Below are 144,179 nucleotides of genomic sequence, written 5' to 3' on the forward strand. Positions count from 1 at the left end.
TTCTTTAACGATACAATTAACACCACCAGACTTCAAACACAATCAATAAGCCGCAAAAAGGTCTGGTAGATAAACAATAAGAGCACCTCTTTAATGTTTTTCAATTAATTAATAAACAAGAACTCAAGAAATTAATTATTAAGACAAAGTCAACCACCTGTCCGCTAGATCCAATCCCCACTCTAGTCCCATCCCCAGCTAGTCAAAGATTCCCCCGAAGTACTGGCAGGACCTATAATTGGTATGATGAACACGTCCCTTGCATCAGGCATTGTACCTGATCAACGGTTGTTAGACCGCTCCTTAAGAAGCCAAATTCAGATAAACAAGTTCTTAACAACTACATGCCTGCCTCAAATGTCCTATTTATATCTAAAATTCTTGAGAGAATAGTTGTGGCCCAACTTCAATTGTATCTGGACTCAAATAAAATACTGGAGAAATTTCAGTCTGGTTTCCGCCCAGGCCACAGCACTTAAACTGCATTAACAAGAGTCGTTAATGATATTCTGTTAGCTACTGACGTGAGGAATGCAACAGTGCTTCTAGATCTTAGTGCTGCCTTTGACACGGTTGACCACTCTGTTTTGTTACACAGGCTTGAGTTTGAGGTTGGCTTATCTGGAAGCGCCTTTAAGTGGTTTACTTCATATTTAACTAATCGTTTTTATTATGTTCAAATATCTAATAATTGTACTGCTTCGTCAATGTCACCAGTTCAATTTGGGGTACCACAGGGATCAGTGCTGAGACCAATATTGTTCTCTCTCTACATTCGGCTGCTAGGTAGGATAATACAAAAACATATTATTAACTTTCATTCATATACTGATGACACACAAATACATTTCGTTAACACCAAATGACAACTCTGCTATTATCACTTTAGTTAATTGCAGTAATGAAATGAAATTTGTCTCAAAGACTTAGCATGTAACCTAGGCATCATATTAGACACAAGGCTCTCATTTAACTCTCATGTTAAAACAGTATTTAAAACATGCTTCCTACAGATAAGAAATATTGCAAAAATAAGACAGTTTCTCTCCACTCAAGACACAGAGAAATTAATACATGCTCTTGTATACAGCAGGTTAGACTACTGCAATGCCCTATTATCAGGGAGCACCCAACACTCTTTCAACACCTTACAGCAAATTCAGAATGCAGCAGCTAGATTTGTTACTAGGAGCAGAAAGTACGACCATATAACCCCCATACTTAGCTCTCTTCATTGGCTTCCTGTCAGGTAAAGGGCAGACTTCAAAATCGTTCTACTTACAAGGCTCTCAGAGGTCAGGCACCTGTCTATCTAATGGAACTTATTAATGTTTACCATTCAAGTCACCTGCTTAGATCACAGAATGCAGGTCTTCTTCATATTCCATGCATTAAAAAAATAACTGTTGGTGGTTAAGCCTTTAGTTACAGGGCCCCTAGCTTATGGAACAGTCTCCTACCCCATATTTGTGATGCCAAGTCGATCTCAGTATTCAAATCCAGACTGAAGACCTATTACTTCAGCCTAGCCTACTCACACCTTACATTATGGCCTGCTGCAACCATGGCTGCTGGTGCTGCTGTACATGCCATTGTGTGTCTCTATGTTGGCCCACCAGGTAGATACATCTGTTCTGACCAAACTATCTTATTCTCCTCCCCACATGTCCGGATGGCACCATCTGAGTTGGATGCTCCATCACTACCATGGATCCAAGAGGGACATCGTGGATATAGCTAAAGTTTAGGAGGAATTTACTGGTCTACAGAGATCTGCATGGAGTAATAACACACAGAAGACATGATAAATGGATGGATGGATGGATTAATACCCACACTCATTTATTTCCTTTTTTTAAAATTATACAGACAGTCTCTCCACTTTAAAAGAACAGGGTCTTGTTATTATCAAGCTCTGTAGGAGCTGCTGTTGCTCCTCCCTGTCCTGACTCTTCTCTGTGTTCTGTAACTCGGTACTGATCTCATCAACAGGTACATCAGTCTGCTGTTCTGCAGGGTCAATCAACTGGGGCTTCATGTCCTGCTCTGTAAGATTAAACTGTGCTCTTGTACAGAGACACAGCCCAGTTCACTACAACCTTCTGTAACATTGTTAGTGTCCAAATTACATCTCTGTAAAATCATCAGATACTAAGAGTCCAGGTGACTCACTCTCAGGCTCTGTCTTCATCATGGGCACAGAGTCCAGATCCTCGACATACTGTCTGTTCTCTGTGTGCTGCTCCCTGAGTGTCTCTTTCCCTTCTGCACTAGTGAGCTCTGTCTCCTGCATCAGACGAAAGCCCCACTCCTCCTCACTGTGCTGCTGTTCAAGAGGAGCCCTTTCCCTAGCATCAGGGAGAGCACTGGCCTCTGAGCCTGAAAACACAGGACAAGAGAGTCCTTTAACATGAGCTTAGAATAGTGTTCAAACGTAAATAATATGCACACAGAAACAAGCTAAAAATGTTTAATTTGAGATAACAAACCAATATTATCTAACAACTGTGTTTAAATGAACTTGTCGAAGCTCATTTAAAAAATAGATGCACACCAAAAATCCAAAGAGATATACAACAGATATATAAAAAAGATACAGACACTCTGGACACTACAGTACATTAATACTGTACTGAGAGAGATGAGGCTGAAGTTGGCTTCTTATTCACGTTTTTTTTCCACCTTAAATGCTGCTGCTGTGATGTTATGTCGCTTTTCACCTATAGATAGTTCTCTACAGTCTTTTTTAAATCTACTAATCCGGATGGATTACTGCACATATCCTCAGTAAAAGGGGAATACGTAAGTACATAGTGACTGTCCAAATTGCATTTTTGTATGAAACATTTCATACCAATTTTCAAAACTCACATAACAAAAACTGGCATGTTAGACAATGAGTAAATAAAGACAAAGGCAAATCATGAATTCACTGGCATTTTCTGCATATTTACCATGACCTTGCCTTCTGATCATTAAAAGTCTTGAATTCTTGCATTTTACAAGACATTTTAAAATAGTCATATTAAATGGGACATTTAGAACATGGGATATGAGAATATGTGAGAGATTTTCCATGAATTTTCAAGGCGATGGTTTTCTAGGGTAGGTCACCAGGTCTTTCCCCAACCCTCCCCATTTGTCCGGGCTTGGGACCGGCATACATATATCAATGTATGGGTGTGAAAGCTGGACCCTGAAAAAAGCTGACCGAAAGAGGATGGATGCTTTCGAGCTATGGTGCAGGAGAAGACTGTTACGGATACCATGGACAGCAAGGGTCACCAATAAAGAGGTTCTGGAGCACATCAAGCCAGAAATTTTGCTTGAGGGAAAGGTCACCAGATTCCAGCTCACTTCTTTTTGGCCGCCATCTTGCTAAGGTCCATCTCTAGTATTTTCAGTGTTTCGTTCTGGAAATACCTGTTAGAGATGACCCTTCCCCGGGTCCTCTTACACCATTTACAGAAAAGGTCAGAGCAGACTTGACTTTTTGAGGAGGCTCAGGTCCTTCAGTGTGTGTAGTGAGATGCTTCTGATGTTCTACCAGTCTGTCATAGCGAGTGACAGTGGTAAGCTGGGGCTCTAGGATTAGAGTGGGGGACGCTAATCGGCTGAACAAGCTCATCAAGAAGATGAGGAGAGGAGAATGGTGTCCAAATTAATATACATCATGGACAATGTCCCCCACCCCCTCTTTGACATGCTTGTCAGAATGAAGAGTAAATTCAGCAACAGGCTGATCCTGCCACGTTGGGACGGGGAGAGTTACAGAAGATCATTCGTGCCTACTGCCATAAGACTTTACAACCCAACCACAGTATGTCTGGGCAGGGGCAACACTGACCTGTTGTGACACCATACTTGTACACCTGAAACCTGATTCTTCTGTAACAACTGCTGATCTGTTTTACTGGTGTTCTGTCTACATCTGGTTTATAAAAGTGCAATTCATGGAAGTGGAATAGGCAATTTATTTATTATTCACAATTTGTGCAACAGTTACCTACTCTGTACAATGTGCTTGGGAGTGTGTAATATCTATACTGTCTATTACATCTTCCTTGTGTTTGGTATATTCATACTTTTTTGTATGTGTGCCTTTTCTGTTTTGTTTGTAATTCTTTATTCCTTTTTTGAAATGTATTTACTATATTATACTACTACATTTGTACTGTACTGTGTTGATTGTGCCTGGCTGCTGTAGCACTTGAATTTCCCACATGGGATTGATAAAGTACCTACCTACAGGAATGTTATATATATCAGGTGGGTAGCTGCGTCAGCATGCGAAGGCTGCAAAGGAACAAGTAAAGGTTTATTCCATGCTGAAAAGAGAAGAAAGGATATCTTATATATCTTTCTTACACCCGAAGAAGGTTTCACAGCTGAAACTTTGTTTCTTTTCTTCTCTTTTCAGCATGGAATAAACCTTTACGTGTCGCAATTACCTACCTGATATATAACATTCCTATAATCAAAACTATGAATGTCCACTGTGGGCATTTTTGCATGATTATTTATTCTGGAATTGAAGCATATTTTATGTCATACTGAAGTGTCATAATCACTTAAAAAATATATTTTTCATTCAGAAAGTAAGACAATGATAAATCACTATGAATTGCAGTTAGCCTGTTCTGATCTAGGTTTCCTATATACTTTAACATGCCATGTTCAGAATGTCACAATACAGAAATGCAACAGTGAAGTGTCGTAATTACAAATGTACACAATGAGTGATTTTGTCTCTCCTACTTTAGTGTTGGAATATGAAGATGTTTTGGTAATGAGGAAGGAGGGACAAAGCAAATCAGCAGAAGGTGCATTATTTTGTTGACTATAAATCCTCAAATGCCATGTTCAGAGGGTCATATTTAAAAAATGGTACAGTAAAATGTATTGTACTTCAGGATTTTGACAGTCTGTCACATTGTCTCTCACACCTTGGTGTCAGAATTGTGATAGAATTTTATAATCAGGGGGGAGAGCTAAAGTAATAAGCAGAAAGTGCAATCACCTTTTCCCAGTATAACTTCGTGTTATTGTGAGTTTTTAAAATTGCTTTGCGATTTTCTGAAATATATATATATTTCATACAAAAATACAACTAGGACAGTCGCTATTTATTTGGATATTCCCTCGCACCAAGGATGTCTACAGTATTCCATCCGGATTAGTACTGACTGAAGAGTGTCTATTACAGGCGAAAGTCGATACTGCAGCAGCATTTAAGATGGAAAGAAAAACGCGAATAAGAAGCCAACTTCAGCGTCGTCTGAGAGTGAGAGAGAGGTTAATACAGACACACTGACGTTTAAAATAGTAATCTTTTGGGAGTTATTTTTCAACGAACAGAAATATACATACTGTATCTTGTATTATTTATATAATTTCAGTATATTCTTCAAATACAGCACAATAATTTTGGTAATGACGCTAAATTATAGAGATTGATTCGGTTATAAAATTGTCTTTAACAACATTTACCTTCAGATTAATTACATACCAAAGACCTAAAAGTAAAATGTGAAACTTTATTCTGGAACACTATGTTGGCAAACTGAATTTACAAATGCAAATAAAATAATTAAATGATTTTTTTATTAATGGTAGTGATCCAATGATGAGATTATTGAGTCTAAACGTGCTGTTTTTAGCCCTGTTTCTGTATTACAGATGTTTTCAGCACCATAACCGGACAACAGTTCAGTTCCCAGTAAAGAATCCCGCTGCTACATCACACAAGTCTTTCCCACTTCACTCTGCATCTCTCCACTATATTATTACCACTGAGGAAGTTAAAGGCATTGTTTTTAAACGCAAAGATATTGACTTCATACAAGTCACTACACTGACCTGACAGCTATTTCTTCTTTTATTTCTCCAGTGACTTCACATGGAAGCATGTGTCCAAAATGATCAGTCTGTCCCTGAACTCCTCCTCCTCCAGACTCCTCCCACAGCTGCAATCTCCACTTCAGGCTCTCGTTTTCTTTCTTCAGCTGCGCCATTTCACTCCCGAAACTCTCTTCCACAAACTGTTTGATTTTAACCATTCTGTTTCGGAAAACTTAAGCAAAACCTCCATGAAATAGTAAAGCTCAGTCTCCAGTGTGAATAATAAATTAGCCATCTTTCTAAAGAGTTGATCCGAAACAGAGTTCATATGGTCAGGGTCTGCACAAATCTACAGCTTAACAGGGTCATACCTACAGGAGTTGAAAAGTTATTTTTAAACAAAATAAGTGTCTTTTGTATTCATCCAAACCAACCGATTCAATCACTACCATGTGAGTGAAATGTGTGAACAGTTCAGGTGGGTAGCTGCGTCAGCATGCGTAGGCTGCAAAGGATTGCAACAACCCTGCATCGAATCTGGCTCACAGCAGCACAAGATTAGAGAGTCCCCATTTGCTATTTGATTGAATGAAGGGGGGAAAAAGCTAAGCGTGTATCATCGAATTGGTGTTACATGAGCAATACGAATGTAGCGGCGAGGCTTAATAATAAGGCAGAATTAAGTGTTTCTGAGCCTTCCCAAATGAGGCCCCATTTCTCTGTTCATCTCTGTGGTGCAGCCGCAGAGAAACCATTCATGCAAGATGTTTTCTTTTGATAAGGACAGCTCCCAAAGGGGGATGCACTTAGCTAAGCCTGGCTATCATGATCAATGGTCATCCATTGCTGCCTATCTATCTAGGGAGTGCCAGATGGACATCTGGACTGCATTCCTAAGTGTCAGGAGTAAGTGACTCATATCTCACCTTGATCAACCAATCAGGGACTGGTAGGGCCGAGTAACCCACATGGGACTCTGATGCCCATGGAACTTTCAGCCAATCAACGAGCTGAAGTTCCTCCAGGTAAAAACAGGCAACACAGAGATTCAGATTCAACAAGATTCAGTAAGATTCTGGAGAGGATTCTGTGGACTGTTCTAAAGGGAATTCAAAGGAGAATTCCAGGGCAGGACGGCCCAGGAGCAGAGGGCTCCCAAGGGCAGGACATTCTTGCAGCACACCTCCTGACCATCCTGAGACTCAGCCCGGACAACCACGGAACGGCCAGTGTGTCCGAGTGCCTGAACTTTCCTTTGTTCTAAGAGTCTAGAGTGGAGGTTGCCAGAGAGTAACCAGCAGCAGGCCTCGTGAACAGGTCGGAACTGTGGACAGCTGAATCACTATTACTAGCTCTTCATCAGGAGCGAATCGGTCCTCTTCCTGACTTGCTGGGACCCACAGTCATCTTTTCTCCTGTGCACAAACTTTGCTAGTTAAAGCCAACAGTGAGTAACAGCAGCGCACCGTCGCAAGCCGCACAGCACAGCCTGGCACCGAGCCAGAGAGCGCGGATTGGACAGCAACAAGCCTGCAACTGTTTCTTTGTGCCCGCAGGAGATCTGAATCCCAAAAGATTGGATGAGTATTCAACTTCAATGCATTACAGCTCGAGAATTCAACTGTTATCCCAACTAGTTGATATCAATTTAATTCCTAAGAGTTATGTACTTGTTTTGAGTATCTGATGTAGAAGTTATAACCAAGTGCATTTACGAAACGGTCTTAATGAATGATATACTGAACGTATGTCCTCTTGATATATGTAACTCTTTGTAACTGACCGAATATACCTTTTGTATTCTGATAACCCTCTTGATAAGATCTGTTAGGTTTACATGCATATTCTATGTATTAATAAATGTATCCTCGTGTATTAGTACCTGTGTGTGCGCGTAGTTTGAGTTATGTTGCATGGTTGGATTCTAAAGCCATCAAAAGAATCAACTTTGTGATTTACTGCTACAATTAATAATTGTTTCAGTAAATGCCCAAACCCTACAGAACTGGTGCCTTCAGAGAGCCACTATGATTACATATTTGGCGTCCCTGAGCGGTTTTCCCTACATTATTTTGCGTCCCTGGGTGGGCGTGGCAAGACTGAAATGAGTCAACCAAGCGGAATAATTCAATATAAAACGCCGCGGGTTTCATACACGACAATACAGTGTGCTGAAAGCCGAAAGGAAAAAAGTTCCCCTTTGCTCTTTAAGCAGTGCTTGATTGTTTTGTGATCTTTTGCAATCTACCAGGTTGATTGCATACTTGATCTTGTGGTTTTCTGTGGTAAAACTGTGATTTCGTACTTAAAAGTAATACTCTTTAAGTTTAACGATGGTTGCTAAAAGGTCTGAATTTGAGTCGCTATTAAGCACTCTCTCTAGCAGCGACAGGTCTGACCATGATCTCTTCCATATCTCCGTCAGCGGAGAAGCTAGGAGAATAAATCTCCATTCTCTGAGAGAGCTAGCGAAGGACATAGAGAGATTTGACCCCGCAGTGTCAGAGAATAATATCGAGAGTTATATTCAAGACCTCAGGTATAACCTGCAGTACCTGCCAAACGCCACAGAACAGGAGAAAGTGTTTCTGGTCAGGAAAACTACCAGCAGAGCTGTACATGAGTGGATGGCTAGGCAGATGAAATAAGTCTGTAATGACTTTGAGCAGCTATGTCAAGCACTTATCGAAGAATACAGTGCGTTTATTGACCCGACTGCCGCGATAGCCACCGCACTTAACATTAAGCACGAGAGAGCAGAGTCCCCTCGCGAATATTACGAGAGATTTAGACGAACTTATTTTGCAGGGCGAAATGATGAGTGTTGCGAAGAGAACACACATTTCAAGGGTTTATTCATTGCGAATCTCCACCCGTCAGTCAGAAAGATGATCTTAATGCATACAGATGCACAGACCATGAAAATGACTGATATTAAGAGATTCGTGCAGAAAGCCTGGGAGTATGATGTCCAAAGTTGCTCTGAGCAAAAAGCTGTTAAAGCGACTGTGTTCGCCGTCAGAGCCAGCAGGGCTAATTCCCTCCTGCTCGAAGGAGCACAGGCTCCTGAGCTGGCTAAGCCCCGTTCCAAAGCACTCACACAGGACCGCTCCCAGCGTCCTAAGTGCCATGAGAACACCGGAGGAGGGAAAGGGCTAGAAAAGGCTGAACAAAAGGATTCAGTAGCCGCCCGCCTGGCCAGCCTTGAACAAGCTTTATTAGGACAGGGACAACCGTTCCCCAAGGCTGCCGGAAGCGTGAATGAGCTGATACTCTCCACTGGAGGAGGCGGAGACCCGCCCCCTCTCCCTCCCTCAGTCTATCTGATTGAGCGGAAGGGTTCCTGCCTGGATGAGGTCAGCCACTCCCAAGTGAGTGCTGACTCCAACCCTGAAGTCACAGAGCAGGCAGTAAAACACAGAGGAAAAGCAGGAAGCTTTTACCTCAAGGCTGCCATGGGAGATGTCTTACACAGTGGGACACTGATTGACACTGAGGTTGAACGGTGTTTGATGTCACACGGCAAGCTCAAACGGGTAGAAAAAGAAAAGGGCATGCGACTCAGAGAGGAACCTTTGGTGGATCACCAGAAAGGAAAAGTGTGGAAACAGGTCAAGGCTCCTAAGCCTTCTGTACAGAAGGAAAGGGGGGCCAAGAGGCAGACTGTGCTCACACAGTGCCCACCGAACACAGAAGCCTATGTGGAGATTCCTTCTGTTCCCTCTGGACAAGAAATAAGAATATTTTCTTGTTCCCCAGATATACAGGGAAGTCGTGTCCCGGCCAAGGTCCCAACAGCCTCCCTGCCACAGGAGCGGTCGTAGTTTGAGTTATGTCGCATGGTTGGATTCTAAAGCCATCAAAAGAATCAACTTTGTGATTTACTGCTACAATTAATAATTGTTTCAGTAAATGCCCAAACCCTACAGAACTGGTGCATTCAGAGAGCCACTATGATTACATATTTGGCGTCCCTGAGCCGGTTTTCCCTACACGAACAAACACTGCTTTACAGAGGAGCACTGCCTGAGCTTGCCGTTGGTAAAGTGGAGACCAGGCTAATATTTGTGTGCATCAGCAGTGAAACTGCATGTTGTTTGGTGGAGGGCTGAGTGGGAATAACGGTTGCTCAGGGTAACAGGCTATGGTGAATGTAGGAGTTAACGGGTTTGGAGTTACGAGTTAAAATAAAGAGTTTGTTCAAGGGGCACATCATCGTCCTGGGTTGTTAAATTCTACTCTATATGTGTACAATAAACAAAACAAGGACTGATCTCTTCAGTGGAGAAAAGTGAAGGATAGTATTAAAAAGTTATTTATTTAATCTTGTTATTTAATATACAGAGACGAATGAAGGGTACACAGATATGGTTGTTATTTCATTTTCTATCATTTATTTTCACACCATCCATGAACAGATTGACTGTAAAATCAGGAAGGTCAGTACTGTACAGTACTGAAATGAGAAACAATGGGCTTGGAGAGATCTTTAATCTTCACAGTCCTGACGTGTTCTCTGAAGCAGTCTCCAAGTCTCCTTCAGAGATGGAATAAACCTATTACTTGTTCCAAAATGTGTGAACAGCCGCGCAGCATGATGACCTTTTGTCCATTTATGTTCTTATATATAGTTTTGGTCTTTTCACGAAGGGGTGAACTCTAGGTGTGTCCAAATTAAACATCTTGCACAAACGTTCTTTTTTAACTTTTTGGAGAAGGAGAAACCAAAGGACTCACATAGGAAACCGGCTACGTTACCTCACAGTTGATATAACAGATGTGGGCATTAATGTGTGTATTTCAGGCAAATGGATGCAGACTGGAGAGCATCTGTTCTCCTGATGAAAGAAAATATCTTGTCTATTTTCCGGACAGAATTTTAATTAAGATGTGGTGGGAGCTGATGAAAAAATGCTAAATTAAGCCAAGCAAGACTCCAGAGACATTTTTGTTCTCTACTCACAAAGGCTAGAAATGTTTCCCTTCCCATGAGTTTGATCACCGCAAACTCGCGTGAAGAGAATGAACAGTCCCGCCATCCCCAGAGTGTCCCATATTTTCACCAAATTGGAAACGCGTGCTTGTTTTGTTATAGTCTGAGATGATGCCCACCTCTTGAGCTCTGAGGAGGAGTCCATGTCTCTGCCAGGATCTCCAGAGAGGCGCAGAAGTCTAAGTTAACTCTGACCAGCAGATCTCTCAATAATGAACAGCAGACAAAGCAGGAGACACACACACAAAGCAGAAAGAGAGTACATACCCACACAGCAGAAAGACAGGAGAAACACACACAGCAGACAGAGCGGGAAACACACACGCACAGAAGAGAGAGCATGAGACACAAACAGAGCAGGTGACACACACAGAAGCTCAAATTGTAGTTAGGATGTCCAAGACTTTCCTAAGGTATAGAAAGTAAGGTTTCAAAATCTTATTCTTCATGGTACTATACACAAAGTTTCATATTAGGGGTTGTTCATATACAATGCATTGACCAAGAGCTCTGTAGAGGATGGGAATTACATTGACTGGCTACGGTCTAACAGAAACTATTAATTGTGATTGAATTATGAACTTAAATGTTATAACTGAGATGAGCCTTTCGACCTGTCTGGCCGATTGGGTAGTTAGAAGAAGTAATCAGAATTTCGTTGTTAATAGTAACACAGGGCTAATAGAGATTAGAAGGTCATTAATAATAAAACTGTTAATATTAAACTTTCACCAGGACAGTTTCAGTCCTATGGGCAGGCCTGAAACCAGATTTGAAAGGTTGCAAACAAGAAATTATTAAAAAGAACACCAGCCTTCAATTGCCTTCCAAATAGCCCCGCTAAAAATGGTAGCACTGAAATTGGTCGAAAACGTGCGCAAACTCTGAAATCATCGCATATGAAGAGAAGGACCTTTTCAGCCAATTTTCAGCTGGGGTGGAATCCGTGAAGCAGACAGGGGTATTTTTATACAGGTTTGTCCAATGAAATTTGTACAAGTTTAGTATTGTACAACTGATAGGATACAGTGCTGAGAAACAATGTTTCTGAAAGAATTACATTGAGAGAACCTGTGGACTTCACTTTTTTAGTGAGTGCTTAACAAAAAACTCTCTAGAGACTTCCACCCCTCCAATTTCTAACAGTTTTATCGAGTACAGGGTTGCAGTGGAGTCTATCCCAGTACGCAACAGGCGCAAGGCAGGGTACACCCTGGACAAGACACCAGTCCATCACAGGACAACCACAGACCCTTTACAAGTGTAGAGTAATAATCCACTGGAGTCCCTTTTGTTAAGCAGAAGAGGAATTTATTGTACATTCGGTTGAAGAGAAGCACCCACCTTGCATTTAGGAAGATGTTTCCCACAAGAGAAGTTACAGCTGACCTTTTATACACTTACTTGAATACAAAGGAATACAAAGAGCTTAAGTCTCAAAAAGAAAAATAAATCAATCTTCATTAATTTCTATTGGTCAGGCAATCTTCTACCTCAATCCGAAGATGTCTACGTAATTGAGCTGGTGTATATCAGTGCTTTCTCAAAGCAGGTAGCTGCAATTGGCCTTCAACACAAAAATAATTCTTTGGGATCCTTAAAACAAGCCTTCTTTGTGTCTGCAGGCTCCTGGTCTTGTCTGCAGCAGATACTGTAATGCTACAGCTGGAGTTTTGAACATGCTGCACAGAGAATGAATTGTGAACCCCTCACTTCCACGTCCTCTCGTGTATTTTTTCAGGGATTCCTCTCGCTGGTGCCTTCTTATAAGGCTTATCTAACACTCTTCTCATGCTGGCTGTGGTTGAATCACTTTTCTCCCACATGGATGCCTTCATATTATTTTAAGAAACCTGACTGATTAAAACTCTTCCGACAACATGTCTAGCTGTTCAATTTCTGGCCAGCATGGATGTACTCATGTTTCTTTAAGGTACTGGACTGGTTAAAACTTTTCCCACACTGCCTGCAGCAGAACGGTCTCTCTCCCGTATGTAAGAGCTCATGTATCTTTAAGTTGCTCAAATGACTACAACACTTCCCGCACCAACTGCAGCAGAACAGTTTCTCTCCCGTATGGAAGAGCTTGTGTCTCTTTAAGGTGCCTGACTGACTAAAACTCTTCCCGCACTGACTGCAGCTGAATGGCTTCTCTCCCGTGTGAACGCGCTGGTGTGCTTTCAAATAGCTGGACTGACTAAAACTCTTCCCGCAAAGGCTGCAGAATGGTCTCTCCCCTGTGTGCGTGCGCTGGTGTATCTTTAAGGCACTCGGGTGATTAAAACTCTTCCCACATTGATCGCAGGAGAACGGTCTCTCTCCCGTATGGAGGAGCTCGTGTCTCTTTAAGTTGTTCGACCGACTAAAACTCTTCCCACACTGACTACAGGTGAATGGCTTCTCTCCTGTGTGAATGCGCAGGTGTACTTCCAAATCTCTTGACTGACTAAAATTCTTCCCGCACTGACTGCAGCAGAATAGCCCCTCTTCCATGTGAATGCGCTGGTGTGCTTTCAAATGGCTCAATGTTATATAACTCTTCTCACACTGACTGCAACTGAACGGTCTTTCCCCTGTGTGCGTGTGCTGGTGTCTCCTTAAGGTGCCCGTGTGACTAAAACTCTTCCCACACTGACTGCAGCTGAATGGCTTCTCTCCTGTGTGTGTGCGCTGGTGTGCTTTCAATTGGCTCAACATCATAAAACTCTTCCCACACTGACTGCAGCAGAACGGTTTCTCCCCTGTGTGCGTGTGTTGGTGTCTCCTTAAGATGCCCGAGCGACTAAAACTCTTCCCACACTGACTGCAGCTGAATGGCTTCTCTCCTGTGTGAATGAGCTGGTGTCTCCTGAAGGAGCCCGAGTGACTAAAACTCTTCCCACACTGACTGCAGCTGAATGGCTTCTCTCCCTTATGGAGGAGCTTGTGTGTCTTTAAGTTGCCCGACTGAGTAAAAGTCTTACCACACAGACTGCAGCAGAATGGCCTCTCTCCTGTATGCAAGAGTTCATGTCTCTTTAAAGCACTCGAATGACTAAAACTCTTTCCGCACTGAATGCAGCCGAACGGTCTCTCCCCTGTGTGTGTACGTTGGTGTGTCTTTAAGGCACCTGGGTAACTAAAACTCTTCCCACATTGCCTGCAGCTGAACACTTTCTCTGTTGCAGGGATGGGTTTGTGTCTTTTTAATGTGTCTGACTCATTAAACATCTCCCCATCCTCACCTCCGCCGAACGGTCTCTCCCCTCCGTGAGCGAGCTGGTGGGTTTTTAAGCTGCCTAACTGACTAAAACTCTTCCCACACTCCCTGCAGTTGAACAGCCTCTCACGTGCGTGGATGTGCTTGTGCGTTTTCAAGGTGCCCAGCTGGCTGAATGATCTCTCTCCCGTGTGAATGCACTGGTGTCTATTGAGGTCACATGACTGACTAAAGCTCTTCCTGCACCGATTGCAGGTGAATCGTTTCTTTCCCGTGCGAATGTGCTGGTGTGTTTTTAAGGGGCTTAAGAGAGGAAACTGCTGTTGCTGTTTGTGCTCCAGTGACAATTCCTGTACGTTGTCGGGTCTTGGCTGAATCTCCTTGATCATCTGGTCTTGCTGTTGTTTCTCCCTGCATTGACTCTCCTCTGTGTGCTCACAGCACTCAGCACTGTCCTCTTCACCAGGTACATCAGTCTGCTGCTCTTCAGGGTCAATCAACTGGAACCCGATTTCCTGCTCCCTTAGATTGCAGACATTAAATTCATGTTCCTCTTCCTTGCAACCTTGTGAAGAGACCGAGTCCAGTTGATTGAAATGCTTTGCAATATTCTTAGTGTTTAAATTATTACACTTTTCTGTAATGTCCTTAGATATTAAAGGAATATCCATTTGTTTAAACCACTTCTGCAATGACAGTCTCTCCAGTTTAACAGAACAAGGCCTTGCTATTACCAAGCCCTGTAGGAGCTGCTGTTGTTCCTTCCTGAAGTGACCCTCCTCTGTGTGCTGTATCACAGCACTGTTCTCTTCACCAGGTACATCAGTTTGCTGCTCTGCAGGCTTAATCAACTGGGGCTCCATGTTCTGCTCTGTAAGATTAAACTCACCCAGTTCTTCTTTGTGTTCCTGTACAGAGACAAAGCCCAGTTCATTACAACCTTGTGTAATATTGTTCGAGTCCAGATTATTAATCTTCTCGGTAAAATCATCACACACTAAGAGCCCAGGTATCAGACTGTCAGGCTCTGTCTTCATCATGGGCACAGAGTCCAGATCCTCGACACTCTGTCTGCTCTCTGTGTGCTGCTCACTGAGTGTCTCATTCCCTTCTGCATCAGTGAGCTCTGTCTCCTGCATCAGATTGGAGCCCCACTCCTCCTCACTGTGCTGCTGTTCAAGAGGAGCCCTTTTCCCAGCATCAGGGAGAGCACTAGCTTCTGAGCCTGAAAACACAGGAGAAGAGAACAAGACTGTTAACATGGGCTGAGGGTAGAGGTCAAAACCTTCTCAGATTTTTTTTAAGTAGCAATAACTGAATAATCATCAACAATGAAGATCAAAGTAGAATTGTGATGACACTAATAATAGAGATGAATAAAACATCTACCAAATAACAAGCCATGCCAAGGCACAAGCAAAATACTATACATGCAATACACACAAAAGCAGAAAGCTAAAATATGTCTGGATTATTTTATCTGCAGGGTTAATCAACTGGAGTTCCATGTCCTGATCTGTAAGATTAAACTCACCCAGGTCTTCTTTGAGCTCTTGTACAGAGACACAACCCAGTTAATTACAGCTTTTTATCATATTGTCAGTGTCCAGTTTATTAATGTTTTATATAAATATAAAGAAACCAGGTGTCTTACTCTCAGGCTCTGTCTTCATCCTATGCACAGAGTCCAGATCCTCAACACTCTGTCTGCTCTTTGTGTGCTGCTCACTGAATTTCTCTTTCCCTTCTGCAGCAGTGAGCTCTGTCTCCTTGATCAGTCTGGAGCCCCACTTCTTCTCACTGTGATGCTGTTCAAGAGGAGCCTTTTCCCCAGCATCAGGGAGAGCACTGGCCCTTGAGCCTGAAAACACAGGACAAGAGAACAAGGCCTTTAACATGGGCTGAGAGTAGAGATTTGAAGGCAAAAAAAACCACAGAGAAAGAATAAAAACTTTAAGATATGGAGATGTTACAGCATCAAGACAGACCAGTACAGAGAACTAAAAACTTGATGATATTCACTTTTATAGCACATAGACGAACAAGTACACAGAAAAATAACACTTTTAGGATTAACCATTTTTCTTCATACAGATTAAGCTCTGTGTTGGAATTGTATAGCTCTATTAACATTAACAATGTCCAGAAAAGTGTTGTAATAACTAAGTCCAAGTTCAAATGTAAGCACAGGACAAGAGGACTAGACGTTTCAGACTCAACAGCAAATAAAAATCAAAGTAAATAAAATGTGAATGAGCATCACATAAAAAAGGTAATTTTCAGAAAGTAACATTGCTGAGCCTCAAATATTTTAAATAATGTTGACATCACACATCAAGATTGGGGTTAAAATGATAGGGAACATAAAATGTTTCAAATGTTGAGTAAATGAAAAAAATTGTTCCAAGTACACAAGTCCCCACAAAAAAGTAAAAAAACAAACAAACAATACTATATCCAGTACACAATACATTGTGCGGGAAATCTGCAATTGCATCGTAATGCATGAAATAAAACAGTTTTACACATTAGTGAAGCCAATTTATTCTAAGATCACATTGAACTGCTTTAATTTCAACTAAGTTTACATGTCCACAAGGCCACTGTATTTTAGAACGATGCCTGTGAGATATTTAAAACACCTACTAACGTCTCCTAAAACAAAACACTCAGAAACTTAACTTCCAGAAAGGCACAAGTATAACAGCCTCCTCTCTCGTCAATGAAGGAATGGAAATCTTTTGGCTACAGTAGTTCAAGTAGGGAGCTGCGTCAGCATGTGTAGGCTGCAAAGTAACAAGTAAAAGGTTTATTCCATGCTGAAAAGAAACATTTTGGTTGTGGAGCCTTCTTCGGGTGTGAGGGGAGAACTTGCTGCATCACCTGCAAATACATATTTAACACCACGCTCATGCAAAGCCCCACTTGACAAATCCAAATCACTCAGACGACAGCTTGTACTTCCAGCAACCTTATTTACTCCATCTCTTGCAGAAAATACCCAGCTATCTACATTGGTGAAACTGGAAAGGAGACTCGGAGACCGCTTCAGTAAACACATCGGGAGATCAGAGATCTCTCCAAGCCTGTAGTTTCTCATTTCACCTCTAACTGCCGTGATCACACTAATCTCTCCGTCTGCGTCTTCAAAGAAGGGTTTCACAACTCCTATTGCAGAAAGAACTCTGAAATCAAGATTATCCTGAAACTTGGTTCACACCTTCCCTTCTCTCTCAACGACAGACTCATTTCCTTCTAAGCTTCTCTATTCATGTGCAGGTTTCGACCCCACACCACTCTCGACTTCGTACCACCTAAGTGCCCACTCTGCCTTCCCCTGCTCTCGCCTCCTCTACGCTCCCAGCTCTTGTTCTCCTGTGATAAATCAGCTGCTGACTTCCCTGTCTTTATCACACCCAAAGAAGGCTCCAGAGACGAAACGTTGTGTTTCCTTTCTTCAATTTAAAGCCTGGAATAAACCTTTACTTGTTCTTTTTAATACTGCATATGATATAGGCTCCCCATAAGCATCAGCTTCATTTTCATATATATAAATACAGAAGCTGAACTGAAGTGTATGTGTGAGACTTGTGTACTTGTGTTTAGCCACAGGAGAAATGACCTCAAGGTTGGCATCGAGGCTCGTTGTGTAGCTCACTGGTCTGTGGTCAGTGAGGGTCCAGGTTCCACAGACTAGTCCGCAGTCTGCGAGGGTCTGGGTTCAAATCTCTGCGCTACAGAGCATTTTATATAATTCTGGTCTCCTGTCTGACACCCCAAGCCCGTCTACATTCTAGGAGTGACAGAACCTTCTCCTGTTATGCCCCAAAGCTCTGGAACTCCATCTACAACGATATCAGAGTCACCATGCCTTAACTCCTTCAAAACCAGACTCAAAACCTTCTTTAGAAGAGCCTTTACTTAATTGGTTGGGTTCTTGACTCCTCTGCTCCTACTGTATTCAGTACCCCATCTATTGTCTCTTCTTACTATGTACTCTCATTACGCATATCTTATTTTTTGGCATTCTGTAAAGTGCTTTGAGAATTCACCTTTAAAGGTGCTAAATAAATAAATTTAATTATCTTTGTTGCTCTTTCACTTGTAAAGCCCAGAGGGATCAATGCAATATATTGTGTTTTTAACCTGATCTCAGTGGGCTTTGTTGCACTGTTCTGAGTTTTTAACCTGATCTCATTGGCTTTACTGCACTATACTGTGTTTATATCCTGATCTCAGTGGGCGTTGCTGAACTGCACTGTGGTTTTATCCTGATCCCACTGGGCCTTACTGTGCTGGACTGTGTTTTAACTCTGATCACACAGGGCTTTAATTAACTGTACTATGCTTTTACCTGATCTCAGTGGGGTTTAATGCACTGTAAAGTGTTTTTACCCCAACCTTACTTAGCACCATACTGTGCATTTACCCTAATCTCACTGGGCTGTGATGTACGGAACTGTGTTTTTACCCTGATCTCACTGGGATGTACTGCACTGTACAGTATTTTTACAGTAAAACACATCAGGGCTTTACTGCACTGTACTGTGTTTTAACCCTGATCTCACTGGGCTTTATTGAACTGTACAATGTTTTTACCTTGATCTCATTGGGTTTTTCTGCACTGTACTGTATTTTTACCTTGATTTCACTGTGGCTCTACTGCGCTGTAATGCGTTTTTACCCCAACCTCACCGGGGTTTACTGTACTGTGCTTTTACAGTGATCTCACTGGGCTATGCTGTGCTGAACTGTATTTTTACCCTGATCTCACTGGGCTGTACTGCACTGTACTTTCTTTTTACCCTGATCTCACTGGGCTTTATTGAACTGTACTGTGTTTTTACTCTGCTTCCACAGGGCAATACTGCTCTGTACTGTGGTTTCGTCCTGATCTCACTGGGCCTTACTGTGTTGGACTGTGTTTTTACTCTTATCTCAAAGGGCTTTAATGAACTGTACTATGCTTCTACCCTGATCTCAGTGGGGTTTACTGCACTGTACAGTGTTTTTACCTCGATCTCATTGGGTTTTTCTGCACTGTACTGTATTTTTACCTTGATTTCACTGTGGCTCTACTGGATTGTAATGTGTTTTTACCCCAACCTCACTGGGCTTTACTGTACTGTGTTTTTACCCGGATCTCACTGGGCTTTGCTGAACTGTACTGTGCTTTTACCCTGATCTCACTCGACTTTAGTGAGCTGTACTGTGCTTTTACCCTGATCTCACTGGGCTTTACTGTGCTGGTCTGTGTTTCTACTCTGATCTCACAGGGCTTTAATGAACTGTGCTATGCTTTTACCCTGATCTCAGTGGGCGTTACTGCACTGTACAGTGTTTTAATCCTTATGTAAATGGGCTTTACTGTGCTATACTATTTACCCTGATCACAGTGGGCGTTACAGCACTGTACAGTGTTTTTACCTTGATCTCATTGGGCTTTACTGTACTGGACTGTGTTTTTACCCTGATTTCACAAGCTTTAATGCACTGTATACCCGGATCTAAAAGGGCTTAACTGTGCTATACTGTGTTTTTATCTTGATCTCACTGGCTTTACTGCACAGTTTTGTGTTTTTACCCTGATCTCACTGGGCTATACTGCACTATACAGTTTTTAAACTGATCACATTGGCTATACTGTGCTGGACTGTGTTCTTAGTCTGATCTCATAGAGCTTTATTGAACTGGACTGTGATTTTACCCTGATCACACTGGGCTGTACTGCACTATACAGTTTTTAAACTGATCACACTGGCTTCATTGTGCTGGACTGTGTTTTTACCTTGATCTCACAGGGCTTTACTGAACTGGACTGTGATTTGACCCTGATCTCACTGGGCTTTACTGCTCTCTACTGTGGATGCTGCACATTGGTGTTGGTGGAGGGGAGTCCCCATTACCTGTAAAGTGCTTTGAGAGCACTGTCCAGAAAAGCGCTATGTAAGTGTAAGTAATTATTATTAATATTGTGCTTTTCCCCTGATGTCGCTAGGCTAAACTGTGCTGTATTGTGCTTTTACCCAGTTCTCACTGGGCTTTCCTGCACTGTACTATGTATTTACCCTGATCACAATGGGCTGTACTGCACTATACTGTGCTTTTACTCCGATCTCATTGGGCTTTACTGTGCTGGACTGTTTTTTTCCTGATCTCAATGGCTTTACTACACTGTACTGTGTTTTTGCCCTGATCTCACTGTGCTTTACTGCAGTGCACTGTGTTTTAACCCTGATCTCAATAGGCTTTACTGTACTCTACTGTGTTTTTACTCTGATCTCACTGGGCTTTACTGCACTATATTGTGTTTATACGCTGATCTCACTGGGCTTTACTGCACTGTACTGTGTTTTTACACTGATCTCACTGGACTTTACTGCACTATACTATGTTTATATCCTGATCTCACTGGGCTTTACTGCACTGTACTGAGTTTTAACCCTGATCTCACTGGGCTTTACTGCACTGTACTTTCATTTTACCCTGATCTCACTGGGTTTTATTGAACTGTACTGTGCTTTTACCCTGATCTCACTGGGCTTTACTGTGCTGGACTGTGCTTTTACTCTGCTTTCACGGGGCTATAGTGCTCTGTACTGTGGTTTTATGCTGATTCCACTGGGAGTTACTGTGCTCCCTGCTCTCACTGGGCTTTACTACACTGTACTGTGCTTTAACTCTGATCTCACCGGGCTTTACTGCTCTTTACTGTATTTCTCCACTGATCTCACTGGGCTTTTCAGCAGTGTACACTGTTTTTACCCTGATCTCACTGGGCTTTACCGCACCGTACTGTTTTTACTCTGATCTCTCAGGGCTTTACTGCACTGTACTGTGTTTTTACTTTTTTACTCTGATCTCACCGGGCTTTACTGCACTATACTGTGTTTTTAACCTGATCTCACTGGCTTTACCGCACTCTACTGTGTTTTTACTCTGATCTCACTGGGCTTTACTGCACTGTACTGAGTTTTAACCCAGATCTCACTGGGCTTTACTGAACTGTACTGTGGTTTTACCCTGTTATCACTGGGCTTTACTGTGCTGGCATGTGTTTATACACTGATCTCACTGGGCTTTACTGCACTGTACTGTGCTTTAATTTTGATCTCACTGGGCTTTACTGCTCTGTACTGTATTTTTCCACTGATCTTACTGGGGTTTTCAGCAGTGAACACTGCTTTTACCCTGATCTCACTGGGCTTTGCAAAACTGTACTGTGATTTTACCCCGTTCTTACTGGGCTTTGCTGAACTGTACTGTGGTTTTACCCTGATCTTACTGGGCTTTATACTAAACTATACTGTGCTTTTACCCTGATCTCACTGTCTTTACTGCACTGTACTATGTTTTTAACATGATCTTACTGGGCTTTACCGCACTGTACTGCTTTTATCCTGATCTCAATGGCTTTACTACACTGTATACTCTTATCTAAAAGAGCTTACCTGTACTCTACTGTGTTTTTACCCTGATCTCACTGGGCTTGACTGCAATGTACTGTGTTTTTACTCTGCTCTCACTGGGCTTTACTGCACTAAACTTTGTTTATACCCTGATCTCACTGGCCTTTACTGCACTGTACTGTGTTTTTACTCTGATCTCACTGGGCTTTTCTGCACTATACTGAGTTTAAATCCTGATCTCACTGGGCTTTACTGCACTGTGATTTCATTTTACCCTGATCTCACTGGGCTTTATTGAACTGTACTATGTTTTACCCTAATCTCACTGGGTTTTACTGTGCTGGACTGTGTTTTTACTCTGCTTTCTCAGGGCTATACTGTTCTGTACTGTGGTTTTATCCTGATCCCACTGGGCTTAAATGAACTGTACTATACTTTTACCCTGATCTCAGTGGGGTTTAATGCACTGTACAGTGTTTTTATCTTGATCTCATTGGGTTTTTCTGCATTGTACTGTATTTTTACCTTGATTCACTGTGGCTCTACTGCACTGTAATGTGTTTTTATCCCCAACCTCACCAGGCTTTACTGTACTGTGCTTTCACCCTGATCTCACTGGGCTATACTGCACTGTACTTTCTTTTTACCCCGATCTCACTGTACTGTGCTAAACTGTACTGTGGTTTTACCCTGATTTCACTCCACTTTAGTGAGCTGTACTGTGCTTTTACCCTGATCTCACTGGGCTTTACTGTGCTGGACTATGTTTAAATTCTGATCTCACAGGGTTTTAATGAACTGTACTGTGCGTTTACCCTGATCTCATTGTCTTTACTGCGCTGTACTGTGATTTAACCGTAAACTCACTGGGATTTACCGCACTGTACTGTTTCTACTCTGATCTCACAGGGCTTTATTTAACTCTACTGTGCTTTTACAATGATCTTACTGGGCTTTACTGCTCTGTACTGTGCTTTAACCAAGATCTCACTATGTTTTGCTGCATTGTACTGTGCTTTTACGCTGGTCTCACTGGGCTTTACTGCTCTGTACTGTATTTGTCCACTGATCTCACTGGGCTTTTCAGCAGTGTACACTGTTTTTACCCTGATCTCACTGGGCTATGCTGCGCTGAACTGTGTTTTTACCCTGATCTCTCTGGGCTGTACTGCACTGTACTTTCTTTTTACCCCGATCTCAGTGGGCTTTGCTGAACTGTACTGTGGTTTAACCCTTATCTCATTCGACTTTAGGGAGCTGTACTGTGCTTTTACCCTGATCTCACTGGGCTTTACTGTGCTGGTCTGTGCATTTACCCTGATCTCAGTGTCTTTATTGCGTTGTATTGTGTTTTTACCATGATCTCACTGGACTTTACTGCACCGTATTGTTTTTACCCAGATCTCACTGGCTTTACTACACTGTACTGTGTTTGTACCCTGATCTCACTGGGCCTTACTGCAATGTACTGTGTTTTTACTCTGATCTCACTGGGCTTTACTGCACTATACTGTGTTTATACGCTGATCTCACTGGGCTTTACTGCACTATACTGTGTTTATACGCTGATCTCACTGGGCTTTACTGCACTGTACTGTGTTTTTACACTGATCTCACTGGGCTTTACTGCACTATACTGTGTTTATATCCTGATCTCACTGGGCTTTACTGCAATGTACTTTCATTTTACCCTGATCTCACTGGCCTTTGTTGAACTGTACTGTGGTTTTATCCTGATCCCACTGGGACTTACTGTGCTGGACTGTGTTTATACCCTGATCTCACTTGGCTTTACTGCACTGTACTTTTGTTTTACCCTGATTTCACTGGGCTTTATTGAACTATACCGTGCTTTTCCCCTGATCTCACTGGGCTTTACTGCTCTGTACTGTACTTTTCCCCTGATGTCACTTGGCTGTACTGCATTGTACTGTGATTTTACCCCGACCTCACTGGGTTTTGCTTAACTGTACTGTGATTTTACCCTGATTTCACTGGAGTTTACTGAGCTGTACTGTGCTTTTACTCTGCTTTCACTGGGCTTTACTACACTGTACTGTGCTTTAACTCTGATCTCATTGGGATTTACTGCTCTTTACTGTATTTTTCCACTGATCTCACTGTGCTTTTCAGCAGTGTACACTGCTTTTAACCTGATCTCACTGGCTTTACCGCACTCTACTGTGTTTTAACTCTGATCTCACTGGGCTTCACTGCACTGTACTGTGTTTTTACACTGATCTCACTGGACTTTACTGCACTATACTGTGTTTATATCCTGATCTCACTGGGCTATACTGCTCTGTACTGTGGATGCTGCAAATTGGTGGTGGTGGAGGGGAGTTCCCATTACCTGTAAAGTGCTTTGAGTAGAGTGTACAGAAAAGCGCTATGTAAGTGTAAGCAATTATTATTCTTACTGTGCTTCTACCCTGATCTCACTGGGCCTTACTGTGCTGAACTGTGATTTTACTCTGATCTCACAGGGCTTAAATGAACTGAACTATGCTTTTACCCTGATCACAGTGGGGTTTACTGCACTGTACAGTGTTTTTACCTCGATCTCATTGGGTTCTTCTGCACTGTACTGTATTTCTACCATGATTTCACTGTGGCTCTACTGCACTGTAATGTGTTTTTACCCCAAGCTCACCGGGCTTTACTGTACTGTGGTTTTACCCTGATCTCAGTGGGCTGTGCTGCGCTGAACTGCGTTTTTACCGTGATCTCACTGTGCTGTACTGCACTATAGTATAGTATACTGCACAGCATAATGCACTGTTTTTATACCCTGATCTCACTGGGCTTTATTAAACTGTACTATGCTTTTACCCTGTTCTCAATGGGCCTTACTGTGCTGGACTGTGATTTTATCCTGATCTCCCTGGGTTTTACTGTGCTGGACTGTGTTTTTACTCTGCTTTCACGGGGTTTTAATGAATTGTACTATGCTTTTACTCTGATCTCAGTGGGGTTTACTGCACTGTACAGTGTTTTACCTTGATCTCATTGGGTTCTTCTGCACTGTACTGTATTTTTACCTTGATTTCACTGTGGCTCTAATGTGCTGTAATGTGTTTTTACCCAAACCTCTCCGGGCTTTACTGTACTGTGCTTTTACCCTGATCTCACTGGGCTGTGCTACGCTGAACTACGTTTTTACCATGATCTCACTGTGCTGTACTGCACTATATTACTGTATACTGCACAGTATATTGCACTGTGCTTTTACCTTGATGTTACTGGGCTATACTGCACTATACTTTTATTTACCCCAAAGACACTGGGGTTTGCTGAACTGTACTGTGTTTTTACCCTGATCTCACTGTTCTGTAAGGCACTACAGTATAGTATACTGCACAGTATACTGCACTTTGCTTTTACCCTGATGTTACTGGGCTATACTGCACTGTACTTTCATTTTGCTCCAAAAACACTGGGCTTTATTGAACTGTACTGTGCTCTTACCCTGATCTCACTGGGCTTTATACTAAACTATACTGTGCTTTTACCCTAATCTCACTGTCTTTACTGCACTGTACTGTTTTTACTCTGATCTCAGGTGGCTTTATTGAACTGTACTGTGCTTTTACACTGATCTTACTGAGCTTTACTGCTCTGTACTGTGCTTTAACCAAGATCTCACTAGGCTTTGCTGCATTGTACTGTGCTTTTCCGCTGGTCTCACTGGCTTTACTGCACTGTTCTGTGTTTTTACCCTGATCTCACTGGTTTTACTGCACTATACCACGTTTATATCCTGATCCCACTGGGCTTTACTGCACTGTACTGAGTTTTAACCCTGATCTCACTGGGCTTTACTGCAATGTACTTTCCTTTTACCCTGATCTCACTGGGCTTTATTGAACTGTACTGTGTTTTAACCCTGATCTTACTGGGCTTTACTGCACTATACTTTATTCTTACCCTGATCTCACTGGGTTTGGCTGTGCTGGACTGTGTTTTTACTCTGCTTTCACAGGGCTTTAATGAATTGTACTATGCTTTTACCCAGATCTCAGTGGGGTTTACTGCACTGTACTGTGTTTTTACCTTGATTTCACTGTTGCTCTAATGCGCTGTAATGTGTTTTTACCCAAACTTCACTGGGCTTTACTATACTGTGCTTTTACCATGATCTCACTGTGCTGTACTGCACTATTGCATAGTATACTGCACAGTATACTGCACTGTGTTTTTACCCTGATCTCACTATTCTGTACTGCACTATAGTATAGTATGCTGCACAGTATACTGCACTTTGCTTTTACCCTGATGTTACTGGGCTATACTGCACTGTACTTTCATATTACTCCAAAAACACTGGGCTTTGCTGAACTGTACTGTGGTTTTACCCTGATCTTACTAGGCTTTATACTAAACTATACTGTGCTTTTACCCTAATCTCACTGTCTTTACTGCACTGTACTGTGTTTCTACCATGATCTTACAGGGCTTTACCACACTGTACTGTTTTTATCCTGATCTCAATGGCTTTACTGCACTGTACTGTGTTTTTTACCCTGATCTCACTGGGCTTTACTGAACTATACTGTGTTTTTACCCTGATCTCACTAGGATTTACCACACTGTACTGTGTATTTATCCTGATCTCACTGTCTTTACCGCGCTCTACTGTGTTTTTTCTCTGATCTCACTGGGCTTTATTGAACTGTACTGTGTTTTAACCCTGATCTCACTGGGCTTTACTGCACTATACTTTATTCTTACCCTGATCTCACTGGGTTTGGCTGTGCTGGACTGTGTTTTTACTCTGCTTTCACAGGGCTTTAATGAATTGTACTATGCTTTTACACAGATCTCAGTGGGGTTTACTGCACTGTACTGTGTTTTTACCTTGATTTCACTGTGGCTCTAATGCGCTGTAATGTGTTTTTACCCAAACTTCACTGGGCTTTACTATACTGTGCTTTTACCATGATCTCACTGTGCTGTACTGCACTATTGCATAGTATACTGTACTGTGCTTTTACCCTGATCTCACTGGGCTGTGCTGCGCTGAACTGCGTTTTTACCATGATCTCACTGTGCTGTACTGCACTATAATATAGTATACTGCACAGTATACTGCACTGTTTTTACCCTGATCTCACTGATCTGTACTGCACTATAGTATAGTATGCTGCACAGTATACTGCACTTTGCTTTTACCCTGATGTTACTGGGCTATACTGCACTGTACTTTCATATTACTCCAAAAACACTGGGCTTTGCTGAACTATACTGTGGTTTTACCCTAATCTCACTGTCTTTACTGCACTGTACTATGTTTCTACCATGATCTTAGAGGGCTTTACCGCACTGTACTGTTTTTATCCTGATCTCAATTGCTTTACTGCACTCTACTGTGTTTTTTTACCCTGATCTCACTGGGCTTTATCACACTGTACTGTGTTTTTATCCTGATCTCACTGGGCTTTACTGCAATGTACTGTGTTTTTACTCTGATCTCACTGGGCTTTACTGCACTGTAGTGAGTCTTAACCCTGATCTCACTGGGCTTTACTGCACTGTACTTTCATTTTACCCTGATCTCACTGGGCTTCAATGAACTGTACTGTGCTTTTACCCTGATCTCACTGGGCTTTACTGTGTTGGACTGTGATTATACCCTCATCTCACTGGGCTTTAGTGCACTGTACTAAGTTGTAACACTGATCTCACTGGGCTTTACTGCACTATACTGTGCTTTTACCCTGATCTCACTGGGCTTTATTGAACTATACCGTGCTTTTCCCCTGATCTCACTGAGCTTTACTGCTCTGTACTGTACTTTTCCCCTTATGTCACTTGGCTGTACTGCGTTGTACTGTGTTTTTACCCTGATCTCACTGTGGCTCTACTGCACTGTAATGTGTTTTTACTCTGATCTCACTGGGATTTACTGCAAGCTACTGTGTTTAAATCCTGATCTCACTGGTTTTACTACACTGTACTGTGTTTTTACCCTGATCTCACTAGGATTTACCACACTGTACTGTGTTTTTTCTCTGATCTCACTTGGCTTTACTGCTCTATACTGAGTTTAAACCATGATCACACTGGGCTTTTCTACACTGTACTGTGTTTTTACTCTGATCTCACTGGGCTTTGCTGCACTGTACTGTGTTTTTACTCTGATCTCACTGGGCTTTACTGCAGTGTACTGTGTGTAACCCTGATCTCCCTGGGTTTTACTGTGCTGGACTGTGTTTTTACTCTGCTTTCACAGGGCTTTAATGAATTGTACTATGCTTTTACTCTGATCTCAGTGGGGTTTACTGCACTGTACAGTGTTTTTACCTTGATCTCATTGGGTTCTTCTGCACTGTACTGTATTTTTACCTTGATTTCACTGTGGCTCTAATGTGCTGTAATGTGTTTTTACCCAAACCTCTCCGGGCTTTACTGTACTGTGCTTTTACCCTGATCTCACTGTGCTGTACTGCACTATTGCATAGTATACTATACTGTGTTTTTACCCTGATCTCACTGAGCTTTACTGCTCTGTACTGTACTTTTCCCCTTATGTCACTTGGCTGTACTGCGTTGTACTGTGTTTTTACCCTGATCTCACTGTGGCTCTACTGCACTGTAATGTGTTTTTACTCTGATCTCACTGGGATTTACTGCAAGCTACTGTGTTTAAATCCTGATCTCACTGGTTTTACTACACTGTACTGTGTTTTTACCCTGATCTCACTAGGATTTACCACACTGTACTGTGTTTTTTCTCTGATCTCACTTGGCTTTACTGCTCTATACTGAGTTTAAACCATGATCACACTGGGCTTTTCTACACTGTACTGTGTTTTTACTCTGATCTCACTGGGCTTTGCTGCACTGTACTGTGTTTTTACTCTGATCTCACTGGGCTTTACTGCAGTGTACTGTGTGTAACCCTGATCTCCCTGGGTTTTACTGTGCTGGACTGTGTTTTTACTCTGCTTTCACAGGGCTTTAATGAATTGTACTATGCTTTTACTCTGATCTCAGTGGGGTTTACTGCACTGTACAGTGTTTTTACCTTGATCTCATTGGGTTCTTCTGCACTGTACTGTATTTTTACCTTGATTTCACTGTGGGTCTAATGTGCTGTAATGTGTTTTTACCCAAACCTCTCCGGGCTTTACTGTACTGTGCTTTTACCCTGATCTCACTGGGCTGTGCTACACTGAACTACGTTTTTACCATGATCTCACTGTGCTGTACTGCACTATATTACTGTATACTGCACAGTATATTGCACTGTGCTTTTACCTTGATGTTACTGGGCTATACTACACTATACTTTTATTTACCCCAAAGACACTGGGGTTTGCTGAACTGTACTGTGGTTTTACCCTGATCTCACTGGGCTTTTTACTGAACTAGACTGTGCTTTTACCCTAATCTCACTGTCATTACTGCACTGTACTGTGTTTTTACCATGATCTTACTGGGCTTTACCGCATTGCACTGTTTTAATCCTGCTCTCAGTGGCTTTACTGCACTGTGATCTAAAAGGGCTTACCTGTGCTCTACTGTGTTTTAACCCAAATCTCACTGGGATTTACCGCACTGTACAGTTTTTACTCTGATCTCACAGGGCTGTATGAACTGTACTGTGCTTTAACACTGATCTTACTGAGCTTTACTGCTCTGTACTGTGCTTGAACCCTGATTTCACTGGTTTTACTACACTGTACGGTGTTTTTACCCTAATCTCACTAGGATTTACCACACTGTACTGTGTTTTTATCCTGATCTCACTGCCTTTACCGCACTCTACTGTGTTTTTCCCCTGATCTCACTGGGCTTTACTGCACTATCCTGTGTTTATAACATGATCTTACTGGGTTTTCCTACACTGTACTGTGTTTTTACTCTGATCTCACTGGGTTTTACTGCACTGTACTGTGTTTAAAACCGGACCACTGCTCTCAGTGGCTTTACTGCACTGTATACTCTGATCTAAAAGGGCTTACCTGTGCTTTACTGTGTTTTAACCCAAATCTCACTGGGAGTTACCGAACTGTACAGTTTTTACTCTGATCTCACAGGGCTTTATGAACTGTACTGTGCTTTAACACTGATCTTACTGAGCTTTACTGCTCTGTACTGTGCTTTAACCCTGATCTCACTGGTTTTACTACACTGTACTGTGTTTAAACCCTGATCTCACTGGTTTTACTACACTGTACTGTGTTTTTACCCTGATCTAACTAGTATTTACCACACTATACTGTGTTTTTATCCTGATCTCACAGGCTTTACTGCACTATACTGTGTTTTTATTCTGATCTCACTGGGCTTTGCTGAACTGTACTGTGCTTTTACCCTGATCTCACTGGGCTGTGCTGCGCTGAACTGCGTTTTTACCATGATCTCACTGTGCTGTACTGCACTATAATATAGTATACTGCACAGTATACTGCACTGTTTTTACCCTGATCTCACTGATCTGTACTGCATTATAGTATAGTATACTGCACAGTATAATGCACTTTGCTTTTACCCTGATGTTACTGGGCTATACTGCACTGTACTTTCATTTTACTCCAAAAACACTGGGCTTTGCTGAACTGTACTGTGGTTTTACCCTGATCTCTCTGGGCTTTATACTAAACTATACTGTCCTTTTACCCTAATCTCACTGTCTTTACTGCACTGTACTGTGTTTTTACCATGATCTCACTGGGCTTTACTGCAATGTACTGTGTTTTTACTCTGATCTCACTGGACTTTACTACACTATACTGTGTTTATATCCTGATCTCACTGGGCTTTACTGCACTGTACTAAGTTGTAACCCTGATCTCACTGGGCTTTACTGCACTGTACTGTGCTTTTACCCTGATCTCACTGGGCTTTACTCCACTGTACTAAGTTGTAACCCTGATCTCACTGGGCTTTACTGCACTGTACTGTGCTTTTACCCTGATCTCACTGGGCTTTATTGAACTATACCGTGCTTTTCCCCTGATCTCACTGAGCTTTACTGCTCTGTACTGTACTTTTCCCCTGATGTCACTTGGCTGTACTGCGTTGTACTGTGTTTTTACCCTGATCTCACTGTGGCTCTACTGCACTGTAATGTGTTTTTACTCTGATCTCACTGGGATTTACTGCAAGGTATTGTGTTTTCACCCTGATCTCTCTGAGCTTTAATGTGCTGTACTGCGCTTTTCACCTGATCTCAGTGGGCTTTACTGCACTGTACTGTGTTTTAATCCTTAGGTAAATGGGCTTTACTGGGCTATACTATTTACCTTGATCTCAGTGGCCGTTACAGCACTGTACAGTGTTTGACATTGACTTGATTTCATTGGCCTTTACTGTACTGGACTGTGTTTTTATCTTAATCTCACTGGCTTTACTGACCCGTACTGTGTTTAAACCCTGATCTCACTGGTTTTACTACACTGTACTGTGTTTTTACCCTGATCTCACTGGGCTTTACTGCACTGTACTTTCATTTTACCCTGATGTCACTGGGCTTTACTGTGCTGGACTGTGTTTTTACTCTGCTTTCATGGGGTTATACTGCTCTGTACTGTGGTTTTATCCTGATCCCACTGGGACTTACTGTGCTGGACTGTGTTTATACCCTGATCTCACTGGGCTTTACTGCACTGTACTTTCATTTTACCCTGTTCTCACTGGGCTTTATTGAACTGTACTGTGCTCTTACCCTGAACTCACTGGTCTTTACTGCACTGTACTGTGTTTTTACTCTGATCTCACTGGCTTTACTGCACTTTACTGTGTTTTTACCCTGATCTCACCGGCTTTACTACACTGTAATGTGTTTAAACCCTGATCTCACTGGGCTTTACTGCACTATACTTTCATTTTACCCTGATCTCAATGGGCTTTATTGAACTGTAGTGTGCTTTTACCCTGATCTCACTAGGCTTTACTGCACTGTACTGTGTTTTTACCCTGATCTCACTGGGCTTTGCTAAACTGTACTGTGATTTTACCCTGATCTCACTGGAGTTTACTGAGCTGTACTGTTCTTTTACCCTGATCTCACTGGGCTTTACTGCTGTGTACTGTATTTTTCCACTCATCTCACTGGGCTTTTCTGCAGTGTACACTGTTTTTACCCTCATCTCACTGTGGCTCTACAGCACTGTAATATGTTTTTAACCCGATCTCACTGGGATTTACTACAAGGTACTGTGTTTTTACCCTGATCTCTCTGAGCTTTACTGTGCTGTACTGTGCTTTTCACCTGATCTCAGTGGGCTTTACTGTGCTGGACTGTGTTTTTACTCCAATCTCACAGGGCTTTAATGAACTGTGCTATGCTTTTACCCTGATCTCAGTGGGCGTTACAGCACTGTACAGTGTTTTACCTTGATCTCATTGGGCTTTACTGTACTGGACTGTGTTTATACCCTGATCTTAATGGGCTTTACTGTACTGTACTGTGTTTTTACTCTGATCTCACTGGCTTTACTACACTGTACAGTGTTTATAACCTGATCTCACTGGGCTTTATTGAACTGTACTGTGCTTTTACACTGATGTCATTGGGCTTTACTGCTCTGTACTGTACTTTTCCCCCGATGTCACTGAGCTGTACAGCGTTGTACTGTGTTTTTACCCTGATCTCACTGGGCTTTGCTAAACTGTACTGTGATTTTACCCTGATCTCACTGGAGTTTACTGAGCTGTACTGTGCTTTTACCCTGATCTCACTGGGCTTTACTGCTCTGTACTGTCTTTTTCCACTGATCTCACTGGGCTTTTGTGCAGTGTACACTTTTTTTACCCAGATATCACTGGGCATTGCAGAAATGTACTGTGGTTTTATCCTTATCTCACTGGGTTTTACTTCGCTGTTCTGTATTTTTACCCTGATCTCACTGGGCTTTACTGCTCTGTACTGTCCTTTTACCCTGACCTCACTAAGCTTTACTGCTCTGTACTGTCCTTTTACCCTGATCTCACTAGAATTTCCTGTGCTATACGGTGCTTTTACCCTGATCTCACAGGGCTTTATTGAACTGTACTGTGCTTTTCACCCTGATCTCAATGGATTGTAGGGCACAGTACTGTGCTGTTACCCTGATGCCAGAGGGCGTTGATGAGCTGTACTGTGTTTTTACTCTGATCTCACTAGACTTTACTGAGTTGTTCTGTGCTTTTACCCTGATCTCACTGGGCTTTACTGCTCTGTGCTTTGCCTTTACCCTGATCTCACTGGGCTTTACTGCTCTGTACTGTCCTTTTACCCTGATCTCACTAAGCTTTACTGCTCTGTACTGTGCTTTTACCCTGATCTCACAGGGCTTTACTGCTCTGTACTGTGCTTTTACCCTGATCTCACAGGGCTTTACTGCTCTGCACTGTGCTTTTCCCCTCATCTCATTGGGTTTTTCTGCACTGCAATGTTTTTAGCCTGATCTCACTGTAGCTCTACTGCGCTGTAATGTGTTTTTACCCTGATCTCTCTGGGGTTTACTGTGCTGTACTGTGCTTTTCACCTGATCTCAGTGGGCTTTACTGCACTGTACTGTGTTTTAATCCTTATGTAAAGGGGATTTGCTGTGCTATACTATTTACCCTGATCTTACTGGGTTTTTTCTGCACTGTACAGTGTTTTTATCTTGATCTCAATGTGGCTCTACTGAGCTATGTGTTCTTACTCTGATCTCACTGGGCGTTACTGCACTGTGTTTTCACCCTGATCTCAATGGACTGTACGGCACAGTACTATGCTTTTATACTGATCTCACTGGAATTTACTGACCTGTACTGTGCTTTTATCCTGATCTCACCGGGTTTTACTGTGCTGGACTGTGTTTTTACTCTGATCACACAGGGCTTCCTTGAACTGTACTGGGCTTTTACTGTGATCTCACTGGGCTTTACTGCACTGTACTGCGTTTCAATCCTGATGCAAAAAGGCTTTACAGTAGTTTTACCCTGATCCCACTGGACGTTATTTTGCTATACTGTGCTTTTACACTGATCTTACAGGGCTTAACTGAGCTGAACTGTGCTTTTACCCTGATCTAAATAGGCTTTACTATGCAGGACTGTGCTCTGTACCGAGTTAATTCAATTTACGTATGAAAGAGGTGTTTTCGGTCCTGTTACTGTATCACAGCAGTTTTCTGCACCGAAACCAGACAACAAAAGTGAGGAAGTTACAGACACACGGAATGTAAACACGCGGATATTGCAAAACAAAAAATAACTTTCAATGGTCATATAAAAAAAAAAGATTATTTATGGCCTACTCGAAAAATATGGATTTCTAAACTAGACCATCGTAACGACAGTTTGACACGCCTGATTTTAGGACGTGTTGCCTAAAGTCATTGTGTGTATGAAGAAGGTGTTTTCCGTCATGTCACTGTAATTTCAGGTGTTTTAGCGCCATAACCGGACAACAGTTCAGTTTCCAGTAAAGAAACGCGTTGCAACATCGCACAAGTCTTTCCCACTTCACTCTGCATCTCTCCACCCTTTACCCTTTACTGTGTTTTTACTCTGATCTCACTAGACTTTACTGAGCTGTTCTGTGCTTTTACCCTGATCTCACTGGGCTTTACTGCTCTGTGCTTTGCCTTTACCCTGATCTCACTGGGCTTTACTGCTCTGTACTGTCCTTTTACCCTGATCTCACTAAGCTTTACTGCTCTGTACTGTGCTTTTACCACACTGACCTGCCAGCTCCAGTTTCGTGTCCATTTCTTCTATTAATCCTGCAGTCACTTCACAGGGAAGCGTGTGTCCAACACAATCTGTCTGTCCCTGATCTCCTCCTGCTCCCGAGTCCTTCTCCCACAGCTGCAATCTCGACTTCAGAATCTCATTTTCCTTCTTCAGCTGCGACATTTCACTCCCGACATTGTCCTCCACACACTGTGTGATTTTAAACACGGTTCGTTTCACCAGAATCTGGGAGACGCTGCGGAGTTTGTCTTGAAACCCATCCTCGCTGTCCAACATCCTGTTTCTGAAAACTTCGGAAACTTCACACACGATCGATTTGAGCAAAATCTCCATGAAGGATTGAAGCTCGGTTTGCAGATTTAACAGCGAATTAGCCATTTTCTTACTAATTTACTGACAAAAAAGACGAGCTGAGGAGGTTTAATCTTTATTTTGATCTAAAACAGCGGATTCAATCGCTGCCAAGAGGTGAAATTCCTGAACAGTCGCGTAATATGATGACGTCATATCTTGGCTCTGCTTTAGCTTCAAAACAAACGAGGAGCGGAGCTGAGAAAGAGAAAGAGGAGTTTCTTTAACCAGAAATAAACCTCACTGCACCTTCCAGCGCCACCTAGGCAGGAAGAGTGAAGCCTGCGAATTTCATCATATGAATTCCATATAATGATTTATTTCTTGACTTTGTGTTTTTCTTTAAATGACATGCTTGTGTGCATTATTCTCGATGCAGTGGGGTTTTATGTACATTGTATGTTCAAAATACATTTTAATTAAAATACACAAGAGTTTCAGCTATGCTCATCTGCTGATCCCTTAACTCCCTTGAAAGAAAATAAGCACAGCAAAGCCCACCAATATAATTTTGTAAATAGGTTCCAATAATATGCATAACACTGAATGCAGTATCATAAAGCATCATAGTATCTTTCTACAGATGGGGAATCCATTAATTCATTTTGTTCCTTTTTGAAAATGAAGCAGCTAAACAACGTAAGATATAAATCTGATAAATTGTGTGACCTTCCAGTAACCTTACCTCTTAAGGTGAACTGCCATTCCGTTCTAGCTGATGTAGCAGTTTTTTGGCATCTTTAAACTTTAAAGTTTCCTTGCAGCTAACTTTGTTTCTCCAGCTGGACAAAACAACGTAAAAAAATAAACTCCAAAGGTGAGGGAACACGGAAGTGATTTGGGGAAAAAAGGGAAGGTAAACACCACTCACACTTTACACTTTACCTCTCTAGCCTAGAAAGGTTTGTATATATCTATCTCTGTAACCTGTAGATTACAGATGTAAGAACAAGTGGCTTCTGGAAATTTAAAAAATGTGTGATGAATAGGTGAAGATATTTCAGTTTGAGTCTTTCAGAGAATGTATCCTGAGCCTTAATTTAAAAAAGAGTTATGATCTGTGTCACACATATACATGGTCCCTTGGATCATTTCAAAATCACCCAGAGAAGACATTGCGTGCCAGGTTATCTCATTTGGAGAAAATGTTCTGACATTTACATTGGTGAAACAGGAAGAAGACTGCCAGACTGTTTCAGGGATCATGGCAGAGCAGTGAGAATCACAGATCTGTCTAATATGACAGTTCCCCATTTCAGTTCCTCTTCCTGCATGATCATACAGACCTTCTTCTGTTTCAGAGGACAAATCAGAACTGTGAGGATCACATATCTGTCTAAGATGACAGTTCACCTCTTCTGGCCCTCACTATTCTCCAGTCACACTGATTTCTGTCTTGGAATCAGACAGACAATCACAATGATATGGGGCTCATAGAATAATTTCTCTCAACATGTCCAGATCTGATAAGTCTCTTTACTAAATTTCTTCTGGAATCCATCCTGCTGTTCCATGGTTAACCAACTGTCACGAATGATCAGCAGACCAATCAGAAGGATGAACCCAGTGCGGTACCACAGTGGTCAAGAAACAAAGGGAAAGGACCCAGAAGCTTCTGATCCAGGAGAGGGTTAGGCGAGAGACGTGGTCAAGAGCAAGTTCCATAGTTCATATCCTTAAAAGCTTAGAAGATTTAGAAAGAGAGAGATAGGAGCTCTGAAGGGGAGACCAATACCGGGCAAAGAGCAGAGGGTTTTAGAGGGTTTACATATTGTGAGAGGAGGAAGGTGTGTTGATAGGTGGAGTGTTGTGGTTGGTTGGTTGACAGGAACAGTGTCGTTTAGAAGAAGTGCTCAGAGATGGAGTGTAAATAGCGTGAGGGAGCTTTCGTGTGGGAATCTGGTTGGATGAGGGCGTGACAGGAACCACTGAGAGAATAGTTGTGGCCCAACTTCAATCGTATCTGGACTCAAATAATATACTTGAGAAATTCCAGTCTCTGCCCAGGTTTCCACCCAGGCCACAGCACTGAAACTGCATTAAAAAAGAGTCGTTAATGTTATCCTGTTAGCTACTGACATGGGGAATGCAACAGTGCTTGTGCTTCTAGATCTTAGTGCTGCCTTTGACACGGTTGACTACTCTGTTTTGTTACACAGGCTTGAGTTTAAGGTGGGTTATGTGGAACCATCCTTATGGTTATGTGGAAGTGGTTTACTTCATATTTAACTAATCGTTTTCATTACGTGCAAATATCTAATAATTGTACTTCTTCGTCAATCTCACTAGTTCAATTTGGGGTACCACAAGGATCAAGGCTGGAACCAATATTGTTCTCTCTGTACATGCTGCTGCTAGTTAGAAATATTAACTTTCATTCATATGCTGATGACACTGAAATATACATTTTGTTTGCACCTAACGACAACTCGTCTATTATAACTTTAGTCAACTGCGTTAATGAAGTAAAGACTTGGATGTGTGAAAATGTTTTGTTACTCAACCTCAAAACTGAGGTTCTGTTGTTTGGAGGCAACAATACTGATAGGAGTATTATAACTTCAGCACTTAACTCAGAGGATTTAAAAATTTGCCTCAAAGACAGCACATAACCTAGATAATATTAGAGACAAGGCTCTCGTTTAACTCTCATGTCAAAACTGTATCGAAAACATGCTTCCTTCAGATAAGAAATATTGCAAAACTAAGGCAGTTTCTCTCAACTCAAGACAAAGAGAAATTAATACGTGCTCTTGTACACAGCACGTTAGACTACTGCAATGCCCTACTATCAAGGAGCACTCACCACTCTTTCAACACCTTACAGCGAATTCAGAATGCAGCAATTGTTACTAGGAGCAGAAAGTACGACCATATAACCCCCATACTTAGCTCTCTTACTTACAAAGCTCTCAGAGGTCAGGATCATGTCTATCTAATGGAGCTTATTAATGTATACAATCCAAGTCGCCCCCTTAGATGACATAATGCAGGTCTTCTTCATGTTCCATGGATTAATTAAAAAAAACAGTTGGCGGTAAAGCCTTTAGTTACAGGGCCCCTAGCTTATGGAACAGTCTCCCACCCCATGCTCAGGATGCCGAGTCAATCTCAGTATTTAAATCCAGACTGAAAACCTATTACGTCAGCCTAGCCTACTCACACCTTACATTGTAGCCTGCTGCAACCATGGCTGCTGGTGCTGCTGTACATGCCATTGTGTGTCTCTATGTTGGTCCACCAGGTAGAAACATCTGTTCTGACCAAACTATTCTATTCTCCTCTCCACATGTCCGGATGGCACCCGGGCTGGGCACCATCTGAGTTGGATGCTGCAATACTGCCATGGATCCAGGAGGGACATCGTGGATAAAGCTATCGTTAAGAAAGATTTTGCTGATCTACTGAGATCTGCATGGAGTACTGACATACAGAAGATATAATGGATGGATTAATACCATTATTCATTTATTCATTTTTAATTGTATAATGTCCAGTTGCCCTTGGACCCCTTGGAGTTTTTTTTCTCCTTATTAAGGAGTTTTTGGCTCCTCTCCTTTGTTGACTTCTGGTCTTTTCTGTTCTATATTCACAACATATACGGTCACTTGCTTTCTTACACGCCTTGTGGCAATCTTGTTGTGAAAGGCGCTATATAAAAATAAATTTAATTGAATCAACCATCCACTGTGCAGAGTCTTTGTGAAAATGACAGTCTCTCTCTAAATAATAAATACATCGCATTTCTCACCCCAGCCTCTCTTACCTCTAGACTATGAGGATCATGCTGTCAGAATGTCCAGCTACAAAAGAGGGATTCAAATATGCTGTGACACTGAGAAGAAAGAGTATAGGACCCACAGAGATGAAGAGAAGGGCTTGAGTTGGAAAGAGCAGATCAATGGAGAGGATGGCAAAACTACATTAATGAGCTCAATCATTCTCAGTGAAAGAGCAGCTCACCAATGGGGATGTGATGGAGGTGGGTAATGAGAGTAAAAAGCTCCTCTCTCAATGTAGGTGAAGACGACCATGAGAGAACCTTCTTGCCAGTTAACCCTAGGGTTAACCAGAGCTGCTGCTGTTACTGGTGACTCTTCATCTTCAGACACTGATAACACAGAGACTGAGGGTCAGAAAGACAGGATGACATCCATTGCTAATTGCTATACAGCACAAACCATAATTACAAAAAACGAGACAAAACCTCTTTAGAAACCCTTCACACAGAGTTTTTTAAACACATTCTTAATGTAAAGAGAGAAGTACAACATAATGTGTACAAGGCTGAATTAGGCCATTACCCACTGCTAATTGTATACAGAAGAGAGTGATAAAATATTGCCAACATCAACAAAAGTGTGTCAGTGTGCCGTACAGAGAAAGGGTCAGTGATATAGGAGAGAGAGCTGTGTGTCAGTGTGCCGTACAGAAAGAGGGTTAGTGATGTAGGAGAGAGAGTTGTGTCAGTGTGTCGTACAGAGAGAGGGTTAGTGATGTAGGAGAGAGAGCTGTGTGTCAGTGTGCCGTACAGAGAGAGAGTTGTGTGTCAGTGTGCTCTACAGAGGTTCAGTGATGATTTATTTAAAGATCACTGAGTCAGTATTAGGGAGTCAATCATACTCAGAGGATGTTCAGCACTGCTCGTCCTCCTGACAGTCAGTCTTGGCTTCTTTTATCTTGTATTTTACTTCTTCTTCTTTTTGTGTCTTTCTCACTTTAACAGAAGCAGAAAGGATTCACATGAGGGGAAGCTCATCTTTCTTTTTTTATTGCTCTGTAGTGCATCCATCGTTTTATATTCTCAGCTGTTCCGGTGACAGTTTAAACCCCAGTTATATAAAACACATCACATTAAAACAGCACTGTGATGACAGAGAAATTTGAACCTCAACAAGCCTGCATGGGGTATCTTAAAAGGAACTGATCTCTTTTCTGGAGCATTTACCTGACATGTCAAACTGATGCAGGGAGGTTCACATGAAATATGTCAGCTCAGTGACAGAGGTCCTATGTCTCAGAGTTTCAGAGTTCTAGAACATTGACTGTGATTATACCATCTGCCAGAGCTCAACAGGCTCTCCTAACTACATGGAGCAGCTCAAGAGAAACTCTTCTACATTGTTGAGAACTTCATTAGGCTGTAGCTCCTTTATAACTGCCCACCCCTTTCCACTCTACGACCCATCCACTGTGTGTCTGAGCAGAGGCAACTTTGACTTGTTTTGGGACTAAACCTGAATCTTCTGTTTAAAACTGGTGTGCAATATGTTGAAGGGGACTGGGCAATCTCATAGAACGCAGAGTGGCACAGGGACCACACAAACACACAAACACACAAACACACAAACACACAAACACACAAACACACAAACACACAAACACACAAACACACAAACACACAAACACACAAACACACAAACACACAAACACACAAACACACAAACACACAAACACACAAACACACAAACACACAAACACACAAATTATACTGGAGGCCTCTCAATAGTGAGCAAGGGTTGGTGTGTGAGGGAACTTTAAATACTGAAAGGAAATGGATGTGGTTGGATAATTGGTTTGGGAGTGAGAATTTGAGGAATTTTGGTGCATGTGGGAATGTGGTGGGTTCAATTAGGAATGAGATTGTGAAACATTGGGTTTGGGAATGCAACGCCATATGCTATGGAGAGTGAGGAATGGAACAGCGTTTGTGAGGGAGAGTGTGGAGTGTGACACTTACTGACTGTGTTTATTGTATTGTATTGTATTGATGTATTGTTGCATTATTAAGCACCCATATCACCCTGCAACTCACAACTGGCAACCCACTGAAGCTAAGCAGGTGTGAGCCTGGTCAGTACCTGGATGGGAGACCTCCTGGGAAAAACTAAGGTTGCTGCTGGAAGAGGTGTTAGTGGGGCCAGCAGGGGGTGCTCACCCTGTGGTCCACGTGGGTCCTAATGCCCCAGTATAGTGATGGGGACACTATACTGTAAACAGGTGCCTTCCTTCGGATGAGACGTAAAACCGAGGTTCTGACTCTCTGTGGTCATTAAAAATCCCAGGGCGTTTCTCGAGAAGAGTAGGGATGTAACCCCAGCATCCTGGCCAAATTTCCCATTGGCCCTAACCAATCATGGCCTCCTAATAATCCCTGTCTATGAATTGGCTTCATTACTCTCTGCTCTCCTCCCCACTAATAACTGATGTGTGGTGAGCGTTCTGGCGCACTATGGCTGCCGTCACATCATCCACGTGGATGCTGCACATTGGTGGTTATGGAGGGGAGTCCCCATTACATGTAAAGCGCTTTGAGTGGAGTGTCCAGAAAAGTGCTATATAAGTGTAAGCAATTATTATTATTCTTCAACTGAACGACTGTAAAATAATCAATTACTGCCTTTGATTGATGAGTACTGTTTCGTTTCCCATTTATGAGCCTATTTTAAAATTCTAGAAAACAGCTTAAGTTTCATACAGAACGTACTGATCAATTATCATAGTGCATTTTGTGTGAATATTTTTCAATCATAGAGCATTATCCTTTTAATAATTGTATCCGGGAGCTCGAAAAGTATATTGCAAGTAGATCAATTTATGTAAATAAAAGTTTTAATGCATTTTTTCCTCACTTAATACATTTTAAAGTGTCATAACCACGGCACCACTCTCCCTGTCACTGATGAGCAGGAGCTAATACTAATACTAGTGTTCATGTTAATATTAATAATAATAATAATTATAATAATAATAATTCCTTACACTTATATAGCACTTTTCTGGACACTCCACTCAAAGCGCTTAAGAGGTAATGGTGACTCCCCTCCACTACCACCAATGTGCAGCATCCACCTGGATGATGCAACAGCAGCCATAGTGTGCCAGAACGCTTCCCACACACCAGCTTTCAGTGGGGAGGAGAGCAGAGTAATGAAGCCAATACATAGATGGAGATTATTAGGAGGCCATGATTGATAAGGACCAATGATAAATTTGGCCAGGACGCTGGGGTTACACCCTACTATTTTCAAGAAACGCCCTGAGATTTTTCATGACCACGAGAGACAGGACCTCAGTTTTACATCTCATCCGAAGGATGGGAAATTAGTGTAACAGTTTTAGTATGCTAGTATTCATGTGTGTAATAGTGATGACTGAGCTACTGTTAATATTACAGTAATATTACTGTAATACAAATATTGAAAATATTCAAGTCTGAACCCCTTCAGTTTCTGCTTGGTAAAACAACAGTGGGATTCTAAGTACCCATACAAAGACCAGAATCTGCTGTATTCCGCTGTAAGGAGGATGGGATTCAATCCCACGGGTACAGAACACAAGAGATTAGCAGTTTATTGCCATACATTAGCTATTAGCGGGGAGGAGTGCAGAGAGTAATGAAGCCAATTCATAGACGGGGATTATTAGGAGGCCATGATTGGTAAGGGTCAATGGGAAATTCAGCCAGGACACCAGGGTTATACCCCTACTCTTTTCAAGAAATGCCCTACGATTTTTAAAGAGTCAGGACTTTCGTTTTACATCTTATCCGAAGGATGACACCTGTTTACAGTATAGTGTCCCCGTCACTATACTGGGGCATTAAGACCCATGTGGACCACAAGGTGAGCACCCCCTGCTGGTCCCACTAACACCTCTTCCAGCAGCAACCTTAGTTTTTCCCAGGAGGTCTCCCATCCAGATACTGACCAGGCTCACACCTGCTTAGCTTCAGTGAGTTGCCAGTTGTGTGCTGCAGGGTGATATGGCTGCTGGCAATAAATTCATTATTGATAGTGAAGAGATAAGAGTGACACCTGGGAAGTGAGTTGATAATATCATTTCTTGTTTTTGTATTTTTGCAAACTATGCAGTCCAGTGTCTTGAAGTCAGCTTTGCGCCCAAATATATAAAGATGCTGCCTGTCCTTGGTCAGTAAGATAAAGGGCATGTATTTGGTACGCTGGGTGTACGCCCAGAACATGAAAAGAACTAACTGTTGTCTAGTCTCCAACTTAGATATAATTAATTGGCATGTGTTGCTGTCTTATCATTTGTTTAGAATGTGTCATAGTAACTGGTTTTATTTTAAGGTATAAAGGACCATCTTCAGCTACTTATTTTTAAGTCTGGTGGTTGCAAACCGGACTTCCATACGCATATGAAATAAAGAGACTTCTTTATTTCATGACACCTGAACTTTGTCATTTGTATGATACAACAATACTGATCTGCATAATGAAATTCAAGAAACTGCAAAAGTAGTTAATTTCCCAGACTAATTACTCTTCCAATATTGTCACCCAAATTCATATTGTTCCTTTTCTTCTCTTGAATTTTCCTTACTATTTTCCTGTCCTCTTCTCCCATGCGGAGATGGATCCACAGCCGACACCCTGTGTGTTTCACCCCGTGTTTATGCAGTGTCAGTCTGTGTAAGGAGAGCAACTTGCACAGCTCCAGTGGCGCAATTGGTCAGCGTGTGGTACTTATACAGCGGAGTCATGCTGAGATTGTGAATTGCAGCATCACCTGGAGCACCATTGTTTGTTTTTAGTGACTGAAACTAACTGTTACGTTTAAACTGTTTTTTGTTTTTCAGTCATGCCAAGCTTGAGAATGCGAGCATCACCTGGAGCAATGTTGCCTATCTTCTTACCTATGGAAAGTAACTGTTGAATTTGGGTTGGTTCTTGTTACTCTTGTAGGCACACCAGTTTTCACAGGAAAGTTATTGCCACTCCCAAACCAATGTACTGCAGCCAAATATGATACTGATACTTATGCTGTTACTGCTTGTGGGCCAAGTATCCATGCTGTCGGTCAGCTATACCATGTTCAAACCAGTTGAAAAATTAGTGGTCTAGCACTGGAGTAAAAGAGGAAAAGAACATAAACCCAATTTAAAAAAGGCACTCCCTTCAAACTCTAAATTCAAGGAGGATGGGATTCAATCCCACGGGGACAGAACACAAGAGATTAGCAGTTTATTGCCTTAAGCACTCCGACACTTTGTCAAGGAGACAGATACCATGGGACATGAGACAGTGAGCTCAAGATAATCATCTTTCCTCGTACTTGAGGGTCTTTTTGCTTTTCCACCTGCCATTTAAACATTTTCCTTGGGAGATGTCAAGCCACCGAGCCTGTGGTGTGCTTCAGCAGCGGGTGTAGAGGACACCCTGTTGTACACGCAAAACACATTGAACTCCTTGGAGATGAAAAGTCCCATATAAAAGCCAATGCTCTTTGTTTGTATTGCTGTCAGTGCTGTTATTCCATTTAAAGGAGGCAAATTGCTCAGCGAGCAGGCTCAACACACCCCGAACGCAGATGTCTCAGAAAGGTGTGTAGTGTCATATAAAATGTCCTGATGTTGGTGAAAGAAGAGCTGTTTATTACACTTCCATGCGGGAGAGCAGCTTACAGAAGCTAGTCTCTCCTAACGGTTATGAAGTTAGTCTTTTTATACAAGGTAACAAAGTATTAGCACATACATCATATGACCTGCTAACTGTCGACTCAGTACTTTCCGTTCTTATGCTGGTGTAACAGAAAAACACCTCCTTATATGGGACTTTGCCAGAACACAAAACAGGATGTTACAGGTGCCACATAGACGCTATGTGAAATCATGAACGGACAGCACTTGTTACAGTATGTGTTTCCTCATGACAGGCAAAGAATATGCAGCTTGATCTGTAGGAGAGAAGTTGTTAAAAGCATGTATTCTGGATTCCTCAGGTGTGTCCAAGTGGTTGTAAAAGGGTAATGCTCTGATGACTCCATGGCTTAGCTGGTTAAAGTGCCTGCCTATTAAACAGAAGATCCTGGCTCCGATTCCCAGTGGTGCCCTTCTTCCTGTCTTGATGTACAGAATTTATCATTATGGACAGCGACATTTGGCTCGATTTAGTTTAATACAAGTATTCATTTCCTTTCTGGAACAACTTGTTTTCAAGAAATGTATACAGCATGTAAAAAATGAAATACAAAAACCTGTTAATCAGTGCAGAAGAAATACTGCTGGCTGTCAAGAAAATGACAGCGATTTTTTTTCTTCATGGCACATTTGCTACTCCATTCTTCCAGTACTTTCCTACTCTCATCGCTGCTGCTCCTACTCTTTTTACTTTTTACTGATCTCTGTCAGGTAAACACTCCAGAACAGAGATCAGTTCCTCTTAAGATACCGTATGCAGGCCTGTTGAGGCTCAGATTTCTTTGTCATTACAGCGCTGTTTTAATGTGATGTGTTTTATATAACTGGGGTTTAAACTGTCACCGGAACAGCTGAAAACATAACATGATGGATGCACCACTGAGCAACAATAAACGAAAGATGAACTTCCCCTCATGTGAATCCTTTCTGCTTCTGTTACAGTGAGACAGACACAAGAGGAAGAAGAAGTAAAATAGAAGAAGAAGCCAAGCAGTGCTGAACATCCTCCTTCCAGTGAGTATGATTGACTCCCCTATACTGACTCAGTGATCTGTATATAAATCATCACTGAACCTGTAGGGCACACTGACAAACAGCACATTGACACACAGCTCTCTCTCCTACATCACTGACCCTCTCTGTACGGCACACTGATACACAGCTCTCTCTCCTACATCACTATCCCTCTCTCTGTATGGCACACTGACACACGGCTCTTTCTTACACCGCTAATGTCACGATGTGTCTTTCAGGACCTTATGCAGACAGCAGAATCTTGAGGGGAGTGAGACAAACACGGGGAAAAAGACTAGAATCGGGACTAGAAGAACAGGACAGTGTGTCGACGGTGCGCTGGTGCTCGGGGGGGGTGTGGCCAAGGCAAACAAGTCAGGGTGAGCTAAAGTCTAGAGTCCATCCTTGACAGACATGAAGGTTAAAAGCCAGAGTGGGATCCAGTGCATGGACTGGGGAATAAAAAAGAGCTAACGGGGCCAGGCGCTCCAAGCCTCAGACCCAGATGGTCAAAAAGCCTCTCCTGGGCTCACTGGTAGGTGGGCTTCCGAGCGTCCATCTTCCACAGCTAAGCCTGGAATGGTGGGAGCATCTGGCTCTTGTAGGGAGGGGCTGGAACAGGAAGCAGGTGTAAAAAAACAGGACAAACGAGGAAGAGCCGGAGCGTCTTTAAGAGGAGGGGCTTACAATCATGACAACTAACCCTCTCTCTGTATGGCATACTGACACACAGCTCTCTCTCCTACATGACTAACCCTCTCTCTGCATAGCACAATGACACACTTTTGTTGTTTTTGGCAATACAACAGTTTATAATAATAATAATTGCTTACACTTATATAGCACTTTTCTGGACACTCCACTCAAAGCGCTTTACAGGTAATGGGGACTCCCCTCCACCACCACCAATGTGCAGTCCCACCTGGATGATACAACGGCAGCCATAATGCCCAGAACGCTCACCACACCACACAGCTATCAGTGGGGAGGAGAGCAGAGTAATGAAGCCAGTTCACAGATGGGGTTTATTAGGAGGCCATGATTGGTAAGGGCCAATGGGAAATTCGGCCAGGACTCCAGGGTTACACCCCTACTCTTTTCGAGAAACGCCCTGGGATTTTTAATGACCAAAGAGAGTCACAACCTTGGTTTTACATATTATCCGAAGGATGGCGCCTGTTTAAAGTATAATGTCCCCGTCACTATACTGGCGCATTAGGACCCACATGGACCGCAGGGTGAGCGCCCCCTGCTGGCTCCACTAACACCTCTTTCCTCAGCAACCTTAAGTTTTTCCCAGGAGGTCTCCTGTCCAGATACTGACAAGGGCTCACACCTGCTTAGCTTCAGTGTGTTGCCATTTGTGAGTTGCAGAGTGATATGGCTGCTGGCCATTAGCAGTGGGTATTGGCCTAATTCAGCCGTGTACACATTATGTTGTACTTCTCTCTTTACATTGAGAATGTGTTAAGAATTCTCTGTGTAAAGGGCTTCTAAAGAGGTTTTGTCTCATTTTTTGTAATTGTGGTTTATGCTGTATAGCAATTAGCAGTGGATGTCATCCTGTCTTTCTGACCCTCAGTCTCTGTGTTATCAGTGTCTGAAGATGAAGAGTCATCAGTAACAGCAGCAGCTCTGGTTAACCCTAGGGTTAACTGGCAAGAAGGTTCTCTCATGGTCGTCTTCACCTACATTGAGAGAGGAGCTTTTTACTCTCATTACCCACCTCCATCACATCCCCCTTGGTGAGCTGCTCTTTCACTGAGAATGATTGAGCTCATTAATGTAGTTTTGCCATCCTCTCCATTGATCTGCTCTTTCCAACTCAAGCCCTTCTCTTGGTCTCTGTGGGTCCTATACTCTGTCTTCTCAGTGTCACAGTATAATTGAAATCCCTCTTTTGTAGCTGGACATTCTAACAGAATGATCCTCATAGTCTAGAGGTAAGAGAAGCTGGGGTGAGAAATCCGATTCCTTATTGCCACTCTTAGTAAATCTCTGTGGTGCCTCTGTCCCACAGAACAAGTGAGCAGACGTTTTGGTATAAGCTGTCCCCTTATTTAGAGAAAGACTGTCATTTTCACAAGGACTGTGAGTTTCTGCACAGTGGATGGTTAATTAAATTCAATTTATTTTTATATAGCACCTTGCACAACAAAGTTGCCCCAAGGCACGTAACAAAGAAAGTGACCATACATGTTGTAATACAGAACAGAAAAGACCAGAAGTCAATGGAGGAGAGGAACCAAAAACTCCTTAGTACAGAGAAAAAAAAACCTCCAGGGGGTCCAAGGTCAACTGGCTGCCCAACCCCTTTGGGCATGCTAATATTATAAAATTAAAAAATGAATAAATGAATAAGGGTATTAATCCATCCATCAAGTCTTCTGTATGTCAGTAATCCATGCAGATCTCTGTAGACCAGCAAAATCCTCCTAAACGATAGCTATATCCACAATATCCCTCTTGAATCCATGGCAGTATTGCAGCATCCAAGTCAGGTGGTGTCCAGCCCAGGTGCCATCCGGACATGTGGCGAAGAGAATAGGATAGTTTGGTCAGAACAGATGTTTCTACCTGGTGGACCAACATAGAGACACACAATGGCATGTACAGCAGCACCAGCAGCCATGGTTGCAGCAGGCTACAATGTAAGCTGTGAGTAGGCTAGGCTGACATAATAGGTTTTCAGTCTGGATTTAAATACTGAGATTGACTCGGCATCCTGAGCATGGGGTGGGAGACTGTTCCATAAGCTAGGGGCCCTGTAACCAAGGCTTTACCGCCAACTGTTATTTTATTAATGTGTGGAATATGAAGAAGACCTGCATTCTGTGAGCTAAGTGGGCGACCTGGACAGTATACATTAATAAGCTCATTGTGATTGTCTGTCTGATTCCAAGACAGAAATCAGTGTGACTGGAGAATAGTGAGGGCCAGGAGAGGTGAACTGTCATCTTAGACAGATGTGTGATCCTCACAGTTCTGATGTTTCCTCTGAAACAGAAGAAAGTTGGTATGATCATACAGGAAGAGGAACTGAGATGGGGAACTGTCGATTAGACAGATCTGTGATTCTCACTGCTCTGACATGAACTCTGAAGCAGTCTGGCCGTCTTCATCCTGTCTCACAAATGTAAATGGCAGGACATTTTCTCCAAATGAGATTACCTGGCACACATTATCTTCTCTGGGTGATTTTGAAATGATCTAAGGGACCATGTATATGTGTGACACAGATCATACTCTTTCTGAAATTAAGGCTCAGGATACATTCTCTGGAAGACTCAAACTGAAATATCTTCACCTATTTATCACACATTTTGACATCAGAAGCCACTTGTTCTTACATCTGTAATCTACAGGTTACAGAGATAGATATATACAAAACTTACTAGGCTAGAGAGGTAAAGTGTAAATTCTGAGTGGTGTTTACCTTCCCTTTTTTCCCCAAATCACTTCCGTGTTCCCTCACCTTTGGAGTTTATTTTTTTATGCTAGAGTCTTTTGTTTCTTCCAGCTGGAGAAACTAAGATAGCTGCCAGGAAACATTAAAGTTTAAAGATGCCAAAAAACTGCTACATCAGCTAGAATGGAATGGCAGCTCACCTGAAGAGGCAAGTTTACTGGAAGGTCTTATACAAGTTATCAAATGTATGTCTTACTTTGTTTAGCTGCTTCATTTTCAAAAAGGAACAAAATGACTTAATGGATTCCCCATCTGTAGAAAGATACTATGATACTTTATGATACTGCATTCAGTGTTATGCATATTATAAATACATATTATAATTATAATTATGTGTATTATTAACACTGACTCTAAACACTGGAACCCCCCAAGGCTGTGTGCTTTACCCTGTCCTTTACTCCTTATTTACCCATGATTGTGTCACCAGGCATAACTCAAACTCCATCATTAAGTTTGTGGACGATACAACAGTCATTGGCCTGATCACAGATGGTGAAGAGTCTGTTTACAGAGTCTGAACATCAGTAAGACTAAGGAGATGATTGTGGACTATAGGAAACACCAGGGAGGAGATCACACAACTATCTATATCAATGGGACTGCAGTGGAGAGGGTCAGCAGTTTTAAGTTCCTGGGAGTTAACATCATGGAGGACTTTACCTGGACCCACCACACCAACATCATGGTCAAAACAGCACGGCAGCGCCTATTCTTTCTCTGCAGGCTAAAGACATTTGGCATGCCATCACATATCCAGGCCAACTTCTACAGGTGGACTATTGAGAGCATCCTGACTGGTTGCATCACTGCCTGGTATGGGAACTGCTCCGCCCGGGATCGCAAAGTACTACAGAGGGTGGTGAAATCAGCACAGCTTATTACCAGCTGTGAGCTACCAAACATCCAGGACATCTACTCAGCTAGATGTCTTAAGAAGTCCAGATCCATTCTCAAGGACCCCAGTCATCCCAGTCACAAACTGTTTTCCCTCCTACAGTCTGGTAAACGGTACTGAAGCATTCGGTCAAAGTCCAACAGATTATGGAACAGCTTCTAACTCCAGGCAATAAGACTGCTAAATAGTCAACCTGCAGCTCCTTTAGCAAATCACCTATAATGGCTACAGTGACACAATTTTCAGTGTATTCATCATACTGCACTACTAGGACATAATATATTGCATACACCATGGACACATAGAAGCTCTATTTATATTGAGTATTGAGTTTATTTTATTCAATTTCTATCGTACTATTATGTATTATTATGTAACCTTTTTTAACTTTTGTAAATTTTGTGATTTTTAACCCCCCCCACTGACCCGGTGAGCTTGTAGAAAAGTCATTTCATTGCCAGCAACTACTGCTGCACGCTGTATTGTTGTGCATTTGATAAATAAACATTAATTTGATTTTTATTTGATTTGATTATTGTAACTTATATTGCCAGAAGCAATATCACTCTGCAACTCAGAACTGGAAACCCACTGAAGCTAAGCAGGTGTGAGCCTGGTCAGTACCTGGACAGGAGACCTCCTGGGAAACACTAAGCTTGCTGCTAGAAGAGGTGTTAGTGGAGCCAGCAGGGGGTGTTCACCCTGCGGTCTGTAGGTGTCTTAATGCCCCAGTATAGTGCCGTCCTTCAGATAAGATGTAAAACCGAAGTCCTGACTCTCTGCAGTCATTAAAAATCCCAGGGCGTTTCTCGAAAAGAGTAGGGGTGTAACCCTGGAGTCCTGGCCAAATTTCCCATTGGCCCTTACCAGTCATGGCCTCCTAATAATCCCCATCTATGAATTGGCTTCATTACTCTGCTCTCCTCTCCACTGATAGCTGATGTGTGGTGAGCGTTCTGGCGAATTATGGCTGCACTCGCATCATCCAGGTAGATGCTGTACATTACCTGTAAAGCACTTTGAGTGGAGTGTCCGGAAAAGCGCTATATAAGTGTAAGCAATTATTATTATAAGTATTGTAGCGGTTTAGCATGGGGGCTATATAGTAGGGCGGAGGCTAGGAGACAGCCCCTTCCCTTCGTGTCTGTGTTAGCGAAGGTGCAGCTCTGTAACCCCTGTCCTTGTGTGTGTACCTTTCCCGGTTCAAGTTCAAGTTAATAAATGTGTTCAACCATATTCCCTGAGTCCCATGCCTGCTCGCACCGAAACCCGAATTCGTTACAATATTATTATTATTTACAAAATTGTATTGGTGGGTTTTGCTGTGCTTATTTTCTATCAAAGGAGTTAAGGGATCAGCTGATGAGCACAGCTGAAACTCTTGTGTATTTTAATTAAAACGTATTTTGAACATACAACGTACATAAAACCCCACTGCATCGAGAATAATGCTAACAAGCACACAGTTAAAAAAAAAAACACAAACACGGGAAATACACTTATTATTACATGGAATTCATACCCACGAACAGCGGAACTCGCAGGCGGTTCACTTTTCCTGACTAGGTGGTGCTAATAGGTGCAGTGAGGTTTATTTTTGGTTGAAGAAACTCCTCTTTTCTTTCTCAGCTCCGCTCCTCGCTTGTTTTGAAGCTGAAGCAGCGCCAAGAAATGACGTCATCATATTACGCGACTGTGTAGGCATTTCACCTCGTGGCAGATATTGATTCCGCTGTTTTAGATCAAAATAAAGATTAAACCTCCTCAGCTCGTCTTTTTTGTCAATAAATTAGTAAGAAAATGGCTAATTTCCTGTTAAATCTGCAAACCGAGCTTCACTCTTTCATGGAGGTTTTGCTGAAATCGATCGTGTGTGAAGTTTCCGATGTTTTCCGAAACAGGATGTTGGACTGCGAGGATGCGTTTCAAGACAAACTTCGCAGCATCTCCCAGATTCTGGTGAGACGGGCCGTGTTTAACATCACACAGTGTGTGGAGGACAGTGTCGGGAGTGAAATGTCGCAGCTGAAGAAGGAAAACGAGAGCCTGAAGTGGAGATTGCAGCTGTGGGAGAAGGAGTCGGGAGCAGGAGAAGATCAGGGACAGACAATTCAGGGTACCCAGAGGCTTTCTTGTGATATTACTGCAGAAATAAAAGAAGAAATGGTCACGAAACTGGAGCTGTCAGGTCAGTGTGGTGACTTGTATGAAGTTAGTGTCTGTGTGTTTAAAACCAGTGTCTTTAACTTCCTCAATGGTGATAATCTGGTGGAGAGATGCAGAGTGAAGTGGGAAAGACTTGTGTGATGTTGCAACGCGATTCTTTACTGGAAACTGAACTGTTGTTGTCCGGTTATGGCGCTTAAAACACCTGCAATTACAGTAATAGGACTGAAAACATCTTCATAAATACAATGACTTTAGGAAACACGTCCTAAAATCAGGCGTGTCAAACTGTCGGTACGATGGTTTAGTTTAGAAATAAATGCCATAAATAATCGACCATTGCAAATTTTTTTGTTTTGCAATATCCGTGTGTTTTCAATCCGTGTGTCTGTAACTTCCTCTCCTTTGTTGTCTGGTTTCGGTGCAGAAAACAGCTGCGATACAGTAACAGGGGCGAAAACACCTCGTTCAAACTTAAAATGACTTAACTCACATGCGTTTTTTATTAGAGAAGCGCTGTAAATTAGGGTGTCAAACTCCCGAGGCTGAAGTTGGCTTCTTATTTGCGTTTTTCATTCCACCATAAATGCTGCTGCTATGACGTTATGTCGCCTTTCGCCTGTAGATGGCTTTCTACAGTCTGTTTTAAATGTACTAATCCGGATGGATTACATATCCTCAGAAAAGTGGAATGTGTAACCAAATAGTGACTGTCCAAATTGCATTTTTGTATGAAACACGTTTCAGAAAATCTAAAACCAATTTTCAAAACTCACAACTACACAAACTGGCATATTAGACAACGAGTAAATAAGACAAAAGCAAAACGTGAATTCACTGTCACTTTCTGTATATTTACCACGACCTTGCCTTCTGATCATTTTAAGTCTCAAATTATTGTATTTTACAAGACACTTTAATATAGCAGCATTAAATGGGACATTTAGAATATGGCATATGAGAATATATGGTTAACTGAGGATGAGAAAAGGATGATGCTTATTGCTATGAACCTACCCCCTGGTTATAAAAATGTCTCAAAATACTGACACTGAGATATGAGAGACAATATAGCAGACTATAAAAATACTTAACTTCAGGAATTTTTACTGTAGCATTTTTTAAATATGACCCTCTGAACATGACCTATGAGAATGCATTGGGAAAAGCTAATTGCACTTTCTGCTGTATTGCTATGGCCCTCCCTCCTGATTATAAAATCATCTCACAATTCTGACACTGAGGTGTGAGAGACAATGTAACAGACAGTCAAAACCCTGAAGTACAATAAAATTTACTGTACCAATTTTAAAATATGAGCCCGTGAACATGGAATGTGAGGATTTATAGTCAACAAAATAGCGCACCTTCTGCTGATTTGCTTTGTCCCTCCTTCCTCATTGCTAAAACATCTTAATATTGGAACACTAAGGTAAGAGAGAGAAAATCACTCATCATGTACATTTGTAATTACAACACCTCACTGTTGCATTTCTGCATTGTGACATTCTGAACATGGCATGTTAAAGTATATAGGAAACCTAGATCAGGACAGGCTAACTGCAATTCATAGTGATTTGTCATTGTCTTACTTTCTGAATGAAAAACATATTTTTTCAGTGATTATGACACTTTGGTATGGCATAAAATAAGCTTCAATGCCAGAATAAATAATCATGGAAAAATGCCCACAGTGGACATTCATAGTTGTGATTATAGGAAAGTTATATATCAGATGTTTGCTGTGTCAGCATGCGTAGGCTGCAAAGGAACAAGAAAAGGTTTATTCTATGTTGAAAAGAGAAGGAAGGAAACAACTTTAAGCTGTGGAGCCTTCTTCAGGTTTAAGAAAGATAGGGCAATCAGCAAAAATAATTATCTTTTTATCTTTGCTGACTGTAGTTTATCTTTGATGGCAACTTAAAAAAAGTTAAGTAATGGGTAAGAGCTCCACATCATATTCCTTTTATAATTGTAGTGCCAGAAAAAACGGCATCTGCTGAGCCTTTGTGTGTTGAAAGTCGTCTTTATTCATATGCATATGGAAGTCTTGCGTCGTGTGGCACAAGACTTCAAAGAAAATGCTTACAGCGCTCTTTTATACAGTGAAACAAATGAAACAAGATACACTCCCACATGATTCTCTACTTGCATTGTGGCTATATACAGTCATTCTAAAAAGCTGACCATTACATATATATTCTTTACTGCTGGCTTGAGTGACAAGCAGCCCCTTCTGCTGAATAGACCATTTGTTCCAGGAGAGGTCACTCGGTCATTTCCCTCAGAACAGCTGTGCGTAAAGATATCATGTGCTTATGTTATCTTTTGAGACCAGATATCCTGAGACGGATTTAGTAAAATATAAGTAAAAGATACATAGTTTAAAAGATATAATGCAAAGTTTTGGTTAATTCCCTCATAACTAATCTCATCAGGTCCCTCAACTCCCAGCTCTACCAGTTTCTCACTTCAGAGTACAGTGTTCTGTACTGGTCTGTCTAGGAGCTATAAAATCCCTGAGTTTTGAGATGCAGGATAAAGTGAATATCAGGGTGTCTCTAGTGTTATGTACTGGTCTGTTTGCTGTTAAATCAGAGAAGGATAAAAAACTCAATGATCTTATACTCAGAAAAACCATCAGCAACCCTACTGCCAATCCTAACCTTGTTGTTACTATAACCCCTGAACTTTCGCTTTTGCAGGATGAGCAATCTGTTCCCGGCAAAAGCCTCAGTTTTTTACTAGTCCCCAAGAAGCTGGACATCCCGCAAACCCAAGTCGACCTCAACCGCTTTACCGAAGATTATCTTTGCTGACTGCCCTATCGTTCTTAGACCTGAAGAAGGCTCCACAGCCGAGAAGTTGTTTCCCTTCTTCTCTTTTCAACATGGAATAAACCTTTAATTGTTCCTTTGAAGCCTATGCATGCTGACGCAGCTACCCACCTGATATATAACATTTCTATAATCACAACTATGAATGTCCACTGTAAGTATTTTTTCCGTGATTATTTATTCTGACATTAAAGTATAATTTATGTCATTATGGAGTGTCATAATCACTGAAAAAAGACGTTTTTCATTCAGAAAGTAAGACAATGACAAATCACTATGAATTGCAGTTAGCCTGTCCTGATCTAGGTTTCCTATATTTTTTAACATGCCATGTTCAGAATGTCACAATGCAGAAATGCAACAGTGAAATGTAGTTATTATAAATGTACATGATGAGTAATTTATTTCTCTCTTACCTTAGTGTCACAATATTAAGATGTTTTAGTAATGAGGAAGGAGGGACAAAGCAAATCAGCAGAAGTTGCGCTGTTTTGTAGACTGTAAATCCTCACATTCCATGTTCACAAGGTCATATTTAAAAAATGGTACAGTAAATTTTCATTGTCGGTTACATTGTGTCTCACACCTCAGTGTCAGAAGTTTGAGACGTTTTTATAATCAGGAGGGAGGGCCACAGCAATACAGCAGAAAGCACCATCACCATTTGCGAATGTATTCTCTCATGCCATGTTCAGAGGGTCATATTTAAAAAAACGGTACAGTAAAAGTTCTTGTACTTCAAGGTTTTGACAGTCTGTCACATTGTATCTCACACCTCAATGTCAGAAGTTTGAGACGTTTTTATAATCAGGAGTGAAGGGCACGGCAAATCAGCAGAAAGTGCAATCACCATTTGCCAATGTATTCTTGCATGCCATGTACAGTGGGTCATATACAGTAAAAATTCCTGAAGTCCAGGATTTTGATAGTCTGCTCCATTGTCTCTCACACCTGAGTTTTAGAATTGTGAGACAATTTTATAATCAGGTGGGAGGGCCCTAGTAATAAGTAGAAAGTGCAGTCACCTTTTCCCAGTGTAAGTTCATGTTATTGTGAGTTTTTAAAATTGGTTTGCGATTTTCTGAAATATATTCCATGCACAAATACAACTAGGACAGTCGCTATGTATTTGGATATTCCCTTTCACTGAGGATATCTACAGTATTCCTTCTGGATTAGTACTGACCAAAGAGAGTCAATTACAGGTGAAAGGCGATATAACGTCACTGCAGCAGCATTTAAGGTGGAAGGAAAAACACGAATAAGTAGCCATCTTCAGCCTCGTGTCAAACTCACATTAACTAAAAAAATAAAAGAAATAAATGAAAGAAGAAATGGACATGAAACTGGAGCTGTCAGGTCAGTGCTGTGACTTATATGAAGTCAGTGTCTGTGTGTTTTAAAACAGTGTCTTTAACGTTCTCACTGGTCAGAATATAGTGGAGAGATGCAGAGTGAAGTGGGAAAGACTTGTGTGATGTAGCAATGGGATTATTTTACTAGAAAGCTGCACTGATACTGTCCGGTTATGGTGCTGATATACTGTAACAGGACTGAAAACGGCTAGTTTAGGCTGATTCGGTATTGTTTAGTTATTTATTGGGGCATCTTGTTCAATAACTGGATAAGGAACACCCACCCGCTATAGAAAATGTTGGGATCTCGTTTAGTGTTTTTTTTTATCGATAAACTGAATATCGGGGGATCTCTAGTGTTCTGTACTGGTCTGTCTAGGAGCTATAAAATCCCTGAGTTTTGGGATGCGGGATAAAGTGGATATCAGGGTGTCTCTAGTGTTCTGTACTGGTCTGTTTGCTGTAAAATCCCTGGGATTTGAGGTGCAGGATTACGTGAATATTGCGGTGTTGTTTTCAAGGAGCATCTTCTTCTCGTCTGAGAAATTGCCTGGGCCTGTCAGGATATGAAGGGAATTTTAAAAGACAAAACTGACATATTTATTAGAAAAACATATCCTGCAAATCAGGCATGTCCGACTTCCATTACGGTGGTTTAGTTTAGAAACGAAAACACAGTAGAGCCACTGTGAGTTTAGGGTAAAAACACAGTACATAGCAGTACAGTCAGTTAAATCGGGGTTAAAACAGTACAGCACAGTAAAGCCCTGTGAGATCAGGGTAAAAACATAGTACAATGCAATAAAGCCAATGACATCAGGGTGAAAACAGTACAGTACAGTCCTGTGACATTAAGGTAAAAACACAGTAAAGTTCAATAAAGCCCTGTGAGACCAGAGTAAATACACAGTACAGAGTAGTACAGCTTGTTAAATCAGGGTAAAAACAGTACAGCGCAGTAAAGCCCTGAGATCAGGGTAAAAACACAGTGCAGTACAGCCCAGCGAAATCAGGGTAAAAGCATAGTGCTGTAAAGCCCAGTGAGATCAGGGTAAGAACACGAGTATAGTTCAATAAACCCAGTGAGATTGTGGTTAAAACACAATACAGTGCAGTACAGTCCATTGAAATCAGAGTAATAGTACAGTACAACACAGTAGAGCCACAGAGAGATCAGGGTAGAATCTCAGTGCAGTGCAGTAAAGTCCAGTGAAGTACAACACAGTAGAACCACAGTGACATCAGGATAAAAACACAGTACAGTACAGTAAAGCGCAGTGAGATCGGTGGGAAAACACAGTATAGTAAAGCCCAGTGAGATCAGGATAAAAGCACAGTACAGCGCAGTACAGCCACTGACATCAGGGTAAAAGTACAGTAAAGTAAAGCCCTGTGACATCAGGGTAAAACCACAGGCCAGTTTAATAAAGCCCTGTGAGACCAGAGTAAAGAAACAATCCAGCACAGGAAAGGCCAGTGAGATCAGGGTAAAAACAGTACAGCGCAGTAAAGCCCTGTGAGATCAGGGTAAAAACACAGTACAATTCTATAAAGCCCTGAGAGATCAGGGTAAAAACACAGTACAGTGCAGTACACCCCGTGACATCAGGGTAAAAACAGTACAGTACAGTACAGCACAGCACAGTAAAGCCCTGTGAAACAAGGGTAAAAACACAATCCAGCGCAGGAAAGCCCAGTGAGTTAAGGGTAAAAACATAGTACAGCTCAGTGCAGCCAGTTAGATCAGGGTTAAAACAGTACAGTGCATTAAAGCCCAGTGAGATCAGGGTAAAAGCACAGTATAGTGCAGTAAAGCCTAGATAGGGATAAAAACATAGTACAGCACATCAAAATCCTGTGAGATTAAGGTCAAAACAGTACAGTACAGCACAGTGAAGCCCTCTGAGATCAAGGTAAAAACACAGTACAGAGCAAGAGGCCATTAAGATCAGGGAAAAAAACACAGTACAGTTCAATAAAGCCCTGTGAGATTAGAGTAAAACACAGTGCAGCGCAGTAAAACCCTGTTACATCAGGGTAAAAATACAGTACAGTGCAGTAAAGCCCAATGAGATTGGTGTAAAAACACAGTACAGTGCAGTACAGCCAAGGGAGATCTGGGTTAAAGCACAGTACAGTGCAATGAGGTTGTTGAGATCAGGGTCAAAACACAGTACAGTGCAGTAAAGCCCAGTGCGTTTAGGGTAAAAACACAGTCCAGTGCAGTAAAGCCCTGTGACTTCAGGATAAAAACACAGTACAGTGCAGTAAACCCCATTGGGATCAGGGAAAAAGCACAGTACTGTGCCATACAGTCCAGTGAGATGGGAGTAAAAATACTGTACAGCATAGTAAAGCCCAGTGAAATCAGGGTAAAAGCACAGTACTGTGCCGTACAGTCCATTGAGATCTGAGTATAAAGAAAGTACAGCACAGTAAAACCCTGTGACATCAGGGTTAAAACACAGTACAGTGCAGGAAAGCCCACTGATAAAACACAGGGTAAAAACACAGCTCAGCACAGCACAGTCCAGTGAGATCAGGGTAAAAATACAATACATCGCAACAAAGCCTTGTGAGATCAGGGTAAAACCACAGTACAGTGCAGTAAAGCCCAGTGAGATCAGGGTAAAAACACAGTTCGGCGCAGCACAACCAAGTGAGATCAGGGTAAAAGCACAGTACTGTGCCTCACAGTCCATTGAGATCTGGGTAAAAACACAGAACAGTACAGTAAAGCCCAGTGAAAGCAGGGTAAAAGCACAGTATAGTGCAGTACAGCCCACCTAGATCGAGGTAGAAACAGTACAGCACATCAAAGCCCTGTGAGATTGGGGTAAAAACACTGTACAGTGCAGTAAAAAGCCCAGAGAAATCATGGTAAAACACAGTACAGCACTATATAGCCCAGTGAGATCATGGTAAAAGCACAATATAGTGCAGTAAAGCCCGGTGAGATCAGGATGATAACACAGTACAGTGCAGTGAAGCCCAGTAAGATCAGGGTAAAAGCACAGTACAGTTTAATAAAACCCTGTGAGATCAGAGTAAAAACACAGTCCAGCATAGTAAAGCTCAGTGAGATCAGAGGAAAAGCACAGTACAGCACTATACAGCCCAGTGAGTTCAGGGTAAAAGCACAGTACAGTGCAGTAAATCCCAGTGAAATCAGGGTAAAAGCATAGTATAGTGCAGTACAGTCCATTGAGATCAGGGTAAAAACAGTACAGTGCAGTAAAGCCCGGTGAGATCGGGGTAAAAACACAGTCCCGTGTAGTAAAGCCCTGTGACTTCAGGGTAAAAACATGGTACACTGCAGTAAAGCCCAGTGAGATCATGGTAAAAGCACAATACAGTGCAGTACAGCCCAGTGAGATCTGGGTAAAAATGCAGTACAGCACTGTAAATCTCAGTGAGAAATACAGTGGTGTGAAAAAGTGTTTGCCCCCTTCTTGATTTCTTATTTTTTTGCACGTTTGTCACACTGAAATGTTTCAGATCATCAAACAAATTGAAATATTAGACAAAGATAACACAAGTAAACACAAAATGCAGTTTTTAAATGAAGGTTTTTATTATTAAGGGGAAAAAAATCCAAACCTACATGGCCCTGTGTGAAAAAGTGATTGCACCTTAAACCTAATAACTGGTTGGGCCACCCTTAGCAGCAACAACTACAATCAAGCATTTGTGATAACTGGCAATGAGTCTTTTACAGCGCTGTGGAGGAATTTTGGCCCACTCATCTTTGCAGAATTGTTGTAATTCAGCCACATTGGAGGGTTTTTGAGTCTTAACCGCTTTTTTAAGGTCATGCCACAACACCTCAATCGGATTCAGGTCAGGACTTTGACTAGGCCACTCCAAAGTCCTCATTTTGTTTTTCTTAAGCCATTCAGAGGTGGACTTGCTGGTGTGTTTTGGATCATTGTCCTGCTACAGAACCCAAGTGCCCTTCACCTTGAGGTCACGAACAGATGGCTGGACATTCTCCTTCAGGACTTTTTGGTAGACAGCAGAATTCATGGTTCCATTTACCACAGCAAGTCTTCCAGGTCCTGAAGCAGCAAAACAGCCCCAGACCATTACAGTACCACCACCATATTTTACTGTTGGTATGATGTTCCTTTTCTGAAATGCTGTGTTACTTTTACGCCAGATGAAATGGGACACACACCTCCCAAAAAGTTCAACTTTTGTCTCGTCAGTCCACAGAGTATTTTCCCCCAAAGTCTTAAGGATCATCAAGATGTTTTCTGGCAAAACTGAGACGAGCCTTTATGTTCTTTTTGCTCAGCAGTGGTTTTCGTCTTGGAACTCTGCCATGCAGGCCATTTTTGCCCAGTCTCTTTCTTATGGTGGAGTCATGAACACTGACCTTAACTGAGGCAAGTGAAGCCTGCAGTTCTTTCGATGTTGTTGTGGGTTTTTTTGTGACCTCTTGGATGAGCTTTTGAGGACCTTTTGGTCTACTTCACTTTGTCAGGCAGGTCCTATTTAAGTGATTTCTTGATTGAGAACAGGTGTGGTAGTAATCAGGCCTGGGTGTGGCTAGAGAAATTGAACTCAGCTTTCTAAAGATGTGATAAACCACAGTTGATTTATGTTTTAACAGGGAGGGCAATCACTTTTTCACACAGGGCCATGTAGGTTTGGATTTTTTTTTCCCTTAATAATAAAAACCTTCATTTAAAAACTGCATTTTGTGTTTACTTGTGTTATCGTTGTCTAATATTTCAATTTGTTTGATGATCTGAAACATTTCAGTGTGACAAACATGCAAAAAAATAAGAAATCAGTAAGGGGGCAAACACTTTTTCACACCACTGTAGGTAAAAACAGTACAGCGCAGTAAAGCCTTGTGACATCAGGGTAAAAACACAGTACAGTGCAGTAAAGCCCAGTGAGATTGGAGTAAAAACACAATATATTGCAGTACAGCCCAGTGAAATCAGGGTAAAACACAGTACTGTGCTGTACAGTCCATTGAGATCTGGGTAAAAACATAGTACAGTGCAGTAAGGCCCAGATAGATCGAGGTAAAAACACAGTCCAGCACAGTAAAGCCCTATGAGATTAGGGTAAAAACACAGTAGTGCAGTCACGCCGTGAGATCGGGGTAAATGGACAGTACAGTTCAATAAAGTCCTGAGATTAGAGTAAAAGCACAGTACAGTTTAATAAAGCCCTGTGAGATGAGAGTAAAAACAGTCCAGCTCAGTACAGCCCAGTGAGATCAGGGAAAAGCACAGTATAGTGCAGTACAGCCTAGCTACATAGGGATAAAAACACAGTACAGCACATCAAAACCCTGTGAGATTAAGGTCAAAACAGTACAGTACAGCACAGTGAAGCCCACTGAGATCAAGGTAAAAACACAGTACAGTGCAATGAGGCCATTAAGATCAGGGAAAAAAACACAGTACGATGCAGTAAAGCCCTATGAGATCAGGGTAAAAACACAGTACAGTGAAGTAATGCCCTGTGAGATCAGGGTAAATGCACAGTACAGTTCAATAAAGCCCTGTGAGATTAGGGTAAAACATGGTGCAGTGCAGTAAGACCCTGTTAGATCAGGGTAAAAATACAGTACAGTGCAGGAAAGCCCAATGAGATTGGGGTAAAAACACAGTACAGTACAGTAAAGCCCAGTGAGATTGGTGTAAAAACACAGTGCAGTGCAGTACAGCCTAGTGAGATCAGGGTAAAAACACAGTACAGTGCAGTGAAACCCATTGATAAAGATCTAAACCACAGTATAGCGCAGTTAAGCCCAGTGAGATCAGGGTAAAAACACAGTATTGCACAGTTAAACCCAGTGAGATCAGCGTGAAAACACAGTACAGAGCAGCAAAGCCCTGTAAGATGAGGTTAAAAACACTGTACAGTGCAGTACAGCCCAGTGAGAAACGGGTAAAAACACAGTACAGTGCTTTAAAGCCCAGTGCGATTGGGGCAAAAGTACAGTTCAGCGCAGTAAAGACTTGTGACTTCAGGATAAAAACACGGTGCAGTTCAGTAAACCCCATTGAGATCAGGGAAAAGGCACAATATAGTGCAGTACAGCCCAGTGAGACCAGGGCAAAAACACAGTACTGTGCCATACAGTCCAGTGAGATGGGAGTAAAAACACTGTACAGCATAGTAAAGCCCAGTGAAATCAGGGTTAAAGCACAGTACTGTGCCGTACAGTCCATTGAGATCCGAGTATAAAGAAAGTACAGCACAGTAAAACCCCGTGACATCAGGGTAAAAACACAGTACAGTGCAGTTAAACCCAGTGAGATCAGGGTGGAAAAACAGTCTAGCACAGTACAGCCCAGTGAGATCAGTGGAAAAGTACAGTACAGAGCAGTTAAACCCAGTGAGATTGGGGTAAAAACACTGAACAGTGCTGTAAAATGCAGTGAGGTCAGGGTAAAAATACAGTAGAGCTCAGTAAAGTCCAGTGAGATTGGGGTAACAACACAGTATAGTAAAGCTCAATGATATCAGGGTGAAAGCACAGTAGACAGATACTTTTTTGATCTCGTGAGGGAAATTGGAGTGCAACAGCAGCTTGACACAGTCAACACAGCACAGTGTAACGAAATGAGACAATAATGCAATAATACAATACATGCAATACAATCAGTCCAGTCAGTGAGAAGTGCACTAAGAAGAGTTACCCCCAGTCCAGATTATACAGATGCAGCCATTCAAAATGGGTGAGGTATTTCGCGGCATACCGCGACACGCCCACCGGGGTATCACGCAGTTCACGTGTGTCACATGACTAACTATCCGGCGTCGCCTTGTAAAACCGCCAGGGGGAGCTTAACCTCTCATGTACAGCATTTGAGCCTTTAATTTTGAACTGTGTATTACAGCATGTTAATCATCAGTCATTAAAATGTTGGTATATTTTATGAAAGCAAGATTGCTCAGTTGGACAAAAGTACACAACCTACCTTTATCAGAAATATTTATGCATCAAAGCCTTTACTGAAGATATTACTAATAGTATTAATAATGGATGACTTTGGACAAGCTGTATACTCAAAGTATAATTTCTTTAGCACATTTGTACAAGCACTTGGAATCTGTCCAAGCCATACTTTGTCAGGCATTTTGTTTTACTTCAACGGGCATAAAAACTTCCTTGCTTTTAACAGGGCGTTTCATAATTTCTAACTACGAAAATGATATAAAATGCGACACCTATCATGAAAAGAAAAAAATACACACCAGTATTCAATTTTTTCCCTAAACATTGTAAGCTTCGAAGTCTTTAACTAACGTGATACCGGAGTCAACAAGCATACTTTTAGAATTTGATTAAAAGGGAATATAATATGGAATCGCGTATCTCAAGAATTTAATAACGGTATGATTATATCCGTGTACTGCGGCAGGGCTGTGTAGGGCTGTTTCGCCTGCCTCTTCATGCGAGCTGTCTTGTAGCCTACTGGTCTAGGTGCGTGACTACCAACTGGCAGGTTGTGTGTTCGAATCCAGCTGGTGCTGGACCTTTCAGTTTTATTTATTTATTTTTTAATCGCGTAACATAAACACATTACCGTATCCAAACTGTACTGTATACAATATGTATATGTATATTTAATGTCTTAACTGTGCCTGTTTAAGTATTGAATATTCATATCTAATTTTACCACTGAAGGGAAATCTTAACATAAAGTATATATAGAGTATATGGCTGGTCTCTGTACTTTAAAGAAAAAATACACACCAGTATTCCATTTCTCCCTAAACATTGTAAGCTTCGAAGTCTTTAACTAACGTGATACCGGAGTCAACAAGCATACTTTTAGAATTTGATTAAAAGGGAATATAATATGGAATCGCGTATCTCAAGAAATTAATAACGATATAATTATATTCATGTTGCAAAAGAACTGCAACGGACATTAAAACTCCCTTGCTTTTAACAGAGCGTTCCATAATTTCTAACTACGAAAATGCCAGGTGAAAGGATTTGTAAACATATTTTGTTAAAGCAAGTCAGTTTTTTCCGCAACACATAAAATACATTTTTCCAAGAAAGTTTAGCCTTTGTCACTAATGAAACCACTAAATAAAGACATAAATATAGAAATCTTAAGATTTGTTTTATTTAATGTTGGTAGCAGGATGAACTGTCAGAGTGTATATTTTGTCGCAAAGTTGCTGCAAGTTATTTACAGTGAAAAAGGTATTTAATGAGTTATTTCAAGATGAAAAAGAAAACATACACGAAACATGGTTTCATTACGACCAGAATCGGTCTTGAGATATTTTTAACTTGATTTACAGTATTTGAGAGGTATGTCTTAACACCTATACTACAGTGCTTAAGTACTGCTCACGTATATGTTTCTAGGTTTATATTATGCATTTCATACGGTCATATTACTTTTGAGCAACTAATAAGAAGCGCGAAACGGTATGCGTTTTAGTTTTGTTTTGTGCTGGAATCCGTGGATTGATTAGAGATATCAAGTACATACAAGTCATTTTTTAAATGTTGTAGTTCGTCTTGAAAAAATGTTACGAGTACATCATCTATCAACAATTACACAGGTTCTGTTTCCATATTGCGGATTTTGGTTAGGTATTATCAAATCCAGTGGCGCTGTGTGTTACTTTACTGAGTCCCATGTCACATGGTCTGTGATTGAAACCTGTAAAACCGGTTTAATTCGTCACAGCCAGCACTCTTCAGTTGTGAGGGTCTTCTGCTCAGAATGAAACGCTAAAATGTTTGTGTATATTCTAATGGTAGTGGGGACAGGGTGTGTGGGAACAGGTTTGGTTGAAATTGCATTGGAGATCTATGTTCTTCACACCTGAAACATTTTCTCTGAAAGCATTTTCTTCGCAGTTTAACCGATCTTGTTACAGCATGTTACAGTTTACTATTATTAACCATATTAATTTTAAGTGCTTAATGTAAAATCTTGTAAAAATATATTTTCATTGTTCAAATATACATTAAGTCTGACTATCATATAATAAGTTAAATACAAAACTAAAGAAAAAATAGGGTTAAATATAATTCAAAATATTTTGCTAACAATGTTAACTGTTTATGAATAATAAAATGTATTAACTAAGGAGTAGGATGGCACAGTTGTTAGTATGTTTTTTGTTTTGTTTCTTTTTCATAAATACAACAGTAGTACCTGATGTCTCAGTGGCTTTCAAAATTAAATTTATGCATGCAAACCGGTGAACTAGAAAGATAACTAAGATATCCATCCATTAGATTCCATAATATCCATGATATATATGGCGCTGAAATATGTGTGACGCAGTGGTGGCCTGACACGGTGAGGTGCCCTGGCAGCTGTGTGATGCAGTAGTGGTCGGGTATGTAGAGGTGCACTGGCAGCTGTGTGTTGTGACGCAGTGGTGGCCTGGCACGGTGAGGTGCGCTGGCAGCTGTGTGATGCAGTGGTGGTCGGGTATGTAGAGGTGCACTGGCAGCTGTGTGTTGTGATGCAGTGGTGGTCGGGTATGTAGAGGTGCACTGGCAGCTGTGTGTTGTGATGCAGTGGTGGTCGGGTATGTAGAGGTGGACTGGCAGCTGTGTGTTGTGACGCAGTGGTGGCCTGGCACGGTGAGGTGCGCTGGCAGCTGTGTGATGCAGTGGTGGCCTGGTACGGTGAGGTGCGCTGGCAGCTGTGTGGTGTGACGCAGTGGTGGCCTGGCACGGTGAGGTGCGCTGACAGCTGTGTGGTGTGACGCAGTGGTGGCCTGGTACGGTGAGGTGCGCTGGCAGCTGTGTTGTGTGACGCTGTGGTGGCCTGGCACGGTGAGGTGCGCTGACAGCTGTGTGATGCAGTGGTGGCCTGGCACAGCTGGCAGCTGTGTGGTGCGACGCAGTGGTGGAAATGTTCACTATGTTTCACCATGCTGAAAATGTTTGTACCAGACTTTTTTGAGGCCTGTTTAATTGTGTCTGAAGTCTGATATTGTAAATTTTATTGTTAAAAAGATCCATGAAAATGTCACTACTAAAGTTAGCTGGTACTGTTGGTATTGTAAGTGGCAAGTTGAGCTCATATTTTAGATTTTGTGTAGTTGCTAGCGTTGAACTGTGTGTTGGATGCACATGAATATATTCATTATATGCCAGCGCACCTCACCGTGCCAGGCCACCACTGCGTCACAACACACAGCTGCCAGTGCACCTCTACATACCCGACCACCACTGCATCACACAGCTGCCAGCGCACCTCACCGTGCCAGGCCACCACTGCGTCACACCACACAGTTGCCAGCGCAACTCACTGTGCCCGGCCACCACTGCATCACACAGCTGCCAGCGCACCTCACCGTGCCAGGCCACCACTGCATCACTCACCTGCCAGCGCACCTCACCGTGCCATGCCACCAGCTGCGTCAAACCACACAGCTGCCAGTGCAACTCACCGTGCCAGGCCACCACTGCGTCACATAGCTGCAAGCGCACCTCACTGTGCCAGGCCACCACTGCATCATACAGCTGCCAGGGCACCTCACCGTGTCAGGCCACCACTGCATAACACCACATAGCTGCCAGCGCACCTCACCATGCCAGGCCATCACTGAGTCAGAGATTAAATAAAACCTCACTCGCACCAAACAAATTTATATTTCTAAATATCACAACATGATCGAATTTAAGTCATTTTAATAACAATGAATAGTCACCTAGGTGTTACAATATAAACATTTATATTGATTTAAATAATGTTTTGATTTAAATCGCAAATGCGGGTTTAAATATATGTGTTTTTTGATTCTCAATCAGACAAATGCAACATAAATTGATATCTTTGTCTTCTAAGTATCTTAATAAACTTTCAGCATAGCTTTCTCCCCGTTTAGATTTATTTTGGGATCAAACGTGCAAAGATTAGATTGTAATCGTTTTTATTTTTTAAATACATTTTAGAAAAGTGTAATCTATACTAAAAAGCTGTACACCACCTGCTATAAAGATAGATATTGTAATACTTTCGGGTTCGGATAGGACAGACACAAGAACTCAGACTTGCGGAGTTAAAGCAAGTTAAAGCCTTGATTTTATATATCACCTTTAAAAGTGGCATCTCAAAGCAAAGTAAATACCCAACACTGATTGTATCCATCTGTCATGCTAATAAAGCAGCTTGAATTGAATTGAGAGGGGAGGGGGGTATATTTGCTTTGTGTATAAAGTACATTGTGAATGTTTTCACAGCCTTCACTTTGTCGTTTTTATGCCATTTTTTGACCATGCACGAATATTCCTATGTCCGTATCTTCACAAGGGAATCAGTGTGAATTTTAAAACTAATTAAATGACCGCGGGCACTTTCCACCCCCTCTACATTCTCAGAGTAGAACAGACTAACCTTCTAATGAAAGACGGTCCACCCCCCACGGACAGGAAAAGTGCCCACAGGCACTTAAACTTAATATGGTCAGTAACAGTAAACAGTAACATGGTCAGAAGGAGCACTTACAAACGTTTTCGAAATAACCACATGTAAGACTCTGATGCTTAAAATGTTTAGGGAGAAAGTGGAAATACTGGTGTGTATTTTATCTTTAAACTACCAATACCAGCCATATACAGTCTGTAACGTAGGGATTTCTATATGTCTTTATTTAGTGGTTACATTAGTGACAAAGGCTAAACTTTTAGCTTCAGTAACGTGTACATATCTTCCCTTTTTATAAAACGACTTGGTTGAAAACTGTTCCAGAGCCACTGTTGTTTCATCAGTGAAAAGTACATCATGAAATGCCTCTCCCTGTTCAATACACTGGAAAAAAGAAAAGGAGCATAAAGCTTCTGATGGTCATAAACGATATTCATTTAGGAGCAGCATCAGAGGTATGTTTTTAACTGCACTGCATTGGAGAGAATACCATAGTGTGTTTTTTTTTTTACTCCCTGGCAGAAACTGGCTTCCAGAAGAATCAGTATGGCTCAGAGATTAAATAAAACTTCACAGACATTAACGAAGAGCATAACGCGTGTACTGTATACACTGCAAGTACAACCCCCCTCTCTGCAGGAGTGCTGGCTGTGACGAATTGAACCGATTTCACGGGTATTTTCAAAGTAGGAGGCGAGATTTCCAGCGAAAGACACCCCCCCCCCTCAAAAACCCAGTAAATACAGTACTTACTAGTTAAAGGCTAGGCTCCCGACTACGGCGAAAGGAACCCTTCTTTCATTAGAAGACAATGAACATATTTTAGCCCTGAATGAATTAATAGCAAACATGGTTTACATAAAATACATTTTTCCAAGAAAGTTTAGCCTTTGTCACTAATGAAACCACTAAATAAAGACATAAATATAAAAATCTTAAGATTTTTATAATACATGACTTTGCGAAAAATTTTTTGAAAATAAAAACAATTACAACCGCCAGGGGAGAGAGAGAACAGGGGAGGGATGTTGGTTTTGCATAAGGGGCGGGGCTATGGAAATTAGGTCTGTTTGGGAATGTGTAGTTACATGTTCTGGCTGTTTGTGAATTATCGTTGTTGAGTATGGAGTGTTGAGGTATTGATTTTGTGTAATGCTTTATGTTGAAAATTGAGGTGGATTTTGTTTGTGATAAACAGGATAAACTGGGATGGGAGGAAGGTTTGGTTTTGCATAAGGGGCGGGATTATGATAATTGGAGGACTTTGCGAGAGTAAAATGGTTTGATTATTTGATTTTGTATTGTGGTTGTTATCTATGTTTTTGGTTGGTATTATATTTATATGGTTGTTTTTGTTGGTTGGTTGTTATTATGGTTATTAATAATACGATCTATAGTATTATTATAGTATATTATAGTATCTATAGAAATCTGAGCCTAAATAAAAAGAAAAAGCAAGTGATTAGGTTTATGAGCAATCTAATTACTTATTCGTTTAAAACGCTATATAAAAGTTTATAATTAATATAAGTTTATTATTAATTTGCTGGACAGAGCGGTGAACATTATTATGCATAAGACAAAGATAACGATCCTGATCAGTTTAGAAATCTGTGTACGCTGTAAGGCTTTTACTTCTTAAACTTTTAAAATACACGTTTTGAATAGAAAGAAATCCTCTTCCTGGTACAGTATGTATAGCAAACCAGCTATACATGGTGTCAGCCAATCACCATTCTGAAGCCCTACCATAATCTCTGGTATGGGGAGACCCCAGAATTCTGTCCCATAGTTTAGACAGATGATAGATACTTTTATTGATCCCGTGAGGGAAATAAAGTAAATCATTTTCATTTTAGGAAATTATTAAATGCTTGGTTAAAAGCAAAGGAGATCTGTTATAGTGGACATAAAAACAAGAGTTTGCTGTGGCGTTATTAGAAACACAAATTTAATAAAAAAGCGCTGGCATTATATCCTAGAAGACACAGACCGGGAGAATGCCCGCAGCGTAAAAGAAAATGCCTGATGAACTAGGGATTGGACAGTTTCCAAGTGCTTGTACAATCGATGGAAATGTTCAAATAAATGTGCAAAAGAAATAAACAAAATAATCATTTATTTCTTTATCATATTGGGTAGCTAATGTCCTCTCTTTGCTAGTTAGTGGCTGTGTTTCTGCGTTGGGTAGCAACGGGTGACTGTTCTCAGGCGGAAGATGTAAACAGCTTAATGTTCGTGTTAAATATTTTTTTTAAATTAAAATTCATTCTATACAGCAATCGCATATTTGGGTACCGTTTCATAAAACTTTCATGCTTAAAATGTTTAGGGAGAAATGGAAGACTGGTGTGTATTTTTTCTTTAAACTACCAAGACCAGCCATACACAGTACAGTTTACATACATACAGTAATGTTTATGTTCCTAAATTAATATCGTTTATGACCTTCAGATGCGTTATGCTCCTCTTCTTTTTATGCTCAGCTACTAAAATTTCCCTTTAGTGGTAAAATCCATATAAATATTCAAAACTAAGCGGATTAAAATGTGCACAGTAAAGACATTAAATGATTAAATCTTTGCACTACCAACCAATGCACCACGAGTGCCCCTGTCAGTCATTTTGGCCAGCCAATCACTTGCCCTGCGGTGCCCTCCGGTGCCCCGCGGTGGCTTGTGGGTAGGTTACTGTACCGCGGGTTTTTACCGTGCATTTTGAATGGCTGCATCTGTACAAAGAACAAATCAGATCAGTACACAATAAGTTGTATTGCACATTATAAATGTAAATATAAATATTATATTATTGCACAAAAACAGTTGTAAGCGGGAAAATCCAGATTTAGCAGAGAGTTTACTGTTTAGTCCAAAACAGGTCAGTGTCAATGTTGCACCTGCCCAGACACAAAGTGGATACATTGTACAGTCTTATGGCAGAAGGCAAGAGTGACCTCCTGTAGCGCTCCCTGTCGCACCGTGGTTGGATCAGCCAATTGCTGAATGTGCTCTTCATTTCCAAAAGCATGTCATAGAGGGGATGGGAGACGTTGTCCATGATGGCCTCTAGTTTGGACACCATTCTCCTCTCAGCCAATACCTCCAGGGGGTCCAGGTCAGACCCAATGACAGAGCTTGCTCTGCTGATGAGCTTGTTAGAATCCCCTGCTCTAATCCCAGAGCCCAGAGCCCCAGCATACCACCCCGTAGAAAATGGTACTCGCCACAACCGACTGATAGAACATATGGAGCATCTTGCTACATACATTGAAGGACCTGAGCCTCCTCAAGAGGTAAAGTCGGCTCTGACCCTTCTTGTAGATGGCTCGGTGTTCTTAGACCATTCCAGTCTATTTTTGTTGTGCACTCCCATGTACTTGTATGAGTCCACTATCTCTACGCCACACCCATGGATGTAGGCAGGAGTAGGTTAAACTCTTTTCCTCTTGAAATCTGTCACCAGCTCCTTCGTCTTTGCCACATTCAATTGCAGGTGGTTCTCCCCACACCACTCCACAGTACAGCACAGTAGAGCCACAGTAAGATCAAGGTGAATAGACACTACAGCACAGTAAAGCCCTGAGACATCAGGTTGAAAACACATTACAGAGCAGTAAAGCCCAGTGAGATCAGGGTAAAAACACAGTACAGCACTGTACAGCCTGTTAGATCAGGGTTAAAACAGTACAGCACAGTAAAACCCTGTGTGATCAAGTTAAAAACGCAGTACAGTGCAGTAAAGGAACAAGTAATAGGTTTATTATATGCTGAAAAGAAAAGAAAGAAAACACAACGTCTCGGCCGTGTTCTGATACCTAAAGAAGGCTCCACAGCCTAAACGTTGTGTTTTCTTTTCATTTCAGCATGGAATAAACCTATTACTTTTTTCTTTGTAGCCTATGCGTTCTGACACAGCTACCCACCTGAACTACAGTGCAGTAAAGCCCAGTGAGATTGGGGTAAAAACACAGTCCCGTGTAGTAAAGCCCTGTGACTTCAGGGTAAAAACACAGTACAGTGCAGTACAGCCCAGTGAGATCAGGGCAAAAATGCAATACAGCACAGTAAAGCCCAGTGAAATCAGGGTAAAACACACTACAGCACTATACAGCCCAGTGAGTTCAGGGTAAAAGCACAGTACAGTGCGGTACTGTCCAGTGAGATCAGGGTAGAATACAGTACGTTGCAGCAAAGCCTTGTGAGATCAGGGTAAAACCACAATACAGTGCAGTGAAGCCCTGTGAGATCAGGGTAAAAACACAGCACAGTACATTGAAGTAAAACCCAGTGAGATCGGGTTAAAAACACAGTCCTGTGTAGTTAAGTCCTGTGACTTCAGGGTTAAAAACACGGTACAGTGCCGTAAAGCCCAGTGAGATCATTGTAAAAACACAGTACTGTGCCGTACAGTCCAGTGAGAAGGGGGTAAAAACACAATACAGTGCAGTACAGCCCGGTGAGATCTGGGTATAAAATGCAGTACAGCGCTGTAAGCCTTGTGACATCAGGGTAAAAACACAGTACAGTGCAGTAAAGCCCAGTGAGACTGGGGTAAAAACACAGTCCAGTGCAGTAAAACCCTGTGACTTCAGAGTAAGAACATGGTACAGTGCAGTAAAGCCCATTGAGATCATGGTAAAAGCACAATATAGTGCAGTACAGCCCAGTGAGATCGAGGTAAAAACACAGTACAGCACATCAAAGCCCTATTAGATCAGGGTAGAAACACAGTACAGTGCAGTCATGCCCTGAGATCAGGGTAAATGCACAGTACAGTTCAATAAAGCCCTGAGATTAGGGTAAAAACACAGTCCATCACAGTAAAACCCTATGAGATTACAGTAAAAACACAGTACAGCACGGTAACCTCCAGTGGAATGAGAGTAAAAACACAGTACACTAAATACCCAATGAGATCAGTAAAAACACAGTAAAGCGCCGCAAAGCCTTGTGAGATCAGGGTAAAAACACAGTACAGCGCAGCAAACCCTTGTGATATTAGGGTGTAAACACAGTACAGCGTAGTAGAGCCCAGTGATATCAGGGTAAAAACACAATACAGCACAGCAAAGCCCTGTGATATCAGGGTAAAACACAGTACAGCACAGTGCAAGAAGGTATGTGTTAGATAAGTATTTGCAGGTGATGCAGCGAGTTCTTCCCTCACACCCGAAGAAGGCTCCACAACCAAAATGTTGTTCCTTTTCTTCTCTTTTCAGCATGGAATAAACTTTTACTTGTTCCTTTGCAGCCTTCACATGCTGACTCAGCTACCTACTTGAACTACTGTAGCAAAAAGATTCCCATTCGTTCATTGACGAGAGGGAGGGCTGTTATACTTGTGTCTTTCTGGAAGTTAAGTTTCTGTGTGTTTTGTTTTAGGGGACGTTGGTAGGTGTTTTAAATATCTCACAGGCATCATTCTAAAATACAGTGGCCTTGTGGATGTGTAAATGTTGTTGTAATCAAAGCAGTTTAATTTGATCTTAGAATAAATTGGCTTCACTGATGTGTAAACTGTTGCATTTCATGCATTACAATGCAGTTGCAGATTTCCAGCACAATATATTGTGTACTGGATACAGTATTTTTTTAGGTTGTTTTTTTTACTTTTGTGTGGGCGCTTGTGTAGTTGGAACCATTTTTTTCATGGACTCAATATTTGAAACATTTTATGTTCCTTATTGTTTTTACGCCAATCTTGGTGTGTGATGTCAATGTTACTTAAAATATCTGAGGCTCAGCAATTGTCTTTCTGCAAATTACCTTTTTTTTGCTCATTCACATTTTATTTACTTTGATTTTTATTTGCTGTTGAGCCTGACTGAAAAGTCTTGTCCTCTTGTCCTGCGTTTACAGGCAAAGAGGCCAGTGCTTACATTTGAACTTGGACTTGGTTATTACAACACTTTCCTGGACATTGTTAATGTCAACAGAGCTACAGATGCAGCCATTCAAAATAGGTGGGGTATTTCGCGGCATACCCCGGTGGGCGTGTCTCGGTATCACGCGGTGTCACGCGGTGTCACGCAGTATCACGCAGTATCACGCAGTTAATCGCGTCATTTGACGTCCGGCGTCACCTTGTAAAACCGCCAGGGGGAGCTTAACCTCTCATGTACAGCATTTGAGCTTTTAATTTTGAACTGTGTATTACAGCATGTTAATCATCAGTCATTAAAATGTTGGTATATTTTATGAAAGCAAGATTGCTCAGTTGGACAAAAGTACACAACCTACCTTTATCAGAAATATTTATGTATCAAAGCCTTTACTGAAGATATTACTAATAGTATTAATAATGGATGACTTTGGACAAGCTGTATACTCAAAGTATAATTTCTTTAGCACATTTGTACAAGCACTTGGAATCTGTCCAAGCCATACTTTGTCAGGCATTTTGTTTTACTTCAACGGGCATAAAAACTCCCTTGCTTTTAACAGGGCGTTTCATAATTTCTAACTACGAAAATGATTTAAAATGCGACACTTATCATTCAACTAGAGCTCAAAATATCACAAGGATCCTCAAGACTGTATTAAAAGATACTTGTATGTATCAACGCTTTCTTTTCCGTATGCCAGATTTTATGGAACCACTTCAGAAGGGTGTCAGCCAGTCAGATTCCAGGAATCGGTACTTTAAAGGAAAAATACACACCGGTATTCCATTTCTCCCTGACGATTTTAAGCATCAAAGTATTTAACTAGCATGTGAAATAGCATGTGAAAAAGTGGTAGTTTTAAGCTTTTCTGCTAATATAATATGGAATCGCGTATCTTAAGAATTTAATAACGATATGATTATATTCGTGTACTACGACAGGGCTGTGTAGGGCTGTTTCGCCTCTCTCTTCATGCGACTTCCCTTGTAGCCTACTGGTCTACGTGCCCGATTACCAACTCACGGGTTGTGTGTTCAAATCCAGCTGGTGCTGGACTTTTCTTTTAACAAACATTTCTTCGAAAAAATAGAATAGCGATATTACGGACAATCAATTGACTTTTTTATTTCAAAATATCACAACATGGTCGATTTTAAGTCATTTTTGATAACAATGAATAGTCACCTTCTTCCCTTCTGACAACGGTCCCTGCTTCTGCTTCCTGCTTCTATTGTGTGTGTGTGTGTAATAGAGTACATTTTTATAGAGAAATGGAGGCTGGACAGTATGTGTTACAATATAAACATTTATATTGATTTAAATCGTGTTTTGATTTAAATCGCAAACATGTGTTTAATTATATGTGTTTTTTTATCATAATCAGGCTAATGCAACATAAATTGATACAGTATCTTTGTCTTCTAAGTATCTTAATAAACTTTCAGCATAGCTTTCTACCCGTTTAGATTTATATTTCTTGGGATTTTGAAATCAAACGTGGAAGGATTAGATTGTAATCGTTTTTATTTTTCAAATACGTTTTAGAAAAGTGTAAAAGTGTACCTGCCCAGACTGTACGCCTTCCTAAACCTCGCCTTTCACTCCTGTCCTGCTCTTCCCCGCGCACCCCAGCCTGGCGCTCTTCGGCCTCTGCCCGGGACGAATGTATATTTTGATATTTACACCCGGCGCGGCACCGAGGGAGCGTCTGCATTTATAACTTAGTTTTTAAAATTAGTCAAGCAATATGAAGCATCTCCTTTTACTTTTAAGTTCCTTAAATACATTGAGCACAGCTTTCTCACCACTTAAGATTGCTTTTTGATACCATCCTTACACAAAGCAGAAACTTTCCGATGACATACAGTACAAGTGGAAAGATTTCAGATTTTAATCGTCTTTAATTTTGTTACGTTATACATTTTAGGAACGTTTCATCTAAACAAACACCACAAAACTATTCTCGATTGTATTTCTGAATGTTATGTTACACCTACATAGTTCACTGCTTTAAATACATCGAATTAAGAAAGTTATGTGTAGCACTTTAGATCTTTTTTTCTGAACCAGGGAAAATCTGATCATGTTTCTCTATAACAACAATAAAAAACTTTATTTTACATATCACCTTTAAAAGTGGCATCTCAAAGCAATACAGTAGACCGAAAAAACAGTTAAAAGGGACCAAAGTAAATACCAGACAAACGCAAACGCGTTTTTAATAAAATGCTTTTATTCATTCAGCAGGGAGTGAGAGGGACATCCAGCAGAGAGAGAGACACACACCGGTTTTCATTGACAAAAAGTAATTGTTTTTTTTACATTTTTTTTACATGTTTTGTTTGTGGACAGACTGTCCACAAACGTGAGACTGTCTTTCTCAGACTTACATTCCCGAAGGTTTATTAAGATACTTAGAAGACAAAGATACTGTATCAATTTATGTTGCATTAGCCTGATTATGATTAAAAAACACATATAATTAAACACGCGTTTGCGATTTAAATCAAAACACGATTTAAATCAATATAAATGTTTATATTGTAACGCATACTGTCCAGCCTCCATTTCTCTATAAAAATTTACTCTATTACACACACACACACAATAGAAGCAGGAAGCAGGAGCAGGGACCGTTGTCAGAAGGGAAGAAGGTGACTATTCATTGTTATCAAAAATGACTTAGAATCGATCATGTTGTGATATTTTGAAATATAAAAGTCAATTGATTGTCCATAATATTGCTATTCTATTTTTTCAAAGAAATGTTTGTTAAAAGAAAAGTCCAGCACCAGCTGCATTTGAACACACAACCCGTGAGTTGGTAGTCGGGCACGTAGACCAGTAGGCTACAAGAGAAGTCGCATGAAGAAGGAGGCGAAACAGCCCTGCACAGCCCTGTCGCAGTACACGAATATAATCATATCGTTATTAAATTCTTTAGATATGCGATTCCATATTATTTTCCCTATTAATCAAATTCTAAAAGTATGCTTGTTTACTCCGGTATCTCTTTAGTTAAAGACTTCGATGCTTAAAATGTTTAGGGAGAAATGGAATACTGGTATGTATTTTTTACTTTAAAGTACCAAGACCAGCCATATACTGTATGTTTATGTTCCAAAATTAATATAGTTTATGGCTTTCATACGCGTTACAGTATGCTCCTATTGTTTTTATGCTCAGCTACTAAGATTTCCCTTCAGTGGTAAAATTCAATATCTACAACGGGCACAGTAAAGACGTTTACTGTACTGTAAGTCTTTCTATGACAGACCAACGGACCACGAGTGCCCCTGTCGGTCCACCAATCACGTACCGCAGTACCCCACGTCATCTTGCATCACGATGCGCGACGCCGTAGCCAATTACCTCCGGTACGTGTCTGTACCGCGCACTTTGAATGGCTGCATCTGTATATGATTCCAACACAGAGCTTAATCTGTGTGAAGAAAAAATCCTGAGAGTTGTGTACTTGTTTGTCTATGTGCTATAAAAGTGAATATCATCATGTCTTTAGTACTCTTTACTGGTCTGTCTTGATGCTGTAACATCCCCATATCTTAAAGTTTTTATTCTTTCTCTGTGGGTTTTTTTGTTGCCTTTGAATCTCTACTCTCAGCCCATGTTAAAGGCTTTGTTCTCTGTTGTCCTGTCTTTTCAGGGTTAGAGGCCAGCGCTCTCCCTGATGCTGGGGAAAGGGCTCCTCTTGAACAGCAGCACAGTGAGGAGGAGTGGGGCTCCAATCTGATGCAGGAGACAGAGCTCACTGATGCAGAAGGTAAAGATACACTCAGTGAGCAGCAAACAGAGAGCAGACAGAGTGTCGAGGATCTGGACTCTGTGTACGTGATGAAGACGGAGCCTGAGAGTGAGACACCTGGTTTCTTAATTTTTACAGAGTAGATTAATAAACTGGACACTGACAATATGACATGATAAAAAGCTGTAATGAACTGGGTTGTGTCTCTATACAAGAACTCAAAGAAGACCTGGGTGAGTTTTATCTTACAGATCAGGACATGGAGTTCCAGTTGATTAACCCTGCAGATAAAATAATCCAGACATACATCAACTGAAGTCATACATTAACCGAAATATTTTAGCTTTCTTCTATTGTGTGCAGTGCATGTATAGTCTTGTGCCTTGGCAAAACTTGTTACATGGTAGTTCAGGTTGTACTGCGCTGAACTGTGTTCTTACCCTGCTCTCAATGGGCTTTACTGCACTGTACTGTGGTTTTACCCTGATCTCACAAGGCTTTGTTGCGATGTTTTGTATTTTTACCCTGATCTCACTCCGATGTACTGTGCTGTACTGTGTTTTACCCTGATTTCACTGGCCCTTACTGAGCTGTACAGTGTTTTTACCCCGATTTCACTAGGTTGTACTGTGCTGTACTGTGTTTTACCCTGATTTCACTAGGCCTTACTGCACTGAACTGTGCTTTTACCCTGATCTCACAGGGCTTTGCTGAGCTGGACTACATTTTTACCCTGATCTCACTGCGCTGTACAGTGTTTTTGCCCTGATCTTACTGGGCTGTACTGCACTATATTGTGCTTTTACCATGATCTCACTGGGCTTAACTGCACTGTTCTGTGTTTTTACCCTGAAGTCACAGGGCTTTACTGCACTGTAGTTCAGGTGGGTAGCTTCATTAGTATACGTAGGCAGCAGTATAGCCCTGTGACATCAGGGTAAAACCATAGTACAGTGCAGTATAGCCCAGTGAGATCAGGGTAAATGCAAAGTACAGTTCAATAAAGCCCTGTGAGATCAGAGTAAAAGCATAGTACAGCTCAGTGAGATCAGGGTAAAAACACTACAGTGCAGAAAATCCCAGTGAGATTGGGTTAAAAACAAAGTACAGTGCAGTATGCAGTACAGCCCAGAGAGATCAAGGTAAAAACGCAGTACAGTGCAATAAAGCCCAGTGAGTTCAGGGTAAAAAAAGTGCGGCGCAGCACAGCCCAGTGAGATCAGGGTAAAAGCATAGTACTGTGCCGTACAGTCCATTGAGATCAGGGTAAAAACACAGCATAGTGCAGTACAGCCCAGCTAGATCTGGGTAAAAACACAGTGCACTGCAGTAAAGCCCTGTGACATCAGAGTAGAAACACAGTACAGAGCAGTAAAGCCCTGTGAGATCAGGGTATAAACACAGTATAGAACAATAAATCCATGTGATATCAGGGTAAAAACATTGTCCACCACAGTAAACTCCAGTGAGATCAAGGTAAAAGCACCGTATAGTGCAGTAAAGCCCAATGAGATCAGGGTAAAAACACAGTAGAGTGCAGTAAAGTCCAGTAACATCAGGGTAAAAACACAGTAGAGTGTAGCAATGCCCAGTGACATTAGGGTAATAACACTGTACATTGCAGTAGAGTCGCAGTAAGATCAGGGTGATAACACAGTATAGTACCGTAAAGTCCAGTGAAATCGGGGTTCTGTCACTCCTAGAATGTAGACGGGCTTGGGGGTGTCAGACAGGAGCCCAGAATTGGAAGAGCGATATAAAATGCTCTGTAGCACAGAGATTTGAACCCAGACCCTCATAGACTGCAGACTAGTCTGGATTTTAACCCAGCCTCTCACTGACTGCAGACCAGCGTGCTACACGACGAGCCTCAGCGCCTCCCTCGAGGTCATTTCTTCTGTGGCTAAACACAGGTACACAAGTCTTACACTTACACTCCAGTTCAGCTTCTGTATTTATATACAAATGCAGCAAATGCAATTCAAAACAAGCGGGGTATGCTGCGGTAGAACGCGGTGGGCATGTCGCAGTATACCACCATATCAGCAGCCATATCACCCTGCAACTCACAACTGGCAACCCACTAAAGCTAAGCAGGTGTGAGCCTGGTCAGTACCTGGATGAGAGACCTCCTGGGAAAAACTAAGGTTGCTGCTAGAAGAGATGTTAGTGGGGCCAGCAGGGAGCGCTCACCCTGCAGTCCATGTGGGTCCTAATGCCCCAGTATTGTGATGGGGACACAATACTGTAAATAGGCGCCGTCCTTCGGATGAGACGTAAAACCGAGGTCCTGACTCTCTGTGGTCATTAAAAATCCCAGGGCATTTCTTGAAAAGAGTAGGGTTGTAATCCCGGCGTCCTGGCCAGAATTTCCCATTGGCCCTTACCAATCATGGCTTCCTAATAATCCCAATCTATGAATTGGCTATTCATCTAATTCATAGATGGCTCTCCTCCCCACTGATAGCTGATGTGTGGTCAGCATTCTGGCGCACTATGGCTGCCGTCGCATCATCCAGGTGGATGCTGCACATTGGTGGTTATGGAGGGGAGTCCCCATTACATGTAAAGCGCTTTGAATGGAGTGTCCAGAAAAGCGCTATATAAGTGTAAGCAATTATTATTATTATACCGGGCTTTACCGTATGAAAATTAGATTATGTTATTAGTATCTGGAATCACCTTGTTAAACCGGCAGGTGGAGCTAATGAAGCTTAACCTGTACAGCTTTTGAGCTGTTACCAGAAAACATACGGTTTTGAATCCCGATCATTGCTGAGGGACAATCTTTATTCAGTTAAGAATTTAAGTTGTATACTCTTTAGACTTTTAAATTTAAACTGTGTATTACATCATGTTAATCATTATACATTAAAAAGTTGGTATATTTAATGAAAGCAAGATTGCTCAGTTGGACAAAATACACAGCCTACCACCTTTATCATAAATATTTTAATTATGCAGAAATATTTTATGCATCAAAGTCTTTACTGAAGATATTACTAATAGTATTAATAATGCATGATCTTGGACAAGCTGTAAACTCAAAGTCTGCAAATACGCACGTTATCGAATTAAACAAAAGCATAATTGGATTAATAGGGAATATAATATATATTCGCATATCTAAATAAGTTAATAACGGTATAATAACTATATTCTTGCACTGTTGCACAAACAGTAGTATAAGTCTTTTCACTGATATGCACTTGTCACATGAGTGCCTTGGTGGCGTGATAAGTTAAGTGACTGAGTTATGGACCTGAGTGTTTTAACCCAACTGTCGCCATCAGTTTTCTTTTAACAAAAACATTTCTTTGAAAAACTAAAATAGCAAATATTATTAGTATTATATTGACATTTTATATATTTCTAAATATCACAACATGTTCTTACTGTATGTACACAGTGGTACTGCAGCATGTAGGGCGCAAATCCACGTGAGCCCGAAAGCCCTTCATTAATGTGCATTCGCCTGGCACTGCGTGGCTTTCATCTCTCTCTCTCTCTGCGGGAGTACTGGCTGTGCCGAATTAAACCGGTTTCACAGGTATTTTCAAAGTAGAATACGGCGAGTCTTCCAATCAGGCACTACATCTTCCCCCATGGCACATGTTTTCTTAGAAAAACAGATTCACAGCGCGAAGCTATGTTAGTCTTCTGTGTAGAAAAAAAATCGGTTTAAACACCATGGGTGTGGTTTTTAAGACGCTGCTGAGTAAAGTATAGGAATTTTCCTGCTGTCAGCAGAATTGTGTATATAGTTGACCTTTACCTGAATGAAAACAGGACATAAAGAAAGGGTTTCAGAAATCAAAGCTTTATTCCTGTGCTAACAGTCTGGATAATTGGAGGCTACGCTGTTATGCATCCTATGATGATATATGGGTTTTTCGCACTAAGCAGTATTTCTCACGTTGTGAACGTGTGTACACAGCGGTCCCCCTGGGTTCCAGTTAGTGTGTAATTAAGCATCGATGAAAAACTTAAGGTTTAAAAACAAAAAAAAGCGCACTATGGTATTCTCTCCGATGCAGTGCAGTTAAAAAAATATCTCTGATGCTGTTCCTAAATTAATATCATTTATGACCATCAGACGCTTTATGCTCCTTTTCTTTTTTCCAATGGATTGAATGAAGAGGCATTTCATGATGTACTTTTCACTGATGAAAACTATTCCAGAGCCACTGTTGTTTCAACCATTTCATTTTATAAAAAGTGGAGATATGTGAACAAGCAAAACCCAAAACACTGAAGGTTAGCCTATTCTACTCTGAGAAGAGTAGACGGGTCGGAAAGTGCCCGCGGTCATTTAATTTGTATTAAAATTCTAATTGTTTCCCTTGTGAAGATACGGACATAAGAATATTTGTGCGTGGTCACAAAAATGGCATAAGAACGAAAAGTGAAGGCTGTGAAAACATTCACAATGTACTTTATACACAAAGGAAGTGTTCTCACAACTCTAGGAGGTTTCATGAAAATGCCAAAATCGGTTTTGAACTTCAAGCTAACTTTACCCCGGTACCTGTCCCCACATACCCTGCCCCCACTGCAATTAGAATATACACAAAGCACTGAAATCTTTACAGTAGATAATAAGGTGTTTCGCAGACGTAGGCATAGTACGTAATTCAGGGTTTATGAACTCACACCTGGGATTCTCTGTGTCTACATTGTTTATAAACAAACTTAAATACTGGTTTCAAACGTGGAAAGATTAGATTGTAATAGTTTTTTTAATACATTTTAGAAAAGTGTAATCTATACTAAAAAGCTGTATTTATTTAATACCACTTGATAGTTATATTAATAGAGAAAAGATTTCAAGTTGATACTGTTAAGACTTTTAATTTTTTTAAACTGTATTACAGCATCGTACACATTAAACAAGGCGGTATATTTTATAAAAGCAAGATTGTTCAGTTGGACAGTATAAAGCAAGTATGATTTTAATGTTTGTAATCGCTATTCTCTAACATTCCAATGTTAATGCGACCAACACTGAAGATATTATTAATAACCTTTTAAATCTGAAAGGAGATCTAAAGGGATCCAGACGGTACAGGTTCCTGCTACTGCAGCGATTCAGAGGGAAAGACGGTGATGTCACCGCGCAGGCGAGCAGACACCCTATTATTTCAGGCGTATGCGTTAAATATATTTAGATCTTTGAATTAATATCGCTATTGATTTCTTTAGCCTCACAGCATTGTTCAATAATACTCTTCTTGTGTCTAAAGCAGGATTTGAGCTGCAGACAATAAAAAAACAGGATTAACTTTTTACACATATTGATGATGATATCAGTAGCAGCTTGAAACTATCCGTTGTTATTAATAAATGACTTAGATTCGAACATATTAGAAATATAAAAAAGTCAATAGAGTGTCCATAATATTGCTATTTTAGTTTTTCAAAGAAATGTTTGTTAAAAGAATTCGTGGTGATAGCTGGATTTGAACACCCGACCTCTCGCTTATAAGTCAGGCACTTAAACCATCACCACACTGACACAGTCATGTGACAAGTGGTGAAACAGTATATACTACTGTGTGTGTTACAGTACATGAATAGAATTATATCATTATTAATTTCTTTAGATACGCGATTCCATATTATATTCCCTATTAATCAAATTCTAAAGTATGCTTTTGTTTACTCCGGTATCGAGCATATTCACAGAAAAGCTTAAAACTATCACTTTTCTCACAAAGTACTGTATATAAACTTAAAGTAACATGGTCAGAAGGAGCACGTAAAAATGTTTCCGAAGTAACCACATGTAAGACTGATGCTTAAAATGTTTAGGGAGAAATGGAATACTGGTGTGTATTTTTTCTTTAAACTACCAATACCGGCAATATATAGTTTACATAATATGTTTATGTTCCTAAATTAATATAGTTTATGACCTTCAGATGCGTTATGCTCTTCTTCTTTTTATGCTCAGCTACTTAAATTTCCCTTTAGTTGTAAAATTCTGTATAAATATTCAATACTAAGCGGATTAAAATGTGCACAGTAAAGACATTAAATGATTAAATCTTTCCACAACCGACCAACGCACCACAAGTGCCCCTGTCGGTCATTTTGGCCAGCCAATCACGTACGTGTACGTATGACGCGTTTATTTTGTTTGTTTAGTTTGTACCACGCACTTTGAATGGCTGCATCTGTATATGAAAATGAAGCTGATGCTTATGGGGAGCCTATATCATATGCAGTAGTAAAAATTAAAGTAAAGGTTTTTCCAGGCTGAAAAGAGAAGAAAGGAAACGCAACATTTCGGCTGTGGAGCCTTCTTCGGGTGTGAGAAAGACTGCGAAGTCAGCAGGAGAACAAAAGCTGGGAGCGAGGAGGAGAGAGCAGGGGGAGGCAGAATGGGCACTCAGGTGGTATGAAGTCGAGAGTGGTGTGGGGTCGAAATCTGCACATGAATAGAGAGGATTAGAAGGAAATGAGTTGAGAGAAGGAGGAAGGTGTGAACCAAGTTTTAGGATAATCTGTAAATAATAATAGGATAATAGTTCTTTCTGCAATAGGAGTTGTGAAACCCTTCTTTGAAGACGCAGACGGAGAGATCAGTGTGATCACGGCCATTAGAGGTGAAATGTGAAACTACGGGCTTGGAGAGATCTCTGATTCTCACAACCCCGACATGTTCACTGAAGCGGTCTCCGAGTCTCTTTCCGGTTTCTCCAATGTTGATAGCTGGGCATTTTCTGCAAGAGATGCAGTAAATAAAGTTGCTGGAGGTACAAGATGTCGTCTGAGTGATTTGGAATTCTCCAGTGGGGCTTTGCATGAGTGTGGTGTTAAATATGAATTTGCAGGTGATGCAGCGAGTTCTCCCCAAAATGTTTTGTTCCTTTTTTTCTCTTTACAGCATTGAATAAAGCTTTTATTTGTTCCTTTGTAGCCTATGCATGCCGACGGATGGCCCTACTTGAACTACTGTAACAAAACGATTTCCATACCTTCATTGACGAGAGGGAGGGCTGTTATACTTGTGCCTTTTTGGAAGTTAAGCTTCTGAGTGTTTTGTGTTAGGGGACATTGGTAGGTGTTTTAAATATCTCACAGGCATCGTTGTAAAATACAGTGGCCTTGGGGACGTGTAAACTTAGTTGGTTAGAATAAATTGGCTTCACTGATGTGTAAACTGTTGTATTTCATGCATTACACTGCAATTGCAGATTTCCAGCACATGTATTGTGTACTGGATACAGTATTGTTTTAGTTTTTTTTTTTACTTCTGTGTGGGCGCTTGTGTACTTGTGTACAATTTTTTAAATGGACTCAACATTTGAAACATTTTATGTTCCCTATCATTTTTACCCCAATCTTGGTTTGTGATGTCAATGTTACTTAAAATATCTGAGGCTCAGCAATTGTCTTTCTGCAAATTAACTTTTTTTTACGTGCTGCTTATTCACATTTTATTTACTTTGATTTTTATTTGCTGTTGAGCCTGACTGAAAAGTCTTGTCCTCTTGTCCTGCGTTTACAGGCTAAGAGGCCAGTGCTCACATTTGAACTTGGACTTGGTTATTACAACACTTTGCTGGACATTGTTAATGTCAACAGAGCTATACGATTCCAACACAGAGCTTAATCTGTGTTAAGAAAAAATCCTGAGAGTTGTGTACTTGTTTGTCTGTGTGCTATAAAAGTGAATATCATCATGTCTTTAGTACTCTTTACTGGTCTGTCTTGATGCTGTAACATCCCCATATCTTAAAGTTTTTATTCTTTCTCTGTGGGTTTTTTTGCCTTCGAATCTCTACTCTCAGTCCAAGTTAAAGGCCTTGTTCTCTTGTCCTGTGTTTTCAGGCTCAAGGGCCAGTGCTCTCCCTGATGCTGGGGAAAGGGCTCCTCTTGAACAGCAGCACAGTGGGGAGGAGTGGGACTCCAGTCTGATGCAGGAGACAAAGCTCACTGCTGCAGAAGGGAAAGAGACACTCAGTGAGCAGCACACAGAGAGCAGACAGAGTGTCGAGGATCTGGACTCTGTGTACGTGATGAAGACGGAGCCTGAGAGTGAGATACCTGGGCTCTTAGTATGTGATGATTTTACAGAGAAGATCAATAATCTGGACTTGAACAATATTACACAAGGTTGTAATGAACTGGGCTTTGTCTCTGTACAAGAGCATAAAGAAGAACTGGGTGAGTTTAATCTTACAGAGCAGAACATGGAGCCCCAGTTGATTAACCCTGCAGAGCAGCAGACTGATGTACCTGGTGAAGAGAACAGTACTGAGATACAGCACACAGAGGAGACTCAGTTCAGGGAGGAACAACAGCAGCTCCTACAGGGCTTGATAATAGCAAGGCCTTGTTCTGTTAAACTGGAGAGACTGTCATTGCAGAAGTGGTTTAAACAAATGGGTGATCCTTTAATATCTAAGGACATTACAGAGAAGTGTAATAATTTAAACACTAAGAATATTGCAAAGCATTTCAATCAGCTGGAGTTGGTCTCTTCACAAGGTTGCAAGGAAGAGGAACATGAATTTAATGTCTGTAATCTAAGGGAGCAGGAAATCGGGTTCCAGTTGATTGGCCCTGAAGAGCAGCAGACTGATGTACCTGGTGAAGAGGACAGTGCTGAGTCACAGCACACAGAGGAGAGTCAGGGCAGGGAGAAACAACAGCAAGACCAGATGATCAAGGAGATTCAGCCAAGACCCGACAATGTACAGGAATTGTCACTGGAGCACAAACAGCAACAGCAGTTTCCTCTCTTAAGCCCCTTAAAAACACACCAGCACATTCACATGGAAAAGAAACGATTCACCTGCAATCGGTGCAGGAAGAGCTTTAGTCAGTCATGTGACCTCAAGAGACACCAGTGCATTCACACGGGAGAGAGACCGTTCAGCCAGCTGGGCACCTTGAAAACGTACAAGCACATTCACGCAGGTGAGAGGCTGTTCAGCTGCAGGGAGTGTGGGAAGAGTTTTAGTCAGTTAGGCAGCTTAAAAACCCACCAGCTCACTCACAGAGGGGAGATACCGTTTGGCGGCAGTCAGGATGGGGAGATGTTTAATGAGTCAGACACCTTAAAAAGAGACAAACCCATCCCTGCAGCAGAGAAAGCATTCGGCTGCAGGCAATGTGGGAAAAGTTTTAGTCATTTGAGTGCTTTAAAGAGACATGAACTCTTCCATATGGGAAAGAGGCCGTTCTGCTGCAGTCTGTGTGGGAAGAGTTTTAATCACCCGAGTGCCTTAAAGACACACCAGCGCATGCACACAGGGGACAGACCATTCTGCAGTCAGTGCGGGAAGAGTTTTAGTCGGATGCGCAGCTTAATAGCACACCAGCGCATTCACACAGGAGAGAAACCATTCAGCTGCAGACAGTGTGGGAGGAGTTTTAGTCAGATGCGCAGTTTGATAGCACACCAGCGCATTCACACAGGAGAGAAGCCATTCAGCTGCAGTCAGTGTGGGAAGAGTTTTAGTCACCCAGACACTTTCAGGAGACACCAGCACATGCACACAGGAGAGAAACCATTCTGCTGTTGTCAGTGTGGGAAGAGTTTTATGATGTTGAGCCAATTGAAAGCACACCAGCGCATGCACACGGGAGAGAAGCCATTCAGCTGCAGTCAGTGTGGGAAGAGTTTCAGTCGCCCGGGCACCTTAAGGACACACCAGCACACGCACACAGGGGAGAAGCCATTCTGCTGCAGTCAGTGTGGGAAGAGTTTTAGTCGGTCGAGCTATTTGAGAGCACACCAGCACGTTCACACGGGAGAGGGGCCATTCACCTGCAGTCAGTGTGGGAAGAGTTTTACTCGATCGAGCAACTTAAAGAGACACGAGCTCCTCCACACGGGAGAGAGACCGTTCTGCTGCGGTCAGTGTGGGAAGAGTTTTAATCACCCGAGTGCCTTAAAGACACACCAGCGCATGCACACAGGAGACAGACCATTCTGCAGTCAGTGCGGGAAGAGTTTTAGTCAGCCGAGCTATTTGAAAGCACACCAGCGTGTTCACACGGGAGAGAAGCCATTCAGCTGCAGTCAGTGCGGGAAGAGTTTTAGTCAGTCAGGCACCTTAAAGAGACATGAGCTCTCCCATACTGGAGAAAAATTGTTCTGCTGCAGTTGGTGCGGGAAGAGTTGTAGTCAGTCAGCCACCTTAAAGATACACGAGCTCCTCCATACGGGAGAGAGACCATTCTGCTGTGGTCAGTGTGGGAAGAGTTTTAATCACCCGAGTGCCTTAAAGACACACCAGCACACGCACACAGGGGAGAGACCATTCTGTAGTCAGTGCGGGAAGAGTTTTAGTCACTCGAGCTATTTGAAAGTACACCAGCGCATTCACACAGGAGAAAAGCCTTTCAGCTGCAGTCAGTGCGGGAAGAGTTTTAGTCAGTCAGGCACCTTAAAGAGACACAAACTCTTCCATACGTGAGAGAAACTGTTCTGCTGCAGGCAGTGTAAGAAGAGTTTTAACCAGTCCAGTACATTAAAGAAACATGAGCACATCCATCCTGGCAAGAGACCGTACAGCTAGACACGTTGTGGGAAGTGTTTTAATCAGTCGGGTTCCTTAAAAAAATATGAAGGGATCCATGTAGGAGAAAGGTGATTAAACCACAGCTAACATGACAAGAGGTCCCAGTGGGCAAAAGACGTATAATATACGTCTATTAAACGCATACCTTAGACATCTAAATGTGGTCTGCAATTCGTCTAGAATGAAATTCTAATATACGTCTAAAGTTATACGTCAATTATACGTCTATGTTTAGACATTCATTATACATAAATGGTTGGAGTTCTATTATACGGATAAATTTAGAGGACTATTATACATATATGGTTGGAGTTAGAACCAAAAACCTATTATTTTCAGTGTCCAGATCTCCTGGCCCCCTGCCTTGCATATGCATTCTTCAAGTAACACATTGCGTGCTCCTTTATTTCTTTTTCTGTTGATGTAGGGTGGGACTTCAGCACCGCAGCTAGGAGAAAATTATATAATATTACTTCCCAAATAAATGATGATTAATATCTTCTTTAGTATAATCTAAAAAATGAACGGTTTACTAAGCTCAAAGCTGAAATAAATGTATAAAATTTGGCTTGCATCATAGCAGTTGAGCAATAAAGTCTGTCCCAATTAAAGAGTACCCAAAGTTTGAAAGTACAACATAGAATAAGAAACGATTTTGTGTTATCTTCCCCATTCACACTATTTTTATGTGCCATTTTTTGCTTATTCACGTACTATTTTAATCAAAATAATATTAAGAAAGATCTGTATGTATTCAGATAGTTTTATTATTGTTCATACTTACTCGACCGAATTCTTCTTCCGGTCGAGAGGGAATGCTGGCGCATTTGGCTGCCGCTCCTCTCACCAGTCTTTCATTTCTATCTACTTATTTTTTTTTTCCTTTTTCTCCTCGATTACACTGATTTCTAATTTATCTATTTTCATCCGCTTCACGTTACAAATTCACAAATGCGACTTCCACTGCATTGTGAACTTACTCAACTGAAGACCTTCACCTCTTGCTACCACCTTCTCTGGATTTCCTTCCCGTCTCGCTTCATCGATCATGTCTCTGAGGGATACTGCACTGCAACTTCTTCAACTAAAACAAAGCTACTTCCTGGTCAAAGACACATTCGATTACTGCCGTTTTACTGGTATTTTACGACCGACTCGCTACATCAATCGCAGCACAGGACGCCGTTCTCTTCGTTCGTCTGCCTGCGGAGTCTTTATCCCTGCCTTTCGGCGCACGTCTGTGAGTCCATCACGTACCGGCGCCGATCTAAAAAATCTCCTCTCACTACCGCACCTGGACCGCACTCCGCTTCCCCCTGCATCCCTGAGACTGGCCAGATCTGCGCTACTCAACACCCGCTCAGTTAACAGCAAGGCTCTTCTTTTATGTGACATTATCAAAGAAAAACAACTGGACCTTCTGTGCTTAACCGAAACATGGCACAAACAAAACGATGGACTCCTGTTCAACCAACTAGTTCCTCCTGGATATGGTTTCTTTGACCTTCCGCGTCTTTCAGGCAGAGGCGGGGGCATCATTGTTATTTACAACCTTTTTTACAGTCTAAGTCCTATAGCTATACCTCCTCCCTCTTCTTTTGAGTGTCTTGTTTTAAATGTTTCTATCCCCCAATCTACTATTATTGCCACAGTTTACAGACCACCCAAACCCAGTGGAGTCTTCTTAGGTGAGTTTGCTGATTTTCTCTCATTCTTATCCCTTAAATTTAAAAGGATCCTTATTCTAGGGGACTTTAATATACACATTGATTCAACCTCTTCCAGTCTGGCTAAACACTTCCTTTCTCTTTTGGGATGCTTTGACCTTACTCAGTTTGTTTGTACCCCTACACATAACAAAGGACACACCTTAGATCTAATTATTGCAAATTACTCCTTTGTCTCCCACTGCTCCCCCCTTGATCTAGGCCTCTCTGACCACATAGCCATTCTCTTCAATCTGGAATTACCTGTTTCTAACACTTCCCCCTCACGCTCTGTAAATTTCCGCAACTGGCGATCAATTGATCACCCAAGGTTTGCAAATTCTGTTCTGTCCTCCTTATCCTGTTTCTCTTCCTCTGACCCTCTTGAGGACAAAATACAGTTACTTGACAATGCTCTTTTATCTACCCTCGACACCTTTGCTCCTTTAAATACTCGAACCATCTCCTTCTCTCTCCCTGCCCCCTGGTACAATGACCATCTGCGTTTCATGAAGGCAGCCTCTCGCAAACTTGAGCGTAGGTGGCGTCTTTCCGGCCTAAATGTACATTTATCAGGCCTGGAGAGATTACTTATCTGATTATAAGGTTACTATAGAGTCTGCTAGATCCACCTACTTCTCTCACATCATTGAAAATCACCAAAACAATCCCAGACATCTTTTCTCCACCATCAACAGACTGCTCAAGCCAAACTGCACTACCACATTACCTGCCGCATCACAACTTTGCAACACATTTTTAGATTTCTTTAGTTCTAAGATTGACAACATCCGGCATCACATTCTCTCCACTACGGAAATAATTTCCACACCTCCTCCCTCCTCATCCAACTACTCTGGTTCCCGTCTCTCCAGTTTCTCTCTTCTTGACTCAGCATCCCTAAACAAACTAGTTACGTGCATGAAACCCACCACATCTATTTTAGATCCCATTCCCACCACTTTATTCCAGTCCTGTTTCTCTTCTCTCTGTCCCATTGTCCTCAATATAATACATGAATCCTTGAGCACCGGCATTGTACCAACGGTCCTCAAAACTGCTGCTATTACCCCAGTGCCAAAGAAGCCTAACATGGCTCTCTACAATCTTAACAACTTTCGCCCCATCTCCAACTTACCCTTTCTCTCTAAAATTCTAGAACGTGCCGTCACACTTCAGTTACATAACCACCTCATGACAAACAACCTTTTCGAACACGTCCAATCTGGCTTCCGTCAACTTCACAGCACAGAAACCGCCCTAGTCAAAGTCACCAACGATCTCCTAATAGCTTCCGATTCTGGTTCTCTTTCCATACTCATCCTTCTTGATCTCAGTGCTGCCTTTGACACTGTTGACCATAACATCTTACTTTCTCGTCTCGAGACTACGTTTGGAGTCTCTGACACTGCCCTCAAATGGTTTAAGTCTTACCTCACTGATCGCTGTCACTTTGTCTCTCTCAATGGGTACAGGTCTGAAATTGGTCTTCAGCATTTACATGTTCCCACTTGGTCAGTTTTAAAATCACATGGCCTCAGCTTTCATTTTTACGCTGACGATACTCAAATATACATCCATACCAAACCCGACACTGATGTGGCTGTCTCTATTCTATCTAATTGCATCTCTGACATAAAAATTTGGATGACTCAAAACTTCCTTCATCTTAACTGTGACAAGACTGAAGTCATGCTTATTGGTACCCCCCATCAACTCCGTAAAGCCAGTCCCGTAACCCTGTCTGTAGATGGCTCTGTACTTGAGCTTCAAACAAAATTGAAAAACCTTGGGGTTATATTCGATTCTGGCTTAACATTCGACCCACATGTACAGCATACTGTCAAAACATCTTTTTTTCACCTTAGAAATATCGCAAGACTACGCCCTATGCTATCATTAACTGTGGCTGAAAAGCTGATCAACATATTTGTATTCTCTCGAATTGACTACTGCAATGCTCTACTCCCTGGGGTATCTAAATCTACTCTAAACAAGCTGCAGTATGTCCAAAATTCAGCAGCCAGAATCCTGACCAGGTCTAGTGCAAGTGTTCATATTACTCCTATCCTGGAGTCCTTGCACTGGCTTCCGGTCAAATTCCGCGTAGACTTTAAGATCCTCATGCTCACCTACAAGGCTTTACATGGCTTGGCACCTCAATACCTGTCTGAACTTTAATCGCCCTACTCCCCACCTCGCAACCTCCGCTCTTCAAATTCTGCCCTCCTTACTGTCCCCCAAGCCCGTCTACATTGTATGGGTGACAGGGCCTTCTCCTGCTATGCCCCCAAGCTCTGGAACTCTTTGCCCAAGGACATTAGAGAATCACCTTCTCTAAACTCCTTCAAATCCAGACTCAAAACCTTCTTCTTCAGAAAAGCCTTTACTTAACTGGTTCCATTCTTCACCCCTCTGCTCTTCTTAATACCATCTTCCACGGTCTCCTCTATTGTTATTGTTGTATTGTTGTAATTATAATTGTGTCCTATCTTGTGAAATGTTCTTATTTATTGTTGTAGTCTTCTTATTTATTGTTATTGTCATCCTGTAAAGCGCTTTGAGAAGCCACCTTTAAAGGCGCTATATAAAATAAAGTTTATTATTATTATTATTATTACTCGTCAAAAGAGGATTGCTGAGATATTTGCGGATATACTTCTATGTTTGAAAAACGTGTCCAAAATGGTGACCAACGAATACTAGCAATGCATTGTGGTATATAACCGGAAAATATGCTGGGTTCGATATTTTCTCAACGTATGCGTTTATTAATGTTGTCGATATTATGGTTGAAATTTAACATTGATAATACATGGTGGCTATGTGCCCCCTGCTATGAGCTGATGTGCAATTTTAACGCATGCAGTTAGTAAGGATCGGTCACTGTTGTATGGTATTATATATAATGACATTATGGAATAGGATGGGGACAGGCCTGGCATCACGGGGGGAGGGAGGAATGTCGCCCCTTCAGTTTTGGGCAAAAAGATTTACCTAACTTAATTTGCGCCCTAAAAAAAAAATTGTACTTTGTCAATGGTCAGACAACACTAAATGACACGAACAGTCACTCAGTCTGTTTGATGGGCAGGAGGGCTATCCGTCCAGGAACTGCACATATCAGTGTCGTTATTGAGTGTCAACATTACGATCCTGTTTGCTCAGGTGGACCGATTCCTTGCAGTAGTTTATCATTATTCTTAAAATCATTATATAACTAGGACTAGTTATAGCAGTCTGTGCTTTCTGTTGGTTTTACAACATTTTTTTCTTAACGATTCAGAACGTCCATGTAGCTGCAAAAATGAACGCTTATGGTACTTTTCGCTCCAGGCAATACAAACCGTGAGAGTGACGAAAAATGTGAAACTGAACTTCATCGCAAATACCAGATTGCTAGTCGTTATCTTCTATCATGAAGCACTAATCAATGGCATAGCTGCGAGATTTCATTTGGGTAGCTGCACCGTACAGTTCCGTTTCAACCGAAATATCACCCCCCCTCAGAATTTCAGACGCCCCCCTACAGATTTTTCCCCAGGCACCGCGCACTGATGGGGGACGGGGTGTCCGGGAAATGGTATCAACGTTTCTCAAGAAAATAAAAATAGAAACTCTATAGGCACTCAAACATTTTACTGTTTTTTTCAGGCAGGTGGCAAGACCCCCTCCTCAAAACCCTTGTATGCCAAGCTGTGGGCATTGATTCGTCGAATATACGTATATTCACGGCGAAAATACAGCTATACGTATATATACGTCGCCTCAACGTATAATCAACGTCGAATTGCAACCGTAAAATCGACGACATTATTAAACACATATATAACGTCGAAAACACATCTAACACAGTGCCTGAGGCTTTTTACTGTATGTATCGTGTGTGCCGCAAACTAGGAGTATACGGCACTCTGAACAGTGTACGAAGTAAATTATTTTTGCAGTAATTAATTTACACGTGTATAATAAATATAGTAAATATAATAAATTAATGTGTGTCCTGTGATGGATAGACTCCACTGCTATCCTGTACTTGATAAAGCTGTTAGAAATTGGAAGGAATGAAGTCTCTAGAGAGTTTTTTGTAAAGCACTCACTAAAAATCATGAAACTTAAAAAGTCAAGTCCACAGGTTCTCTCAATGTAATTCCTCCAGAAACATTGTTTCTCTGCACTGTGTCCTATCAGTTGTACAATAATAAAGCTGTATAGAAATGAACAAGTAATAGGTTTATTCCATGTTGGAAAAAAAGGAGAGAAAACACAATGTTTCGGCCGTGGACCCTTCTTCAGTATAGAAATGGTCCTCTTCTTACGCAATGATTTCAGATTTTGCGCACATTTTCGACCAATTTCAATGCTACCATTTTTAGTTGGGCTCTTTGGAAGGCAATTGAAAGCTTCTGACTCCTTGAAATCATTCCTTGTTTGAATCCTGTCAAATCTGGTTTCAGTCCTGCCCATAGGACTGTTAGTAAACTGAAACTGTAGTGGTGAAAGTTTAATATTAATGATTTTATTATTAATGACCTTCTCATCTCTATTAGACCTGTATTACTGTTAACAGTGACATTTTGATTACTTCTTCTATGACTCAATCTTCTATATACTGCAATATATTGCAGTATATATGTTTGTGTTCCTAAATTAATATTGTTTATTACCTTCAGATGCGTTATGCTCCTCTTCTTTTTATGCTCAGCTACTAAAATGTCCCTTTAGTTGTAAAATTCTATATAAATATCTAATACTAAAATTAAAATGTGCACAGTAAAGAGATTAAATGATTAAATCTTTCCACGACCGACCAACGCACCACGAGTGCCCCTGTCGGTCATTTTGGCCAGCCAATCACGTGCCCTGGTAAGCCCACATAAGCGATAGGAACAAACACTGCTTTACAGAGGAGCACTGCCTGAGCTTGCTGTTGGTAAACTGGAGATCAGACTTATATTTGTGTGCATCAGCAGTGAAACTACATGTTGTTTGGTAGAGGGCTGAGTAGGAATTACGGTTGCTCAGGGTAACAGACTATGGTGAATGTAGGAGTTAACGGGTTCGGAGTGACGAGTTAAAATAGTTTGTTTGAGTGGCACATCGTCTTCCTGGGTTGTCAAATTCTACCCTATATGTGTACAAGAAACAAGACACAGACGGATCTCTTCACTGTAGAAAACTGAAGGATAGGATCCACAGTATTAAAAAGTTATGTATTTAATCTTGTTTCTTAGGCAGTGTCTATCAAGGTTGGTATAAAACTATCTGAAATTAATATATATTGAACTCCAGAAGGATATACAGAGACGAATGAAGCAGAGGGTACAAGGATTTAGTTATTTCATTTTCTATCTTTTATTTTCACACCATCCATGAACAGATTAACAATAAAATCAGGAAGGTCAGTACTGTACAGTAACATAGTCGCTGTCTCATGGATAACATCAGAGAATATGGCATATTCCCAAGGGGTAACTGGAATCTGGAATCTTTCCAAAAATTCAGTGCAATTCAACAACCCACTCTCTTTAACAATGGTGCCACTAACCAAATCTAATTATAGCATGTCTGAAAAAATATACTTTTAATTTTGTACTTAATGTTATTGTTATTCTATAATTAGCTGTTCTATTTCTTTAGGATACTTTTTTTTTATTCTTTGCATTTCTGTGCTGATTGTGTATAACAAAACATAAAGGATCAGCTGATGTGTATATCTGACGCTCTACATATAATCTGGGATACTTCGATGTATTTATTTTTAAATCCATTGTACATATTTTGAACAAAAGGGATAGGAAAAGGGATATTCAAAATAAACGTTTTTGGACATATTACTCATCTACATTAAACCGCTACAGTGAAAATATTGTACATACTTATGTCCTTGAAGGTATAAAGCAGAAATAAATATGCAATCGTACGGTTCAACACGAACAGTGCAGCTCGATGGCTATTCAGGCCTCCTGGGTAGGTGGCGGTAGCAGGTGCAGTGAGATTTATATCAAGTTGCAGAAACTCCTTTTTCTCAGCACCGCTCCTCGGTTGTTTTTTATGCCGCTTCAGCGCTCATGTATGACGTCATAATGCTGCGCGGTTGTGCAGACATTTCACCCGCATGGCAGTGATTGAATCGGTTGGTTTGGATGAATAATAAAAGTTATTTTGTTTAAAAATAACTTTTTAGCTCCTATAGGTACGACCCTGTTAAGCTGTAGACGTGTGCAGACCCTGAGCGTATGAACTCAGCCTTTGTTTCGGATTGACTCTTTAGAAAGATGGCTAATTTGTTATTCACGCTGGAGACTGAGCTTTACTCTTTCATGGAGGTTTTGCTTAAATCGATCGTGGATGAATTTTCTGAAGTTTTCCGAAACAGAATTGTTAAAATCACACAATTTGTGGAAGAGAGTTTCGGGAGTGAAGTGACGCAGCTGAAGGAGGAAAACGAGAGCCTGAAGTGGAGATTGCAGCTGTGGGAGAAGGAGTCGGGAGCAGGAGGAGATCAGGAACAGACAGATCGTGTTGGACACACGCTTCCATGTGAAGTCACTGGAGAAATAAAAGAAGAAGTAGACACGAAACTGGAGCTGTCAGGTCAGTGTAATGACTTGTATGAAGTCAGTGTCTGTGCGTTTAAAAACTAAGCCTTTAACTTCCTCAGTGGTAATAATATAGTGGAGAGATGCAGAGTGAAGTGGGAAAGACTTTTGTGATGTAGTAGCTGAATTCTTCACTGGGAACTAAACTGTTGTCACCATCATTAGCAAAAAATCATTCAATTATTTTATTTGTATTTGTAAATTTAGGTTGCCAACATAGCGTTCCAGAATTAAGTTTCACATTATATCTTTGGTCTTTGGTACTGTATGTAATTAATCTGAAGGTAAAAGTTATTAAATACAATTTTATAACCGAATCAATCTCTCTAATTTAGCGTCGTTGCCAGAATTATTGTGCCTGATTTGTAGAATATACAGAAATTCTATAAATAATACAAGATACAGTATGTATATATATATGTATGTTCATTGTAAAATAACTCCCCAAAGCGGCAGGATTACTATTATAAACGTCGGTGTGTCTATATTAACCTCTCTCACTCTCTTACGATGCTGAAGTTGGCTTCTTATTCGCATTTTTCTTTCCACCTTAAATGCCGCTGCAGTATTGCCTTTCGCCTGTAATTGACACTCTTCGGTCAGTACTAATCCGGATAGAATACTGTAGACATCCTCAGTGAAAGGGAATATCAAAATAAATAGCGACTGTCCTAGTTGTATTTTTGTATGAAATATATTTCAGAAAATCGCAAACCAATTTTAAAAACTCACAATAACACGACGTTACACTGGGAAAAGGTGATTGCACTTTCTGCTAAATTGCTATGGCCCTCCCTCCTGATGACAAAATCGTCTCACAATTCTGACACTGAGGTGTGAGAGACAATATAACAGACTATGAAAATACAGTACAAGTACAAGAAAATTTACTGTACCATTTTTTAAATATGTCCCTCTCAACATGGCATTTGAGGATTTATAGTCAACAAAATAACGCACCTTCTGCTGATTTGCTTTGTCCCTCCTTCCTCATTACCAAAACATCTTAATATTGCGACACTAAGGTAAGAGAGACAAAATCACTCATCATGTACATTTGTAATTACGACACTTCACTGTTGCATTTCTGCGTTTTGACATTCTGAATATGGCATGTTAAAGTATATAGGAAACCTAGATCAGGACAGGCTAACTGCAATTCATAGTGATTTGTCATTGTCTTACTTTCTGAATGAAAAACATATTTTTTCAGTGATTATGACACTTCATAATGACATAAAATATGCTTCAATACCAGAATAAATAATCATGGAAAAGATTCCTGGTAACTAGAATTACAATTACCGGTAAAACCCACAGTGGACATTCATAGTTGTGATTATAGGAATGTTATATATCAGGTGGGTAGCTGTGACAAGTAAAGGTTTATTCCATGCTGAAAAGAGAAGAAAGGATATCTTATATATCTTTCTTTCACCTGAAGAAGATTCCACAGCTGAAACGTTGTTTCTTTTCTTCTCTTTTCAGCATGGAATAAACCTTTACTTGTTCCTTTGCAGCCTTCGCATGCTGACGCAGCTACCCACCTGATATATAACATTCCTATAGGTAGGTACTTTATCAATCCCATGTGGGAAATTCAAGTGCTACTGCAGCCAGACACAATCAACACAGTACAGTACAAATGCAGTAATACAATACAGTAAATACATTTTAAAAAAGGAATAAAGAATTACAAACAAAACAGAAAAGCCGCACACAAACAAAAGTATGAATTTTGAAAATGAAATTTTGAAGTATGAAAACACAAGGAAGATGTAATAGACAGTATAGATATTACACACTCCCAAGCACATTGTACAGAGTAGGTAACTGTTGCAACTATTGCACAGTTGTGAATAATAAATAAATTGCCCATTCCACTTCCATGTATTGCACTTTTACAAACCAGATGTAGACAGAACACCAGTAAAACATCGTCCATGATGTATATTAATTTGGACACCATTCTTCTCTCAGCCACCAGCTCCAAAGAGTCCAGATCAGACCCAATGACAGAACATATTTTCTTGATGAGCTTGTTCAGCCGATTAGCGTCCCCCACTCTAATCCTAGAGCCCCAGCACACCACTGTCACTCGCTATGACAGACTGGTAGAACATCAGAAGCATCTCACTACACACATTGAAGGACCTGAGCCTCCTCAAAAAGTAAAGTCGGCTCTGACCCTTCCTGTAAATGGCCTCGTAATTGTTGGTCCATTCCAGTCTGTCATCAATGTGGACGCCCAGGTATTTGTACGAGTTAACCATCTCCACGGCGCTCCCAAGTATACAGACAGGAGTAGGTTGGGCCTTCTTCCTCCTGAAGTCCACCACCAACTCCTTGGTCTAAACCACATTAATCTGCAGGTGGTTATCCCCTCACCACTCCACAAAGCTATCTCCAGCCCACCGTCAATACATCCCACAATTGCAGAGTCATCTGAGAACTCTGCGGGTGGCAGGACTTCGAGTCGGAAGTATAGAGGGTGAAGAGGAATGGAGAAAGGACCGTCCCCTGAGGAGCCCCTGTATTACTTACCACCCATTCAGACACAGTTCTGCTGTCTCACAAACTGTGGTCTGCTTGTCAGGTAGTCAGTGATCCAAGAGATCATGAAGGTACCCACTTGCATCTCCTCCAGTTTCCTTCCTAGCAGTACTGGCTGTATAGTATTGAAGGCACTGGAGAAATAATAAAAAAATAATAATCTTCACAGTGCTGCCAGCTCTGTCCAGGTGGGAATAGGCCCTTTGCAGCATGTAAATTATTTCATCATCCACACTGGTGATGTTATAATAATAACAACAACAACAACAACAACAGCAACAACAACAGCAACAACAACAACAACAACAACAACAACAGCAACAACAACAGCAACAACACTTTTATAGTGCTTTTCTGGACACTCCAGTCAAAGCACATTACAGGTAATGGGGATCCCCTCCACCACCACAAACGTGAAGCATCCACCTAGATGATGCGACGGTAGGCATAGTGCGCCAGAACGCTCACCACACATCAGCTATCAGTTGGGAGGAGAGCACAGTAATGAAGCCAATTCATAGATGGGGATTATTAGGAGGCCATGATTGGTAAGGGCCAATAGGAAATTTTGCCTGGACACCAGGGTTATACCCCTACTGTTTGTTGAGAGAAGCCATGGGATTTTTAATGACCACAGAGAGTCAGGACCTTGGTTTTATATCTCATCCAACGGACGGCGCCTGTTTACAGTATAGTGTCCCCATCGCTATACTGGGGCATTAGGACCCACATGGACCGCAGGGTTAGCACCCCCTGCTGGCCCCACTAACCCCTCTCCCAGCAGCAGCCTTAGTTTTTCCACACCTGCTCAGCTTCAGTGGGTTGCTAGTTGTTAGTTTCAGAGTGATACGGCTGCTGGCCTTATGTTGCCTTTCGCCTGTAATTGACTCACTTCAGTCACTAGTAATCCTGACTGAAATCGTATCACAAATCTGACAATAGGGTGTGAGAAACAACGTAACAGATTGTCAAAATCCTGACGTAAAATAAATTTTACTGTACCATTTTTTAAATATGACCCTCTGAACATAGCATGAGAGAATGCATTGGGAAAAGCTGATTGCACTTTCTGCTGAATTGCTATGGCTCTCCCTCCTGATTACAAAATTGTCTCACAATTCTGACACTGAGGTGTGAGAGACAATGTAGCAGACTCTCAAAATCCTGAAGTTCAAGAAAATTTACTGTACCATTTTTTAAATACGACCCTCTGAACACAGCATGTGAGAAGACATTGGTAAACGGTAATTTACTGTTTTACCGGTAATTGTAATTCTAATTACCAGGAATCTTTTCCATGATTATTTATTCTGGCATTGAAGCATATTTTATGTCATATCGACGACACAATCACTGAAAACAAGTTTTTCATTGAGAAAGTAAGACAATGACAAATCAATATGAATTGCAGTTAGCCAGTCCTGATCTAGGTTTCATATATACTTTAACATGCCATGTTCAAAATGTCACAACGCAGAAATACAACAATGAAGTGTCGTAATTACAAATGTACATGATGAGTGATTTTGTCTCTCTTACCTTAGTGTCGCAATATGAAGATGTTTTGGTAATGAGGAAGGAGGGACAAAGCAAATCAGCAGAAGGTGCATTATTTTGTTGACTATAAATCCTCAAATGCCATGTTCAGAGGGTATTTAAAAATATTTAAAAACTGGTACAGTAAAGTTTCTTGTACTTCATGATTTTCATAGTCGGTTACACCTCAGTGTCAGAATTGTGAGACAATCTTATCATCAGGAGGGAAGGCCATAGCAATACAGCAGAAAGTGCCATTGCCCTTTGCTCATCCTCGGTTAACCATATATGCTCATATGCCATGTTCTAAATGTCCCATTTAATACTGCTATTTTAAAATGTCTTGTAAAATGCAAGAATTTGAGACTTGAGATTAGAAAGCAAGGTCGTGGTAAATATGCAGAATGTGCCAGTGATTTCATGTTTTGCCTTTGTCTTGTTTACTTGTTGTATAACATGCCAGTTTGTGTTATTGTGAGTTTTGAAAATTGGTTTTCGATTTTCTGAGATATTTCATACAAATATGCAATTTGGACAGTCACAATTTAGTTAACATATTCCCCTTTACTGAGGATATGTCCAGGAATCCATCCGGATTAGTACATTTAAAAAAGACTGTAGAGAGCCATCTACAGGCAATAGGCAACATAACATCACAGCAGCAGCATTTAAGGTGGAACAAAAAACGCGAATAAGAAGCCAACTTCAGCCTCATCTCTCTCAGTGCAGTGTTAATGTACTGTATTGTCCAGTGTGTCTGTATCTTTGTTTTATATTTGTTGTGTATCTGTTTGGATCTCTGGTGTACATCTAGTTTTTAAATAAGCTTCAACAAATTAATTTTAGTTGTTAGATAGTATTGCTCTGTTATCTCAAATTTTAAATTTTTGGCTTGTTTTTGTGTGCATATTATTTACTTTTGAACACTATTCTAAGCTCATGTTAAAGACCTTGCTGTCTTATCCTGTGTTTTCAGGCTCAGAGGCCAGTGCTCTCCCTGATGCTGGGGAAAGGGCTCCTCAGCAGCACATTGAGGAGGAGTGGGGCTCCAGTCTGATGCAGGAGACAGAGCTCACTGCTGCAGAAGGGAAAGAGAAACTCAGTGAGCAGCACACAGAGAGCAGACAGAGTGTGGAGGATATGGACTCTGTGTCCATGATGAAGACAAATCCTGAGAGTGAGACACCTGAACTCTTAGTATCTGATGATTTTATAGAGATGTATTTTTTAGTAATTTGAACAACAGAAGGTTGTAATAAACTGGGCTGTGTCTCTGTACAAGAGCACAAAGAAGAACTGGGTGAGTGTAATCTTACAGAGCAGGACATGGAACCCCAGTTCATTGACGCTGCAGAACAGCAGACTGATGTACCTGTTGATGAGATCAGTACTGAGTTACTACACAGAGGAGAGTCAGTACAGGGAGAAACAACAGCAGCTCCAACAGGGCTTGATAATAAATTGGCCTTGTTCTGTTAAAGTGGAGGGACTGTCATTGGAGAGGTGTTTTAAACAGTCATATGATCCCTTAGTATCTGATGACTTTACACGGGTTTAATAATCTGGTTGCTCAGTTACCCATACAATCACTTGCTATCTGTTGTCCTTATACATAAATGTACTTCGAGGGAATCTTTGACTAGCTGAGTGGGGATGGGATCTAGCGGACAGGTGGTTGACTTTGTCTTAATTAATTTCTTGAGTTCTTATTCATTAACTAATTGAAAAACATTAAAGAGGTGCTTTTATTGTTTCTCTACCAGACCTTTTTGCAGCTTATTTGATTGTGTTTGAAGTCTGGTGGTGTTAATTGTATCGTTAAAGAAGTTAATGAAATCGTCACTACTGAAGTTAGATGGTGCTATAGAATCGGTCTTATTTGTTAGATCAGCTATTGTCTTAAATAGGTAGCGAGGGCTATTTTATTGCTTTCTATAAGTTCAGAGTAGTAAATTGAATGAGCTCTGTATAGGGCTAAATGTTTTAATCTGGACACTAAGAATCATTTCACGAAGAAAACATTTTAGTGATCTGGAGTACATCTCTGTTCTTGGGTACAGAAAGGAACAACTGAATGAACTGGATGTTTTTTTTCTTACAGAGCTGGAGAAGGAGCCCCAGGTGATTCACACTGCTGAGCAGCACACTGAGGGACATGATGGAGAGAACAAGTTTCAACACACAGAGCAAGATTATTACTGGGAGCATTTGCAAAGTGAGAAACCACAGCAAGGCCAGACGTTCAGGAAGAATCACTCGAGCCCTTGCTCAGAGGAAGGGGACAAACTGTCATTACAGGATGGACAAGAGCAGCATTTCTGTCAGTCTAGCACTTCAAAACCCTACCAGAACCTTAACACAGGAGAGAGACTGTTCCCTTGCAGGGAGTGTGGGAAGGCTTTTAAAAACACAAGCAACTTAAAAACCCACTGGCGCATTCACACAGGAGAGAGACCTTTCTGCTGCAGTCAGTGTGGGAAGAGTTTTAATCAGTCAAGCCACTTAAGAAGCCACCTGCGCATTCACACAGGAGAGAAACCATTCAGCTGCAGTCAGTGTGGGAAGAGTTTTAGGCGGTTAGACACTTTAAACTGCCACCAGCGCATTCACACAGGAGAAAGACCCTTCATTTGTAGCCAGTGTGGGAAGTGCTTTAGTTTCTCAAATGCCTTAAGAGTCCACCAGCTCCTTCACACAGGAGAAAAAACATTCTGTTACAGCAAGGGTGGAAAAAAACAAATGCTCAAACATTCTGAACAGTAATTATAAATCCTCCTAACCAATACCTTAGGAAAATCAAGTTAGAAAAACTTTAATCTCGGTCAGTAAAAGCTTCTTGTAAATCTGGGATTTCAAATAAGTCTACTGTAGCAGAATATATTTCATGTAAAAGCAGAAATGTTACACATCCTAAATCTCTTTAATGACCTCTCCACTAGATATGGCTTCTCAGTGAAAAGTATTGAGGAAGGTCATGTTACAGCTATTTAAGGGGTGGTAGAAAGTATCATAAGGTTCAAGATGGTTTCTCCTGCTGTGTTTTGTATTGTTTAATCCCTTCTCTGTAATTGTTTTAGAAGTGGGATTCTCTGGTTTAAACTGTCTTTGTGTGAAGAGTTATTACAGAGTTGGATTTTAGTTCAGTGCAACAGTAGTTTTTTACCTTATACATACGTATAGCAAATGAGAACTGCTAGAAGTGATAAATATGTTAGTTAATGAGTGACTTGATGCAGTTGCATAGTAGCTTGAAAAGGCAAAAAATACAAGTAAAATGGAAAAGTTTGTCAGGAGCTAGGATGGAAAGCTGGTCTTTTAATTTTGGGGAGACAGAAGTTAAGACTGGAAGGCCAGAGGAGTGTCTGGTAGCCTGAGTGCTGTTAGAGAAGTCACTGTCCTCTGAACCTGGAGTATAGGATGTTAGTGAAAGGATAGAGGTGTGTGAGCCTCAACTCCAATATTCCTCAGAATTCAAGGACACACTGGCTCCAGTATTACCCTGAATCCTTGGACATCAGCTCCTGTATTCCTTCAAATCCCCAGACATCAGCTTCAGTATTCCTAAGAATCCCGACAGGAAGTTGTGAATTCAGCAGCTCCAGTCTGTGCTCATCTGTGTTCTTGCTTCAGTGCCAACAGAAGACAGTTGATTCTGATGGGGGTCATACCAGCAGTGCTGGAAAAACCCAGGCCTCTGGTGCTGGACAGACCTGACTCTCCTGTCTGGTGTTGCCCTTCTTGAGGGAGCAGTTTGTGCAGCCTGGCTGAGAACAAGCAGTGACCGGTTTGATACTCCGGATGAAAGGAACTGGACCCAATAACTGTTCTGTTTCTGCTTAACGGTGATCTTACTGATTTCCTTATGTGGGTTCAGTTTGTAGTTTTGTGATAGTTTCTTTCCAAGAAATTCATACAGCTTGCGAAAGATTAAATACAAATCTTGCCTACCAGTGCAGAAAAAAATACTGCCATCTGGAAAGAAAAAAGCCACTGATTTATTTTTTTATCCAAAGCTTACAAATGGAGAAAGGGATGCACATCTTGCTCCTCGTCTTCATGGTATTAAAAGTCCCTGTACAGTACCTCTGTTCCAATGCCAATGTCTCCTGTGGTCGTCAGTTCCTGAAACAGTAGTTCCTTGCCTTCAGGTATTAAAAAATCTCTGTACAGTACCTCTGTTCTAATGCCAGTGTCTCCCATAGTCGTCAATTCCTAAACCAAAAGGTTCTGGCCTCCGTGGTCTCGTACTCTTCAGCTTCCCTTGTGCTATCTGTGTCATCTCCAGGGTCTTGTGGGCAGTGGTGGATTAAGGTGATCAGAAGCCCCTAGGCTACACGTTGTGTAGGCCGCCCATCCCCATCTCCATCCCCCACCTATCCCATTACCAGAAAAAAAAAATAGAAAATACTGTAATAATTCAGTGACGCGTTCGGAGTAAGAGCCTGCTAACGCGGATTGAAACAGAATAAGACGCGGCACACGCAGGGAACACACACACTAGAATCGCCTGTAATGCACAGTACAGCAATACAATCAATAAATCAGATTTACAGCCAACCTGCGAGCTGACAACAGAAATCATGCGCACGCTTACTTTAAAACCGACGAAACAACAGGATAACCACAGACCCTGTTTGAGCGCATTATTTCAAGAGCAGTAGGAATCTCCCAACTCGTGCAAGTCCATTGCAGTCTCAAATCAGTCAATACACTGCATCGACGATTAAATATTTTTCTATATGGGCTTCCAAGAAGGGATCAAAGTCGCTGATAACTTCAAGGACACCCATGAAGTTCCTGCTGTCAGGGCGCCTGAAAGTTTTGCTGCGTCCCCAAAAAGGCAGCCCTTGCTCTGCTAACTTCAACACTGCAGCCACCCTTTTCAAGACATTAGTCCAATACTCATATTCATTGTCAAACTGTCTTTTTAGTTCTGAATCTATGAAACCATTATCAGCACAGCGCAGAACGTATACAACCATAGCCTTTGTGTGGCTCTCCGACACTTTGCGTTTAGCCAAGCATTCAGCGGCATTTTTCCAGTCACTATACCCTGCGGTCTGTCCGGACTTTTCAAATAATTTACATGCGAAACAAAACACTTCCTTTTGAATTAGAATACAGCAGCCATTCTCTTGAAACACGCTCACCATTTCTGAGTTTTCTTTTGAAGAGGGTTTTAGAGAAATACCTCTTTATGTTGTCTTTCTGATACTGTAACATCCGCGTCTTGGTTTTGACACGATTTTGGCCGACAGGTCCGTTTAAAAAAATACTCTGGCCAGTCGGGGGCCCCTTGGCTACAGCCTATGCTAACCTGTTTGTTAATCCACCCCTGCTTGTGGGAATTGCGAGCGCACTCTGTTCCGGCTCAGATGTTTTTATTCCTTCCCTTAGCCAATCCCCCTCAGGGGGTTTTCCAGAGTCCCTGTCAGAAACGGGTTGGCACAATATTTTTCCAGGAGGAAGCTTGGGTGTGACTGTTGTTACTGACTGTTCCCCGATAGACTGTATTCATTAGAACAAACTGAAGTTTCAAACCTTGAGTGAGAGCCAACATTGACACCATCCTGGCAATCAACAGAACGCAGTCAATCACAGCCTGTTACTGCCTCAATGGCCCAGATCCTGCAACAGGACTGTACATTTATATTTTAATACTTTTTTATATTTACCTTCATTTTAATATACACGTAACCATAAAAACTGTTCAATATGTATATATAAATGTGTTGTATTTTTAAATATTTTATCTGAGGGTGCAAGAGGGTCTTTATACCCTGTGAAACATCCAAGACAACTGTAATAGAGGCTAATATTTTAATAAAATTTGCTATAAAAAAACTACAATTGGTACGATATCATCCTTCAATATCGTCGTTCATTTGAAGGATTTGAAGAAGAACAGCAATTGGAGAATACATTGATTTTGGACTGATGTTTGTCTCTGAATAATTCTTCCTCCTGGAAAGAAGAAAAAAAACAGGTTTTGAGTCTCATGATGATGCTCTTTTGGACCCCTAAAAAACACGTTAATTTGTTTCCGATTTATTTTGGATAAAGTTCTCTCTCATCAAAGAGAAATGTTATCAGTTGAATGCATTCAATACTAAAAGATACCCCTAGTTTCCTAAAAATGGAAATAAGTCTGGAGGAGGTTCTTGCAGGTGGGGTGTGAGGAAAGTCTTTGGTAAGGAAATCGTCGAGAAGATGGACGAGAAAAGGGAGCTTATACTTATTCAAGGGGATCCAGCAGAGAGCTTCGGCTAAGGTACCGAATATTTTTGGGCTACTCCTATGTCCGAAGGTAAGGTATGTGCGAAGAACTTGTTCTGCCAATTAACTTGGAAGAAGAGCCATAAGTCTGGGTCAAGAGGCATAACTTTAAAGGCACTGGAGATGTCGGCCTTAGCGAGCCAGGCACCCGGACCTGCAATTTTGAGGAGAGAAATGGCGTGGTCAATTGTGACATAGTGGAGGGAGAAGTCTGAGCTGGGAATAAGGCTATTGAGACTTGGCATGCGGGAGTTATGAGGGGCTGACAAGGCAATTATAAGGTGTTTTTTACCGGTATACTTACAGACCGCTATACCAAAGGGATTGATGCGGTATGCAGGGAATGGGGGAGAGTCAAGTGGGGCCATCATGAAACAATTCTCAACTTTGGATGCTAGCAAGGAATCAACGGACTGGGGATTAGCGGTGGCAGATTGCACATTTATGCACAAGACGGAGGAAGAAGAAAGTGTGCACAGGCCTGGTGAGAATCCGAAGGAAAGGCTGTCGAGTAAGATGTGGGTGGAAGAGGGGTCGGGGTGACTGAGCAGGTCGGAAGCAAGAATGGGGAAGTCGATCGGGGTAAACGGAAAAGCCAGTAGTCATTTGGGAACGCTGAAGGTGGAGCGAGCATGGAAGGGCTGGCGGGGGCAGGCAGAGCGAGCATGAGCTACACCGCAGAAGCTGCAAATGTGAAGGAAGCGACGAAGGGGAGAGGTCCGTGTCGAGGAATTGAAGATGTTGGGAAATTTATTGGCCTCTGATCATCACGATGGGCGACTGCGAACGTCTTTGGACCGGTAAGGTTTGAAGAAGACCTGGTGGTAGAATAGATGCTGTGGGGGCGAAGTGGCGGACGGTATCTGGGCAAAGATTTGATGAGTGTGTCCAAGAGGAACAGAAGTCGTAGGAAAGAGCTCGGACGCTGGTGAAAGTGCGGCAGTAAAGCTCAATGTCGAGGGCTCCCCAGTAGGTGCGCTTGTTCCATTGGAGTAGGCGGGCAGCAGCCTTGGCCGAGAACTGCTTATGGTAATCATAGAACAGGGAGCCCTCAAAAAGGACAGAGATCGGGGATGCTGTGAATGTAATCGCTGAGTTACTGACGACGTTCGGGAAAGGCGGAGTACGTGATGTTGCGGAAAATGCTGAAAGCCAAGCAGAAGTCGGAAACTCGAAGGACTAAAGCAGAGTGAGGGTCAGAAGATTTGAGAGTAACGGAAATCGAACCGCATTTGACAGTTCTAGAATCGGCGTTGTAAGTAGAGGAAGAGAGAAGGTGAGCTAGATTGACGTCCGCACCTCATTGAATTTGCTGCCGGAGTGAAAAGGGAATGGGAGGAGCACTAAACTTAAGTGTGTTAGGAGGAGCTGGGACAGGAATGGCTGTTCGGAGAGGAAAATCCTTAGTAAAGGGGAGATTGGAATCCAGGGCTGAAGGCATGGGATGACGGATGCCGTGTTGGACACCTGGGAAGGGAGAAGATGAGGAGGGAAGAAGAGCGGAAAGCAGATTGTGGTAGGAGGGGTTAGACAGATCTGGGTGCCTGAAGCTCGGTGGCTTGGGATATGGAAGCCGAAGACTGTTGAGGAGGAATTGAAGCAGGGGCGAAGGCCGCGTGAAGGACTGAGCAGGCTGCCGAGTCGCCTTGGAAGCCAGGGGGTGGGGGAGGGTAAGGGACGCCTACTAGCTGGCCTTTGGGCCGTGGAGACAGCAGCATGGGCCGAAAGAAAAGAAACCGGGGCCGAAGGCACCAAGCTGGAGGAGTTTGAGTTGTGTTGGACACCAGAGGTAGAGACAAAAGAGAGTGCAGAAATTAGATTAAGTGGAGAAGGAGGTGGGGGAGGGGCGTGAGCCTGGGGCCTTAGACTCGGCAGCAAGGAGTTTAGGGAAGGAGACTGGGTGGAAGAGGCTAGGTGCAGTTGTTCAGCAGAGGTATGGATTGCTTGGGAAGAGACACAGACACGGATATATCAAGACAAGACGAGACAGAAGACGCAACAGGCAGAGGCGCGGGCTGCCTCGGGGTCCTCACGTTGGGATGAGTGGCGGCGGTGAGGGTGATGTCAGAGGGTGCCAGGGGAAGCTGTGGAGCTGATGTTTCCTTTGTGTAGACTGCTGTTAAGTACAGGGAAAACAGAGCTTTTTTGGAAGCGTTTCTTTTAAAATGGACGCCATGTTTTTGAAGTATCCTCTGGAGGCTTGCTACGGTCCAGTTGGAAATTGCAAGAGATGGTCTAGGAGAAGGGGGAGCCGATGTGCGTGAAGCGCGGCAGCAGGGACATCCTCGAGAGAAGCGGGGGTTATTTGGAGACTTTGCTGTGGAGGAACGGGAAGGCTGGGTTTGTAATGAGAGAGGGACTACAACGTTGGAACGCAGTCATCGGCGAGGAGTTGGATCTTGTGAGGACTGGCTGGGAGATGAGCGGCGCTGATGTGGAACGGCGGCTGAAGGAGGCGATGAGACGGAGGTGAGGGGAGCAGTGGGGGGAGGACTGGACGAGAGGGGTAGGAGAGTCTCCTGCACTGCAGAAAAGGTCTTCATCGGAGCGGCAGATTTGATCCATGAAAAGGGAGCACAGATTCGAGCTAGGCGAAAACGAACCATGCAGAAAACGAACGAGGAAGAGGAGAGGGTGACATTTGATATATATGGAGACCGGTTGCTTACGTCAGGATTAGTGAGAATTGCAGCAGCTGTGTTGAATGAGCGCGGCTGCCTTCATTCCTCCTGAACTTTCATTAAAAACTCCATTAATGATAATATCACATAAGTTAATTATTTTAAAATTACAATAGATTGTACAGCATTTATGTTAAAATAAGTTAATATGTCAAAATATCAAAATCCAACTGCACAGTGCTAACGTAATGAAGAATGAAGAGATAAAAGAGATGCCCAGGAAGTGGGATAACGTACTTTTCATGTTTTTGTATGTTTTTTTCAAACTATGCAGTTTAGTGGCTTGACGTAGGTTTTGTGCTCAAATATATATAAAGATGCTGCCTGTCCTTAGTCAGTAAGATAAGGGGCATGTATTTGGTGAGCTGGCTATACGCCCAGAATATGAAAATAACTAACTGTTGTCTAGTCTGCAACTTAGATATAATTAATTGGCAGGTGTTGCTGTTTTATCATTTGCTTAGAATATGTCATAGTAACTCTTTGTGTTTTAAGGTATAAAGGACCATCTTCAGCTACTTATTTTTTAAGTCTGGCGGTCGCAAGCCGGACTTCCATATGCATATGAATAAAGGGACTTCTGCTTCACAGACACCTGAACTTTGTCATTTGTTTGACACTACAGTAATAAAGCTTGTCAAGTCCTTAATAATAATAATAATTGCTTAGACTTATATAGTGCTTTTCTGGACACTCCACTCAAAGCGCTTTATAGGTAATGGGGACTGCCCTCCACCACAACCAATGTGCACCATCCACCTGTATGATGCGATGGCAGCCATAGTGCGCCAGAATGCTCACCACACATCAGCTATCAGTGGGGAGGAGAGCAGTGTAATGAAGCCAATTCATAGATGAGGATTATTAGGAGGCCATGGTAAGGGCCAATGGGAAATCTGGTCAGGACGCCAGGGTTACACCCCTACTCTTTTCAAGAAATGCCCTGGGATTTGTAATGACCTTAAACACATCTGCATTGTATTTTAAAAATATTTTAGCAGAGGATACAACGGAGTATAAATGGTGTCTCCCGCCAGCCATTCAAAGATCATTTTCCATGGGTGAATAGGGTTTTCTAGGAAGTTTCGATGTTTGGCATTATTGGACATTCCCAGTGATTCTGACTTGGCTACTCAACTGTTTACCTATTGTTGTTGGACACATGCAAAACACTCGCATTTCCTGCAAATATAAGGAGGGTAAAGGTTTCACTGAGAAATCCAATCAACTTTTAGTGGAGACAATGTTAACATTGAAAGAGTCATAAGCCCATCCCTGGCTGGACTCAAACCACCAACCTTTCAGTTGCCAAATGCACTAACTGATTGCACCAGAGAGACAGACAGATAGGTGATAGCTGTGTGAATTTATTGAAAAATAGGTTTTCCAAAAAGGAAATGCATACACGTATTAAACTAAATCAAGCCCTTTGTGATTATCTGAAAGGGTACGTTCTGCACAACATGATAGGAAGAAAGGAACCACTAGGATTCGGATCTAGGACCTCCTGTTTACAAAACAGGTGCTTTAACCAACTAAGCAAGGCGCCAGCAGAGTGTTGCTCTATTACAGCCACTTGGATACACACCGCTGAGACATCTGGGTTTGGTGTGCACTGAGCCTGCCTACTGAGCAAGATGCCTCCTTTACATAGGAGCCACGACACTAAGAGAAACGAAGAGAAAATGGTTTTTATCTGGCACTTTTCATGTCCAATGCACTTGACATCTCCCAACGAGTTTTTTTGCAACACTGCTTTTTCTTTTTATTTCTTTCTGTACTCTTTAAAACAAAACCAAGAAATTATGTAAGGGAAAATGTCTTTTTTTCATGAAGAAAACGTGCACCAGGAAATGTTGTGTTTAGAAGAAGTGATTTAACATGGTAGGTGACCTAATTTACTGGAGAAAATGCTCAACCAGCAAGGTCTGCTTTACTGCTACAAGAGAGAAGTAGAGTGGAAGATGTGATAATTTCATGGTTTTGTGGAAAAAAACATTTTTTCTTTGAATTCTAAATCAATCTGAATTTCAGTATGACACATGTTTTAAAGAGATTATATTTTAAAACTGATAAAAATGTATTAAACAAATGTTGCTTATTTAGTCATTTTAGATGGGTCAGTGTATTACTAGTAGCGGCACTGAGCCCACAATGGAGCCATTCAGGTATGTGATGTGCCAGTGTTTTAATGGGTAATCTGTCTGACTTCAGAACATAAGATTGTAGGTTTGACATCTACCTGGCTCGTGTGAATTTTAATCAGGCTCCTCAGTAATAGATGACTGTTATGTACATTAACTACACCTGAAAGCAACCTCTTGTCGTGTTCTCTGTGTGAGCTCCTCACTGCGTGTCCTGTACTGTTCTGTTTTTTCGTTTAAATATGTGGAGTACAGACAGAACCTGAAAAAAAATTGGTTGACCCCGACGTGACTTGAGTACACACCCTTGATCTCGAGTGAGACACACTACCATTGTGCTACAAGGTCACACACAGCAGCTGCTTTTAATTCCCCAAGGGAGAAAAATCAGCTTCCCTGGAGCTGAAGATTTTTTTAAATTCTCTTCTGTGAGGAGTGCCACTCTTTCAAAGAGAGTCCCATACCACAGATTATTCTTCCTGCCCGGCTCTCACACAGAGAGCAGACACACTGTCTCCACTGTTGTCTTCACTACATCTACAGATCTGACCATCTATAGCCCCGATGTTCCTGGACAGGATATTTACCACCACCTTGTGAACTTCACATCTTTACCTCTCCCAGGAGCACAATTAACAGAAAATCATCTCTCAGTTTCACAACCAGCACAAAACAGTGTCCACCTGTCCAGAAAGAAAAGTAAGCTGCTCTAGATGAAGCTTAAACTCACAACCTCAGCACAACTCCACAACACCCTGGTGAAAAATTGTCGCACACTGCACCTTTGCAACTGCAGGATGCATCCAACTCCATTGATTATGTCATTGTACATGATATGAACTAGGAAGAAGATTGGAAGTCAAGAAGTTATGATGGTGTTCTCGATAACAGATCCAGGGACACAGATTGTTCTTTTCAAATTAGTGAAAGTAGGAGGAAATTCACCAAGTTTATGGTTTTCAATATTTAGTGTATGCCATAGTTTCATTCATACACGGCAAGGAGATGTGAAATGTTTTTGGCTTTCAAATCTGGTTTGTAAATAGGGGTGCTGTGCTCAGCTCTCTTCAGACCCTTCGGATAAACCTTGTGCTCTACCTCATGGTGCAACAGTAGCATGTCTGATTCTACATGAAGAAGTTAAATGTTCAAATCACATCAGAGTTGATTAATATGGTTCAGATTCTTCTGCTGCTTGACCCACAGCCCTCACCCTGCATCCGATTCTACAAGCCTGCTGAACTTACATGTCCATCCCTTCTCGTCAAAAATCGTATTTCTTAGGGTACCCTTCAGAAATCACCGAATAGAATGAAAAAAATACAGCGGATCTCTGCCATTATTGGTTCTTTTCCTTTAAAAAATTTGAATCTCCAGAAATTCACAGAGTGTATCAATTTTACTGAGATCGAGAGGTGTTAAACTGTATTTGAGTCTTTGTTAACTGAAGGGGTGATGGTGTGAGCTCCTCCAGGGACATGTGAGCCTCTTAATGAACACACCCTCCTGACTTCATTTCTCCACGACGGGTCCTGTACCGCAATCAAATACAAAGCCTGCATTGCTTACTGTGTATAAAATGAAGAAGCAGAGGTTAGTTTCTCATCAGCATGTTGCAGAGCGTAACGCAACTCATACCAACAGCTGGGGTTTGATCCCTGCACGAGTTATTAGTTGAAAGGCCATTATGGATTTATCCAGCTGGCTTAAGTGTTTCACACTAAATTGCAATCTTGAAACCAAAATAATTAGAAATATGGAACACAAACTTTATTCCCCAAGAAGGAAAGTTGTTTTACACTGACTAATTTAATCCAGATTTAATTCAGATTGTTAAAACAGCTGCACCCTAGCAAAGGAAAATGTTATAAAAACGTTGGAAACCACACTCCGAATCCAAATATTTGATTTCCGTGATCCATTCAAGGCAGTTTGGCACTTCACAAGCAAATCATGTCAGGTAAGAAACTCAGTTTAGTGAACTACTGGTGCATTCAGCACATCTCTTGTCTTCGCTTGTTAGGATGGCTGAGTGGTCTAAGGCATGATAATGATTTGTGTCTTCCTAACTCCCTTGGGTGTTCTTGTCTCCAAATGTAGGTGTGGGTTCAAATCCCACCCCTGACAGCTGCTCCTATGTTATTCTCTTACTTTGCTCACTGGCAGTGACAGGAGGAGGAAAATGGAGAAACCACTTAGCAGGAACACGATGGGCAGAAATGCTTCATCAACACTTAAATGTGATAAGCAGAAAGGCAAATTTAGATGGGCTCCAATTTCTGCATTAAGAACTGTTTGAGCTGTTTGTAATCAAGGAAAGATTTCTGGTAAGGTATGCATTCAAATGTGAATGACTTAAATATAAAAGGAGCAGAAGACAGTGCAATTTGTGAGTGTTCTGCACTGTTAAAATCCATGTGTTTTCATGTTTCTTGGATTTCTTAGCTCAAGTGACTCCTGTTTCATTTTCTATTCACCAGCTCAATTTGTAATATGCCCCTCAAACCTCCCAGAGAGAATTACAAATGGCTTCATGTGCCACAGCATCCCCCGTACATGCCGTTTGCACTATGAATTAGGTGACCCTGAATAAAATATCTTAGTATTTGCTCAAATGTGAGGAATTTTATTAAACCTCAAAAAGAAATGAGTGCAGAAAATGCCAGCAATTCAAAGCGTGTAGTCAGCATGAAAAGACCAAGGCAGCTTTCAGTAAAAGCGATCTGAAGCTGCAATTCCTTTTATTGTGGGCAGTGCTTTCCGAGTTGATGGCTCTGCATAAGAAATGAGAAATGCTGATCTCTAAACACGTTTTTGCCATTATTACTACTCCTGCTGCCACAACTTTAAGCTCTACTCAGTGATCACAATTGTACAAGGGCTAGACTACTTTGCCCCGTCTCAATACCATTATGTGAAATTAGGAAGCAGAAGTATTTAGACAAACTGCGGTCTTCAAACAGTAAACACTCAGGTGTTTATACTTACTCGTGAGCAGATCACTCTCGATTTAGAAAAACCTTTGCTCGCCCCTTGCTTTCACAGCGATATCTGAATCGAGCCTCAGAACAATAAGAAAGCTGAATTACACAAATAACATAAGACATTGGGTTGTCACTGTACACTATCACGTAATGCTTGCACTGTCTTACTAAAAAATTAGAGTAATCAGAAAGGACAGAAACAACCCTTGAATCCACAATTCTGAACTTAAGGGTCGTCAGCTCTACTCTATTTACAACAGTAATATTGCTAGCGTTGGTTGAACATGGTATTGTAGACTGACACCTGGAACACGTGGCCCACAATCACTGACGGGACCATTCTGATATATTGCAGCAGCATATTGGTTTGGGAGCAGTGTGGAAACATGTGCACCTCAATTAACATAGTGTAATAGGTTGACAAATATTGCATTTAGGCACGGTGGCCTACTGGTAAGGCCTTGGTCTTGAAAATTACAGGTTCAAACCCTGTCTGTGCCTTCTTCATTTGTGGCCTTGTTTCTCTATCCAGATCTTCATATAAATGTTAGTGTATGTTACTCTTTATCTTAAGCGGAAGATTGGTAGTTCAAGCACACCTAGGTGCGCACTTCTCATGATTCTCATGTAAACATAATATCTACCAAAACTTAATTATTTTTCTCAGTGAAACCTAAAACATCTTGATATTTGCAAGAAATGCGAGGGTTATGCACATTTCAAGCTATAACAAGTAAACAATTGAGTACGTAAGTCAATATCACCTGGAATGATCAATAATAACCAACATCGGAAACTTCAAAGAAAATAATTTTCACTCATTGAATTTGATCTACATACTCCCTTTGCATTCTCAGCTATAATATTTCAAAATTTGCAGATTTGTTGGAAAAGTTATGTCTCTTGTGATCTTCAAAAGTCATTGTTTTGACCTTGTTTTTCGAGTTGTACCATGAATATTTTGTATGTTCAATACTTTTCATGCTCTTTAGCATTTTCCTTCACATATGGAAAAAGTTCAAGGTGTTCTTGTTGCTGTGCTGCACATAGATAACCTACACTAGAGCATGTGTAACAGTACAAGACAAGCAGTGAGGAGCTCGTGCAGCTTTGAACTCAGTGCGGAGTCCAGAGGGAGGCCTTGCTCGCTGTACGATCTTTCAAGAAATCCCTTGCGAAATTCAGTAGTTTAATTCTTTACCAGCCATGCTAAGTCAGAAGATCTCTTGCTTTTCTGAATATGACTTGAAATTAGTTAAAATCATTTGTAAGCAAAGCTTAATGCATTGGAAATACCTTTAAAACAGAATAACATTGTAGGTCTTCGAGAGTGTTGAATTTACTTGTATAAAATTGATCTTTTTATTTGTTTCAGGGAAATAGATTATTACACAGTTACAGAAGAATTTCTTGGACAAAATTCATAAGCAGATTATAAAGTACACAAGAGCTTTGAACACTCCATGACCCAGCTTTTAAATGTTGGTGCGGAAATGCGAGTGTGTTGCATGTGTAGAACTACAACAAGTAAACTATTGTGTACCTACGTCAATATCACTGGGAGTGTCCAATAATAATCACCATCGGCAACTTCCAAGAAAATCATTTTCACCCAAGAAGATTGATCTTTAAATGGGTGGCTGGAGAATTCATTTATACTTCCTTTGCGACTTCAGCCAAAATATAAAAAAATTACAACACAGATTTGTTGGAGAACTTGATGAGCATTATTAGGTTAGCATTGTACAGTTGTAAATATACCAAAATATTAAAATACTTCAATTTTAATATAAATGTAAACATACTGTTCGATCTGTTGCAATTTGGTGGCAGTTTAAAAAAAAGTAGCTGAGGATACAAGGGGGGCTATTACACCTTGTGAAATATTCAAGTGAACTGTAAAAGAGTATTTTAATAAATTTGGCAATTAAAAGAAAACCACAATTTATGTGATATTATCATCAATATCCTTCTATATTGACTTTCAAATGAATGGTTTGAAAAGATCAAAGAGGGAACTGATCAGTTGCCTCTTTGATCTTTTCAAACCCTTCATTTGAAAGTGCAAACGCACCTCAATAATCCATTCATCCTCAAAAGAAAAGATAGGTATGCTTTGATTAGCAAAATGATCTTCTCGATCTAAATTAAATGATTAAAGTTGATTGTTTCCATTTTATTTTCCATATAGCTAAAACTTCCATTGAAGAGAGTCTCACCCTGAGATAGTGAATCTCTCAACTGGTGAAATGTATTACCTGCCTTCCGTGATTCAGACCTGTATTAAAGACAAGAGCCCTGTAGCGGCAATGCTTATTAATAAGACAGAATTAAGTGTTGCTATGGTTTCCTAAATGAGGCCCCATCTTTGATCCTCATCTCTGTGGTGCAGTCACAGAGAAGCTTTTCAAGTAGTTTCTGATTTAAGATTTTTCTTTCCGATAAGGAGCAGTTCCCAAATGAGGATGTGCCCAGCCATGCCTGGCTATCATGATCAATGGCCATGCCAGGCGCCTATTTCTCTGATATCCTAGGGAACATCTGGATTACACACCTACTGTACATGTTAGAGGTCATTCCTACTCATCTCTCACCTTGATCAACCAATCAGGTACCTGTGGGGCACGTAGGTCTCAAATGCCCACTAAACTTTTGTTCAAGCATCGTCTGTCTTGGTTCTGGTTAAAAGAGCCTGCAGAGCTCAGAACTTTGCTTCTCCAGCCATCCTTGTGCGCCCAACAGTCAGGGGAAAGCCCGTACACGAGGAATTCTTGTCTGAGGTCTGTAGCAGTAGACCTCATGAATCGCTAGCACCAAAGTGGGCACTTCACTTGATCACTGTTTGGACTCTTGTCGGCAAACTGAATAAGTTTTTATTCAGCAGTAGCACTACGCCTAACAACATTTCTTCCACCCTAAAGAGTTACTTGCTCAGACCCGCGGTCACCCTCTGTGCATAGACCTTTTACTATTCAGCCAGACTACTAGTAGGCCCCTGAAAGAGACACTGTCTGGTGCATCTCTGACAGCAGAAATCTTTCCCTCTTTCTCCCTGCAACTACGGCCTGCACCAGGACTGGTTGGCCGGAAGCCAGACCCTGCCAGCTGGTCTTTTGTGTCCATGCCCAGAGAATAAAAATCCATATCTGGATAAGTAAACCCAGTATTCTACAGTGCCAATCGAGAATTTAATTGTATCTCAACAAGCGTTGATATCAATTTAATTCGTATGAGTAACACTAACTTATGAGTAGCTAATGTAGAATTCATATTCATGAGACTGATTGAGGAAACAGTATAGCTGAATTGTACACTGAATGCATATTCCTTGTTTTCTACCTTGTTTTGATCATATATACCTTGTATCTTGGTAACCATCACAGTAACATCTGCCACCTGTATCCAGGCAGACTGTTATATGTTTTATATGCACAATGTAAAATTTAAAACAATGCAAAATAAATACCTTGTTGTTGTTTCTTTTCTCCTGTAACACTGTATTCTCTTCCCTTTTGATGATGTTTATTGTCATTGTTTTGTGTCTGACTGTGCTGTAAAACAAATTTCCTCTAGGGGAAAATAAAGTTTGAATTGAATTGAATTGAATTTATTTATTTATTAATAAATGTGTGTTGAATCCATGTGTGTGTCACTGAGTGTCCCTGACGGTTGATTTTCTAAGAACCATAAAAGAATCACCTCGTGGTTTACTGTTACAATTAATCAATTGTCCCAGTTAATTCACAAAACTCCTACAGCCCTGTCACACTGACTCTCTGACCTGGCAACATGTATTACCTGCCTTCTGTGATTGACACTTGGATTAAAGCTCTAAGCCCTGAGACAGTGACTCTCTCACCTAGTGAAATGTTGTCCAGTTGGTTCTGCTGTAGTTGTCTTGGTCTCTCCTGGTGTTCGTGGTAGAAGTCCAGTTGTGGTTCAGCTTGTGCTGAATGACTCCAGAGTAAATACACCCAAACCTGGCCAAGGCGATGCCCTGCTGGCCTTGAGTTCTGCCCAGGTAAGAGCAGCAGCTGCACACAGAGAGAAGCACAAAGCTGGTCTCATGGCTGCATCCTGCCTTATTAACTGTCTTCTCTAGACTGTTTAGTCAGTTGAGGTGCTTTACATTAGAAATTCTGAAAAATAATATATAAACATTGAGAGGAAGATGTAAAAAAAATCAGTAGGTTCATGTGAATGATGATGGGGCTTGTGAGTGAAACTAGAATAAACTGCCCAAAACAATAGGTTCCCTTAATTTGATGAATACCAGACAATACTGCTATCTGGAGAGACAACAGCCTCTCTGTTTCTCAATACAAGACACCAGTCACTGGACACTGCCTGACAGACAGCAAGAGACACAGGACCATATTCAGGACAGCATAGGGGTTGGATTGTTCATCCACTAACAAGGACTCTGATCTGGGTTTAGACTGTAGTGAGATAGGTTATTTGATGATGTGTTGTAGCAATGGTACTGCTGCTCAGTACAAGAGGATCTGCAGGTCCCTGTGCTTGGCTGAGGACCCAATGGTGCAACGCTGCCATCTATGCAATTATGACTGAACATCTCTGAATTAAAAGGCCAACAGCTTCTCCTAGTAAGGAATGGACTCCATCACTCTACTCTACTCTGCTGTGCTGTAGTGTAAAGAAGTGAAGGATGGAGCTCAGATTTCATGTACAGCAATACCACACACTCACACAAAGTAACACACAATCGCACCAGGGCCAAGCAGTTGTATCTTGTTAGAGACACCAAGATACAGAAGATACAACATGTCACAACACAGCTCAGCAAAGGTTTGAATTTGTACCAAAAAGTCTATTTTTAGAGAACAAACAGGAGCACACAAATGTACAAGTTTCCTATAATACTCTGCACATCTACAAGCAGATTTGATACTTCAGACAGTCTCTCTGTTACCTGAGTGTCGTGTTTAAGAACTCTTCCCACACTCACTGCATATGAATGATTTCTCCCCTGTTTGAATAAGTTGATGGGTTTTTTAACTGCCTGAGTAACTAAAACTCTTCCTACACTAACTACAGGAGAATGGTTTCTCCCATGTGTGAATAAGATGGTGTTTTTTTAAACCGCTTGCCTGACTCTTAATCTCAGTGCTAATCTCAGTGAGCGGTAGAGAATACTGACGTACGGTTGAGTGGTCAGCTTGATTTAGAGGAGAACAAAACAACTCTACTCTTTGTGTGAGAAGAGTAAGGTTTGGATTTGGACTCTTTCGTGGGAATTCTGTGATGAACAACCATTCCAACCTCTATCCAATTTGATATAGGGTTCTTAGATACACCTGTACCCATGGTATTAATGAAATTATATATTCTCACGCGGCTGCATTTTCAGGAAAGAAAAACAAATCCTAGAGGGATTTGCTCTAGTGGTGACCAGCAGTCTTGTGAGCACATAGTAGATTTCTCACCACTTTGTAACATGCTCAATCTTCTCAACCATTTTCAGCAGGTATCGTGAACCTGAATAGCATTGTTGGATCCGATGTGTGGGATTTCATTAAGCCTGACAAAGGAACGCTTGCAGAAAATCTGTGCAATTGAAAATGTGTTGGCAGCATTAAAACAGATAAAGCAGCTCTCAGTAAAAACAATCAGAAATCAAAATTTCGTTTCATGTGGAGCAGTACATTCCGATACCAGTGGCTTTGCAAAAGGTATAAGAAATGCCAAAACACCAGTAATGCTTCCAACTCCAGTAATGCTACAGTATTACTGCTGCCATACATTTAACCTCTATTCAGCTAATGTAACGTTGTACAGGGGCTAGGGGCTCAAAATTCTATTATGTGGATTAAAGCTTTTTTTAATAACTTCAACAATACAATGCGTACTCTAGAAAAAACAATACTTATTACTTTAAGAAGCAGCAGTGTTTCGACAAAGTGTGGACAAACAGTAAACGTAGAAGTTTATATACTTACTCGCAAGCAGTTCACCCTCAATTTAGAAAACCTCTTGCTTTCAGAACAATATTCAGAACAATGAACTCCAAAGCAGTAAGAGAGCTGAATTGCGCAAAGCTCATAAGGCACTTGGTATCACTGTATGCCATCATGTCCTACTTACACAGTCCTACTACAAGGATATCGGAGTCGTAATAACGCACCCATATAATAAAACAATGAAAGTGCAAACCAAGAGGAGAATTTTGTATTTAAGGTAAAGAATTAATCTTTTTTAAGAAGAAAAGACAGGTATGTTTTGTGACTCATTATGATCCTCCTCTCCATCCAAAAGAATATAAAAATAGTAAATCTCTTTCACTCCAAGTTCAAGTTTCAAGTTCAAGTTTATTGTCATTATACTCATATACAGGTATATGATATAACGAAATGCTATTTATATATTTATATATTATTTAGCTATTTAGGACAGGTAACAGTTTCACCCCTCCCCCTTCCCTCTGCCTGTCTGACCTCTTTTTAACCCTTCTGTGCCTGCATTGCAGAGGGTGAGAAAAGAGAAAGAAAAAAGTGAATCCTGTTTTTTTAATGGTCTGTAGCTCAAATGGTCTGTAGGACAGGCTATGCTCCCACTATCAAGTAGGCTGGGCAAACGATTTTTAAAATTTTACTTAGACATTGCATGACTTTAAAACCTATAAAAACAGGTTTCGAGAGTTAAAAACCAGTTTTTATGTGCGAAAAATGGGTGATTTTTCTTCCTCGTGATCAACTCAGAAACTTTGTGTACACTGTAAGGTTTTTACTTCTTAATTAAACAGTTAAAATACATGAATTTCATAAAGACGACACACGTTTCGATAGAGAAAAAATCCCATTATTTTCTCTTCCTGTTGTGTGAAACTGATCAGCAATCAGTTTCCCAATCAGAGGCTTTGAAAATAGCGTACCGCACATTGCGCTCCGTCAGAGAGGGGCGCGGCACTGAGAGAGGGAGGAGGCGCGGAGCTCAGCAGTACAGAACGAACGTTCTGCTGCCTGGAGCGCTTATGGCAGCAATTGCGTTTGCATTTATAACTTAGTTTTAAAATTAATCAAGCAAGATGAAGCATCTCTTTTTACTTTTAAGTCACTTAATTATCATTAAGCACAGCTTTCTCACCACTTAGACTACTTTTTGATACCATCCTTAGACAAAGCAGAAACTTGTTGTTCTGTCTAATGACATTGCAAGTGGAAAGATTACAGATTTTAATCGTCTTTAATTTTGTTACATTATACATTTTAGAAACGTTTCATCCATACAAACACCACAAAAGTATTCTCGATTGTATTTCTGAATAGTATGTTACACTTAGTTCACTGTTTTAAATACATCTAATTAAGAAAGTTAGGTGTTAGCATAAACTATTAGCAATCAATAATATTAAATTTAGCACTGTAATAAGTTGTTGCACTTTCCCCCGCATCTTGTAAAAATATATTTTCATTGTTCAAATATACGTTAAGTCTGACTATCATATAATAAGTTAAATACAAAACTAAAGGAAATATAGGGTTAAATATATTTCAAAATATTTTGCTAACAATGTTAACTGTTTATGAATAATATAATGTATTAACTAAGGAGTAGGATGGCACAGTTGTTAGTATGTTTTTTGTTTTGTTTCTTTTTCATAAATACAACAGTAGTACCTGATGTCTCAGTGGCTTTCAAAATTAAATTATGCATGCAAACCTGTGAACTAGAAAGATAACTAATATATCCATCTATTTATAATGGTGGCGAAGTGGTTAGCATTGCTATCTTGCAGCACTGGGGTCCTAGGTTCAATTCCTGCCATCCTGTGTGTGTGGGGTTTACATGTTCTCTCTGGGTTACATGGTTTTTCTCCACATGTGTGATATGACTCCCTCTCGGACTCCAAAACATACTGGTAAGTTAATTGGTTTATGGGAAAACTGGCCCTGGTGTGTGTGTTTGTGTCTGTCTGTTATTTTCAGAGTGTATTCTGCCTTGTGTCCGTTGCTTACTGGGATAGGCTCCAAATCCTCTGTACTGGATAAAGAGATTAGAAATGGATGGAAGTAAAGGCACTGTGTGGATGGAACTATACACAGTGTTAGAAACCCACTATGAAATGGCAGCATCTCACCGAGAATAAAATATTTTATAGTGCTGGCTTAAGGAAACAGCCTTTCCACCTCTCTTGCACATCAGTTTCCATACCTAGTTATTTAAACAAATTGCCTCTAATTATAAACATCTTAATATGCTGGCTCTGTGGATCCGCATCAGCTATGTTTGCCCATTCCTTTAATTCATGTGCATCCAACACACAGTTCAATGCCAGCAACTACACAAAATCTAAAATACAATCCTCATTTCAGTATCTATGTAAACATACAGTCTGTTAACTTCATCATCTTCATCAAAAGTATGCCTAACCCCATTAGGAAGTGTTCTTGTTATCAGTGTATTCCTCAGCTTTCCCCAAATTATCTTCTTCTTACCAACATCTCTAGTCTTTTTATCCTGCAATAACTCAGCCAACACTTAAATCTCCAAAAGCTGCTTGTGTTAATTTCTTTAAATCACAAATATCATGTGTAAATACTGGCCATGTAATACTCTGTATTGTGGAATAAAAGTTTATTTTAAAGGGAACTACAGAAACTAAGAACTAGAGAAATCAAGAAAGGCTTTTTTTCTAGAATTAATAAATGCACATCCTGTTCACTGGGGAAATTAAATACACACTGAGCAATCTTCAATATGTTCAGAATATGACAGTGAGAATCCTATCAGGGATGCATTACACCTGTTTTCAAGTCCTTGCACTGGTTACCTATCAGGTTTCGAGTCAACTTCAAAATCCTTATCCTCATTCAGTACCTACAGTATATGGCTTATTATCTGTCTACTCCCCACCTTTGTCCGTCTGACTCTTGTCTTCTAGCTGTCCTCAAGAACATCTACATTCTGTGGGTGACAGGGTCTTCTCTAGCTGCACCCCAGAGCTCTCAATTTGTATTCCCAGTGATATCAGTCACGTACCCTGAGTGCACTTAAATCAACCTCAGAACCTTTCTTTTCAGAAGACTTAGTGTCTGTATCTGCTTCATTTTCTAATTTTGGTAGCATCTCTAACTGCTTGTCTTTCTTATATGTATTTACTTTGTAATCTTTGGTCCTTTTATCTGTTTTTACATCTACTGTATTGCTTTGAGGTGCCACTTTTAAAGGTGATATATAAAATAAATGTTTTTATTATTGTTATAGAGAAACATGATCAGATTTTCCCTGATTCACAAAAAATATCTAAAGTATACTAGTTTGTCACTCTTCTCATTCCCTTTGCTAAATGACTTTTCATACTAATCTGATCAATCTAACTGCCTGTTTTCTGTGCTTTCTCTATCCTGCTAGATTTGCAATTATTCTGAAATTTTTCTTCTTGAAATAACTCATTTCTAAATACCTTTTTTCACTGTTAACATCTTGCAGCAACTCTGCGACAAAATATACACTTAACTCAACCTGACAGTTCATCCTGCTACCAACATTGAATAAAAAAAAATCTTAAGATTTCTATATTTATGTCTTTATTTAGTGGTTTCAGTATTAATAAAGGCTAAACTTTCTTGGAAAAATCTTTTATGTGTTGCGGAAAAAACTGACTTGCTTTAACAAAATATGTTTACAAATCCTTTCACCTGCCAATCTACCTGAATGCCCAACTATCTGAGAAGCCCTCCATGAAACCATGGTTGCTATTAATTCATTTAGGGCTCACTGACAGAATTGCTGTTTTTTATGCATGATAATTTTCTGATTCCTCACTCTGTTTCATGTTTATAGATAAGACTTTATTGATCGCGAAGGGAAATTGATGTACATGTTCATGTACATGATGAACATGTTTGCATGTTCTTTTGTAACATACACCTTTTTGTGATTTTTTGTATATCTAAACAAGTGTTCCTGCATCCCTCTTCTGCACTATAGTCATGGCTTTTTTTCTGTTTGCTTATTTCAAAGCAACACCTGCTCCATTTCTAAAACTTTTTGCCCATGTGCATTTTTGTATTTTTTACACCTCTAGCACTTTAACGTCCTGAATTTTCATTTGCATTAATTTGTAGAATGAATTTGAGTTTTAGCCTTAAAAAGCTTAAGTTTTCACTATCTTTTGTTTCTTGTCCTACAACTGTTATTATTGATCACCGAATTATTGTACTTGACATGACTTCATTCAGCCTTTCCTGAACGTCTATGACAGGCAGAGAGAGTGCTGTTTCTGGTGCGATCTTTTGCAGCTGACATTTATCTGTTTTAAACTAACAAGAAATTAGATTGCTCATAAATCAGTTATTCTATATAAACACAGTGTAATTGCCCTCCGAAAATCCTCTTTTTCTTGTTCGTTTTAGAGACCTTGATCGAAACTGATTTTAGATGTCAGAAAGGATTTATTTTCTCTGTATTTTGCTTTGTTGAGATTTTAACTTTATATCTAACTTTATATCTAGGCTCAGATTTCAACTATAAATTGTACAGTAATTAATAGCAGTAAATACTGATGTTTTGCGCCCTCTTACCACAAAAATATATGTTTTGTAGCTGGGATTAACTTTATTTTGTACGCGTAGCTACTGCGATTCGGACATGGAACAGTTAAAGACAGCGGCAAATCAGACACCCAGAGGGGGGGGGGGGGGGCGTCTTCTCGCCTCCATAACTAAATTGCCAAATAGGAGTGGCTTAAGCGACATACACAGTCGTGTAACTGACAGTTTGAGGTAGCCTATCGTGTAAATTTCGCTTTGTTGCTGATAGGTTAAGCTTTCGAAACTCTGCCCCAAATTAATGTGACTGATTTTTCGCCCTGTTTCGTTGGTTAAACGCAATGATCACAAGCACCACCATGGTAACTGGGATGTGTAGTTTTTAATTCCGTTTGAATTATAACTGTACATACTGTCTTCATATTTGGCCAGGGCTTTAAATAGAAGGCCCGCCAAAAAATTTCGGTGCCGTCGTCTCCGCTTCAAAGGTACCCCCGTGCTGGAAGAATTTGACCTCGGAACATTTGCCCAGCGTACTATCAGGGGCATCGAACCAGCCTGTCACCCCAGAAAACCAGCCAGTATTATAAATCCCTAATAACTGTAATGTCGGCCGTATGGCGTACACGTTACTAAAGCTGAAAGTTTAGCTTTGTCACTAATATAACCACTAAATAAAGACATAAATATAGAAATCCCTACATTACAAACTCCAAGCGTTTCATTTTGTGACCATATTGACAGCAGTGTAGTTACAAGGAACATGTCAAAATGTTTCCAAAATAACCAAAATATAACGATTTGAGGGTTTCGATAATAGTAGAGAAATCATAATAATGACCCAGTGTTGCTTCATGCTATCCATGTGTACCCAACAAATTCAACACGAAAATACTTTATTTTTTCATTGACATAAAGTAACGCCACACTCTCTTGTTTAACCGGATTGTTTTGTTTCTGCACAGATTGTTAAACCAGAGGAAAAGAGCGCATTTAGTTAAATTGATTTTGGGTTTATAATATAATAGAGAGTCCCCATTACCCACATCTTGATTAAAATCACAAATGCGTGTTTAATAAAATGCTTATATTTATTCACAATCTGACAGTGCAAAACAGAACTCCAATTCCCAAATGTGAACAAAACATGCAAACATAAAATAGATTTGGCAAAGAGTGGGGAATCAGAAAATTAGCACGCGTAAAAAAACAGCAATTCTGTCAGAGAGCCCTATTTGAATTCATAGCAAAATGGTTTCATGGAGGGTTTCTCAAATAGTTGGGCATTCAGGTAAATTGGAAGGCAAAAGGATTTGTAGATATATTCTGTTAAAGCAAGTCAGTTTTTTGCAACACATAAAATACATTTTCCCAAGACAGATCTGATCACGAGGAAGAAAAATCAAATCAAAAAAATGTTTGCGCATAAAAACTGTTTTTTAACTACCGAAACCTGTTTTTAAAGTCATGCAATATTTCAGTTAAGCAGGAACACATAATTATATCTAATTTTTAATTATTTTTTTAATTAAAAAAATCATTTGCCCAGTCTGAGGGGGGGGGGGGGGTGTCCTCTCATTGATAGCTGACACTCCTCCATACACTTAGGTGAAAAATTAATAACGCCAATTTAAATGTCATATTTACAATTTGTTAATAATAAAAATGTTAAGTTCTCTAAAGCTTTCTCAAGTTGTATACTGTTTCTGAGCCGGAGCCAGGTCTCCCACGGCTACCGAACATGTTTTTGGCGGTGGCCACTCTCAACGGAATGGCTTCGGGGTACCTTGTAGCATAGTCCACTATTACTAAAATATACTGGTGACCTTTGGTGGTTCTGATCAGGGGTCCCACCAAATCCATCCCAATCCGTTCAAAGGGGGTTTCAATAATTGGGAGGGGAATCAAAGGGTTTTTATAGTAGGGTTGTGGTGCACTTTTCTGACACTCGGGGCATTCCCGACAATACTTCTCGATGGCCTTATAGATCCCTGACCAAAAGAACCTAGACAGGAGTCTCTCGGATGTCTTCTTTTCCCCCAGGTGTCCTCCCAGGAGGTGGCTATGAGCCAAGTTGAGGAGCTTCATCTGGTAGGCCCCGGGAATAAGGAGTTGTTACACTTCCTCCTGTCCCTTCTGCTGTACCTGATAGAGGAGATCATTCTTTGTCATGAAATATGGGTAACTCACTGTGCTAGGATCCGTACACCACTTCCCATCAATTTTCCTGACATGTCCCCACGCATATCTCAAGTTTCCATCCTCTAATTGGGCCGTCTCAAACTTACCACGACGTTCTGGGGGTTCCCAGTCCTGTAAATCCATATTTTCAAACTCATCTCCAAGTTCAGCTCCTCCTTATTGTGGGATCAACTCATCAGGGTCGTCGTTAGGGGCATCACCCTGGTCTTCAGGGCAGGGGATTGGTCTTCGCCTAGCTGTTTGGACAGTGTTCCAAATCTGGAGGAAGTGGGGACAGTCTCGTCCCAGTACGACAGGGTAAAGCAACTGCTCAACCACTCCTACCGTTGAACAGTAGGTCCCCTGTTCCGCAGAGATGCTAATTTCTACCGTCGGATAGACCTTAGTGTCCCCGTGTATGCAAGTAATAGGTATTCCCCTGGTTCTCTGGATCTCCAGTTCTCCCGGAAGTATTGTAGGGGTCACCAGGGTCACAGCACTGCCGGAGTCCAACAAGGCCTCGACGGGTTCTCCCTCTATCTCGACTTCCATAAGATGGGGATCCTCGCAGGTCCACGATAATCACTAGACGTTATCGGCCGATACCTCATTTCGGTTTCCAGACTCTTGGGGCTTCTTCTCTCCTCTTTCCGAAAGTCCCCCTTCTCCTCCCTAATCAGGGCCTCTGTGGCATGGTGTCTGTCCACCAAGTCCACTGCCTGATCTAGTGTCTGGGGGTCCCCTTTACTTACTTTCCTTTTCAGGTGAACAGGCAGACTCCTCACAAAATGATCCAACACCACCCTTTTTAACACCTGTCCTGGGTTTGATTCCTCTGGCTGGAACCATTTCTTTGCCAGATGTACCAGGTCAAACATCTGAGACCTCGTGGGCTTGTCCATCTGGTATCTCCAATTGTGAAACCGGACCGCTCGTTTCGCCATGGTTACCCCTAGTCTTGCTAATATCTCCTTTTTCATAATCTCATAATTCTCTGCATCTCCATCCTTTAAATCATGATAGGCTTTTTGGGCTTCGCCAATTAAATAAGGGGCTACTCTCCCGGCCCATTGCTCTTTGGGCCATGCATTTCGAGATGCAGTTCTTTCAAAGGTGGTTAGATATGCTTTCATATCATCAAGCTCTGTCATCTTTTGTAGCGCAATTTGATCAGCCTGAACGGTGTCTCTCCCCACTACTGGGGCCTGCCGGATTTCTTCCCCTAATCCGTGCAATTCTTCCCGTACTAATTTTTGCTCCTCTATAATAGTTCGTTAGTTTCGCTTTGAATTTGGTTCACCTCCCGTTGCGCTTGGATAGCTTCTTGTTGTCCGTTAAAAGCCTGAAATTGGGCGAGGGTGGCCTGGGACAATTGCTGTATTAAATGTTTCATGGTTATTCTCCACACACGCAAAGCAAAACCCGCACATACACACAAAAAAACGTGCTTTCTTAGATTCTCAAATCCGAGCGGGAGCCACACCACACTGGTCTTCTTTGTTCTTCGTTGGTACGTCTCTCCAAATTCGATCCGCAATCCGTTGTCAGTATCCTTAAACGATCCAAAGTCCTAAATCCGTATGTCCACACTACTCTGCGCCGTATCCAAGCCGTAATCCATAATCTTTGTCAAAACCGTATCCAATTGTCCGTTATTCTTTAATTCCTTTCAGTACACTCCTAAATCTCTCCTTCCTCCAAAACGCTTTCACCATATCGGATTCCGCTTCTGGGGCATTTATATCCTGTTTCCTAATGTCGTTCAGCTGTGTCTCCCTGTTTCGCTGCATAGGCTTTTCCCAATAGCAGGTCAGCTGGTTATCCTGGGTGGCCATCTTGCCCAGGTCTATATCGAGTATCTTCAGTGTTTCGTTCCGGAAATACCGGTTATAAATTACCCTTCCCCAGGTCCTCTTACAAACTGATTAGACTTTTAATCATTTTAAACTGTATTACAGTATCTTACACATGAAACATGAAAAAGTCTATATAGTTTATAAAAGCAAGATTGCTCAGTTGGACAGTATAAACAGTATAAAGCAAGTATGCTTTTTTTCATGTTTGCAATTGCAATTCTTGCAAGTACAAACAACATAAACTGGAGTGCTACAGAACCCTAAACAGACAATACACACTAGCTGAATATAGTTGTGTCAGTCTTCTGTGTAAAAAAATCATGGACATCATGATTTGAACATCATGGGTGCTGTTTTTAAAAAGCTGTTGAGTAAAGAATATGAATTTTCCTGCTGAATAAAAACAGGAAATAAAGAAAGGGTTTTAGAAATCAAACAAAGCTTTATTCCCATGTTTACATTCTGGATAATTGGAGACTGCACTGTTCTGCTTCCTATGGTTCCTATTGCACAAAGCCATATTGAGCAGTATTTCTCGTGAAGGTGTGTATGCAGTGGTCTCCCAGCGTTCCAGTTAGTGTGTAATTACACATCGATGAAAAATCTGAGGTTTACAAAAAGATAATTATCTCACTGATAGTTTTATGTATAAGATGTAAACATTTTCACAAGTCAAAGTCTTTTAAAATGCATTTTGTGGTATTTAGAAATACCAACAAATTCAATATAGTGTCGATAATATTTTTTATCAGTAATAATATCAATAGCAGTTTGAAATTATTTGTTGTTATTAATAAATGACTTAGCTTCTAACATGATATTTAGAAATATAAAAAAGTCTTTGATCATAGTCCAGTCTGTGCATTCAAAGCAGTCTGAGAGCTGTTGCTCTGCCTCACTGGTCCAGTGCTGCATGGTCCCTTCTGAAGGGGGTGAGGCTTTTAGCTTCTGCTTATATCCTGGCTGCAGCAAGACAGAGGCATGGTCTGATTTCCCAACGTGTGGTCAGAGCACGGCGTGATATGCACCTTTAACAGTTGTGTAACAATGGTCAAGTGTGTTACAGCATCTGGTCGCCGTACCGATGTGCTGGTAATATTTGGCAAAACTGTCCTGAGACTGCAGCAGTTAAAGTCCCCCATAATGATAAATGCAGTGTCGGGATTCACACTTTCATGTTTGTTTATCATGCTGTACAGTTCACCAAGCGCATCCTCAGCGTTTGATTGTGGTTGGATGTAAACAGCAGTTAGAACAGAGCTGAATTTCCTAGGTAGATAAAAGAGCGGGCATTTTACCATGAGGTACTTGATATTAGCTGAACAAAACTGAGACAGTACCTAAGTGTCCATGCATTAGGAGCTGTGGATGAGAAAACACATGCATGTTTGCCGCTGTTTTCAAAAGTGCAGTCCATGTGGTGAACTGTAAATCCGAAGAGCTGCACAGCTGAGTTGGGGATGTTTGCATTCAGGCAGTTCTCAGTAAAACAGAAAACACAAGATTCCCTCATCTCTCTCTGGGAATTAATCTGACTATGCAGTTCGTCCCCTGTTCGATTGTACATTCGCTAGCAATATAGATGGCAACGCGGGTCTGAACAGGCGTCTCCTCAATCTCGCCAGGTGTCCACTCCTTCTCCCCCTCCTCCTCTTGTGCTCAGGCCTCGGGCTGCCAGCTCTGTTTGTCCCGGGGTTGAAGTTTTTAAATAAAACCGTGTTCTGGGAGAGAAGGTTGACCGTAAATTTATTCGTATGTAAAAGTATTGCTCTATTGTATCACATGGCTGATCCAAGTCCAAAAAAGAGGAAAAACACATATATAAATAAATAAACGTAAAAACTGAGTACGAGTTGACCACAGATTGTTGCCATCTTTGCCAGTGCCAGACGTCCTGATTTAGACAGCGCAAAACAGTCAGACCTTATAAAACTTTCTGTGCCCGCTGCGTAGATCTTAAAGCAGCTACAGCCAGAGTAGCTGTAATGGCAACACAGTGTTTGGAGTTTGGCTTTTCTTGTTTTTTCTGCAAAACTACAGGTATCGGAATGTACTGATCCACATTAGAAGCACTTTCGGTTTCTGATCGTTTTTATTAAGCACTGCTCTAAGCGTTACATTTGCTTGTGCTAGCTTTCCCCATGAAGAAAATATTTCCCTAATTACATTAATTCCCTTTTTTCTTATCAACGAGTAGAAAGAAATGTATAATTCAGTATAAGAACCACACGCAAGATGGCTGGTGGTCTAAGGCATTGCGTTCAAGTTGCTGTTTCCCCTGGAGAAATGATAGAAATGATAGAAAAGACATGAAATGTGAGATGTTATGAAAATGTTTAATGTTAATTGTCTTAGTGGTTGCCTTGGTGATTGATGGCTCTTCTCCCTTGCAGGGTGATGGCAAACTTCTTCAGAGGGGGAGTCTCCCATGCACAGCTTTTCTTCAAGCACAGAGATGTCGCAGGCTGTGGGCCAAATTAGGCAGTAGCAGGCTGTGATTGATTGGGTTATGTTGATTGCCAGGATGGTGTCAATGTTGTCTCTCACTCAAGGTTTGCAACTTCAGTTGTTCTAATGAATACACTCTATCAGGGAACAGTTAGTAACAATGGTCACACCCAAGTCGTTCAGGAATCAATAAGGTACTGGTGCTTGGAGGTGAGGAGTTGCTGAGGGAGGAGGAGGGACAGCCGGAGAGTGAACAAAGAAGTGATAAGGGCCCATAACACCTAGGTTGGCACTATCACACCCATCAAACAACACAAGCTTCCTCCTGGTAAAATACTGGGCAAACCCGTTTCTGAGAGGGACAGTGGAGAACCCCCTGAGGGGGATTGGCTAAGGGGAGGAATAAAAACATCTGAGCTGGAACAGATTGCTCTTCCGTTTCCCGCAAGACCCTGGAGACAGCACAAGCAGCACAAGGGAGGCTGCAGAATGTGAGACCATGGAGGCCAGGACCTTTTGGTTCAGGAACTGACGACTATTGGAGACATTGGCCTTGAATCAGAGGTACTGTACAGAAACTTTTAATACCTGGAGGCAAGGAACAAGAAACCGTCCCGGCTAGCCGATACAACTTGAGGGGAATGTAATACTTCTTATTCTAGGGTACTTAAATATACACATTGATTCAAGGTCTTCCAGTCTGGCTAAAGACTTCCTTTCTCTATTGGGATGTTTTGATCTTACTCAGTTTGTTTGTACCCCTACAAATAATAAAGGAAACACCTTAGATTTAATTATTGCAAATGACTCATTTGTCTCCCCCTGCTCTCCCCTCGATCTAGGCCTCTCTGACCACTTAGCTATTCTTTTCAATCTGGAATTGCCTGTTTCTAACACTTCCTCCCCACGCTCTGTAAATTTCCACATCTGGCGATCAATTGATCACCCAAAGTTTGCTAATTCTGTTCTGTCTTCCTTATCTTGTTTATCTTCCTCTGACCCTCTAGAGAACAAAATACAGTTACTTGACAGTGCTCTTTATCTACTCCTGACACCTTTGCTCCTTTAAAAACTCAAACCATCTCCTTTTCTCGCCCTGCCCGCTGGTACAATGACCATCTGCAATCCATGAAGGCAGCCTCTCACAAACTTGAGTGTAGGTGGCGTCTATCTGGCCTAAATGTACATTATCAGGCGGGGAGAGATTACTTGTCTGAATATAAGTTTGCTATAGAGTCTTCTAGATCCACCTACTTCTCTCACATCATTGAAAATTACCAGAACAACCCCAGACATCATTTCTCCACCATCATCAGACTGCTCAAGTCAAACTGCCCCATCACATTACTTGCCTCATTACAACTTTGCAACACAATCTTAGATTTCTTTAGTTCTAAGATTGACAATATCCGGCATCACATTCTCTCCATTACGCATATCATTTCCATATCTCCTCCCTCCTCATCCAACTTCTCTCGCTCCCGTCTCTCCAGCTTCTCTCTTCTTGACTCAGCATCCCTCAATAAACTAGTTACAAGCATGAAACCCACCACGTTTATCTTAGATCCCATTCCCACCACCTTATTTCAGTCCTGTTTCTCTTCTCTCTGTCCCATTGTCCTCAATATTATACATGAATCCATGAGCACTGGTGTTGTACCAACGGTCCTCAAAACTGCTGCCATTACCCCCGTGCCAAAAAAGCCTAACATGGCTCTCGACAACCTTAACAATTTTCACCCCATCTCCAACTTACCCTTTATTGCAAAAATTCTAAAACATGCTGTCACACTTCAGTTACATAACCACCTCATGACAAACAACCTTTTCAAACCCCTCCAATCTGGGTTCCATCAGCTTCACAGCACAGAAACTGCCCTGGTCAAAGTCACTAACGATCTTCTAATAGCTTCTGATTCTGGTTCTCTTTCTATACTCATCCGTCTTGATCCCAGTGCTGCTTTTGACACAGTTGACCATAACATCTTACTTTTTGGAGTCTCTGACACTGCTCTCAAATGGTTCAAATCTTACCTCACTGATCACTGTCACTTTGTCTCTCTTAATGGTTATAGGTCTGAAATTGGTCTTGTTAAGTCTGGTGGTCCTCAAGGCTCAATACTGGGCCCCTTGCTCTTCAGAATTTACATGTTTCCACTTGGTCAGCTTTTAAGATTACATGGCCTCAGCTTTCATTTCTATGCTGACGATACTCAAATATACATCCATTCCAAACCTAACACTGATGTGGCTGTCTCTATTCTATCTAATTGCATCTCTGACATAAAAATTTGGATGAATAAAAATTTCCTTCATCTTAACTGCGACAAGACTGAAGTCATGCTTATTGGCACCCCCCCATCAACTTCGTAAAGCCAGTCCTGTAACCCTATCTGTAGATGGTTCTGTACTTGAGCTTCAATCTAACTTGAAAAACCTTGGGGTTATATTCGATACTGGCTTAACATTTGACCCACATGTGCAGCATATTGTCAAAACATCTTTTGACAATTTTTTAATGATGTCAGTTCTATAATACTGATACAGTAATTTTATTTTGAACAAGGTGTTTTTGATTCTGTTACTGTAGTATTACAGATGTTTTCAGCACCAAAACCAGACAACAATAATTCAGTAAAGAATCCCATTGCCACATCACACAAGTCTTTTCCACTTCATGCTGCATCTCTCCACCATATTCTCACCTGTGAGGAAGTTAAAGACACTATTTGTGTCTCACAGGGAAGCAACTCAGACCACTTGTATCCACTTCCAGGAAACAAGGACACAAACTGTAATTGAAAGGGTTTCAATTCTTAGTAAAAACAAAGCTCTAAAATACCTTGTGTGCTGCACAGTGAGCAATCCTTCCCTCTTCCAAGAAGAGTGGAGAGTGGAAGCCCATTATACCTGGCACCATGTGGGAGAGCAACCAAAGGCCCTCTGTCGCTTTTTCCTTAAAGATCTTTTTTATGGGACAGGGTTGTTAGCCTTTTGCCCAACCCCAACATGGAGGATATGGTGTATGATGTACAGCACAGACCCACAACCCTGAGGTTAAACGTCTCATGCCCTACCAACTGAGGTAGTTAGGCACCTTTCCAAGAAGGAAGGGGTAGAAAATCAGGCACTCAAACCAGTTTTGTCCATTTCCAGAGAGCCAGCATATTTAATTGGACTTAATTGTGAGGGTTTCAATTCACTGCAGAAAAAAATAACTTTAAATTAAATTTTTATACCACAAACAGAGCACTGCTTTCATCATGCCAGTTAGTTTGCCTGATTAAAGCAGGCTGTTTATAGTGTAAGGGTTGTGGGTTAAATCCTGTACAGGTCAGGAAAGCTCATTCCCTTTTGCCCATTTGATCTTTCTTTCCAGGTGAAATATGTTATGATGCAAACAAACATCATGACTGCAGACAAACGAGAGTAAAGGTGTAGAGGAAAGTGTTAAAATATTTTCTCTTATGTGAAGCGAAGATAAAGTGTCACAATGTGCATAAGTGAAACTTTCAAGTTATCTCTCTGTAAACACATTCAAATACAGCCTATTAAGTCTTAGAACGTAGAACATAGAACATAGAACTGGAGTGGTGGCTAAGGATCTGTGCCTGTTGCTGCACAATTGCTGGTTCAAATACCATGGCCAGCAGAGGAATCCTAGTCTGTGGGGTCCCTGAGCAAGGCCCTTAACCCCAACTGTTCCAGGGGTGCTGTATAATAGCTGACTCTGTGCTCTGACCCTAAGCTTCTCTCTTTGTCTGTGTGTCTCATGGAGAGCAAGCCGGGATATGTGAAAAAATTAATTCCTAATTCTTACAAAAAAATTGTATATGGCTAATAAAGTGATCTTATCTTAGAACCAGCTGATTGGCTCATTAGCTGAGTGAAGATAGCCAATCAGAGAACTTAGTGTGTCTGAATGGCACTTCACTAAAGGCATTACTCTTGGGCTCCCGTCCCATCAGGGGTGGGTGTGTTTCTTTTCTGTGCTCAAACCCTGAGGTTTCACACAAAGTGGGGACAAAGTGTATTGTGGCAAAAGTGATGTCAGATCTCTTCCTTTCCCACAAGCCAACCTGAGATAAAGCTTTGGTTTGACCAGGGATCCCTGTGAGCTTAACTTGCTCCTGGAGAAGTGCATACAATAAGACAGAAGGTTTGTGTTGCTGAGAACTACAATACTACAGTATTACAATATTTTTATAACAGGAACTTTTTTTATTGTGCATCAAGTTCTTACAGCAGTGAAAACAATAGCACCTTCTCTACATTCCTAAGGTATTCAAGAGGAAAAAAAATACTTTGATTGCTCAAACTAATTTAACTGACAACTTCTAAATTCTATAGAAAGAAACCTTCCATGCACTTAAACTTATATTGACCATCTACATTAGAAAAGAGTGGGAGAGAAGGATCAGATACTGTATGCAATAATTATGTTGAACTGAATGAACAGTTGATAGGCTGGTCCTGATGTAATTTCGCCTGCCTCAATCCTTTTTTCTTTAAAATAAACAAACCTTAGCATGATGCTTCACAATGTTGCTTGGTATTGTCCTCTTTCTTTCCTGGTACAAGAGAGTTAACTATTGTTAATTGAACCTTTAATTTGCATTAAGATTGCTGCTCGGCAAAACTATATTGCATTAATTGATTTGTGTGCACGTAATTTAAAATTATTTATAACAATTAGCACATTTACTGGTTTTATGATAGGAAACCAAATTCTACAAAACTGCATTAAAGAGAGAAGTTTTGCTAGTGTGCTGAGCACAGTGTGCAGTGCCAGTATTTCTGAAGCGAGTTCATGGAATGACAGTATGAAAAGCTTTGGAAACAGACATTTTGTGTGCCCATCTGCAAGCAAACAAATCCTGTGATTACACAATGTTCCAGAAAAAGTGCTCTGTTTTACTACAGTCATCTCAATGGAGTCTGGCAGCAGGACTGGAATAAAGTCGCTTGCTCTTCTTCATATAGAAATAGGTATTTCTGTAGGTATAATTACAGAACACTAACACCCATTGTAAGCAACTGAGCATTAATAATCCTGAATTTTAAACCAATGGAGTATTTATACCTTGTATAAGTATTTGTGAATATTAGAGCTCCTTTTACAAATTTGGTTGAGCATTTTCTGTTACATTTTATTTTTTGTGAATTCTGATGATCCTTTTTAAAATATTATTAGAATGTATTTTTAAATTCTAAATCACACAAAACACAAAGAACACCCATAATAAGAAATTAATAATTGATTATTTATTAATTTAAACATTTTCTATTTTAATTGTGCTGAGTTTTTCGTAACATACTTTATATGTTATATAAAGTAGTAGATATAGTATATCAGTGACTATTATGAAGTGTGTTTTAAAACTTCACTGCACCACAACTCCTTACATAGATATTCAGTGAGACCCTTTTAAAGGTATGTTGCATAAAATCTTTACGGTTTTATTATTAATACATTGTTACTGAGATTGCTGACGTACTGTACACATGCTGTCCAGTATTATTTGATCCAGCTGAAGATTATCAAGAAGCATTTTTTTCCTTGCTTAAGTAAATAAATTAAAGACTCTGCGTTCAAGATATTTTCACCAGATACTAGGATAAACTGCCTCATTATAGTCTGAGCAAAGAGACTGTTCATTATTGCAACTTATTAATATCTTTGTTCCTGCTTATTTTTTATACAGTAGATTTAAAAAAAAAAAACATGCCTGTCAGAGGGCCAAGAAATTGTATGGGTAAGAATTATTAAGATTTCCTCATATTCTAATGAAATAAATATTCTGAAACTTTTGCTCTTATACAAAAGTTCATCTGTGTAGTAGTTTACCCTGCTATCAATAACCCCACCAGAAAATATAGGAAACAAATGGCTTGGTGCACTATTCGCACCAGGCACTCAAACACAGATATGGCCCATCACTAAGAATATGAATGAAGATAAAAATATAGAAAACGTGTTTTCAGAAAATTTGGAGGGGGGTGATGTATTACTAGTAACAGTGCTTAACTCACTGTAGTGCTGAAGGGTACCAGAGACAGGGGTGTAATGGATAATGCATCTAACTACAGATCAGAAGACTGCATCATGTTGCTTTTAAACCTATCAGGCTCCTTGAACTGCACTTGAAAGCTATAGAAAAAAAACACAGATGAAGGCTCCACAGCCAAAATGTGTTTCTTTTCTTCTCTTTTCAGCAGGGAATAAACCTTTACTTGTTCGTCTATTAACTCCAGCAACTGAAAAATAGCACTCAGCTCCAGACTAGTTAACAGGGATTTATCTGGAGATCATCTCCAGATCTGAACTCAACTGCAAAAGCCATGCCTAACAAAGCTGGAGAGCAGATTAACATGTTCAGTACGGTGCTGAGGTTCAACATTGTTGTAGTTCTAAGCAGCATGAACTTTGAACCAGAGGTTTTCAATTAGTCTGATCAGTGTGTTAATATCATCCAGGTGGATGCTGGACATTAGTGGTGGTGGATGGGAGTCCCCATTACCTGTAAAGCGCTTTGAGTGGAGTGTCCAGAAAAGCGCTATATAAATGTAAGCAATTATTAATTATTATTATATGTAGGCCAAGTAAATACAGAACTATTAGTTTGTCTGTCTCTTGTTTGTATATAACTGAATGTCCCTAAGTGTTTAATGTTAGATTTTAATTTTAGAACGGCATTTGTGCTAATATATATCTCAAATAATTAAAGTAGGTAGCTGTCACAGCATTTGTAGGCTGCAAAGGCATGTATTGCATATTCCTTACAGCGAAGTAAGCAAATCTATACTAAAAGCACCAGATACCAAAGCAAATATACTGGTCTCATACTGTGCAAGATCTTACTTAGTCATTTGGAGGCCATTTTTTGCCTCTAATTGTTTCCTGGCCCACACTGCTTGAGAGTGCTGTGTGAAGCTGAAAAGACAACTGAGGAGCTGACAAAACATTTCAGCATCTAACTTCTGAATGGAGAGTAGAACTGTCAGACTCGGAATAACTTCCTTCTGATGCTTTTCAAAGCGGGCTTATAAGAGCAGTTCCTAGAAGGTGCTGTTCACTCCAGTGCTTTTGCTGAAATGCAAGGCCTTCCTTCAGCCCAAGGAAGCTGACCCTACATTGCTCATCTCGCAGTGAGCATGTCAAGAATGATGAGGTGCACATTTGAACCCAAAGACAGATGCATCACAGGATGGCAATGGGAAGATGCCAAGCTGGAATCTGTGTGAGGAAGATGTAATTGACAGTCCTCAGAGAGCTGAGCTGGATCACTTCCCTTTTGAATGACATTGCAGTAACGCTCTACCACTCCTCTTTGTACACTCATGCTGAAACAGTGGAAGGCTACTGCAGGCAGTGGAGGTTAGGTCATGGATGTTGGCTGAAAGAGCTCAGTTGGGAGAGTGTTAAGACTGAAGCTCTAAACGTCCCTGTTTTAATCCTGGGTTTTGGCATTTTGTTTAATTGTGCCATTTGTTCCTCTCTCCAGTACCACATGTCTAATGTCACACTTCCCTTTCTCAGCTGTAGAGAAGTAATATAACGTGTTTTGCACTCCTTCTGGTATTTCATGGTGGGAACTCTATTTCTCTATGAATTCCTTAGTGACAGGCTATTTGTTTTCAATATATTGTATTTCTGGTGCCGTTAATGCATTGCAGTCTTCCTCGGTAGTGTGTTTTCAAATCCTAATTCTGAAAATGACTTTTCTAATGTCTCTTTGACAGAGTACAATTGGAAAAAAACTAAAATGTTTGATGTGAAAACAACTACATACCTGTCTAGGTGGGTAACTGCATCAGCATGCGTAGGCTGCAAAGGAACAAGTAATAGGTTTATTCCATGCAGAAAAGAGAAGAAGGAAAACACAACGTTTCAGCCATGGAGCCTTCTTCAGATGTGAGGGTGTTCCTCACAGACCTGTCTTCTGTTTTATTCATTATTCTACAGGAGTGTTTTCATGCGCATATGAACTGCCAAAAAAGAAAATTCCCCATGTAGCCAAGGAGCTGCTGAAAAGCCACTTCACTTAGATTTTTTTGTGTTGCTATAACAAATTAATCTCTTTTTTAAAAAAAAATAGATTTGTAGGAAGAACGTTTTCTCACACTACAGTTTAAATTGTAATCAGGTCATAGAAAAAGCTCCTGACAGACAAGGATTCTCACCATGGTACTTATGAGGAGTGCTGGGCTTCTACTAAGCATCTTCTCAGTTAAATGTCCTTCCCCTTACGGCTCAAGTTACAGTGATGCTAGAAAGTTTGGGAACCCTTTAGAATATTCTGAATTTCTGCATAAGTCTGACCTGAAATGTGATCAGATCTTCATCAAGTCATTAAAATAGATAAAGAGAACCCAATAAACACACAATCACACAAAAGAATATACTTTTTCAATCATTTATTGATCAAAATGATCCAACATTAAATGTCTTTGTCGAAAAAATATTTGAACCTATGCTTTTAGTAACTGGTGTGACCCCCTTGAGCAGCAATGATCTCAACCAAAGGTTTACGTTAACTGTTCTTTTAAGCGGCACTGGTATCTAAAACTCTTCCCACACTGACTGCAGCTGAAACGTCTCTCTCCTGTGTAAATGCTCTGGGAGGGTTCTGAATTCCTAGACTGACAGAAACGCTGTTCCTGTCTGTACTGTAATTGCAATTTGTCCACTCCATCTTGCTCTGTGTCCTTCAGTGTGCTGCTCAGCAGTGTGAATTATCTGGGGCTTCTTCTCCAGCTTTCCAAGACTAAATGCATCCAGTTCATTCAATTGTTGCTCTCTATGCCTAAGAACAGACACAGAGCCCAATTCATTAACAATTTCAACAGTTTTCTTAGTAATCAGATTATTAAACCTGTGTGTAAAGTCATCAGATACTAAGGGGTCACATGACTGTTTAAAACACCTTTGCAATGACAGTCTCTCCACTTGAACAGAACAAGGCCTAATTATCATCATGCGTTGTAGGAGCTGCAGTTGTTCCTCCGTGTTCCGACTCTCCTCTGGGTGCTGTAACTCAATACTGTTCTCTTCACCAGGAACATCAGTCTGCTGCCCTGTGGGGTCAATCAACTGGGGCTCCATGACCTGCTCAATAAGATTAAAGTAATCCAGTTCTTCTTTGTGCTCTTATACAGAGAAACAGTCCAGTTCATTACAACCTTGTGTAGTATTGTTAGTTTCCAGATTACTAATCATCAGATACTAAGAGCCCAGGTGTCTCACTCTCAGGCTCTGTCTTTATCATGGACACAGATTCCAGATCCTTGACACTCTGTCTGCTCTCTGTGTGCTGCTCACTGAGTTTCTCTTTCCCTTCTGCAGCAGTGAGCTCTGTCTCCTGCATCAGACTGGAGCCCCACTCCTCCTCAATATGCAGCTGTTCAAGAGGAGCCCTTTCCACAGCATCAGGCAGAGCACTGGCCCCTGAGTCTGAAAACACAAGACAAGACAACAAGATCTTTAACATGAGCTGAGAGTAGATTTTCAAAACCAAATAACACCATGGAGAAAAAAAAGAAAAATCTAAAGAGGAATTTATAACTTCTATACAGACCACTACATAATATTAAAATACCCCAATATTCAATTTAACCTTTTAGAGTACACAAACAATCAGTGTTAACTTAGTCAAGGAAAATTATGATGAGCAACCTGTTTTTCATTTTAGTTAAAGAGAAAATGCTGACGAAAATAATACGCAATGACAATGACAAAGACTAGATTGCTTTGAATTCTTGTTTTAGTGTAGTTAAGTGAGACAAAATGATGTGTTTAGGAGTTAAAACTCATACTGAAATTAATTTCACCGACTGCCTGTTTACTGTCTGGCAAATAGCAGGCTGCTGTAACAGGTACAGTCCTAGGTCTGAGGCTGTATGTGGACTGTGTGGTGCCTTGGGGATACAAATGAGAATCGCAGTTATCAGGGTGCTACTATGGTAGCTTTTCAATTGAATTATTATGGAATTAAAAAGGCTAGTTATTAATAATATATCAGTGAGATTAAAATATGTATATTACTTGTCCTGTCTGCTGATATTATTTTTACAGTAAGTATCACATGCAGTAATTCCCCTATAGTTATTACAATTTCAGTATTGGCAGGAGCCTCTACTAAATAAACGGATGAACTAACTTCAACAAAAAAATACTTACAAAAAAGTACAGAATTATTAACCATGCTGCTGTGCCATAAAAAAGGCCTTCAGCTGAGCGCTTGTGTGTTGAAAATTGTTTTTATTCATATGCATATGGAAGTCTTGCGTTGTATAGCCTTAAAAACCAATGTTTACAGTGCTCCTTTATATAGTGGAACAAACAATACAAGATACATTCCCACATGACTCTCTGCTTGCAATGTGGCTATATATGGTCATTCTAAAAAGCTGACCATTACATATATATCTTTTACTGCCGGCTTGCATGAGAAGCAGCCCCTTCTGCTGAATTGACCCTTTGTTCCAGGAGAGGTCACTTGGTCATTTCCCTGAGAACTATGTCAGCTGTGCATAAAGACATCATGTGGCTATGTTATCTTTTGAGACCAGATATCCTGAGACTAATTTAGTAACATAGAGATATAAAAAGATATAAAGTTAACAAGATATAATACAAACTTTTAGTTAATTCCTTCAATGCCAAAACAGATTTTCCTATTAAGAAAGATTCATACGATGATTTTACTTTTTTGCACTTCACACTATATGTCTCTTGTCAAATGTTTGAACGGCATGAGGAGGATCACCATGTTTTCAATTAGCGCCCACTGATTTAGGGCAAGGGATGCGGGCAACTTGTGACCTACTCCATATGCCGCGAGCACCCGCTTCTGTTCTAACAAACACTTGATTAATAAAATGTGCTGTTGGTCACGTCTTGTTGGAGCATATTTGTCTTCATGCCCCATTGTGTATGTACATCTTTGAGACAGGAGCTGGCATGATGAGAGTGATTAAAGTGACGGACTACGTTTCTCCCAATGGACACGCAGTCGGAGATACTTTGCTGGTTCAATACACCCTCGTTCATAACATGCAGCTCAAGCTTGCAACCCCACATTCCCCCATAGCCATAGCAAATTGCAATTCTGTTGTCCTCTGTTGAAATGGTGAAAATAATATGTCAGCCTCCTACAGATGCAGCCATTCAAAATGTGTGAGGTACACCACGGTACCATGCAGTGGGCGTGTCGCATCCTAACGCGGCATGACGCAGTATTACGCGTCATATGACGTCATATCGGAAAGTATCCGGAATCACCTTGTAAAACCGCCAGGAGGAGCCAATAAAGCTTAACCTCTCATGTACAGCATTTGAGCTTTTAAATTTAAACTGTGTATTACAGCATGTTAATCATCAGTCATTAAGAAGTTGGTATATTTTATGAAAGCATTATTGCTCAGTTGGGCAAAAGTGCACAACCTATCTTTATCATAAATATTTTAATTATGCAGAAATATTTTATGCATCAAAGATATTATTAAAAGTATTAATAATGAATAACCTTGGACAAGCATTACGGTTTTCCACATTATTTGTAACCGTCATTTTAAATGAAAATACTTTATTTTTCATCGACAAAAAGAAACACCACAGCATTTCATTGATCTAACTAACAAGGACGGGACATTACAGATGCAGCCATTCAAAATGGGTGAGGTATTTTGCGGCATACCCCGGTGGGCGTGTCGCAGTATCACACGGTATCACGCAGTTAACGTGGTGTCACGTTGTTAACTATCCGGCGTCGCCTTGTAAAACCGCCAGGGGGAGCTTAACCTCTCATGTACAGCATTTGAGCCTTTAATTTTGAACTGTGTATTACAGCATGTTAATCATCAGTCATTAAAATGTTGGTATATTTTATGAAAGCAAGATTGCTCAGTTGGACAAAAGTACACAACCTACCTTTATCAGAAATATTTATGCATCAAAGCCTTTACTGAAGATATTACTAATAGTATTAATAATGGATGACTTTGGACAAGCTGTATACTCAAAGTATAATTTCTTTAGCACATTTGTACAAGCACTTGGAATCTGTCCAAGCCATACTTTGTCAGGCATTTTGTTTTACTTCAACGGGCATAAAAACTTCCTTGCTTTTAACAGGGCGTTTCATAATTTCTAACTACGAAAATGATTTAAAATGCGACACCTATCATTCAACTAGAGCTTAAAATATCACAAGGATCCTCAAGAGCACAGCAAAGAGTGTATTAAAAGACACTTGTATTTATCAACGCTTTCTTTTCCATATACCAGATTTTATGGAACCACTTCAGAGGGGTGTCAGCCAGTCAGATTCCAGGAATCGGCACTTTAAAGGAAAAATACACACCGGTATTCCATTTCTCCCTAACGATTTTAAGCATCGAAGTATTTAACTAGCATGTGAAATAGCGTGTGAAAAAGTGGTAGTTTTAAGCTTTTCTGCTAATATAATATGGAATCGCGTATCTAAAGAATTTAATAACGGTATTCGTGTGCTGCGACAGGGCTGTGTAGGGCTGTTTCGCCTGCCTTTTCATGTGAGCTGTCTTGTAGCCTACTGGTCTACATGTGTAACTACCAACTGGCAGGTTGTGTGTTCGAATCTAGCTGGTGCTGGACTTTTCTTTTAACAAACATTTCTTCGAAAAAATAGAATAGCGATATTATGGACAATCAATTGACTTTTATATTTCAATATATCGCAACATGATCGATTCTAAGTCATTTTTGACAACGGTCCCTGCTTCTGCTTCCTGCTTCTATTGTGTGTGTGTGTGCAACAGAGTAAATTTTTATAGAGAAATGGACAGTATGCGTTACAATATAAACATTTATATTGATTTCAATTGTGTTCTGATTTAAATCGCAAACGCGTGTTTAATTATATGTGTTTTTTAATCATAATCAGGCTAATGCAACATAAATTGATACAGTATCTTTGTCTTCTAAGTATCTTAATAAACTTTCAGCATAGCTTTCTACCCGTCAAGATTTATATTTCTTGGGATTTTGGGATCAAACGTGGAAGGATTAGATTATAATCGTTTTTATTTGTCAAATACGTGATTGTATTTCTGAATGTTATGTGACACCTACAGTAGTTCACTGCTTTAAATACATGGAATTAAGAAAGTTATGTGTAGCACTTTAGATCTTTTTTCTGAACCAGGGAAAATCTGATCATGTTTCTCTATAACAATAATAAAAAACTTTACATACTTTTACATATCGCCTTTAAAGTGGCATCTCAAAGCAATACAGTAGATCGAAAAACAGTTAAAAGGGACCAAATTAAATACCAGACAATCGCAAACGCGTTTTCAATACAATTATTTTATTCATTCAGCAATTTGTGAGAGGGACATCCAGCAGAGAGAGACACACACACCGGTTTTCATTGACAAAATTTTGTCTAACAGGAATGTTTTGTTTGTGGACAGACTGTTAGACAAGAGGAAA

At 41.0% G+C, this 144,179-nt stretch overlaps 3 protein-coding genes across 5 annotated transcripts; 2 read left to right on the forward strand and 1 right to left on the reverse strand.

The window, feature by feature from the left end:
• Positions 1–12,839: 12,839 nt before the first annotated feature.
• On the reverse strand, positions 12,840–34,601 carry LOC107076001 (zinc finger protein 420-like). Its single transcript, XM_015339272.2, is given in 4 exon segments — positions 12,840–12,987; positions 12,989–15,258; positions 15,688–15,894; positions 34,108–34,601. Coding segments are annotated over 4 exon segments (2,922 nt in total). The 5' UTR covers positions 34,496–34,601; the 3' UTR covers positions 12,840–12,930.
• A 16,371-nt stretch (positions 34,602–50,972) lies between these two features.
• On the forward strand, positions 50,973–91,544 carry LOC107076000 (zinc finger protein 709-like). The gene is made up of 3 exons (XM_069198910.1): positions 50,973–51,479; positions 76,588–76,704; positions 84,523–91,544. Exons 1-3 carry the CDS (start codon positions 51,092–51,094, stop codon positions 87,117–87,119), a joined length of 3,102 nt encoding a protein of 1,033 aa, XP_069055011.1. The 5' UTR covers positions 50,973–51,091; the 3' UTR covers positions 87,120–91,544.
• A 75-nt stretch (positions 91,545–91,619) lies between these two features.
• Positions 91,620–105,713, forward strand: LOC107076003 (zinc finger protein 664-like). 3 transcript variants are annotated; one of them, XM_069198913.1, is made up of 4 exons: positions 91,620–95,527; positions 97,021–97,101; positions 100,598–100,798; positions 101,723–105,713. In XM_069198913.1, exons 1-4 carry the CDS (start codon positions 95,209–95,211, stop codon positions 102,382–102,384), a joined length of 1,263 nt encoding a protein of 420 aa, XP_069055014.1. In that variant the 5' UTR covers positions 91,620–95,208; the 3' UTR covers positions 102,385–105,713. The 3 variants fall into 3 exon arrangements, 2 of the variants coding, with proteins under 2 accessions (XP_069055014.1, XP_015194767.2); XM_015339281.2 differs by lacking the exon at positions 97,021–97,101 and having other exon boundaries at positions 101,723–105,709; XR_011192109.1 differs by lacking the exons at positions 91,620–95,527; positions 97,021–97,101 and adding an exon at positions 99,641–99,689 and having other exon boundaries at positions 101,723–105,711.
• Positions 105,714–144,179: the final 38,466 nt, after the last annotated feature.

Source organism: Lepisosteus oculatus, chromosome 14 (genome assembly GCF_040954835.1).
Source record: "Lepisosteus oculatus isolate fLepOcu1 chromosome 14, fLepOcu1.hap2, whole genome shotgun sequence".
NCBI lineage: Eukaryota > Metazoa > Chordata > Actinopteri > Semionotiformes > Lepisosteidae > Lepisosteus > Lepisosteus oculatus.

Coding starts and splice junctions, on each gene's coding strand:
- LOC107076003 (XM_069198913.1), top strand. CDS start 95,209: ATGGCTAATTTGTTATTCACGCTGGAGACTGAGCTTTACTCTTTCATG. Junction 95,528..97,020: donor CACGAAACTGGAGCTGTCAG/GTCAGTGTAATG, acceptor TTCTCTTTTCAG/CATGGAATAAACCTTTACTT. Junction 97,102..100,597: donor GATATATAACATTCCTATAG/GTAGGTACTTTA, acceptor CTGTGTTTTCAG/GCTCAGAGGCCAGTGCTCTC.
- LOC107076000 (XM_069198910.1), top strand. CDS start 51,092: ATGGCTAATTTCCTGTTAAATCTGCAAACCGAGCTTCACTCTTTCATG. Junction 51,480..76,587: donor CACGAAACTGGAGCTGTCAG/GTCAGTGTGGTG, acceptor CTGTCTTTTCAG/GGTTAGAGGCCAGCGCTCTC. Junction 76,705..84,522: donor AGAGCTCACTGATGCAGAAG/GTAAAGATACAC, acceptor CTGTGTTTTCAG/GCTCAAGGGCCAGTGCTCTC.